At 41.2% G+C, this 144,179-nt stretch overlaps 8 protein-coding genes and 1 long non-coding RNA gene across 11 annotated transcripts; 6 read left to right on the plus strand and 3 right to left on the minus strand.

Moving 5' to 3' along the window:
- The first annotated feature begins 1,249 nt into the window (after window positions 1–1,249).
- On the plus strand, window positions 1,250–11,749 carry serinc1 (serine incorporator 1). Its single transcript, XM_053445221.1, has 10 exons — window positions 1,250–1,410; window positions 1,903–2,064; window positions 4,226–4,419; window positions 4,706–4,785; window positions 5,274–5,411; window positions 8,322–8,491; window positions 8,831–8,921; window positions 9,352–9,493; window positions 9,629–9,853; window positions 10,676–11,749. The coding sequence occupies exons 1-10, from the start codon at window positions 1,372–1,374 to the stop codon at window positions 10,812–10,814; spliced, it is 1,380 nt and encodes a 459-aa protein (XP_053301196.1). The 5' UTR covers window positions 1,250–1,371; the 3' UTR covers window positions 10,815–11,749.
- Window positions 11,750–20,257: 8,508 nt separating this feature from the next.
- On the plus strand, window positions 20,258–27,846 carry psmc6 (proteasome 26S subunit, ATPase 6). Its single transcript, XM_053445660.1, has 14 exons — window positions 20,258–20,415; window positions 20,845–20,924; window positions 22,409–22,448; window positions 22,566–22,618; window positions 23,211–23,278; window positions 23,730–23,844; window positions 24,116–24,203; window positions 24,362–24,423; window positions 24,523–24,646; window positions 24,980–25,041; window positions 25,632–25,752; window positions 25,841–25,921; window positions 26,939–27,010; window positions 27,096–27,846. The coding sequence occupies exons 1-14, from the start codon at window positions 20,331–20,333 to the stop codon at window positions 27,212–27,214; spliced, it is 1,170 nt and encodes a 389-aa protein (XP_053301635.1). The 5' UTR covers window positions 20,258–20,330; the 3' UTR covers window positions 27,215–27,846.
- On the minus strand, window positions 26,538–37,645 carry cgrrf1 (cell growth regulator with ring finger domain 1). 2 transcript variants are annotated; one of them, XM_053445663.1, is made up of 6 exons: window positions 37,536–37,645; window positions 36,391–36,527; window positions 34,862–35,039; window positions 33,859–34,006; window positions 33,485–33,592; window positions 26,538–29,081 (listed from the first exon to the last, which is right to left on the minus strand). In XM_053445663.1, the coding sequence occupies exons 2-6, from the start codon at window positions 36,449–36,451 to the stop codon at window positions 28,767–28,769; spliced, it is 810 nt and encodes a 269-aa protein (XP_053301638.1). In that variant the 5' UTR covers window positions 36,452–36,527; window positions 37,536–37,645; the 3' UTR covers window positions 26,538–28,766. The 2 variants fall into 2 exon arrangements, with proteins under 2 accessions (XP_053301638.1, XP_053301637.1); XM_053445662.1 differs by lacking the exon at window positions 37,536–37,645 and adding an exon at window positions 37,209–37,522.
- A 7-nt stretch (window positions 37,646–37,652) lies between these two features.
- On the plus strand, window positions 37,653–83,417 carry ddhd1b (DDHD domain containing 1b). 2 transcript variants are annotated; one of them, XM_053445658.1, is made up of 13 exons: window positions 37,653–38,849; window positions 64,264–64,458; window positions 64,755–64,883; window positions 65,564–65,711; window positions 65,810–65,919; window positions 68,202–68,308; window positions 68,615–68,871; window positions 71,619–71,694; window positions 72,290–72,439; window positions 72,724–72,788; window positions 73,067–73,245; window positions 76,302–76,559; window positions 77,773–83,417. In XM_053445658.1, exons 1-13 carry the CDS (start codon window positions 38,042–38,044, stop codon window positions 77,955–77,957), a joined length of 2,667 nt encoding a protein of 888 aa, XP_053301633.1. In that variant the 5' UTR covers window positions 37,653–38,041; the 3' UTR covers window positions 77,958–83,417. The 2 variants fall into 2 exon arrangements, with proteins under 2 accessions (XP_053301633.1, XP_053301634.1); XM_053445659.1 differs by having other exon boundaries at window positions 64,264–64,440.
- On the plus strand, window positions 51,134–53,820 carry LOC128460454 (uncharacterized). The gene is made up of 9 exons (XM_053445661.1): window positions 51,134–51,490; window positions 51,701–51,835; window positions 51,930–52,064; window positions 52,168–52,236; window positions 52,339–52,433; window positions 52,564–52,690; window positions 52,829–52,949; window positions 53,083–53,163; window positions 53,248–53,820. The coding sequence occupies exons 1-9, from the start codon at window positions 51,281–51,283 to the stop codon at window positions 53,340–53,342; spliced, it is 1,068 nt and encodes a 355-aa protein (XP_053301636.1). The 5' UTR covers window positions 51,134–51,280; the 3' UTR covers window positions 53,343–53,820.
- A 1,780-nt stretch (window positions 83,418–85,197) lies between the features above and the next one.
- On the plus strand, window positions 85,198–90,515 carry LOC128460456 (syntaxin-binding protein 6). The gene is made up of 6 exons (XM_053445664.1): window positions 85,198–85,351; window positions 86,659–86,789; window positions 87,127–87,243; window positions 87,418–87,467; window positions 90,143–90,269; window positions 90,390–90,515. The coding sequence occupies exons 1-6, from the start codon at window positions 85,198–85,200 to the stop codon at window positions 90,411–90,413; spliced, it is 603 nt and encodes a 200-aa protein (XP_053301639.1). The 3' UTR covers window positions 90,414–90,515.
- Window positions 90,516–95,435: 4,920 nt separating this feature from the next.
- On the minus strand, window positions 95,436–97,253 carry LOC128460458 (uncharacterized). The gene is made up of 3 exons (XR_008342215.1): window positions 97,135–97,253; window positions 96,543–96,725; window positions 95,436–95,923 (listed from the first exon to the last, which is right to left on the minus strand). It is a non-coding gene; the product is annotated as an uncharacterized LOC128460458 (long non-coding RNA).
- A 29,536-nt stretch (window positions 97,254–126,789) lies between these two features.
- LOC128460389 (gap junction delta-2 protein-like) lies at window positions 126,790–128,967 on the minus strand. Its single transcript, XM_053445562.1, has 2 exons — window positions 128,897–128,967; window positions 126,790–127,633 (listed from the first exon to the last, which is right to left on the minus strand). Exons 1-2 carry the CDS (start codon window positions 128,965–128,967, stop codon window positions 126,790–126,792), a joined length of 915 nt encoding a protein of 304 aa, XP_053301537.1.
- Window positions 128,968–140,241: 11,274 nt separating this feature from the next.
- Window positions 140,242–141,588, plus strand: LOC128460592 (uncharacterized). The gene is made up of 3 exons (XM_053445836.1): window positions 140,242–140,389; window positions 140,448–141,060; window positions 141,213–141,588. Exons 1-3 carry the CDS (start codon window positions 140,242–140,244, stop codon window positions 141,586–141,588), a joined length of 1,137 nt encoding a protein of 378 aa, XP_053301811.1.
- Window positions 141,589–144,179: the final 2,591 nt, after the last annotated feature.

Raw genomic sequence — 144,179 nt, forward strand, 5'->3', positions numbered from 1 at the left:
ACCGGCCAAGGCAGGCGGAGGCCCCGATGCAGGAGCAGAGGAACCACCACCCGCCAAGGCAGGCGGGGGCCCCGACGCAGGAGCAGAGGAACCACCCCCGGCCAAGGCAGGCGGAGGCCCCGATGCAGGAGCAGAGGAACCACCCCCGGCCAAGGCAGGCGGAGGCCCCGAAGCAGGAGCAGAGGAACCACCCCCGGCCGATGCAGGCGGAGGCCCCGATGCAGGAGCCGAGGAACCACCCCCGGCCGAGGCAGGCGGAGGCCCCGATGCAGGAGCAGAGGAACCACCCCCGGCCGAGGCAGGCGGAGGCCCCGATGCAGGAGCAGAGGAACCACCACCGGCCAAGGCAGGCGGAGGCCCCGATGCAGGAGCAGAGGAACCACCCCCGGCCGAGGCAGGCGGATGCCCCGATGCAGAGGCAGCCGGCTGGCCCCCACCGGCTCTGTCCGGGCACAAGCGGATCAGGTGTCCCTCCCTCCCACAGCCAAAACACTTCATGTTCCCTGAAGTTACATGCACCGTGTAGTTATAATCCTCAACTTTAAAACTAAAAACCAGGTGCAATTCTTCCTCACTTTTCTTTAGAACCATAAACACGTGTCTCCTGAAAGACATGACATGTTTTAGATGTGGAGATCTACTATAAATGGGGATCATTTTTATGGGGGACATTAATTGTCCATGTCTGGCCAGTTCCTTCTCCAATAACTCATTCTTCATTAGAAATTAGGACCTTCCTGACCGGATTTGCCAGGGACAACACAGGTGTAAAGGAGCCCTGAATCACCACTCCCCTCTCAAGTAGCTGGTTAGCTTTTTCTATGCTCTCTACAAACACAACCACAGCACTGTTCATGCGTGAGGCAGACTTCACACTTTCATACCCCACAACCTCACCTACAGCCAGACTGACCTCCTCCACCGAGCAGTCCACAGCCGGACACAGTTTGATGCCGTGTCGGCGTGTTAGCTTGTGCAGGCCGGAGCCTCTACCTGCAGCAGCCATGCTGCACAAACACAAACACACAACTAACAACTAAACTGCTGCTCCTGACCCTGTCACTCACACAGAAAACAAAAAAAACACCTCTAACACAAGTGCAGAGGGAAAAAGACCAAAGAAAACAGGTAGAAATATAGAGTTTGAAACAAACTTTCTCCAGCTCACTCACCAGACTCACTCCCAACATGCACTCAGAGAGAGAGAGAGAGAGAGAGAGAGAGAGAGAGCGTCCAGTGGAGGGCAGCAAAATACATTTGAAATACCGAGCCCCTGCGTCATCAGAAGAAGAAAGGCAGAACATCCTCCATCTTCTGGGACACGGTTAGCGAGAAATCTAACGCCAGACTGAAGGATAGGCATCGGACATTATGGGAGCCGTTCTGGGACTTTGCTCCATGGCGAGCTGGGTAAGTACAGCGCCTTTGTACTGACGGTGACATTGGCAGCTGCTGTGTGTTTATTTCTTTTCAGCTGCTCCGTCTTCACTCAGCTGCCATGACAGTGCAAAACGGAGCAACGGGCCGAGGCTGCGGACAGTAAACAAAACAAAAGACAAGCAGGGGTTGCAGGACCTGGCTCCTGCGGCCTTGAAATAAATCACACGGCTCCCGTGTATGTTTGGATCAGCCTGCGTTATTGTATAACTAGCCTCTTTTATCTGCTGGGTGGCGCTGGACGCTTAATGTTTGTGTTAGAAAATAGTGGGAACAAACAGCTTTTGATGATGTCAACAGAAGTGTTGCGACACCGCAGCGTGTATATATAAACAGTGTCCGGTATCAGCTGTAGACGCACACGGGCCTGTCTCATATCACCTCCTCTCCCCTCCCCTTCCCGTCCAGTTCCAGTAAACAACTGGCCCTCGCTGAATGTGTGTGTGTGTGTGTGTGTGTATGTAGATCCCGTGCCTGTGCGGCAGCGCCCCCTGCCTGCTGTGTCGTTGCTGCCCCAGTGGGAACAACTCGACGGTGACCCGGCTCATCTACGCCTTCTTCCTGCTGTTTGGAGTGGGCATTGCCTGTATCATGTTGATGCCGGGTATGGAGGGCCAGCTCAAGAAGGTACATTTTTCACCTACAATACCAAAGTTAGTTAATATTACAACACAGGAAAGAGCACGCAGTGTATACAGGGATTATTGTCAATGTCCATTTTTTGCCCTGATGTTACTTTACAGACCAAACCCTGCGCCACCTTCTGAGTGAGAAGGGGGATATAGTCTCCTGATGTTTCGCAGCATGTATCTACAGGAGCAGGTTTTTGTAGTAATGTTGGCAGTAAGGAAGAGTTGACTGTCGAGTGTCACACCCAGGGTTCTAGTGAAAAGTAGTCCGGTCTTCTAAAGGTTAATCTCCAGGTGGTGTGCAGACATCCACTGAGAGATGACAGTCAGACAGGCCGAGATTCATGCTGCTACCTGTGTTTCAGATTAGGGAAAAGAGGATTAGTTGGGTGTCATGAGTGTAGCTTTGGTTGGAAAAGCCATGTGAGTGAATGACAGTTGAGTTGCCTGCCTTAACCAGACTGGTGCGGATCAAAAAGATTGATATAGTGAAGATAGGAGGAGAGTTGATTAAAGATAGCTCGCTTGAGAGTTTTGGCAAGAAAGGGAAGAAGAGAGACAGGTCTGTAGTGGATAACTTCAGACGGGTCGAGGGTGGTTTTTTTCAGGAGAGGGTTTACTCTTGCCTCCTTCGGGGGTTTGGGAGAACAGCCAGTTGACATGGAAGTGTAGAAAAGATGTGTGAGAAAAGGTAGAAGGTCAGGAGCAATAGACTGGAGAATTTGAGATGGGATGGGGTCAAGGGGGCAGGTGGCTGGGCGGGCAGAGGTAACCAAGGTTAAAACTTGATTGGGAGACAGGGGGAAGAAAGAGGAAAGCAAAGGAGATGAAGATGAAGTTAATGGAACCGAGTTACAGAAGGTGTTTTTTTGGGGATTGGAAAATGAGGAATAAATTTTAGTTTGGTAAAAAGAGCTTTTGGCTGCAGTAATAGTGGCAGAGATTGACAAGTGAGCAGGTCATCAGGGTGTTCACATTTTCGCCACTTCCTTTCTGATACTTGCATAGTGGCTCTGTCGGCGCGCACCGAGTAAGACAACCACAGAGCTGGGGAGGAGTTGCGCACCTGTCTGGAAGAGGAAAGGTTACAGTAATGTTACAGGAACGAGTGCAAGGCCTATAGTATCAGAATGCAAAACCATTCCCTTTTGGGGGGGGTTGTCTTGATTTTGCTTCTCCATTGCATCTATTTTTTTTACTTTAAACTTGCTTCAAAGCAGGTGAAACAGATTCACAATCACTTGTCCTTCCTAAATGGACACATTGAAGTCCCTAAAATTTCACTGACTTGCTGTTATACTGGGACGATTAACTGTTCCTTTAATTTCTTTGAGCATTGTATATTATGTATATCACTTACAATTTCTCTTCTTTTCTGGCTGACACGCAGACACTCAAATGCACACCTACTCAACTACAGTTCAAACCTATTTTTAACTGCCATATGTCATTTAGCTTGTAGCCAACACCATAATATCAACAGTGATTACTACATAATGACTGATACTTTCCTTTAAATTAGTAAAATGTTCCTAGCTGCCTCCATTATTTCATTCACTCAGCTCCTCCTGAACACAATAGGTCTTAAGTAATAGAGTTGGGGAATTTATCAGTTAGAATCTTTTGCTGTACTTGTATATGAAGATAAAATAATATTAACTTTATTTGTATAGCACTTATCTGAACAAGATTACAAAGTGCTTCACACAAATGTCCTTGGCAAAAATGAAGAATCGATTGCAATAAAAGATATTCTGTTCAGTCACATTTAAGAGCCTCATAACAAACATAATAAGGTCAAGACCTTAGGTTTGTAGAGATAACCAACAGTTCCCACAAATTACAAGATGACAAATTACTTCACATAGGTCCTTCTGTTTACCGGTTGCGTCAGATTTAAAGCCAAAACAATCATGAGTAATTTTGTTTTCTTAAATGCAAAAAGCTCTTTACCATAATTTGCTGATAATAACACACACAGCCAAACAAAAGCACATATGCCTGCGCTTATATATCATCAAACAAAATTATTGGTCTGATGGTGGCTGATTGGAAAATTGCAGCATATCACCCAACCCTTTATTTGCTGCTTTTGATCTTTCTGATTAGAAGTCCTTGTTGTGGTGCAGCATCTTAGCTTCTGCTCTTTGATGCTATAGATTCCAGGTTTCTGTGAAGGAGGGACGGGTTCGTCTATTCCTGGTGTGGAGGGTCATGTGAACTGTGATGTGCTGGTTGGCTATAAGGCGGTTTACCGTGTTTGCTTCGGGATGGCCATGTTCTACCTGCTCTTCTCTCTGCTCATGATCAAAGTCAAGAGCAGCCAAGACCCCCGGGCTGCGCTACACAACGGGTGAGGCAGCATCCATCTTTCCACCCACCCATCCATCCATCTTTCTAAGCCAACATACCCACTTACCATACATGCATACATGCATGCATCTTCTGGTGCATCCACACATGCATACAGACATAAATTCATACATTGTGTTGGTTTCTTGCCAAATGATTTGACTGATTTACCTTATACCTGTGGTGAATTTTCTGATGAACATTAAATCATTTCACCAGAGACTGATGTGAGACAAGTGGAAGTGATTTAAAGGGCACTAATAACTAGATGTTTGTCTCTCTTTCAGGTTTTGGCTCTTCAAGTTTGCAGCAGCTACTGCCATCACGATTGGATCATTTTTCATCTCAGAAGGTCCCTTCACTACTGGTACCTATTCTAGTTCATTGTTATAATTTTGCCTCTTGAAAAAATCCAATGTAGCTGTCAAATGTACCTGTAATTATGTTAGCACTCAAGCATCTTATTTTATGCGTTCGCATAAATACAGCCAGTGGTGTCTTTGGACTTCAATATCTAAATTCTGAACCAGTGGTTCTAGAGCTCAATAATAAACTGATTTAGTTTTAATGGTCAAAGGTAAAGGTAACAGTCACTGAAACTGCACTTACTGGTGGAGGCATACACCTGCATTACGGTAATTCTTGTTTACAAGGCAGTTGAGATTGTATTTATTCTTTACACATGGTTAGTGAAATTACAGCTAACAGTCAGTGCGTGCTTAGCCAGTTAGCATTCATTGTGGTTCTGAATTCAGTTTGTGGTGACACTTGTAAGGTCCTAAAATGTCAGAGTTTTGCTTTAAATTAACCCACAGATGTGGTAAGGTAGAGTTTTTTTCTCTCTTTGTTCCACAGTGTGGTTCTATATTGGAATGGCTGGAGCATTCTGCTTCATCCTCATCCAGCTGGTTTTACTCATTGACTTTGCACATTCCTGGAATGAGTCTTGGGTGCAGAAGATGGAGGAGGGCAACTCTCGCTGCTGGTATGCAGGTATGGTTACAGTGTTATCATGAGGCTAAATGTATTGATGTACAGTCTTGTGTTGCCCGTAGGGCTTGGGGATAACACGATATCGATAATTATCGACACATCTTAACTTTTCCTTGATAGAAATTTAAGATGTGTCGATATAACGTCGAAAACAAAGACAGCATGAACAGCTAATGAGAATAAGAATCGCGCAAACCCAAACCAATCATGTGGCTGGATGAGAGACACACCCAAATCAAGATAGGTTGACGCAAAGAGCATAGGAGCAGCAGCGACACAGGTGTTAATGTTTGGGCTCCTGCAGAGAGGAGGATTGACTCTGCATCGATGTAGTGACTGAACATAATCATGTTTTCAGCTATGTTCATTAATTCAGCTGATTTCCACTGCTGATAAATAATAACACCGCTGCTTCAGGACAGACTCACATTAAAGGTCCGCTCATCCTGTCTTCTTATTCCTCACTCCTCCGAACTGCGCTCACTTTACACTTTAACAAAAAACACCATCACTGATCACAATTTGTTACGACACGTACAGGACTGACGTTTACTTTGTGTTGCCGAGATTAGTCGACGTCATCGATGACGTCGAAATCAATATTTTAAACTGACACATCATTTATTTTATTTTATGAATTTACCTTTTCGATTTCTAAAACGTTTCATTTCAATTCATGCTAACAAATGTTCTTCTTCAATATCACTACGTAACGGCGGGTTTACACCGGACGCCAAAGCGGTGCGCAGCACAGCGCCATTCTCAAGAAAATTATTCGTTAAGATTAATCGACTAATCTGTAAATTAGTAGAAAGATTAATCGATAGAAAAATAGTCGTTAGTGTCAGCCCTACACAACACAAGATGTAATGTGACGCGCACAGTCAGGACATCATTGTTAAAGTTACCGGAACGATCAGGAGTCATGATCCAACATCATTGATTTATAAATATTTTTATAAAATAGGACTAGATGGTGAATATCCCATGTGACTATCAGTTTGTGTGTGAAGATTGACAGAGACAAGCAGACCCACCCCACACACTCCTACAGACAGAAGTTCCTCCTGCAGATTTCGACAAAACGCAGTGTTTTATCTTCATTGTTTTAGAAGAAGCAACGTTCCGTTTATTCAGGAACATAAATATGAATTCAGCAGGTTTTTATAAAGATCAGTTCTAAGTGTGAGTGATTACAAAACATCAGAGGAATAGAGTCACTTGTTGACCTGCGGAGTAATGCGCCTCAGTGCAGTGGTGCTGATTTAAATTAAGATAAGACAAAATACAACTGTAGAAATCCAGTAGCAGGCAGGTCAGAATGAGGTAGACAAGAGAATAAAGAAATATAAAAAGGCAATAGAACATTATACTGTATTCAACTTTTCACTTTAGTGTATTGTATTAAATGTTATAAGTAAAGTGGTGTGGAACAGGATTTGTACGAGCAAGTAAAATCTGTTTGGACATAAGAACATTGAACATAAACACACAAATGCCCCAAATTTTGTTCTGGTTTATTGATTTATATCTTGATATATATCGATATCAACTGACAAAAATATTGTGATAGATCACCAAGCTCTAGTAGCACGGTCTACCGATACTAGAAAGGTATCGCAATACCCAGCCATTAAAAAAATGTCAATATTTATTGGTATCAATGCCCTAAATGACGTCCGGGCACACCGGCTGCAGAACAGCTGCTCCGCGAATGGCTGCGTGCCTCGGTTGTCAGTTGTTCATACCAGCAGCTGATCAGCATCAGTTCCACAGCGGAGCTGCTACTGCCAGCTTTACAAAGGGTTAACACAGAAAATGGCCATAAATGTGCGAGTGAGTTTGTAAGAGCGAGATAATTTTCTTTTGAGTACAAAATGATGGTGCCACTGGCTCAAATAGAGAAACTCCCTATTTTAAGAAAAGTATCGAAATGGAAATCCATGTTATTCACAGCTAAAAACTCTCATGGAGACCACAAATGACTTCAAGATGAAAATCAATCGATCAATACAATTTTATTTGTATAGCCTATATTCACTTTCACAATTTGCCTTAGAGGTATTAACAAGGTGTGTAACTGTAACACTGAACAAGAGTAAGGAAAAACGAATTTTGGAGCCCTAGGCGAGATTTCAGATTGTCCCCCCCAACAAACACAAGCAAAACTGCACGCGCCCCCCCACCACACACACAAGCACAAACACAAATGAAAAATGCCTTCCTTCACTCCAGAGGTTACATTCATTAGTTAAAAAAAACAAGTTCACACAAAAATTGTTTACAAAATTAAATACTAGATGTGAATAAAATGCACATTCGCTGCCGGTGTGAACACCCCATTTGATTTATAATGGGTTTGGAGAGGCGTCAAATGGCTTTTCGCGGTGCTTCTGCCTCCGGTGTGTCCCCGGGGTTAGAGGATGATGGTGTGACGTTACTGCATTGGTTAACATTGCATGTATCACGTCATGATAAATCAGCCTCTTCTGGAACCCTCTCGGCATTTTGCGTCCTAGGCAACTGCCTGTGTCGCTTAAGCCAAGAGCCGCCCTGCCCCATCCGGACATCCTAAACTTGTCTAGTGTTCAATGGTATCCCATTGACAACCAAACAGATCTGAATGAGAACAGGTTTATCAATAAGCTTGTTTTCAAGTTATTTATATCATAAAATAATGATCATATTAAGTTGAATAAATCAAAAAAAAATTGTACAATGTAAACAGAATATACATTACATTTAGTTGACGCTTTTATCCAAAGCAACTTTCAATCAGTTCATTCAACATCTATGAGGGGCCATTTTGGGGTGCAGCATCTTGCCAAAGGACACTTGTTATCATGTGTTATCATATATGCCGTGTAACAGTATAACACATGATAAAACTTGAAATTACTTTGTCCACAGCTCTTCTTTCAGTCACTGCAGTCAACTACCTGTTGTCTCTGGTATCTCTGATCATGTTCTACATCTACTACACCCACTCTGATGGCTGCACTAAGAACAAGGTCTTCATTAGCATCAACATGCTCCTCTGCATCACTGCCTCTGTCCTGTCCATCCTGCCTCAGATCCAGGTTCGCAGATGTTCTTTTTTTCCCCATCCATGCAGCAGGGATGTCTGTGACTGAGAAAATATGACCAGATGTCTTATACTGTAGAACGTAAATGTCAGGTGAGAGAAAGATCGTCAGTGGTGATGGAGAAGTTAGTTTGAAAGACTGCTGCTTTAGAGGGATTCTGCCACTTTATATGATTTAAGAATGCTCATTATACAATCTGTATTTGGGGTTTTGGGTCTGTGGGTCATATGTCAATTCGTTCATGAAGCTCAGCAGGTGAGCTGAGGCTTTCCTTTTTTTACTAGTTACTCTTATATTATTCTCATCCTAATTCCCGGTGTTTTCTGGATAAAGGAGTCCCAGCCAAGGTCTGGCCTGCTGCAATCTTCCCTGGTTACCCTATACACTATGTACCTGACCTGGTCTGCCATGACCAATGAGCCTGGTAAGATCATGTTTTTTGAGTGATTTTGTAGAAATGTTAAAATTGACATGCAGAAATCTGGGCGTAAGGACAGTCACTAATAATATTGCAAGTATGATGGTGTATTGAGGTCAGCCAGAGCACAGCTTCTCCTCACAGTGCACTTTGAGTTAAATGATGTACATGTGATGTAAAAAAGACTTAACAATCATGTTCTAAGTATACGAACTAACCTTAAAAACACATCTCTATTGTCTTACTCTCCCAGTGATACTGTCTGTAGTCATTGCCCTGCTTATGCATACATCTATTCACTGTGAGATCAAGTTTCAATCTGGATCATTGATGCTAATTAGGATAAGAAAGCCTTTTTTTCTTTCTTTTTTTAATCAGTAGACACCATGGTCATGAAATGACAGCAGCAGTACATCTGTTTTCTTATGTCTCACAGAAAGGATATGTAACCCAAGCCTTCTGGGTATTATTGGGCTAAACAGTACCAGTCCTGCAACTCAGGACCATGTGGTTCAGTGGTGGGATGCCCAAGGGATTGTGGGATTGATCCTTTTCCTCATGTGTGTCCTCTACTCCAGGTGAGGTTGTCCTTTAACACATCTTTGCAGTCACAAACATATGTGGAAACACCCACATGAACTGAAGAACCAACTGGCAGGTTGATATTCTATGCTTAACACGACTTTCGTTCTGTTCCTTTGTTTTTCCATAAGTATTCGTAACTCATCCAACGCCAGTGTTAACAAGCTGACTCTGACCAGTGACGAGTCAGCTCTTATCGAGGATGGGCCTCAGGCTGACAGTTTCGAGGAGGGCAGCGGCCACAAAAGAGCTGTGGACAACGAGAAGGACGGTGTCACCTACTCGTACTCTTTCTTCCACTTCATGCTATTCCTGGCTTCTCTCTACATTATGATGACGCTCACCAACTGGTACAGGTAGGCCACACAAGGCTTGGAGCTGCAGGAAGTACTAACATACTGTAAACAGGGATTCAATAATAGTCGATGGTTTTAATATAATTGTCGACAAATTGATTGTCGTTTTTATCAAATAACAGTCAAATATGAAGAAGTGATGGATTTGTTGGGCACCATTTTCAACAGCATAATAATCTACAAATCTGGAGAGACAAATATATATATACTCAACCCTAGCAAAAGTCTTTTGGCTTCATATTTGAGCCACTATTTTTTCACATCAATTCACTTAGGGTTGTGTGGTTAAACAAACGGATTATAGCCTTTCCTGTATCCAGGTGACTGTACCAACGCATCCAGGCTCATTATTGTCATCGGTCAATCAGAGACTCCTCTGCTCTTTTCTAATAACTTACACGTTGAACTGATCTTTAACAATGAAGTTTAAATACTGTGTTTCATAATCTACTGGAAGAATATCTATCCTGTCTGCAAGTGTGTGTGTCCGCCCGTCTCAGTCACTCTTTACACAGACAAAGTATATCACATTTATTGAGTAATTAATCAGGAATGTCGGATCATGAATCCAGATTGTCCTGCCACTTGAACCAAGCGAATCAAACAAACACAGAGTAAACTTCAAATACTGTACGTGTGATAAAAGCTTCTGATTAGTTTAGTTGTGTATTGTTAGTGGGTAAAGTGTGCATGAAATTAGTGTGGATGTCTGGTTATTGCTCCTCATCTTTCTGTGAAAAACTACAGTTTTGAAACACTGTAATATTTTTCGGAATCCAGACTAGTTGCTGCAGATCTTTAATCTGAATACTCTCCTTGCAGCCCTGACGTCTACTACCAGGCCATGACCAGCAAGTGGCCATCAGTATGGGTGAAGATCTCCTCCAGCTGGATCTGCATTGCCCTCTACGTGTGGACCCTGGTTGCTCCCCTGGTCCTGGTCAACAGAGACTTTGACTGAAACTGCTTATATACACACCCATGCTCTGCATCACACATGTTTTGTTTCAGTAAAACACTAGGTAGCTAACCATGCATCATTTACTGCTGGAGGGGCCGTGGCTGCACTCAGGTTGGGTGTTTTGTTAGGTGGTTTCGTCTCATCTGTGCTGACTGTTGCAGCTTCCTCACTGCAGGGCTGATGACTGGATTTACTGTATGTTGTCCCAGCTCTGACTGCAGCCCAGCCTCATCCAGTGTAATGTCATTGTGACCCCTCAGCAGCCTGTTGTAGTGCTCCCCCATGCTGCCATCATTGTAAATATATTCTGTGTAGTACTGGTGAATGATTTAGTTTTCTTTCTATAAAGACAGAGCTGCATGCTTTTCCTTTTGAGAGTTGATGTGACAATAACAGTAGCTGTATATGAAACTTTTATGACAAGCAGGACAATGGCTTTGGTCAGTGTGGCCCCACCATAGGCAGTGACAGTTGTATGGTGTGGTATTACCTATGGAAATAATTGTACGTGTAAAAAATTTGAGGAATTTCTTTACATTTGTGGATTAGAGTTGTGTGTGAGCAGGACTCCAGCTGTGGCACCAGCACATTAATAAGAGCAGCTTATTATAGTTCTCTAACTCGTACCATGAGCAGTGCTGTGTAGCATTGTGTTTGTTGTGTTACAGCTCTACCATCAGTTTTCACTTTGTATCTTGCTCTCCTTAGCACATACACAACAAAACCATTTGATTTGACTGTATATGCAAAAATGAACATTTATTTGAAAACCTCTAGATGACTTGTATGTTAAGCCTTAGCATGTAGCTCTTCATAGAGATTGTGGTTATAAATTTGTTTCATTTTCTCCCCTCTGCTTTATCCTAAGTAGATTTTTTTTCTCTTGACATGTAAAAGTACATTGTATCCGGATTAATAAAACAAAGGAAAAATAAGCAGTGTATTTCTTTTTTGTCTGAGTAGCTGCTGTAGCAGTTCTGACAGAGAGCAGCATCAGTGCAGATAAACCTGGCAGTGATGACACTGACAACGTGCAGCGGACTACAGAGCTGTGTGGGTTTATTCCTTTATACAGCTGAACACAAGTTTATCTGCTAAGCTCTAGCTCCTGACAGAAATCTGAGGAAATACTTTATTCATCTAAACAAGGAAATGTATCGTCAGCAATGAGCCCCAGATCTGCTGTTCATGCTATGCCTTCTGTTGGCATGTAAGCTATTTCAGTTGGAAGAACTGACATAACAGCTGGCATATTTCAGTTCTGCATCAAATTCTGAGGGATCAAACCAGTAATTTTACTTTATAACTTCGTACTAGTTTTGATGCTAAAATGTGTTCTTGTACTCTATTGTGAATATTCTCCCATAGCTTAAGTAAAGGATCTGAAACTTTGTCCACCACAACATAAAATCAAAACAATTATTTAGAAAAGAACTAACACTGATAATGTGAAACCGGCCAAATAAAGTAAAGTCTGATGGGATGGGGATTTGATTGCGGTTCCTCTGAATTTATTCTTTACTTAATCTCTGAAGTGCAGCCACCGCCACACCTTAACATGCCTCGACAAAAGGTCAGCATTACTGGTGTGATGAGATACATACTTATTTGATTAGTTATTGTAATTAAAGAATATTAGTGTAGTTTAGAGAGAGAAACCTTTACAGAACTTTTAACAAGTCATAGATTTATAAAAACATCAGAAACCTAAACCTCTGATTAAAACGCTGAAATGTGAAGTATATTAAAAGGTGTTTATTTGATCTAGTATATACGATCTTTATCTTAAAGGTAAATAGGTAAAACTGTCAAATATAAGAGATACAAAAAATCCTCTCAAATGTAGTGGAGTGTAAGTCAATCATTTCCTCTGGTAACGTGGTGCTGCGAGTGAGGACGACAGAGGACTGTCTGAAATCAAAAAGGGGTAATATCAGGTTATAGGTGGAGGAAAAGAGTAAATCGCTTCGCAGTCAGAAAAGAGTAAGTAAGTAAAGTAGTAAAGTAAGAAAGTAATTCCTTATAGACACTATAATGTACTGCTTGTTGGCCCTTCATTTATAACCTGAGCTTGGGTATTGCTTGGAGAGACGGGAGTATGTGTGTGGTGGGTGCGAGCTGCAGGAGGGAGAGACTGGGGATGGGGTTCTAGGATTGGGGACGCGCTAGGTTACGGAGCTCCAGAGAAGAAGGAGACAATGACTGGCGTGAGAGACAGCGTGTGTATATTTGTATTTATCTGACAGCAGACAGAAATAAAGGAAGCATTAAAAGTCATACTAGCATGGACCATGCCAAAAATATGTATTATTAAATCTTTTGATGGAAATTCAGGTTGTATTGGATAATGTGGACGGATGACTGGGTGTGGAGGGCGCGGATGAAGATGGATGAAGCCCCCAAAGACGGACAGGTGGTATGTGATATAAAATGCCGTGACACAATTCCAGCCAGTTAAATAGGCTTAGAAAGTACTTGGGGCAGGCTATTAGGGATGGCTTCTTGGGAGGCGTGAACAAATATTTTTTGAAGGAAGGAGCAGGAAAAAAGGAGTCACAGAAGGAAAAACAGGTGATGGTCATGCACAGAGAAACAGAGGAAATTACGCTGGTTCGAGGCGTCACGAGAAACACACAACGAACTGCCAACCTGAGGGAGGACACAGGGTTAATAAACAGACGATCAGGAGATAACAAGATGCAGGTGAGTCTAATCAGAGCGGGAAGCAGACGCAGGCTCTATCTGCCACAGCGAGTCATGACAGTAACCCCCCTCCTAGGGACGGCACCAGACGGCTCAGGCTGATCAGGATGACGATAATGGAAGTCATGGTTGAGAGTGGGGTCGCAGTTTTTGCTGGCAGAGACCTAGCATCGTTCCTCAGAGCCATAGACCTCCCAGCACACCAAATATTGGCGGCCATACCCTCAATAGTGCACAACCAGCAGCCTCCTTACAGTGTACAGTAAACTCCCTTAAAGAGCCTGGCAGATGGTGTGGGTTTGGAGGCAGGGACAAGAGGGCTTTCTCTAGCTGGCTTCTCACGAGAGATGCGCAACGTGTGGTGGCTCTTCATGGTCTGAGGCAGCTGAAGGCGAACGGCATTGTATGTTTCTCCATACCGTTCTGACAGGCCTGCAGAACTCTAACATTAGAATCGACCTCCAGCCGTACCTGCAACAATCAACAGGTGATGAGCTGCTTCTCGAAAACTAAACATTGCTTGCGCAAAGTAAGCACATAAAAAGAATCAACATAGGGGAGAGCGGGGTAATGTGAAACACCCCTTGTATCTAGGTAACGGAACACATTTGTGGTCATGTGACCGTTATATTTTCAAGCCCCTCCCATTCCCCCCTTGCCATGAAGGAGAAGTTGGTGCTGGTGCTGTGGAAAGTATGTTTTTTCACAAAAAATTGTTTTTTGCATGTAAAAGTAAATTTTCTTGCTTTGAACTTAATCAACTGTTGTATCAAAACAAATTGAATCAGGTAGAAAAACTTATATCATACATGTTGGTGAACTTCCAACATATAAAACCATGTGATTGATGCTAGCTGAAGATTAACCTGAATTGCTAAAAGATGTTGTTTTTCTAAAATGGTGGCTTCGGGGTAAAGTGGGACAAATGCTGTGGGGTAAAGTGGGACACTGTCTCACTTTACCCCACCATGAAGCACAAGTTAAGTTTAGTCTTAAACATATTTTAGTGTTATATTACATTATATATGTTTTATTTTTAATGTCATAAACATTGTAGAAAAGCCATCATGCCTTAGTAGGGTTGCCAACTCTCTGAAAAATAAATAAGGGACACCTCATTGGTAGGGCTGGCCGACCCAATTGCCTTCACCCTTCCTGGCGTGCTGAATTTTTTTAGCCCCTTTTTTTTTCAGTGAAACGATTTTTTAACTATTTGATCCTGAATTGATTTAGATGCATATTTTTGAGTGACTTGAACACATGGGAAACAAATTATTATCGAGCAATTCCCTTTAATAATAAACAATGGGATGAGCGTATTCTGTATCATCGTACTCGTGTGTTCATATGCTGTCAGCTCACTGATCCCAGAGCAGGACATTGCCTGGGAACAAGTTTACCGTAAATGTTCATATAAAGCGCCCTGTTATTCATTTTCCATTGGCCTTTTACTGACCATTTCATAAATCTCCCAGTAATACGGGACAAAGTGCGTCCATTTTCAGCTCAAAACGGGACGGGTGCTTTTGTTTCTAAATACGGGACGATTCCGTTTTTCAAGGGACGTTTGGCAACCCTATGCCGTAGAGATGGAGAGTGCAGCCGCTGAGGTCATGCAAGGAAAGAAGTCCTTAAGAAAAGCTGGAAGGGATAGAAATAGTGATAAGACAACCCTCAAAAGATTCATAAAGAAAAAAGAGAAAGGGAAAGTAAAATCAGTAGCCTGGGGTGCAGTAGCTGAGGTAAAGAGAATTTTCACAGATGAGATGGAGGAGGAGCTTGCCAAACACTTGAAACAACTAGCTGACCAGTTCCATGGCCTTGCTCCAGTTAAGTGCCGTGAACTGGCATTTTAATACGCAGAGAAAAACATATTACCTGTCCCTAACAAGTGGACAGAGAAACAATGTGCAGGTAAGATAGGGTGTGCAAGAGATCACATGAATCATAATAATCATAAATGTGCTAAATTGACCAATCCCCATGATACTGTTACTAGTCCAATATTAGTGGTTGTCACTCTAGCTATCGGGATTTTAACTATTACAACATGTGTTGTAATGGTAGTTTTAAAGTGGAAAAAGTAAGTGGACCACTTTACCCCGTAACCGGGGTAAAGTTGGACACAAGACCACTTTTTTTTAAACAATCATATTTTCACTGCCCTTTGTACTGAAGACATTCTGATCATTTCCATTGCTAGAACACATCCTGAATTAATTGGAAATGTGTAAATTTGACTGATATATCATTTTAACTCGCCTAGAGGGGAGTAAATGTAAAAAATGTCCCACATTACCCCGCTCTCCCCTACTCAACAGCGGCCACCCACTATGCACTTAGTTCGGTCTGATAACACACCTGCAGAGAAAAAAGGGACGAAAAATTAATTCGGAACACAGCAGCCAGATAAAATTCGGCCAGATAATAAATTAATGTGCTGATAATAGATGAACTGAACAAATTCGTTCAAACATGGCATTATTGGAAAATCTAGGAGCTAAAGTTGCACAATTAAGAGAGCCAATTCGGCAGCCTAACCCTACACAGAAACAGTATCTTGCCTCAGCTGTAGCGCAGAAATGCAGCCCCCCTCCCCAGTTCCAGTACCCGCCACAAAACTGCTGCCCTCCCAGGACCAGGAAGAAGAGAAGAAACAGCTCAATATCAACAAAGGTTTGCACCACAGCATCAGTACCCTGCTCCGAATCGTGCACAACTAAGAAAATGATTGGCTGCAAGGAAAGTGGAAGTGAATATTGCCCCCATTGCTACCGATGCGTTAGTAGTGAACACTTCCTTGCAGGTTGCAGAATGAGAGGAACCAGACAAGACAAGGATGTTCCTTTAAATGGAGGAGGGTTACAGCCATGGGACAGGGAGTAGCCAACAACCGTGGAATGTTCCCTGGGAAAGAGCACCTTCATTTTCAGCTCATCCACTGAGCAAATACTTCAGGATCTCAGAGGACAGGCCCTGTTCCTTCATAGCACCACCCACTAAGGACAGGGCAGTCCCTCTCCCTTCAAAGGTAGAGGCTGTCACAAACTTCCCATGCCTACTCACTAATGAAGTCTCTGCAGGAGTTTAAGGGCATGGTGCACCTTTACCACTGCTTTATTCAGAAGGGGGCAAAGCTGATGGAACTTCTTTATGAGGCTCTGAAGGGCAAAGCTGTCAGGCATGCAGTGAATAAGACTGAGGAAAGGGATAAGGCATTTTTTTATGCCAAGGCAGCCATGTTTAATTCAATAATGCTGGCACACCCCGCACCCAATGTTATGATTAACATCACCACGGATGCTTCTGACTATGCAGTTGGGGCAGTGCACGAGCAGTGGATCAAAAGGGTGTGGCAGCTGCTCGCTTTTTTCAGCAGACAGCTGCACCCCAGTGGGTGAAAGTACAGTACCTTAAGATGGACGTTGCTTGGCCTCTATTTCAACACTTTTGATTCCTGCCGGAGGGCCGATGTTTCGCAGCATACGTGGAACACAAACCTTGAAATTTACCATGGCAAAAGTGGCAGAGCTTTGGTCTGCTGGCCAGCAGCGCCATCTTTACTTCATATCAGAATTAACCACAGATAGAGCCCCCCTGGCACAGTTCTTAGTACCCAAGAAAAAGTTCAACCATGTTAACCTGGACCTGGTTGGGCCTTTGTCCCCCTCTCAGGAGTTAACACACCCTCTCACCATGGTGGACAGGATCACTCGTTGGCCGGAAGCTTTTCTATCTGTTTCAGCTCTCCACGCCAGCCTCAAGGACGGTAACTGGGTCGACAGGCTTCTGTTGGTCATGATGGGGCTTAGGACCACCCCTAAGGAGGACCTGGAAGCTTCATCTGCAGAGGTTTTTTTTGGGGCCCTGCGGCTTTGTTCCTGACACCACAGTCCCTTGGTCTGTGGCACAACAACAGGCTATGCTACTGGACAGTGCCAAGGCTCTTGCACCAATTCACACACCGCAACATGGTCTTTCCTTTAACAAGAAAGTATTTTGAAGATTTTATGAAAAATCGATGTTCAACTGCCTTCTAAATGTCCCCAAACAAAACATCTCTCTCTTTTCAATTCCAACTAATCTACCACCGTCACATCGGAAATTGTTACGAATCTAATAAAACCGGATTGGGTATTTCTAAGCAGATGGGTCAAACCATCCAACGTCACATGTGTAAACAATTCATAGTCAGTAATCAATAAAGAAGTAGGTCAAAGTTTGTCAATATAGCACTTATCTTTACCATTTTGGGGTATAACATATATTATCCCTATTTCATTGTTGGTATCAATGTCCTACTATATATAATGGTATTTATAACGTCAATAGCAACCCTTTTGATTCCTTGCAATGCATAAGAATTTGATGTCAGTCTGTTTTGACCTGGAACCTTTTCGAGTGCGATTTTCTCTATTGCTGTAATTCGCCTAATTCTGATATTCCTGACAAGTGCTTTAAAACTCATACCCCTTTTAGGGATGTGATGTGCTTTCCGGAAAAAATAGGTGAATCTTCAACATAATATTCAGATGAATAGCCTTTAGGGTAAAATCTATAGATTTCTTCTGAAATTACTCTTTGAGCTGTACATTTAACATCATGAATCAATAATGAAAAGATTGTCTTTTCTCTCCTGTCTCCTTTTTTCTTATCCAATGAAATAAGACATACTTTTCTCCTGCTCTTGAATCCTTTTTGCCCGAGATCTTATATAGGCACCTTGTGCTTTTTCGACATACAAGTTATCCAACTAGGCATGTAGGCTGAAGAAAATGGTCAACTCAGATTTTCATATTCCCTGTATTGTCTCCTTTTAGATTTATTACATGTTGTTCAATATATTCTCGCCTTAAATTTAATGTACTGCATCTTTAAATTTATATGTTCCCCAGAGTCCCAGCTGCGGCCCTTATTCCAGGGCCGCAGCTGTGACCACATCATGGATTAGGATCTTTCGATCGCGTATCAGAGATCGTAATGGTGGATCCAGTTTTGCGTATTCTGTATCGTGCTGGCTGATCGTGATAATAATGGCGGATCCTTTATCGTTTTGGCATCTGATAATGGTGGGGAGGCACGACCAAGGTGGCAGCTGATAATGGATCCTAATTGGCGGCAGTGGACTATAGTGGCCTCCGATCTTGATGGTGGATCATGATCTTGCTGGCTGCTGACCATAGACTATGATTGCAGCAGGACTGCTTGATATATAGTATTTATCCTCAGATACTTGACCATTACTGATAATAATCCATTAATTCATTGACCTTCAGTTATCCTTCAAAATGTTTACCCTTATCAATGCTGCTAAAACCTATATCTTGAATATGTTCTACACTTGACATCTATTGCACTTCTGTCCGTCCTGGGAGAAGAATCCCTCACATGTGGCTTTCTCTGAGGTTTCTACGTTCTTTTTACTCTGTTAAAAGGGTTTTGTCGGTGTGTTTGTTTATATTAAATATGAGAATAGCCGATCCAATGGTTGGGTTCAATCAAGTATTTATTAAGATGCAATGAAAGTTTAACATTACATAGCTATGGACAATTATCACAGCCTAAGCTAAATCAGTTAGCAATAGGTAGTCAATAATGGCCCGAACAGAAGGCGTTTGATATAATTATAACAGTAGATTTAATGTGATTGGTGATAAAAGATTGGAGGGGTGTCACCGCAAATCAATTTGGTTCTCCCTTATTGGTCCACAGCTGTAGTCCCATGCCTCTTGTCACGGAAACCAGGAAGTGACAAGAAGCCGTCCTCCGTCACGCTCCTACTCTACGCTGCCGGTTGCTAGACAACTCTCCCTCTTCTGACAGTTCGATGTTTTTTCATAAACTAGCCTTGAGTAGAGAATGTTATGTTTTCTGCTCCCTCGGCTGTACCAACTGTCCCATAACAAAGTCACTCTGAACCCGGGACATCTGCTCGAAACTCTACGTGATGTTGAATGAATCTTAAGGGAATTACGCCTTAATATGTAAAAGTTAGAAATGAGATCAGGTTTAAAGTACAGTATATTGAATGTCACAAATTCAGTCTTCATAACAGGCAGCAGCTCTTAGCAGACCTTTTATCAAGACAGGTGTGAGACTAACCAGCGTTTTTGACGCACAAACATTTCTAGCTAAATCCAAATATTGAACACTAAGAGTAAAAGGTTATTATTAATGATTTGTATAAAGGCCTTAAATCCGGCCCAATCGGCTCCTGCCCCCACCCTCCTTTCATTTGTTTAGAGTTCTGTTTCCATACTATCTTCACTCACAGACCCCCAGAGAAGCTAAGATTTTGAACAGTTTTTAGTTGTTTTTCCTCACTCTTGTTGAGGGTTAAGGGCAACACCATGTTAAAGCCCTGTGAGACAAATTGTGATTTGTGAATATGGGCTCTACAAATAAAATTGGATTTAATTTGGTTGATTATTTTATATTATTTATGTTCACACTCTGATGATTTTAACATACCCTTTGTCACTTTAAAGGTCTGCATTCAATTTCCAATTATCTTTTTAAAACCTAATTCTGCTTTTTGGATTTAGAGTAAGGGGTTTTACACAGTGATTTGTTCACGGAGGACTAGAAATCGAAACATTTGAAGCATATTTTGCCATTTCAGAAGATAAAAACCACAAATCTCTCTGGATTTACAAGTACTACTTGGTTAGTCGGTATTATATTTGTCCTTATATTCCACTGAGCGATCTACAAATCAAACCCAACCTGTGGGAGGCAGCAGTGTGTCGTACCAAACCTGAGGGAAACGCAGTAAAAGAAGAAGAAGACTTCCCCATAATTCAGTTGGGCATCATGGCGGACGGTAGAGAGAAAGGACTGCAGGATTACAGAAAAAAATTACTTGAACACAAAGAAGTTGACGGGCGGTTAAAAGAATGTAAGAGACGTTTTAACTCGATCGTTGGTCGTTTAGCAGTTAAACATCGTATCTGATGTGGATAGGTCCATATTACTGTGTAGCTAGCATCAGCTAGCCGGGCAGGTAGTTAGTGCTTTGTCATGCAGTTAGCAACTTCGTGGAAATGAATGGAAGTGAATCGGTCAGCGCTAGCAGAGCTAGCTTATTTGGAACAAACATACTCGACACTCACCAGACAGTCATAAGCTGGTCATTGAAAACTAAATTAACGTCAGTCTTTGCTGCCATTAACTGGATTGAAGTGTTGCACTTGTGTTGTCAAGGCTATGAGGGGCTTGGGCTAAGCTAAGTCTTGTAAGCTAATGTGAACTCAGCGAGCAGTGTTTGTTGTTTGTGGTACGAAGCGTTGTATGTGAGTTTGTGTTGAATTTTGTGTTTCTTTTCCAGTGAGAGAGCAACTGAGAGAACAAACCAAACAATATGAGAAGTCAGAGAACGACTTGAAGGCTCTGCAGAGTGTCGGACAGGTAATAAGATATGTAATTTCTTCATGTCGGCCCCGGGGCAGCGCACCCCTTGGTCTTCGTGGTTCCAACACGAAACACAAACTATATCAGTCGGCAAAGAACCATGATCATTTTCGAAAACAAAGTACATAGACTCTAGGGATCACGTTGTTGACGCAATTTTAATATTGTGTTGAGATAGCGCTGGGCAAGGTTAGACACTTAGAATGATTATGCCTGATATTCATGACACTATTGGAGCCTGAGGATTCATGGATAGGTATGCATGGTTTATATATTTAGGTTCTGAGTATCAATCAATATTGTTGATTAAAGAAAAGATAACTATTTATTTAATCAAGAATTAGATGTTCTGTGCTCCCTCAGCCATATCCTTCAGCCATCAGTAAAGAGACTAAGGCTTTCTTGAGTCTTGTTGTTCTGGGTCTGTACCCTCGGGGTTGAATGCACTTATTGTAAGTTGCTTTGGATAAAAGCGTCAGCTAAATGAAATGTAATGTAATGTAAGGCTGGGCAGGCAGTCTATTTTCTTACTGCAAAACACCCAGCCATTTACCTCTTTCAAGGATTATTTTTTTTGCCTGTTAGTTTGTTGTATTACGTAACTATTGGTGATTATCATGAAACTTGGTAGGTTCTGGGATGGATCTGTAAAGAATCCATTGAATTCTGATATGGATCCAGGAGTTGAACATATGGTTACAGAAAAATGTAATACACTCATTATCTACTCACCACTCTGCCAGTTGAGGAGTGATTGAAGTGTATGTGTCCACAAAACACTTTTGGAGTCTCAGGGGTAAACAGTGTTGCAGCCAAATCCAATACAATTGAAGTAACTGGTGACTCCTTTTTCAGACGTAATAAAGCAACAGAAAAACTTGCCTAAATACTGCTAGTGTTGTCATCCAACTGTCCAGAAGCCCTGACATCAAATGCGAAACGGCATCATATACAGCACGTTTTAACACTAAAAGTCCAATACTGGAAGTAGCAATGCTAGCGGATAAACCGATGCTAATGCTCACCCTGCCCTTGCCCTTAGGCGACAGCTCGTGTGTCCATGTTTCCAGTGTGTGGGCACAAATGTGAGGAGGAGTATTACACTACTTTGGGAGGTCAAGATGGGCATTAGCCTTGGTAGTGGGGCTCCCTTCTAGTTTTAACTACTGGATTGGTACCAGGAAACTATGTGGAAAAATGTGGCATGGGTCAGGGTAATATCCACAATTTTTTATGCAGATCCTGGAATAATTTGTTTTCTTTCCTTGTGAGATTAGGGCTAGGGATTTTTGCTGTTTTCTCAGAATAATTCATGGGTCTTTATAAATCAAAAATAAAGGAGGCATGTTTCAGGGCCTGATATCTGTGTTAGTTGGTGCAGCTGGATTGAATCTTAAGGGTACTGTTGGGTATGCGCTCATTGAGTGCCATGGTAGTTCACTCTGTCGTTACCAATCAAAGCTTTGCCTTGTTCCTTGTAGATTGTTGGAGAAGTGCTGAAACAGCTCACCGAAGAGAAATGTAAGTTCTGCCACCTCTCTATACATGTGTCATAGCACAGATTGTATCAATTACATTATTCTATTGTTTCACCAAGACACTTGATGCTAATGTGAATTTTTGTGTGTGAAATTTCAGTCATTGTCAAGGCTACCAATGGCCCCCGATATGTGGTTGGATGCCGCAGACAGGTACGTGCTGAACCAGTGCTCGAGGCATCTAGAATCCTGTCCTTTATTTATCAATTTCTCTGGGGTTTCTGAGCCCATTCTGATCCAGGACACAACTTTTATTACTGAATGACTTCTCATTACACCATATAACTGGTGTGCTGCCAAGATACGAGTGGGGCATATCTTTTTTTGAGACTAAAGAACATGTAAGTCAAACAAAAAATAAAATAGACAAAACTAATTTGCATGTACAAGTTAGAAAGGTAATAAAATGTCTGGAGTTAGAAAGAAGAGAGCTGACAGGACTGCTGCACTCCCCTCCTCATCTCTGCTGCAGGCTACAGGCACCAGGATACATAAGCAACTACAAACCCAACACAGCCCAGTCTCTGAACAGCTTGGAAAATATAGAAGTGACATGATAATACCTACCACTTACCACTGTGGTGACTATTTTTTCTTGTTAGGTTGCATTATTCAATTGTAGGGTATGTTTTAAATCTGTTTGTTGTAAATGCACAGGAATTTTGTCAAACTTGTAGGTCTGACATACAAAGTAGTCTAAGTAAATGCTGGCTTGTAAACTAATTGATAAAATCTTTCATCTTAGTTGGATAAGTCGCAGCTGAAGCCAGGCACCAGAGTGGCTTTGGACATGACCACGCTCACTATAATGAGGTAGGCTGGATTTGATCATCACTTTGAATCTGTGAAACTGTCTCAGGGGCTAATGAGCTTCTTATGGTGCACTAGTTATTCTGGACCTTGAATCTCTGGCGTTCAGTGCAGGTATACAGATTAAACTCTTGACGTCAAGACTGTGGGAGAGACACACAAGCACACATGCACACCCTTTTCTATTAAAAAAAGTTTCATGTGAAGTCGAGTCCAGTCCAACCTGTTCTTTACTGTTCCAAATATTGGTGTTTAAAACAGACATTTTCCCCTTACACACCCACTACTTTGACATGTTGTTGTAGCCCTAGTGATATGTAGTATGTCTTATTGTTGACAGTTTCAACCATCAAGCTTTAAATATGTCGCAAAGGTTTGATATAGAAATTGTTCAAAACAAATGCACAGCTGGTAATGCTTATTTTCTCACCATTGGTTTCCTGTTCTTGTAAAGGTACCTTCCCAGAGAGGTGGACCCTCTGGTGTACAACATGTCTCATGAGGACCCTGGCAGCGTCTCCTACTCTGAAATTGGAGGCTTGTCTGAACAGATCCGTGAGCTGAGAGAGGTATAACAACAACCTGCAATTGTATCACTCATGATGGACACTTCCTGTTTGGCAGGGTTTTCGATTGTGTTGATCAATTTCTAATGCATACTTTGGCAGAATTTGTAGTATCTGTTGTTATTAAACAGAGGCTCTTGTAGAGTGTCTTTTATGAGACAAAAATTGTACTGCTGGGCTTTGGGTGAATAGATTTTGTCGAAGATAATGAAATTATGACAATTGTTTATTTTCTGGTCGTTGAGGCTTTAACAAAACTGCTGGTTTGTGGCAGGTTATTGAGCTGCCTCTGACCAACCCTGAGCTCTTCCTGAGAGTGGGAATCATCCCCCCTAAAGGCTGCCTGCTCTATGGGCCTCCAGGTTAGAAGTTCACTAAGGACACTCCCATCTGTATTAAGCTACATCACTTACCAGTGACTTCCATGAATACACATCACATTTGTTTTTGCAAAGAATGCAGGTATGTTTATGATGATGATGATGATAAAAAGTGACTTACTGAGATTTCTTTACAACAGGTACTGGAAAGACTCTTCTTGCCAGAGCAGTAGCCAGTCAGCTGGACTGTAACTTCCTCAAGGTACCTATCAGCTCCATTCTCAGAGAGTGGTGCCATACTATGGTGCAGTAGGTCAGGTGATTTTGTGTGTTTTTGTGTACTGACGTGTGTACAATGCAGGTGGTTTCCAGCTCAATTGTGGACAAGTACATAGGTGAGAGTGCCAGGTTGATAAGAGAGATGTTCAACTATGCCAGGGACCACCAGCCATGCATCATCTTTATGGATGAAATTGATGCCATCGGTGAGTGATGCCTACAATCTACTTTCCTGGGGCTTATGTATTTTTTATTTAGGTTAAATTGTTATTAAAGGCAATGTACATTTTCTTATGTACTCTGCTTGCCGGTGCACTCGCAGCCTGACATACTAGCTGATTATATTGATTGCTAATGAGTTACAAAAATAGATGTCCAAAGGTGTTCTTTTGTCAGTAAAATATTGATAATTTGGATAAGCTAAATTATATATACTAAACAACATTTAGTATATGACTGTTTTGCCTCGAAACCAAAAACCTTGTGTTCCCTGAATCTTGACCACATGTTTTCTCATGTATGTGCGTTATTCCATGTAGGTGGCCGTCGTTTCTCTGAGGGAACCTCTGCTGACAGAGAGATTCAAAGGACACTGATGGAGGTAACAAAGACACTATGGTGGTGGTACAATACGTGACTTAATTGAAAAGACTGCATTGATGCAGTGACTGAACATAATCGATTCATGTTTTCCGTTACAGTCATTGTTTAAGTCATTTTTCCATTGCTGTATAATTATAACCACCACCGTATTAGGGTCAGATCAGGATAGGTGCACATTAATGAAATGGAATAAAATGTATCTATCTTTTCTATGAAATTAAGTTATAAGTTAGAGGTGTGGCAGTATGGTAATTGCAGAGAGCGGACACGCGTCTGTCAATTCTGAATAGTTCTTACTCAATTCTAAGGCTGTTCTGTAAATAGTTCTATAACCAATAATAAAAAATACAAACTTCAGGTTTGAACCCTGCCCACTTTCGATTTAAGTCACACCCCTTCAGAGTATGTATAGGGATCATTTTGATCGTGTGTGTTTGTAAACTTAAAACTGCACAGCTGGACCATTGTCTTGAAAGGTGCTGTTACTTATCAGTAATCGTAAGTGAAACCATGAAAGTCAGTGCAATAGATAAATAAATTAAAGGCAGTGATTGATTTGTTTAATGGACCGTATGTGTGTTTCTTCAGCTGCTTAACCAGATGGACGGCTTTGACACGCTGCACAGAGTCAAGATGATCATGGCCACCAACAGACCTGACACCCTAGATCCCGCCCTGCTACGACCTGGCAGACTGGACCGTAAAATCCGTAAGTTCTTCTTCTGTCCCTGTTGATGATCTGTTTGTCAGCTGTATGAAGACACACAGCAAAACAAATTTCTTTGTGTTTTCTTCAGACATTGAGCTACCCAATGAACAGGCTCGCCTTGACATCCTAAAGATCCACGCAAGTCCCATCACCAAGCACGGAGAAATAGGTCAGTGAGCATCCATCCAACCTCCTCTGTAGTCCCTGAATAGGAGAATTATGTGCTGATTCAACACAAAAACAGTTGGTGTCTTGAATTAGTGATTTTCTTTCTTACTAACTGGTTACACAGATATTTCATTTAATGTCAATCTGTAGCAATGATATCTGACCCTGCTGAAATTGTGAGAAAAATATAAAATATCTGAGTTCGCGATCTCTGTTATGGTAGCAACATTCACAGATTAACTTTGTCTGTAGCAATCCTTTCTATAAATTAAAAGCACAATGTTTGTGTGCGTGTACTTTACGAGCTGAATTTAACTAGAGTGAAACAGTTAAATCGGCATTCTGTAACAATCGGTCACAAATTCAACTGCATTTAAAACATTTTTTTTCTTGCTCAACATATAATGGAGGCAAAAGTTGGCTTGCAGGCAAAATTACTCAATCTATTCCATATCGTCTGTCCTCGTCCTCTCACTTTACAAATTAGATGCTGCTTAAGTCACTTCAGAAGTCCTGGTGCACACTGCTGTGTATGAGTTTTTCACATGCACTTTGATTATATATGATATACACATTTTGCACAATAGATTGTTCCATTTTGTAATGAGACAATTGGACAGAATTAATTGCTTTATTTTTCATTCATTAGTTTGACTCTTTTCTTTGATATTTCACAGAACAAATGTATTGATTACAAAACCACATAGGTCATGAAATGATTGGAAAATAATCATCAAATGCTTACCTGTTTATTATTTCTGTGCACTCATCAAAGGTTTTACCTCCAACTGTCACAATCCTGACAACATTTTCTGGGCTTCTCCACAGTGTCTGTTTTCACATATAAACATGATATATTGATACAGATGTCATGAAGGAATGATGTTAATGCATAGCCTCACAGGTGTAACTAACTAATTTAATCATAAGGAACCATTTGTAATTGCAGCAGCAGCGATCATTACTCCTGTCAATGGTGAACTCACATAGAAGAACTTTTGCTTGTGATTGTTTTCAGATTATGAAGCCATAGTGAAGCTGTCGGATGGCTTCAATGGAGCTGATCTGAGAAACGTGTGCACAGAAGCAGGTGGGACGAATCTTTCTTTCAGTGTAATCAATAATTAGATTTTTTCCCAATTCGTGTTGTCCAATAACATCTGTTGTGGCTTCAGGTCTGTTTGCCATCCGCGCTGACCGGGAGTACGTCACTCAGGAAGACTTCATGAAAGCTGTGCGTAAAGTGGCTGATTCAAAGAAGCTTGAGTCCAAACTGGACTACAAGCCTGTATAAACCCTAAGTGTGTCAGTCATTTTCTCCACCTGATCTTTTTCATTACATTGTAAAGGATTTACTGTGCTCTATGCGACAAGGCCAGAGACGACAGGTTTTTGTTTGTGGGAAGCAACATTTGCCAACAAATTAGTTTCACTCATTATCTTCTGTTCTGTTTCCACTTATATAAAATAACTTCCATGTACTGAAATATAACAAACTATTGTAAGTTGTGCGTTTTTCTTATGTCTCAACACTGTCTGCTGAGTGTTCAGTACTGATTTAACACCTGGTGTTTGAGTGTGAAGTTTTGTTCCCGATCTTGCAAATAGTAATGGACAAAAGGTATTCTTGACTCAATGTGAACTTACTAGCTAAGGCTGACATCACTAAACAATTTCAAATGAAAAGTTATCAAGAGTATAAGCTACATGGCCCATTAAACCCTAGTCTTGTGTGATTGTTTATGGACCTGGTAGCACCCTCTGCTGATTGTCATTCAATCCATACCCAGGAATACAACAGAATACATGCATGTCAAATTTATCTTAAAGCTCCTGGTTTACATCACCATGTACAATGAGTCAGATGAAAAATTTGTATTGGCTGTGGTTAATAAATACTGCACTGCTGCTGTGAAGTCAAACTAACATCTTGTACAAATAGACATTTGTCATGGATGATATTTAAATCTACAAGGAATTAAAATCATGCAGCTTTGTTTAGCCACGACATATTCAATATTTTGTGTATACTATGTAGTTCATAATATACCTATCTACTAAAATCATCAGTCCCCTTCCTAACATGTTATATTATTCAAATATTTCAAGCTACCACCTGACCAATTCAGCTGGACTGGTTCATTACAGATAGAACCACAGTACATGTAATGATGAATTTACACGTTTGTGGTGGCACAGCAGCAGAATGATTGTGTTACAGCTCCATTATCCGTTTGACAGAAAATAATGATCTTTGACAAGTGTTGACAACTTAGGTTGAGGCAAATGTATGGGACTACGTTTGCTGTAAATCCGGCTGCTGTCACACTGAAAACACTATATTCATTCAGTTCAGTCTAACTGGAAAACAGCAAATGGTCTATTAATATAGAGCTTTTCTAGTCTTGATGACCACTCAAAAGTGCTTTACAGTACAGTTTTACATTCATACAGTGCATTTATGGGCAGCACTTTTTATTATGGGGCTATTCGAGGTTCAGAATCTTGCCCAAGGACACTTAGCAGATGGGGAAGAGGATCTAACTGCCAACCCTCTGGTTGGAGGCATCCATTCAACCACAGCCGCCCCACAGTATGGACACACACGGAGTATGCTGGAGGCAGTCTAATGGAGTGGTCAGTACTGTTTACAGCTGCTGCAGTGTAACTCCCTGAATAACTCCAAATACATGTCTACAGTCCAGCTGAACTTTTCCAATAATGGTTCCATTTATGGAAACTGGGTGTAACATTATGTAAATTCAGAGCTTCTTTAGTGAGTACTGCCAAACTGCATTTTATCTAATAAGTGACACTGACGCATCCCACACTGACAGAGCGGGGAGTTACCATTCTACAACGGGCTCTTGTGTCAGTGCGAACGACTCCAGGACAAATGCCCTGCAAATTGGGCAGTGCTGGAAGTGTGACATACAGCGGTCACACACACAGGCGTGTCTGCAGGGCAGCAGCACCCTGTTCACTGCTGCATTCTGACAGACCACACAGTCTCTGCCTGTCCCTTCCGACCAGTCCTCCTCCTCCAGCACAGAACTCTGCTCCAGTCTGTGTGCCTCCTCTGTGGGTTGATAGGGAGAGGTGCTCTGCTCTGTGTCAGGAGGCCCCGGTACCCCCCTGCTGTCAGCTGACATGAACAGAGGCTGCAGGAGACATGAGGCGTACTTTAAATGTCATAGTAGAGAAAACCTGTTGCTAACAATTGTATGGCATAAACATTTCATCGACACAGAGGATTACAGAAGGTAAAGTAGTAAAACCTCTCACATGGTTCAAATGATGTGTAGATTTCCCTTTAATTGTCACTGAGAATAGACCACTAATGTTATACATAATATCGGTTTATCGCTCCAGCTACAACTAAATCATAACCGTGGTGATGATATCAAGGTTACCTTGTGTAAAGCGCAGAGACAAGTTTCACACAGAAAACACACATAATAGAATTATCAGACTGACAGAGACAAATGAAAAGATGCTCTCCACTGGTATGAGTGATGAAGGATCGAGGTGTTTTTGGAGCCCGACTAATACAAGGGACAGAATTCAGGATGCCTCTGCTGCAGTTTTAAATCTGCCCCTCACATAGAACCCTAAAGACTTGACTATCCCTCATGATAAGAACAACAAGGCCACTGACTTTTTCCTTATGTTAGCAGCGGTCTGTTGACAAAAACAAGGAAAGAGATTACATTGCTGCTCCCTTCATGTCTGTCACACATTTTCTCTTATATAAATACTTAAAAAATTGATACACCTCTCAATTTATGTTAGAAGCTGTCTTTTATTGTGAATGTTGTAAATACTGTTTTGTTGTCACTAACTGTTAAGCCCTATGAGGCAAAGTGTGATTGGCGAATATGGGTAACAAATAAAACTTGATTTGATTATTACTATAGTTAAGCTTTGAGGGTCACTCACAGAGAAAACATGCTCATTCTCCTGCTATGCAAATTAAACTACAGGACTGCAGGATTATTAAATTCAGAGACAGCTGTGATGTCCCTAATCTATAGGATTTAACAGAATTATATTTATATGCTTATGCTCGTTCTGGGATGGTTCGGTTCCGTCGGGTCGATCGGTGTAAGACTGGACTCAGTTCAGCACAAAGATCACGGATCTACAGAATCTACACTATAGTGTACTGCTGTAGGAAACCGACCAAATTCCGACAGTAACATTCTGTTTTCCATTAAAACAGTATTGTGCTGTAGAAAACAATGCATTCTGGGAAATATTTATGAGCAGCTTGCTTTTTTCCTTAAAATATCGCAATATACTGTAAACAGCATTGCATTCCGGTAGGATGTCAGAATCAATGGCAGAGAGGTCCCGCAAAAACGGAATGCTACTATACTTCTAGAAGACATGTGGAACACAAAGTCGTGAAGCCAACTCTTTTAGAGGATTATCCATCTGAATCCTGCATTTTATAAGTCTTCGGTAAGCGGAAATAAACGTTATCTGTCTTAGCTAGCTTGCAGGACTAGCATGGGGTCCTCTGCATTAGCCATGCAGTGACATTTGAGTATTTGATTTGATTATTATTTTGAGTGTTAACTCTAACTCTCTTAATAGTAATTAAAAGTTAATCTTATTGGCTTTTTGCATGGTTTGCAGCTAGCAGCATTACTGAGAGTTTGTCCTCTTTTGTACATTTTCACCCTAACTGCAATGCAGCTTTGATAATGTTACATCTTATTTGGTATTGAAGTTGAACTAATATTAGTGTGTAATATTAGCATGTTGTCCAGCTGCCGAAGGAACCACTTTACAAAGTAATGTATGGACACATTCATCTATTTTGTTTCGCTTCTATTTTCATTTTTGAATTGTTGCCTTATTAATCCTCATGTAATAAAGCTAATGTTTTCACCACATTTTTTTTGTCTGTGCTCTACAGCCGTCTTCCACAGGGGTGGCAAAAAGATATTCCACCCAATTTTGACTCCTCGTCTAATATTGCTCGCTATGTATTCATAATACATCTTATATTGCATTTCAGATGTGTTTTTTTTTAAGTTATCTGTATTAGTAATAAATAAACCATGGATTTTCTTCATATTAGAGATGTCAAGATGCTTTTTGAGATGACTCTTGATTCATGTTTCAGGTGGAAAGGTGCCTGTGACAGTTGGATACTGGTTGATCAGCCTTGAGGATCATATGTGGGGGCATACACCCAACTTTTGTGACAGGGCTTGCTGCTCTGTTTACAGTGTTTAAATCCAGTATCACTGGTTATAGTGTTTGCAGTATCAAGATGCATAATTTCTTTTAGTGTTTACAAGGTTTATTGGTTTTATCAAATTTAATGAACATACTGATAACTGTCATGTTCTGTTATGAATCGGTCAAATCTCCAACTGTAATGGACAACTTTGTTTCTATTAACAAAATAGTGTTTCAATTGGTGTTGCCTTTTATAAATAAATGTGTGGTTACTCAACTAATCTTGTAATTTCTAACTCTCCTCTGTTCTTTAGAATATTTTGGTTTCTGCATTTTAGTTTCCTTAATCATTCAGTATTTGTTGTACAGAATATTACTTTAAAATAGCGAACCAAGGTTTTGGTAAAGAGGAGTTCAATTTATTGGAATTGACGGTCATCCGTGTTGCTATTACATTAAATTACATTGTAATGTATTTGAGATAATGTAAAATTTCCATTTAAAACAAAATTGTACAGTCTGATGCTAATCGTAAACTGTACATTTTAAGAAATGCAACACTCCCAGCGCTTTACTGACAATTGTTTACAGTGTATATCAGCTGATCAGTCATCATCATGGTACAAAAAATCTTTGTGATCGCGAAACACTCGTGTCCTCCTCATCCTTCCATGTGCATGCATCCATCCCTCAGCACTACGCATGAGCGTCAACGCATTAATTATATATTTAGAGCAATCGGACCGATTACCTCACATCAGTGGATCCTAACCTCAACTCCGGAATACCATTTAGAAATAGAAGTTTGAAAGCAAAACAATTTTTACAATTTTTTTTTCTGAGTGATCTCCAGTTCATCTGTGCGCCTGATGGCACAGTCACGTTCACTGCAGCGATTTTACACACACTCATCCTCGATAATAGACGCATTGTATTAGAAGATATTATTATCTCTGCTGTTAAATGGTATCTGAACGTAATTTGCTGTTTGTTGTTTTAATATATTTTTCAATTAAAGGTTTGTGTGGAACATTTATGAGCACAAATAACACTGTTGGTTTTAATGTTAATGATGAAGTGGATCAATAATCTGACTACAGTTCACAACTCAAATTTGCATCGTCATTTTACTGTCTCCTAAATGTTCATACGCATGGGTCAGAGCTAGCGTGGAAGTGTGAACATTCTCCCATCAAGTTTGTTTTTATAAATCCCAATGTTTGCTTAAAAGTGGTGTATGCCACTTTCAGGTCCCAGTTTGTGCGTACGCAACAGTTATAAATGAAGCCCCTGGTTCTTTGAAGGTTCCCAGAAACGAAAGTGTAACATCATAATGTTTGACCTGCACTCATAACTTTTACTGAGGTAACCTTTCAGTTTTACAGCATATCTTGAAAGCTTTAAAACTTGAAAGAGAACATAATTTGTTGCTATCACAGTGCCCTAAATTTGTGTGATTTCTCATTATAATGACAAAATATTAACATAACTATGGAGCTTTGTGAAGTTCTGATCTGGAAAATCAATTCCTATAGTTGAATTATATCCTGGGGATAATCAGCAGTCTGTGGAGTTATTAACAATCTGTATTAGATGAAATCCTGAGACCTATAGTAAAAGTATAGCTTAATACACAGAGCAACATTTTGATATATGTAATAATATAAGTCTGTGATGAGTGATGGGAGGTGGTTGACATCAGTTAATCAGCAGGGTTGGTCGCCACTTGTGAAATGAGTGCACTGCCTTCATGCACTGTCACCTAATGAGAAGATGAGACACTAATGACGTGAGGCTAACCTCTTAAGATACCAACATACCAACATTTATCGATCACATTTCACGGTAGTTTATTTGCTTTTCAATTCATTCATATCTATTACAACATCTTGTGGGTGGTTTCTTTGCTTTCTGACCACAAACAAACGGCAGCTGAACTCAACTAACAGCTGTCACAGCAGGAAAGGCACCTAATGGGCAAACAAACCAGTTTGTCTGAGGCAAAAAATGCAGGTTAAATGGGACAGCAGCATGTTTTGTGTAAAGATGCAGTCACCTTCCAAAGTTAGGGTTTTTAATGCTAAATTCCCTCTAAGCTGCACTGTAAGGGCACACAAATTAACCTGATATGTAGGGCTGAGAAAAATATAAGATTACAATAATATTAATATTCAACATGAGGATGGTATATTTTTACAGTGGAATATGTTTTAGAAGGCAGCTCTCTGCCAGTGTGAACAAGTGGAACAATCACAATATTCAATGCTACAAACTCTTTCAGCTAACCACATCTTTTATACAAAGTATGGATCACCTGACTCTGGCTTTGAGAAAAACATGAACCATATGCTTAAACCAAAAGGTACTGTACCTTTAACTCGAACATGTTCCCCTGTGAGGTGAGAAGGTATTGAAAAAGAATCCGAGCAGAAAGGCTGTATTTGTCATCAGGAACATGAATAACAGTCACACTGGCCACCTGAAAGAGGAGAGACAGCAAAAAGAGTCCCTTTAAATGTGTATTTTCAATAGTTTTTTTGCTGTGATCTGGTGTGTGTGTGTGTGTGTGTGTGTGTGTGTGTGTGTGTGTGTGTGTGTGGACAAAACAAAGCTCCTGACTTGCATTTGCCTCTAGTCTCAGTGCAAAGTGAGGAAGATATATGTGTATAATGTATAATATGTATACAATTCCGCCTCCTTCACTCTCCTCATCTGACACTTCCCAACATGTGTAGATGGACTCACAATGTTGTACACGTCCCTGGCTTCTGACTCTGCCAGCGTCAGCACAGCCACAAGAGGGTAGTGGGCCCTTGGCAACAATCCAAAGTCGGTTATCCCCTGTTCAGCAGGAATCTGAGTGTAGTGTTCCTCGTTGTTGTCACTGCTGACACTGGGAGGGTGGAGTCAAAGAGGCTGACCAGGAAGAATGTCTATCAGCCAAAAAGATACCTGACTCAGTCATCAGGGGCATATATAATATATCACTATGATAGAATGACAGCACTCACTGCTGTGAGGAAAAGGCTTTTGTGCTGTGCCAATACATATTGGAGAAATATTTCCACAGATAAGGGGCCAAACATGGATGGGATATCACCTCAGGATAATTCCACTGCAGCTATGGTGAAGTCAAGAACAGAAAACCACTGATGACATGATGGAAGGGTTGTGTCTCAATTTAAACATGATTACCATTGTCAGACTAAGTGCAGATTGATACAAATGGGGTGTTAAAGTTAGGGTTGAGGTCTCAACAACCGCTCATAGTCTACAATGAACTTCCTCGGCTCCTCAGAAACACAGCCAAGGTTAGAGTTGATCAAATGAGTGGTTGTTGAGAAAATCAAAGGATGGGCAGACAGACACAGAATGAAAAATAGTTTGTTTGCAGAAATAATGAATTCATCATGAATCATGTGATTTTTTTTATGTACTCACAGATACTTTGGATAAAAGGAAAAAACAAGATAAAAAAAATTGAATGTGTTCATTAGAAGGCGGATATGGGAACAACGGTTCGACTTCAAACTTGGCTGTGTATTTCTGAGGATGTCTAAATATGTAAACTGCACTTGCGGGTACTATATTTAAACCCTTTGATGATTTAATCTGGGACATCACAGAATGTAGCACAGTGTGTTCGTAAACAGAACCCTTTTCTCCCATCAGGACATTTTGTGTTACCCCATGCAGCAACAGAAACAGTCAGTTTCTGCTAAGTCTTTGTTAGGAATGTAAAGGATACTGGAAACTCTGACTGTGGTGGTAACGTAGGTGGAAGGCCTCCTGAAAATGTTGGGGGGTGCTGAGCCTCGGCCCGTGCTGGTGAGATTTCAGAGCTCCCTGGACGGCGATGACCTCACATCCCCAGAAACAGCTCAGGATGCAGGGCTCCAGACAAAAAGGCCTCACTGATATACCATCTGCAAGGAAAAGTTAGCTAATGTCACGATGGACCAGGATATGACAGGAAAGGATACAACGCAAAGGTAGTAATAACAAAAGACATCTGGAGGCTTGAAGAATTATTACTGTACATATTCATAGCTGTCCAACTGGTTCATTGGAGATTTTCAGATCATACAAATGCTTTCAACTCCACAATGGACCCAGAACAGATATTGTATAATTATTCAGTAACCAGAAATGATTACCTAAGGGGTACTTACAGGGCCAGATCATGGTCCGTGAGGCCCATCGGCACATGTCTTTTTGAGGCCGCCTCTTCCTATATTGGCGTCTTTCTTGCCTTCCCCCTCAGAAAATCATCAACTAGATTGTCAAAATCTAGCTGTCTGACAAGGTCAGAGTCTATTGAAATAAGTGACAATGAGCTGAGACATGTTTGGCACATGCTTAAGATACTGACATACTGGGGAGATTGTAGCTAAAATCGAGGGAGAAATTATATACTAATGGGAGAACAAATTGTGTTTTTGACATCCTTTCTTGTATAAGTTGGTAGTACTTTAAGAGCCAAAGTGCTAGCATAATAGTATCAGCCAAGCTTGAACAGACGGTGTCGTCAATTACATGCTCAATGTTTTGGTTGGTATTGAATCATTGGTTACATATACATCAACTTAAAAAATAAGCCATTTTAGTACTTTTTAATCTGTTTTATCTTGCCTTGTATTTTTGTATTGCTCCAGACAATATAAAACATCTGTCCACATATATAATCAGATTACATAAAGATTAGACAATTCTACACGCATTTAAAAAAAACTATATTAAATGACAACCACAGTGTGCTAGTCTGTAACAATGTCCATTTAGCACACTTGTTAATTTGGGCTAGCTAATAAGGTCTCAGGGTGGTTTTTATTTCCTCAGCCATCCCATGTTTTGAACTAATAGCTTTAATAATTAAATTGGTAATAGCTTTTTGGTTGTAAGGGTAATCTCATGATATAAGTACCCAGTGGCCAAGTGGTCAGCTTGCGCTGGGTGACTGAGGGCCCTCATGTTCAATGTTCTTAGTTAGTCGTGGGTCACACACCGTGCTCGGCCTGAGGCCCCCTGGCCCATAAATCCAGCCTTGGGTACTTGCTGTAGTTTACATTGTTGGGGTACAGACATCCACACATGGGAGCCTCACAAAACCTCTTTTACACATGCGGTACAGGACGGGGTAACTCATCCCCTTTAATGTCTTCGTTACATTTGGTGGATAGCGAGAGCATTTCACATCCCAGAGACGTAAAATTAGTTTAATGATAAATCTACCATTCCCAGTCACCATCCTATATTATTGATGATGATGGTCCTCACCAATGACAGATGCTGTCCCATAGCCCATCGCCAAGCCGAAGGGATTCGTCACCTGTACCATTTGCTTCTCAGGGGTTGGAAGGATGGACTCTGTCTCATCTGAGCTGCGAAGAATCGCAGGGACATCGAAACCAAACCTGTTGGACGGAGAGCCAGTGAGCAAAGCACAAAAGTAAACGTCCTTTCTCTCCTATCAAGGAAAAAGGTGTTCAGATGTCAGAAGTCAGACCCACTTTACTGACTTTACTGAAACACTGTGGATCTCAATCACTCTCCTCTGCACACCCCCCACATCCAAACTAAATACTGCCATGAAATGCAGTGACATCTATAACTTAACTATCGAAGAGGTTTAATCTTGCACCACCTTACATTCAATGTGTCAACTTTAAATGATAGTAAGTGCTGCACTGTCCCTGCCTTGCTGTGTGCAGTGATCAGCTCTGTAGTAAGGAGCAGTCTGCCTCATATTTGGCAACAAATCTAGAACCTGCTCATGAGTCACCTCATTAAACCAGATATTATATATATAATATAACAGGACAGTACACATGCTTCTTTGTGATCCTGACTCTAGTATTACTCGTTGCTATATCCAACAGAATCACATTTCTCCAACAAAAAAATCAATGGTAGGTAGCAGGGGCACCTAATCCTAAACTTTCGTTGTCAACTCAGTTGATTTGAATGTGATTTTGAAGAATTTGGCAGGTGTAGATTATGGTGTCATTAAGAGAAATTGGTAATCAAAAACTGTAAAGATAAAACATCCTGTTGCCAGAACTGTGGCTAAGCTAACTTGGCTAGATATCACTTACCAGCCGAGCACGACGGCAGCGGTAACAACGAAACACAAGGATACCACACTGATGTAGAACAGAGGAGAGTACTCATACAGCGTAACCAGGAAAACGGCTGCCATTTTACATTATTTGAGTCCGAGAGAAAGCAATTTATTAAAAGTAAACTCGCTCCATCGCGGCCATGACACTAACGCCACAGCTACAACTACGGTGGCCTCGAAAGTCACAAAATAGGAACAAAACACCGGGCTTCACTGTATTACATTACATGTTTTAGTTTGAACGCAAAGTAACTCAATAGTCGCTTCAATATAACACGCTGGTGTGAAATATTTGACTGACCGAAATCCGTTTCACAACTTGAGGTTGTTGTGTTCACGTTAAAAACCTCGATGATTAAAGCGCGGCAGAAAGCCACGGCAACACATCCGGCCTCACAATAAAATCCCGTCTGTGGAAATAGACTTGATGGAGCTGTTATCTTGCTCAGCTCTGAAAAACACACTATAAAACTCCACGGATAGTTTTAATTCAATATAGTCCTTTGCACAATTTTCAGCATTATACTATAATAGCTATATTATCTTGGTGTGGACTAATTTTGAATGTCCAAACAGGAAATTGATTTGACAGCATGGGGCAGCTGAGATTACATGCCAGCCAGCCCAGTACCGTTTATGATCATCCCAGCAGCAGTCAACACGGAGCCCGGGCACGGCAGAGTGCACAGCTGCAGCGGTGTGTCTTTGAACAGTCCGGACCAGAGCTAGTCAACCTGAAGCTGCTTTGTTACGGACCATACTCGTGCTCAGAACGGTCCGGTATACAGATGTTAGCAGCTGTGCAGGATGAATCCGCTAATCCGGTGTAATAGTCTGACGTCGGAGCATCGTTGTATCAATGTACTGGATCTAACGAGCTACGGCCGGACAGTGGGCGACATGACGGAGGAAGCGACTATCCGCCAGCAAAGCTCGGAGAATAACTCCGTGAGCAGCAGCGAGTGGGACATGGCAAATGATGTGTTTTTGTCCAGCTACGAGGACAGTGCTGCTGCTGCTGAGGACCAGGATCCAGCGCAGCCCGTCTTGGAAAGACACCTGCCGCTGTTATCCCAGGGTGGCATGATGCTGGGCCTGACCGGGGAGGAATATCCGGCCTCATCTTATCTGGATATGGACCCAAACTATACTGAAAGTGATGGGAACGTCGCAACCCATAAGCGCATACGGTCCAACAGCTCCAGGCACCGCGGTGACATCGTCACGGAGCTGGGGCCAGAGGAGGTCCGCTGGTTTTACAAAGAGGACAAGCGGACGTGGAAGCCATTCGTCGGGCACGACTCTTTAAAAATCGAGATTGTTTATCGGAGATTCTGCGAGCAAAACCCAAACAAAGTCAAACGTCCCGTAGATCCCACCGAGGCCGAGGGGAAGGAGACGAGCATGTCCTACGAGATCGAGTCGGAAAGCGGGGCTGGGAACGATGGAGGTGTCCGGGCGGAGCCGCCGGTGAATCGGGGCGGAGGACAGCGGCGCTCGGCGTCAGATGAGGTGAAGGATCAGGACGACATCAGTGTGGAGGCAGTGTGTGTCAGAGGGGGGCTCTATGAAGTGGACATCAGAGAGAAGGAATGCTATCCCGTTTACTGGAACCGTGAGTATGCCAATGTTTTATTTATCATGAGTAACTCACTGTTATTAGCAATGCTGGCACACTGCTGGGCCAACTCCGTTTCTTTAACTATGATAAGAAGTCCCATTATCTATGGAAGCCAATTTTCGCCACATTGATGAAGAAAAAAAATAATTGTATCTCATAATTATGACTTAGCATCTCATTATTATGAGATAGTATCTCATTATTATGACTTACTATATCATAATTATGACTTGGCATCTCATTATTATGAGATAGTATCTCATTATTATGACTTAGTATGTCATTATTATGAGACAGTATATCATTATTATGACTTAGTATCTCATAATTATGACTTAGCATCTCATTATTATGAGATAGTATCTCATTATTATGACTTAGTATCTCATTATTATGAGATAGTATCTCATTATTATGACTTAGTATCTCATTATTATGAGATAGTTATCACTTAGTATCTCATAATTATGACTTAGCGTCTCATTATTATGAGATAGTATCTCATTATTATGACTTAGTATCTCATAATTATCAATCAATCAATCAATCAAATTTTATTTGTATAGCCCATATTCACATATTACAATTCGTCTCATAGGGCTTTAACTGGGTGTGACATCCTCTGTCCTTAACCCTCAGCAAGAATAAGGAAAAACTACTAAAAACCCTTTTAACAGGGTAAAAATACATAGAAACCTCAGAGAGAGCGTCCCAGTACGGACAGAAGTGCAATAGAAGTGCAGGAAAACATCATCAAGATTAAAGTCTTCAAGATTAAAGATTAAAGTCTCTAGCAGCATTTGATGAGGGTAAGCATCCCGAAGGACAACCCCAACATGACATGCCAAGCAGTCCCGCTACAATCACAGTCCATGGTCAGCAACCAGCAGGACCACGATCCACCATCCAGATCAGAACGCCACTCCAGTCCTCAGTCACCGTCCACCGCCACCCACCACGAGCCGCCGCCGCGGTCCTGGTCCAATGCCCGTACCCGATGCCAACGCGACACAGGGTCCGCCACCACCACCACGATCAGGCCACACGACACAGAATCTGCCACACTGGGTCCACCACCACAACCCCTGGTGCGCGATCAACAAACCGCAATCCATGGTGCGGCCACAGAGGCCCTGGATCTGCGGATGATAAAGCCAAGGGATTCCGGGGAAGGGGGATAGGGATGGAGAAGAGGAAGGAGAAGCTGGAAAAAGAAGCTCCGTGTGTCATGTGTCATAAAATAGAACAAGTAACGTTCTGCCGCACTAATTAGCTCTAACTATAAGCTTTATCAAAAAGGAAGGTTTTGAGCTTCTCTTAAACAACAGATGGTGTCTGCCTCCCGAACTGAAAGTGGTAGTTAGCAGAGGAGCTTGATGGCTAAAAGCTCTGGCTCCTACTCTACTTTTAGAGACTTTAGGGACGACAAATAGGCCTAAATTCTTGGAGCGTAGTGCTCTAGTGGGCTTATAAGGTACTAACAGCTCTTTAAGGTAAAAAGGCGCTATATTATTAAGGGCCTTGAAGGTGAGGGTTCTAGATTTAACTGGAAGCCAGTGTAGCGATGCTAATACTGGAGAAATGTGCTCTCTTTTCTTTGTTCTCGTCAGGACACGTGCTGCGGCATTTTGGACAAGCTGTAGAGTCTTTAACGACTTACTGCTGGAGCCTGATAATAATGAATTACAATAGTCCAGTCTCGATGTAACAAAGGCGTGGACTAGTTTTTCTGCATCTTTTTGCGAAAGGACATGTCTGATTTTTGAGATATTACGCAAGTCGAAAAAAGCGGTCCTAGAAATTAGTTTTAAGTGACTATTAAAGGATAATTCAGGATCGAAGATCACTCCCAAGTTCCTGACTGTTTCATTGGAAGCAAGGGCAATGTCGTCTAGCGCAGCTATATCATTAGATAATGTATCTCTAAGGTGTTTGGGGCCAAGTATTATAACCTCTGTTTTGTCTGAGTTTAATCAGAGAAAATTGCGGGTCATCCAGGTTTTTATGTCCTTGAGACATGCTCGAGGTTTAGTTAATTGATTACTTTGTTCAGGTTTTATTGACAAGTCCAACAGTGGAAATTTACCGAGTGTGTCCTGATAATGTTTCCTAGTGGAAGCATATATAATGAGAATAAAATTGGGCAGAGCACAGAGCCCTGTGGAACACCATGGTTAACTTTGGTGCGCACAGATGACTCATCATTGATTTGCACGAATTGGGAGCGATCAGAAAAATACGATTTAAACCAGTTAAGGGCGGTACCATTAATGTTAATTAACTGTTTGAGTCTTTGTAATAGAATTTGATGGTCAATTGTGTCGAATGCTGCACTGAGATCTAACCGAACGAGGACAGACACAAGTCCCTGATCTGAGGCTATTAAAAGGTCATTAGTGACTTTTGCCAAGGCTGTCTCTGTGCTGTGATTGGCTCTAAATCCCGACTGAAAGTCTTCATACATATTATTTTCCTGGAGAAACTCACACAGCTGATTGGCTACCACTTTTTCTAAGATTTTAGACATGAAGGGGAGATTAGATATTGGTCTGTAATTGGCTAAAACCTCTGGGTCTAGGGTGGGTTTTTTGAGAAGGGGTTTGATTACTGCTATTTTAAAGGACTGTGGTACATAATCTGATGATAATGACAGATTGATTGTGTTAAGTAACGAACTATCAATTAGGGGCAGAATTTCTTTAAGTAATTTTGTAGGAATGGGATCTAAGATACAGGTTGTTGGTTTAGAACCTGAGATTATTTGGTAAACTGATCACAGGTGATCAGAGAGAAGCTGTCAAAGTAATGGGTAGGATTCTCAGCCGTTTCTGAGATCTCTGTTGTTGGGAGGGTATTCGTGCCAATTGAGGGCAGGAGATGGTTTATTTTATTTCTAATAGTTAGAATTTTATCATTAAAAAAGGTCATAAAGATATTGCTATTTAGGGATCGAGGAATACTGGGTTCGGTGGAGGTGTGACTCTCTGTCAGCCTGGCTACAGTGCTGAAGAGAAACCTGGGGTTGTTTTTATTCTCTTCTATTAGTTTTGAATAGTAGATAGCTCTTGCTTTGTGGAGAGCCTTTTTATATTCTTTAACACTATTCTTCCAGTCTATGAGGTTTTCAACATGGTTGCTGGAGCGCCACTTCCTTTCTAGTTTTCTTGATAATTGTTTTAACTAATTTGTCTGGGAATTATACCACGGAGCTAATTTACTATGTTTGACATTTTTTTTTTTAGAGGGGCTATTGAATCTAATGTTAATCATAATGAGTCTGCAGAGCTATCGACGAGGTGGTCGATCTCAATGGAGCTCGTGTTTTTAAAGAATTTGTTCTTTATATCTACGGTTAATACGGGTTTAAATGTAATTGGAATTATTTCCTTAAAGGGGACATATTATGCCCATTTCACCACAGTTGATATGGCTCCTTGGGGTCTTAATGAAATGTCTGTAGCATTTTTTGGTAAAAAAACAACAAGGATCATTTAAAACAGCACCCTTTTTACCCTGTCTAAAACAGCCTTCCTCAGATTGACCTGTTTTGGGTGCCCCGCCCCCCCCTCTCACCGCCCCGCCCCCCCTCTCACCAACAACCCATCCCCCTTCTCACTGCCCCGCCCCCAAAACACACACACACAGACACACACAGACACACATCTTGAATCTCCCCTTAGCATATTTAAGGTTGTTAAAATCATTTTAAGTCACTGTCCTACACATATATTTCTGTATCTGTTTGTTGTGTTTCTTCATTGAAGCTACAGTTTTCAAACTACTACACCTTCTGATAAAGATGTACATTATTTAAATACATGCATTAGATATGTGTGTATACACTATATAATTGTATGTGTATATTTATTCATACAGGCCATGTACTCTGAGCGCGCGCACACACACACACACAGACACACACACACAGACAAAGGGATCGTGGGGGGCTACAGCTTTGGAGGCTAACACTGCTGCAACTTTTGCGGCGAAATGCACTTAAAACCCCGGGTATGAGTTTATTTTAAAGCGAGCGACGGAGGCGGCAACGAGCTGCTGGTGACCGGCACCGGTTCGTGCAGCTTGGGGTGCGTGGAGCAAATCTGTACGGGCCACAAAAGTTATAAGGCGCAGCTCTCTCCCCCCCTCCTCCTCCTCCTCCGCTTCGCCGCCCGGGCATCAAAGGAGAGGCTGTCCGCTGAGCGAGCGCCTTAGCACGGGTACAGTGCAGCCGGAGACCGGGATGGGGGGTCCTGGAACAAGTTCCGATGCTATTTTCTAACAAAGACAGACACACACAGAAGCTAGGACTCGGGTTAGCCTCCGAGTGCATTGTTTTCTATGTATACTTGCTGCATGCACGGGGCGCCAGACACACACACACAAGCTACGACTCCGAGAGCATTGTTCCTCCACTCCGGAGCCGAAATGGGATCTCTCCCCCCACCTCCCAGTCAGATGCTTCCCGGCCGGGGTTCCACATGCAATACTGCTGTAAATACGTTCACAAGCAGCCATTCCAGAAAGTGCTGCAACTTTAAACACAAACTAACAGCAAACTAGCCTTAGCCCGCACCTGCTAACCGTAGCGGGACACACACAGGGGACACACAGGCTGGAGATTTGTCACAGATCGATAATGATCAATGATGAAAATGAGACATACCCTGCAGACGTGGGGGACCCTGAGCCGGTGAGACGTGTCCGGCTCTCAGGTGTGTGAAGTCAGCGGGAGCATCGCCTGCCTCGCAGTGAGCCGCCCGGGTACAGCCGGGATCCAACCCGCTACCGAGCACCTGGCAAGCCGGGCACTGATTGCTATGAGGCTAACGCCATCTAGCTTACATGTCACTGTCGATTACCGAAACAAAACAACAGCTTTTCTAGTTGAAGACACTCACTGCGACACGAGACACGCACTGTCAACGCTCCCCTGTCCGTGGGGAGATCAGTCAGGCGGCTGCTGCCAACCTTAAACAAACACCGACACGTCCACCAGAACCCAGCAACCCGACATCCCCTAATGAGCCCGAGCTGAGGAGGGGGCTTTGGCATGTGACTTACTCCGACCGCAGGCTCTGCTTCTCGGCCAGATCTCCGCCTCTCATCCCGCTCACCGGCTGGTTAGCGTCCCCCCTCGGCTAGCTTCCCAGCTAACACCTGCCGCCTTGAGCTGAGGAGGGTGCTGTGGCTCGTAACGTAACCTGGTCTCCTCCTCCACCAGATCTCCGCCTCCGGGGGGGGGGGGGCTATGCCAAGTAGACCGACTCTGACGTCAATTCTGCTCGTATTCCCATTCGACGCACTCTATGGTATAGTTTCTTACATAAAGGAACCACAACAAATCGCGGGAGTTTTTTTTTTTCATAGTTTTTGGGATGGTAGACATGCCAGATACCCACGTTAACGTGTAGAAGCACTACAAAAGTGGATTTTTCATAATATGTCCCCTTTAAATTTAGACATCTAGAAAATTTGTTTTTTATTAGTGGCATATATTCAGTTATTGAAAAATCGAAGGTTACTAAATTATGGTCTGATAGAACTGGATTGTGCGGAAGTACTGTTAAATGTTCAATTCCGACACCGTACGATAATACAAGGTCAAGTGTGTGGTTACAACAATGAGTAGGTTGGTGTACACACTGACTGAAACCAATTGAGTCTAGTATTGAACTAAATGCTACGCTAAGGCTATCTTTCTTATTGTCAACATGAATATTAAAGTCAACAACAATAATAATTTTATCGGTCTTTAGGACTAAGTTTGATAAAAACTCAGGGAATTCCGTTAAAAATTCAGTATAAGCTTTGTAGCTGAGTTTAGGTTTAGGATTAATTGATAGACTGCAGTTAAAAATAGCAGCAACTCCACCTCCTCGCCCAAATTCTCTGGGAACCTGTGAATTTATATGACTGGGGGGAGTAGATTCATTTAGACTGACATATTCATCAGGATGCAGCCACATCTCAGTGAGGGATAATAAATCTATGTTGTAATCGGAGACTAGTTCATTAACTAAAATAGCCTTAGTTGACACTGATCTAATGTTTAAAAGACCACATTTAAAAGTCTTAGTTCCCTGTGTTGTTTCAGAGGTTATTTTAATTTGTATTAGATTATTGTGTGGAGTTCTCGCTCTGTTATTGTTTAATTTCAATAATTTAATCGGACGGTGGACAGACACAATCTCTATGGGGTTTTGTGACTGATCCAGAGGGAGCGCAGTGAAGTGTTTAGCACTGTAGCTCTGCTTCCTGGTCCCAACTATGGGTTGTAATGTTATAGACTGATTAATATTCCTAGATAAGAGAGCTGCTCCATCCCAAGTGGGATGAACGCCGTCTCTCCTAACAAGACCAGGTTTTCTCAAAAAAGTTTGCCAATTATCTACAAAGCCCAGGCCGTTTACAGGACACCACTTCAACAGCCAGCGGTTAAAAGATAACATGCGGCTAAACACGTCATCACCTGTTGTATTAGGGAGCGGGCCAGAGAAAACTACTGTGTCCGACATCGTTTTTGCGAAAGCACACACCGACTCCACATTAGCTTTAGTATCTCATTATTATGAGATAGCATCTCATTATTATGACTTAGCATCTCATTATTTTGACTTAGTATCTCATAATTATGACTTTATATCTCATAATTGTGAGATACTGACTGCAGGGTCTGTCGTTACGTCTCGTATTGTGTGGAGCGGAGGACTACGTGAACACGGTGTTTAATGTTTCATGAACTCAAACAAACATAAAGTAAACATCAGTCCTGTACGTGTCCTAATGACTCAGTGCTGGGGTTAAAGTGTAAAGTGAGCGCAGGACAGAGGGGAAGTGATGCGGAAGCAGACTCCGACACATACAGGACGACCGGACGCTTAATGAGCGGGTAAAAGTCAGCCGCAGGTTCGATATTCGCTGGATATTCGTTTTTCATTTACCCCGCAATCAGCTTAATCAACCCAATTGCATTTCATTACGGCTGTAGTTTGTTGAGGACAGCATAGGACACCGTATCAACAAAAATCACAGTGACATGTTGCTCCTATCGATATCTGTGCGAGAAAAGCTCTTAAATCAACGTCCTGGCTGCTGTCTGTTTTAGGGACCGTCTACAAATTACACCCCACAGACTGGTGGCATAAACGTTTCCATGGAATTGTTTCAGGAAAGAAATCACCACAAATCACTTGAAACATATTTTCTCATTCTGATTGCTGTAGTACTTGCCAATGGTGGGCTTTTACTTACTACGGGTCATTATTTGTTGATATTTTGCATAATGGTGGAACAGGATGAAATTAATAGCTAAAATATTCACCAAAAATCAATAAAAGTACATTTTTTCATTCTGATTGCTGTATAACTTGCCAATGGTTGGCTTTTACTTACAACGGGTCATTATTTGTTGACATTTTGCATAATGGTGGAACAGTATGTAATTAATCGTTTCAAATATTCACCAAAAATCAATAAAACTAAATTTTTTCAATCTGATTGCTGTAGTACTTGCCAATGGTTGGCTTTTACTTACTACGGGTCATTATTTGTTGAAATTCTGCATTATAGCGAATGAGGATGCAATTAATAGTTTCAAATATTCACCAAAAATCAATGGAAATACATTTTCGCATTCTGATTGCTGTAGTACTTGCAAATGCTGGGCTTTTACTTACTACGGGTCATTATTTGTTGAAATTGTGCATTATAGCGAATGAGGATGTAATTAATAGTTTCAAATATTCACCAAAAATCAATAAAACTACATTTTTTCATTCTGATTGATGTAGTACTTGCCAATGGTGGGCTTTTACATACTACGGGTCATTATTTGTTGAAATTTTGCATTATAGCGAATGAGGATGCAATTAATGGTTTCAAATATTCACCAAAAATCAATAAAACTACATTTTTTCATTCTGATTGCTGTAGTACTTGCCAATGGTTGGCTTTTACTTACTACGGGTCATTATTTGTTGAAATTTTGCATTATAGCGAATGAGGATGCAATTAATAGTTTCAAATATTCACCAAAAATCAATAAAACTACATTTTTTCATTCTGATTGCTGTAGTACTTGCCAATGGTTGGATTTTACTTACTACGGGTCATTATTTGTTGAAATTTTGCATTATAGCGAATGAGGATGCAATTAATAGTTTCAAATATTCACCAAAAATCAATAAAACTACATTTTTTCATTCTGATTGCTGTAGTACTTGCCAATGGTTGGATTTTACTTACTACGGGTCATTATTTGTTGAAATTTTGCATTATAGCGAATGAGGATGTAATTAATAGTTTCAAATATTCACCAAAAATCAATAAAACTACATTTTTTCATTCTGATTGATGTAGTACTTGCCAATGGTGGGCTTTTACTTACTACGGGTCATTATTTGTTGAAATTTTGCATTATAGCGAATGAGGATGCAATTAATGGTTTCAAATATTCACCAAAAATCAATAAAACTACATTTTTTCATTCTGATTGCTGTAGTACTTGCCAATGGTTGGATTTTACTTACTACGGGTCATTATTTGTTGAAATTGTGCATTATAGCGAATAAGGATGTAATTAATAGTTTCACATATTCACCAAAAATCAATAAAACTACATTTTTCATTATGATCGCTGTAGTACTTGCCAATGGTGGGCTTTTACCTACTACGGGTCATTATTTGTTGACATTTTGCATTATAGCAAATGAGGATGAAATTAATAGTTTTGAATATTCACCAAATTTAATGATTCAAAACAATTAGTCAAGGGAATTTCAATAGAAAGATTAAAATACATCTGTCTTTGGAACGCATCATGATAGAGACATGCCGTTTTTTTGCGTTTCAAACCTCTAAAGAAAACTAGGGATAGGTTCAATCATAACCTTTGAAACCTACACCACAAACCTGCATTTTGGAGCCCTATCAAGACTTCACCTTGAACAGCAACTCCAATTTGAGGGGAAAGAAGGTCATAGCTAAGGTAAGAACTTATATTGGATACTGTCATATCAGTGCCTTTGTTAATCTTTCAATGTGACTATTGTGTCTGTGTTTTTGAATTTTTGAACTCACTTGAGTCCAAGCTTGGCCAGGGATAACACAGATATTCATAAGTTGAATTTAATACCTTTTTAGGGAAGCTTATTGCATTCACTTGAGTGAAAAAAATATTAATTTTATCTCATAATTATGCGATACTTATCTTGTAATTACGAGAAAAGTATTGCATAATTACGTGATAGTATGTCATTATCATGAGATAGTACCTCATAATTACGAGAAAGTCACTCATAAATATCACTGCAAGATAATTACGAGATAATAGAAATGACAAAATAGTATCTCGTTATTGTGAAATAATTACAAGATAATATAAAACCCATTATACATTTAAAAATACAGGCAGATTTGTTGTATTTCAATTTCAAACCATGCACTTTTTAAACATCTGATTGAATAAGGCTACAAAATAATGTAGACCGATGTAAATATTAAGGGCAACCATGACTGTAGTATATAGACACCCATATCTGGTATAAATACTGATTCGTTTCCTATTATATAGCATGGATAGGGATTTAGTGACAAAGGGCTAATTTGAAGCTTTGATAGTGGGCCAAGATGATGTGGGGCCGCGTTGCGACGAAGCGGACGCGCGAACACGACAAGCATGCCGCCCCGTGATTGGCCCTGGCATCTGCCCGAATGCCAGACCGTCCAGTCCGTCACTGGTGTCAAATGAGTGTTCTTAGGAAATTTGAATTTGAAATAATTGATCATTGTTTTGCTTTAGGTAAAGGCATCATGCAAATGAATTATCTTTAATAATACAGTATTCTTTCAATTTAGAAAATGACGAAACAAAAAAAGAGAAAGATAGCATCTCAAAGAGACTTATGGGAGGTAGCAGGCGGCTTGGAGGCCGTGGTGAGTGAATTTTCCCTGGTTAACCTGCACGGGGCCACCTACAGTTCAGATGTTTGGTCAGAGTTATGCCTAACACTCTTTGGAAATGAAGATAAATCCCCAAAACACTGGTTGTGGGTGATATGGAACAACAATAGAAGGGGACTCAGAGATAGAGTCCGTGATCATACCAATATGAAAGGCCTAGATTCAACTGCCAAAGATCAAAAGACGGAAAACAAAGAGGTAGCGTCACATGGGTCGCATGGGTTTGAGGCAGTGATTCAAACATCCAGGGCAATATCGGAATTGGACAATCTGGATGAGGCAATAGATCTGCCTGAGCCCAACCACAATATTTCCTCTCCGTCTGCCTCCCCATCCTCCAATCCGACGTCCCGATTTGACCATCCTGGGAGAGAAAGGGAAATCCAGTTTGTGGCCGAGATTTTTTCTGGTCATTCAGATACAGAAATGCACGGACACCTAGAAGACAGGATTGAAGGCAGTAATCATAGTTCAGAAGATTCTTCTGTGGTTAAAACATCCAAGGCAATGACTGACTTCAACAATCTGGAAGAGGAGCCCAAATACAATGCTGCCTCTCCATCGTCTTCTGAAAGACAGAGGAAAATCCGAAGGGTCGGCACTGTCCCGAGAAGATTTCGAATCTGTTTGGATAACAAATCCTGGAAAAAAATTAGACCACAGAAAGGGTATCACAAATTGAAACAGTCTTGGACACATGTTTTGTATGATAAATTGCTGTGTACCTGCTTTTAAATACCAACACATTAGACCGGCAAATAGCAGAAAAAGAAATTGTCCATACTTTCATGCAAAAGCGGTGTGCACATTTCCTTCCTGCAAAGCAGTTTATACTTTCACAATGGCTAAAAAACCCTCAATAAAAGAAAATAAAGTGTTTTTGACAGTGTGCCGCCATGGAAATGTGTGTCACCTGAAACAACACACCAGGAAAAGACAGGCGTCAAACGTTAGGAGAGGGAAAATTGCTCAAAAAATCAAAGGTGGGCTCAGTAACACCTACTACAAACTCCTTAGCCAAACCCCTCACGAGGATATAAGGAATGGGAACATGACTAGATGTCTTAATAGAGGCATCTTAAATGCAATTTCTTGCGAAGTCAGGAAAAGTCTGACCTTACATGATAATGTTGTGATGGAGGTGCTTCTCACTCAGAACATTATGAGAGAATGTGACACAGACTTTGTTAATTTCCCTGGATACATCCAGAACTTTCAAGCCGACCCATTTGCCACTCATATGTACAGTGAGACAGGGTTAGGGATTTTGGTTGCACATATGAGGAGGAAGGAACCAGTAAAACTGTACCTGGATGCCACAGGGAGTGTGGTATCCAAGATCCCAGACCAGAAGAAGCGTGTTTTATACTATGCACTTGTTTTACCTGGACATGGTCGTGGTGCACCCCCCTTGCCTGTGGCAGAGATGCTAACCAACGACCACACTGTACCCTCGATTGCCTACTGGCTCTTGCAGTTTCTCCACACTGTTCGTAAATTCACTGTGCTGACAGTTCGCCAAGTGGAGACAGACTTCAGCTGGGCGCTGATGCAGGCTGTTCTCCTATCCTTTAACAAGGAAAATATTTGCACCTATTTGAGGAGATGCTTCGCCATCAGCCAGGGCAAACGGCAGATGAAGGCCATCCAGAAGTATACTGTGCTCCACCTTTGCTCGGCGCATGTGCTCAAGGCCATTAGTGGAATCATTGAATCAAGCACGTGACTGATAGAGGTCACAGAGAATTTTTGACTTTTGTGTTTGCCAGGCTGCAGAACACACAAAGTCTGAATGAGGCCATCCAGGTGTTCAGGGCCCTGTGCATCATTTTGTTTGCAAAAAGGAATTTACCTGTTGTAATAAACAGTGTGGAGGAGCTGAAAGAGATGATACAGTCAGTTAACTTTGATGTATTGTCAGAGGACCAGGTCGATGCAAAGACCTTCATGACCTTTGAAGACCTTGAAGCTGTCGATTCCAGGACGATTGTCGGCACGTCTCCGTTTTCGTCTGTCTTCCGACGCATCTCTGATGATGCTGCCGAAGCAGTGGATTCAGAGCCAAATGAAGAGGAGGACAATCTCTACTACTGCCCTGCCATAGTCCAAACACTCCTGGAGTGGGCTGATGTTGGGGGATCTGTCACGCCATGCTCCACGCCCAAACAATCCAGGGACAAAGGAGAAGGAGACGAGGGACACAAATTGCCACGTGGAGGCATGGTTCGGGATTGTGAAGAACCACATCCTTTTAAAAAAGAAACGAATGCGTCCTGGAGCGTTCCTCAGAAAAATGCACACATCCCTTCATGGCAGGTATGTGGAGCACAGGCTAGGAAATGAACTGCCAGATCAGCTGATTTCCATAAAGGGCAAAATAAACGACATCAGCCTTTCAGAAGAGGCATGGGCCAAAAAAAATCACATGGAAGCAAGTACCAGCTCTAAATCCAGGTCAAAATATTATGCTGCCCCTACCTCAATGCCTACACCAAGAAAAACAAAAAAAAAGAGGTTGCAGAATAGGTCCAGTTCCAGGAGGTCCAGTTCCAGGACCTGGTGAAAACTCGGACAAGGAACTCTCTGGCAATGCTGAGGAGCCATCAGAAGAGGCCAGTGAAGATGGTGAAGGCAGTCATGAAGCCACATCAAGCGCAAAGGCACAAGAGTCAGAGGTATGTTTTTAAAATATATGTATCTTTTTAAATCATCTTAATTTATATTTATTTTGATGTATTTCTCCACACTGTGTGTGTAATTTCCACTCATGAAGTAATTTGCTTCGTTGATTTTATGGGAGTTATTTGTGATTAGTGCTTGCAAAATAGTTTGATTGTATTTAATGAATAAGTGGTTTGTTGACATTGTCCTATTACCTGACCTAGACACAGACTCTTTGGAAAAGGAAGGGGACTGAGATTGTCATTGCAACTGTTAGGACAAACAATGGTAACTCAATAATTTGCCTGAGGCATAATGACCTCATCTCACTAAGGCCACACAATCTGCTTAATGGTGAGGTAGGTGAACATGCTTTTTTCACACACATTAATATGCAAAAAAAATATTCCTACTGTCCATAAAAGGGAATTTATTTCTCAAATGCATTTCTAGGCAATGGAGTTTTTCATTCAAGCCACTCTTTCAAGGATGGGGGGTGTGCGCCGACTGTATGTGTTACATCACTTCGTCATTGGTGTAATTTTGTTCGGAGAAACCTCACAAATCTCAAGGCAAAGTTTAAAGACCGTAAGTACAGAATGACTATGAATATGTGAACTCAGAACAATGATAACACTGTTCTGAAGAATTTCAAAATTTGAAACTAATTTGTTATCAAATAATGTCATAGGTGGACTTTGATCAGTACGATGGTGTGATTGGATTTGTTAATGTAAACAACAACCACTGGAAGTTTGTGGTGAGTAAAATAAGTTGACAAACCAAAGTTAAATGTAATAGGCGGGTCATTCCTTCATCATGTATGTATTGTGAATGATTTTTTATGTGTATCCCTTGGCAGTACCTTCATGCTCCAACAAGCCAAATATTCATCATTGATCCTGCTGACCCTGAGATTGATCTGGAAGAGACCAGGAAAGCAGCAAAACGCTTCCGGTAAAATATTTGTATTTACATCTTCCTCTCTCCGTTGACAGTACCCATAGTATTATTTTCAGATAATTACGGCACCCATTTTATCAGTCACTATGGCCCACACAATGGTCACACTTCTGTTTTTTAACAGCAAATACTTTAGGACAAGGTTTAATCTAAACGGACAAAAGGATTGGTTGACCTTGGCATGGAAACCTGCCACCATTTCCCACACAACACAGAGAGATGGAACTAGCTGTGGAGTCTTTGTCATGGAGGTGAAGTAAAGCATCTCAAACCACCACCTTTTGTTTTATCCCCATGAACCTTCATGTGTCAGATTCTTCCATTTCAATAATCATGACTGTCTTTAAAGGCTGTTAATATATTCACAAATATTGTTATTTTCTGTTAAGATGGCAAGACAAATAATCCAAAGCTTTCCAGCAATTCCAGAGGAACTCAACATTGATTCTCAATGCAAAAACATTGCACGTTTAAGAGAAGATATGGCAGAGGAGATGCTTCTTGCCGCAGGTAATGTAAAGAAGTTGTTACTATACAATGTCTAATTGATGATACATTTCAAATGTATCAATGTGTAAATTACACACGCTATCTGTTCACATAGGTTAATTTCTGCTCGTTTATAATGTGAAAAAAATTTCAGAGGTCCAAAATGGATTTCTGCTGTCAATGCGGAATGAAAGTTCCTTCGGCCTTCGAAATCCAAACAAAAGACATTCTTTGGGTAAGTATCACAAGTTCAGTGATAAAATATCAATTGCATGAAAAAACCGTGGAGTTAATGTGCCTGGGTTTGTGGTTTCTACAGATCGAATGCGGAAAATGCAACAGATGGTTCCATGCATCTTGCCTTGGAATGACAGCTGCCAGTGTTCCAGAGAAAGACACTGCATGGTATTGTGAAATTTGCCTCTAAGATAATAGGGGTATACATATTGAAATAGTCATGAATGTTTGAAGATTCAATCAAAAAATGTCTAAGTCTATTGGTCATATGCTATTCATGACAGTTCTTGTTCTATATTGTTCATGTTTATCCTACAAAGTTGGATCATTTTGGGGCCATACTACCCTCTAGGGTTTGAAAAAACGAAAGAAAGCGAATAAGAAAATTAAGCTCAACAAAATTAAAGGGGAAAAAATACAAAGTAAGGGGACATTATTTAACCACGGACATGGGGTTACCAAAACAGGGGAATGTCTATTTTGACAACGAATTTTTGAGAAATTATACCATAATGTTATAAGAAATACGGTCACTGGCAGCTACATCAAAGCATAAGAAAATGTATTTTTATTCATCACTGGGCTTTGTTTTTGTTTAAGAGATAGCCCACAGCCATATTTACTAATCTGTTATTAAAAAATATCTTGTTAACAATGCCTTTTGTGTGTTTTTCATAATTACTCCCATCCTATTTCACAAAAAAGGTCACCCATAATAAATGTGAAAATTTCCTTTTGGTGAATATTTCAAACCATTAATTGCATCCCCATTCGCTATAATGCAAAATGTCAAAAAATAATGACCCGTAGTAAGTAAAAGCCAACCATCGGCAAGTACTACAGCAATCAGAATGCAAAAACGTATTTCCATTGATTTTCGGTGAATATTTGAAACTTTTAATTGCATCCTGTTTCACTATTATGTAAAATATGAACAAATACTGACCCGTAGTAAGTAAAAGCCCACCATTGGCAAGTACTACAGCAATCAGAATGCAAAAATGTATTTTCATTGATTTTTGGTGAATATTTGAAACTATTAATTGCATCCTCATTCGCTATAATGCAAAATTTCAACAAATAATGACCCGTAGTAAGTAAAAGCCAACCATCGGCAAGTACTACAGCAATCAGAATGCGAAAACGTATTTCCATTGATTTTTGGTGAATATTTGAAACTTTTAATTGCATCCTGTTTCACTATTATGTAAAATATGAACAAATACTGACCCGTAGTAAGTAAAAGCCCACCATTGGCAAGTACTACAGCAATCAGAATGCGAAAATGTATTACCATTGATTTTTGGTGAATATTTGAAACTATTAATTGCATCCTCATTCGCTATAATGCAAAATTTCAACAAATAATGACCCGTAGTAAGTAAAAGCCCACCATTGGCAAGTACTACAGCAATCAGAATGCGAAAATGTATTTCCATTGATTTTTGGTGATTTCTTTCCTGAAACAATTCCATGGTGACGTCTATGTCACCAGTCCGTGGGGTGTAATTTGTGGACGGTCCCTAAAACAGATTGCAGCCGGACCGTAGATTACAGCGCTGTTCTTGCACAGATATCGATAGCAACAACTAATTTCGGTGTGATTTTTTGTCAATACGCTGTCCTATACTGTCCTCAACATACTACACCCGTAATATAGTGCAATTGTGTTGATTAAGCCGATTGCTGGATTAATCCGATTGCAAAACTGAATATCCGGCGAATATCCAACCTGCTGCTAACTTTTACCCGCTCTTTTAGCGAGCGTCTGCTCTGATCCTGGAGCAGCGCTGGTTATAATTATACAGCGGCAGCACATCGCTAAGACAATCAATGGAGCAGAAAACATGAATCGTTTATGTTATGTCTCTGTATCGATGCATAGTCGCCCACTTCTGCGAGTAAGGGGGCTGTCCCCGCTGCCGCTCAGCCACGGCTTCCCTAGTCTGTTATGCCCCGCCTACAATCCGTATCTCATAATTATGACTTAGCATCTCATTATTATGAGATAGTATCTCATTATTATGACTTAGTATCTCAGAATTATGACTTAGCATCTCATAATTATGACTTAGTGTCTGACTGAGGGTTGGCTGCAGCAGAGCAGGGAAGCCGTGGTAGAGAGGCTGGGAACTCAGTGAAGTGAAGATAAGGTTCGAGTTAATGACAAATACGCCGTCACTGTAACCGGAATACAACATTTGCAGGTAAAAGCATATGAGACTAGGCTAATGGCCGTTCAACAACATGGATAAAAGCTATGTTTTCCACCACTTTGACTGTAGTCTCACTGTAGTTTTTACAAAACAACAGTGCGCTGGTTAAGCTAACAGCAAATTTTTGTAGCTTAAGCTGTCTGTATGAATCCTTCCTGTTAAGCTTACAGTTTGTAACATTAGAACATGGTAAATTCTTGTAAATTTTGCTAAACAGTTTTTCTTATTATATTGACATTTTAGATTTGTTCCCGTTAAGATATTACTACGTTCATATTTGTTGCTGCTCTAGGAAGTGTTGGTTTAGATATGTTTAAAATAATCTTTGGATCTCATCCAGTTATGAATTTAGTCTTTTTTTATACAATCATCCCTAGCTTGTTTTCAGGTTTAGGAGATGGTTGTTCATGCTTGCAAATGTAAATGGAACTATCATTAGCCATAAAAAATTGCATGGAATTTTTTTAATTGAAAGGTGAAAGTTATTCTTACAAAAAGACACAGGGATTATGAAACTTACTGTTACAAAAATGTATTTGACCAAGACTTTACTGCAGTTACAGCAGCAGTGTGTCCTGAAACCTACTAGTTAGAGCCAGTGCCTCAGATGTCAAAACAATATTTTGTGACCTGTCTTTTACCTAAGCTAAATTTGGGGATACATCTGTATGTTCCGGTGCCTTTGAAATTCATATCAATATTATCCATGGTGCTTTGCAGAACACAGTAGTGGTGTCACAGATTTGACAAATGCAAAGGTAAAATGCCCCTACCCTACCAAAAATCATATAGCTCATCTATAGCCAAAGACTCTTCTTGTGTATATATGATATATGTATGATGATATCCTCCATAACTTTCCTTGTAATGCATGCTTACAGGATGGATGATCTAAGTGACTTCTTGAGAGAGAGAAATGTTCCTGAGGAAACAATAGAGACTCTCGAGCATGAGAAGTTACCTAACTTTCAAAGCAGAATATTCGAGTCAAACAACTGTTCTTGACATGACAATTTCTATTGCTTCTAAATTATTGTCTCTGAAAATCACCATGAGCTTTTTTAGCATTTTAGCATATAATCTAAATATTATCAAAAATTATTGGGTTATCTAATCATGATTACTCATTTTTAAACAAATCCTTTGTCCATGTTTAGATTGATACCAGCACCATACAGCTGATGACAGATGAAGAATTAAAGACATATTTGCCATCATATGGGGATCGCCTAGCAGTGTTAGGATTTTGTAGGAGGAAAGAGAACAGCCACACTCGCAAATCAAAGCTTTTTGAGCGACTGAAACAAAAACTGGTCAAAAGAAAACCTTGTGATGAAGGAGGCAGGAGCAGAAATCAAGGGGAGCTCTCACAACCATCTCAGAAAAGAAATGCTCTGAAGACAATAAGAAAAATAGAAATAGGATGGATGTATTCTGATGATGGAAAACAGCCTTTCAAGCAAGTGAGAGCCAAACGAGGAGGTGGAACAAGAAAAGTCAACATTTCAAAGGGGAGAAGTAGTCTGGGGCCCTTAACAGATTTCGAGTTAGATCTCAAAGATTATCAAGAGGTGACAGGTGACAATGTAATTACAGTTGGACAATTGTACACAGACACGAAACTCCCTCTTCTTACGTTTTATTTGACCACACAGAAAAAAACGATCAACACACAGCACAAGTTTGGCTCCATCTTTGGAGAGACAAGAGAGCTCTCAGAATCAGTCCTCCACTTTTTCTCTCAGTGTTTCTACAACACCGCCATCTGCTACATTTGAAACATTCAACCCTGAAGTAATATTTGTTGGAAACACTGCAAGTGATGACAATATTGACTTTGTATTATATTCCACACAGGATGGGCATGAGGATGTTTTTGAGAGCAGCGACGTTGTTTTTGTAGGAGACTTTTCTGAAAATGAGCAACAGAATTTTTATGACACTGCCTGTTACACCACAAACCACGCCATCCAGTGAAAGAGTGAAGAGAGTATTGGTTGTTCGTAGAGGGCAGGTACTGCCAGAGCTCATGGCACTTTCCTTGATGATGGACTTCAAGATGTTGACATCAAAATCCAACTTGTACTGCCAGATGGAACACATGAGATGGGGTATTATGATGGAGTAGTTGTGAGAGATTGTCTCTCAGAATTCTGGAATGAATTCTATGAACAATGCGCAACAGGAAATGCTCTTAAAGTGTCTTTTCTAAAGCATGATTTTGGACAGCAGCAGTGGGAGAGTATAGGTCGAATAATTGCTTTTGGATGGGCGAGGGAGAAATATCTTCCTGTGAAGATCGCACCTGTCATATTAGAGCAGGCTGCCTTTGGATATGCGAAGAGCAATGTAGTGGAGAATTTCGTCAAATACATGCCTGAGTCTGAGCGTACAGTGTTTGAATCATGGAGGTCAGATTTTAACAGTGTTGACCAAGAATAATTATTTGACATCCTGGACAACCACAGCTGCAGAAGGATCCCAACAGCCAGCAATGTCAATGAAATCCTCCAGGAGCTTGCCCACAAAAAGCTTGTCCAAGAGCCTGCCTACGTCATTGAACAATGGGCAAAAATACTCAGCCCAGCGGTGCTGAGCCATCAGGACCTTACAACTGTATACGAAGCGCTACAACCAACTGTGAGAAAGGTTGTTCAGTCTCTCACCTTCCCAGAGACAATGAATGTCCACCAGAAGCACATTCAAAAGTACCTTACCACATATTTGAGGAATGCTGATATGCAGCATCTGTGTTGGTTCCTAAGGTTCTGCACAGGGTCAGATCTATTCCTGGGAAAAGAAATTATTATTGATTTTACTCAGATTCAAGGTTTTCAGAGAAGACCTGTTGCCATTACTTGTGGCTGTGTCCTGGAGCTGTCAATCCATGTAAGACCAACTGTCCTGTTTGTTACCTAGATCATTTGTTAAGGATAACACCATAAATCATAATAGCATCATGCCATTGGAGATCAAGGAGGGCAAAGATTTACGTTTAAACAATTTGTTTTGGCCCATTTAAATGTCAAGGTCTATGCTTTTTTTTTTATGTTAAAAATTGTTATGTTAAGTTAACATTACAAAAGTAACATTCTGGCTGGCATAAGTTAATGTCAATTAAGTTTAAGGGTTAATGTCTTAATCCCAACAACCATTTTGTCTTAAAATATCTTGGTTATATCGTCAGACAAATCCAGTTACACACCTACAGCATGCTCATCATCATTTTATACGGTACATTTGTTCTTACACAGTTTGGATACTGAATAATATTTTTTGTTGACACATAAAGGCATAAAGGGAAGATAGGAGTATGTGTCAGAATATTTACACAAAATTAGTTGGGAGCTGTGAATTCAGTTGTACTGTGTAGTCATGTTCTTTTATTGTCAAAGTTTTGACAAATGTTGTACTGTACTGTTACCATATGGTGCATACTTTATGTAGCTATATATATATATGTTACGCCGATGATGCTCTTCTTTGTGCTCTTTGCATTTTCAATTAAGAAGCAGGAGGCAGCCCTGGATCTCATGTCTATAGTTTTGATCTGGTAAAATAAGAAATCCTCAGCTGCTGGAGTGGGTGTGTGTGTTTGTCTGCTTGGCTCTCTGTCTCTGTCTTGGGAATCAGTCCCCCCGCGCAAGATAACGACATTGCGCGGCTATTCACCTATTTAAGACCAGGGTGCTACTGACATTAACATATCGATTTATAACAGCTGATGACTCACATGGGTGGTGAATAACCAGCCCAAAAATGTACTATAGGTCTATGTATTAATTAATAATGAATAATACGATAACAGGATGTCTATATCAGCTTGCCAAGTGACAATCAGCAACATGGACAGGTCAGGTAATACAACTTTGGAAAAGCCTGCGGTGTACAACATTCAGCACCATGGACAGTGGCCTGCAAACGCAGACACCTGAGGTGCGTTCAGAATGGAATCACTGGTGTGATTTTATTCCTTTTGTTTCATTTAGCAGGAGCGCTGAAACCTAATCTAGTCACATTTAGAAATCTAGTCACATTTAGAAATTAATTACATTTAGTTAATAGAAGAGAATAAAAACAACCCCAGGTTTCTCTTCAGCACTGTAGCCAGGCTGACAGAGAGTCACACCTCCACCGAACCCAGTATTCCTCGATCCCTAAATAGCAATATCTTTATGACCTTTTTTAATGATAAAATTCTAACTATTAGAAATAAAATCAACCATCTCCTGCCCTCAATTGGCACTAATACCCTCCCAACAACAGAGATCTCAGAAACGGCTGAGAATCCTACCCATTACTTAGACAGCTTCTCTCTGATCACCTGTGATCAGTTTACCAAAATAATCTCAGGTTCTAAACCAACAACCTGTATTTTAGATCCCATTCCTACAAAATTACTTGAAGAAATTCTGCCCCTAATTGATAGTTCGTTACCTAATACAATCAATCTGTCATTATCATCAGGTTATGTACCACAGTCTTTTAAAATAGCAGTAATCAAACCCCTTCTCAAAAAACCCACTCTAGACCCAGAGGTTTTAGCCAATTACAGACCAATATCTAATCTCCCCTTCATGTCTAAAATCTTAGAAAAAGTGGTAGCCAATCAGCTGTGTGAGTTTCTCCAGGAAAATAATATATATGAAAACTTTCAGTCGGGATTTAGAGCCAATCACAGTACAGAGACAGCCTTGGCAAAAGTCACTAATGACCTTTTAATAGCCTCAGATCAGGGACTTGTGTCTGTCCTCGTTCTGTTAGATCTCAGTGCAGCATTCGACACAATTGACCATCAAATTCTATTACAAAGACTCAAACAGTTAATTCACATTAATGGAACCCTCTTAACTGGTTTAAATCGTACTTTTCTGATCGCTCCCAATTCGTGCAAATTAATGATGAGTCATCTGTGCGCACCAAAGTAAACCATGGTGTTCCCCAGGGCTCTGTGCTCGGCCCAATTTTATTCTCATTATATATGCTTCCACTAGGAAACATTATCAGGACACACTCGGTAAATTTCCACTGCTATGCGGATGACACCCAGTTATACTTATCAATAAAACCTGAACAAAGTAATCAACTAACTAAACTTCGAGCATGTCTCAAGGACATAAAAACCTGGATGACCCGCAATTTTCTATTATTAAACTCCGACAAAACAGAAGTTATAATACTTGGCCCCAAACACCTTAGAGATACATTATCTAACGATATAGCTGCGCTAGACGACATTGCCCTTGCTTCCAACAAAACAGTCAGGAACTTGGGAGTGATCTTCGATCCTGATTTATCCTTTAATTCACTTAAAACAAATTTCAAGATCCGCCTTTTTCCACTTGCGTAATATCTCAAAAATCAGACATGTCCTTTCGCAAAAAGATGCAGAAAAACTAGTCCACGCCTTTGTTACATCGAGACTGGACTATTGTAATTCATTATTATCAGGCTCCAGCAGTAAGTCGTTAAAGACTCTACAGCTTGTCCAAAATGCCGCAGCACGTGTCCTGACGAGAACAAAGAAAAGAGAGCACATTTCTCCAGTATTAGCATCGCTACACTGGCTTCCAGTTAAATCTAGAACCCTCACCTTCAAGGCCCTTAATAATATAGCGCCTTTTTACCTTAAAGAGCTGTTAGTACCTTATAAGCCCACTAGAGCACTACGCTCCAAGAATTTAGGCCTATTTGTCGTCCCTAAAGTCTCTAAAAGTAGAGTAGGAGCCAGAGCTTTTAGCCATCAAGCTCCTCTGCTAACTACCACTTTCAGTTCGGGAGGCAGACACCATCTGTTGTTTAAGAGAAGCTCAAAACCTTCCTTTTTGATAAAGCTTATAGTTAGAGCTAATTAGTGCGGCAGAACGTTACTTGTTCTATTTTATGACACATGACACACGGAGCTTCTTTTTCCAGCTTCTCCTTCCTCTTCTCCATCCCTATCCCCCTTCCCCGGAATCCCTTGGCTTTATCATCCGCAGATCCAGGGCCTCTGTGGCCGCACCATGGATTGCGGTTTGTTGATCGCGCACCAGGGGTTGTGGTGGTGGACCCAGTGTGGCGGATTCTGTGTCGTGTGGCCTGATCGTGGTGGTGGTGGCGGACCCTGTGTCGTGTTGGCATCGGGTACCTCTATTGGACCAGGACTGTTGCGGCGGCTCGTGGTGGGTGGCGGTGGACGGTGACTGAGGACTGGAGTGGCGTTCTGATCTGGATGGTGGATCGTGGTCCGGCTGGTTGCTGACCATGGACTGTGATTGTAGCGGGACTGCTTGGCATGTCATGTTGGGGTTGTCCTTCGGGATGCTTACCCTCATCAAATGCTGCTAGAGACTTTAATCTTTAATCTTGAAGACTTTAATCTTGATGATGTTTTCCTGCACTTCTATTGCACTTCTGTCCGTACTGGGAGGCTCTCTCTGAGGTTTCTATGTATTTTTACCCTGTTAAAAGGGTTTTTAGTAGTTTTTCCTTACTCTTGCTGAGGGTTAAGGACAGAGGATGTCACACCCTGTTAAAGCCCTATGAGACGAATTGTAATTTGTGAATATGGGCTATACAAATAAAATTTGATTGATTGATTGATTGATTGATTGATTGAGTTATAATAATGAGATCCTAAGTCATAATAATGAGATACTATCTCATAATAATGAAAAAGTATGTCATAATTATGAGATACTATCTCATAATAATGAAATACTAATTCATAATAATGAGATACTATCTCATAATAATGAGATAGTAAGTCATAATAATGAGATACTATCTCATAATAATGAGATGCTTAGTCATAATTATGAGATACTAAGTCATAATAATGAGATACTATCTCATAATAATGAGATGCTAAGTCATAATTATGAGATACTATCTCATAATGGGATTCTAAGTCATAATTATGAGATACTAAGTCATAATAATGAGATACTATCTCATAATTATGAGATGCTAAGTCATAATTACGAGATACTAAGTCATAATAATGAGATACTATCTCATAATAATGAGACGCTAAGTCATAATTTTTAGATACTAAGTCAATAATGAGATACTATCTCATAATAATGAGATACTAAGTCATAATAATGAGATACTATCTCATAATAATGAGATACTAAGTCATAATAATGAGATACTATCTCATAATAATGAGATGCTAAGTCACAATTATGAGATACTAAGACATAATAATGAGATACTATCTCATAATAATGAGACGCTAAATAATAATTTTTAGATACTAAGTCATAATAATGAGATACTATCTCATAATAATGAGATGCTAAGTCATAATAATGAGATACTATCTCATAATAATGAGATGCTAAGTCATAATTATGAGATACTAAGTCATAATAATGAGATAAAGAATGATTTCCTCATTTGTTCTATCTTAAAAAAAAAACAATATTGACATTTAATGATTTTATACATTGCCTAACATTAATTTTGTGTTAATTTGTTCAATAATCAAGTACTTTTTTCAGCTCTAGATTAATTACATAGTAAAAGACACATGAAAAAAATACCATCGTCATTTCTATCATTATGATTGTTATCATTAATCTCTTTATCTTACTATAATGCCAAGTTTGTTGATCGATCAATCAATAAAATCAAATTTTATTTGTACAGTCCGAATTCAGAAATATTCATAATAAATCCCAATTTCTCTCGTAGGGCTTCAGAAGGTGCGACATCCTTCACATTAAACCGTAACCAAGAGAAATCAAAAACTATATCACTGACAATTATGTTATCAAATGCAAGCATATCCAACATTGGGCTAAGCACAGAACCCTTAGGACCCCAGTGATTTGCTTTAGTGTGTGCAGATGACTCATTGTAAATTTGGACAAATTGGAATCGATTTGATAAACAAGATTTAATTAATGCCAATTTACTGTCCCAGTGTCTGTAGTAGGCTGGGTTAGAAAGATAGATAGATATAGTGCTGAGGTTGAATAGAGCTGTGTCTGTCTGTCAGTCTGACTTCAATGCTGAAGAGAAACCTAGATTTGTTTTTATTTTCATTTATTGATGCAGAGTAGTAGGCAGATCTGGCATTGTAGAGGGTCTTCTTCTATATTTTAAGACTTTCTTTTCAGGCTAAGTGAATTTCATTAAGATTGTTGACAGACCACTTCCTTTTGAGTATTTTTAAAGTTTGCTTTATTTAAATTTAATTTAAAACATGCAACTGGAATTATACCAAAGAGCTAATTTCCTAGGTTTTGAACTTTTTAAAAGGCGCTATAGAGTAAATGGTACATGGTCTGTATTTATAAAGCTCTTTTTTCGTCTTGATGACCTCTCAAAGAACAATTTTGCCATTCTCACACAAATTCATACAGTGCATCTATGTGCAGCATTTTCTTTATCATACATCATTCATTCTCTACTGGCACAGTTGTCAGGTGCAAATTTGGGGTTTAGTATCTTGCTCATGAGTCTGTAGTGCAGACAAGAGGTTAGGGTTAGGGTTAGGGTTATATTGAGGCATATGGTATTGAGTTATATGTCGATTTAATCATTTCCTTAAATTTTACCTACAGCACTATCTGATTGACATCTTTAGAAAAATGTTGATGCTAAAATTGTTGATCTTTTGTCAGAACAAAGTCAAGGGTGTGGATCGATGCACACACTGACTGAAACCCACTGAATCTAAATTGATCTAGCTATAATTATCAATGTCCACATGAATGATCAAATCACCTACAATAATTACTTTGCCTGTTTTAAGGAGCAAGCTTGATAGAAAATAAAGAAAGAAAGCAAGACAAATAAAAGAAAGATGTCTTATGTGTTTACGTGGTACGTAGTATTTTCTGACAGAGCAGTTAATACTTAATTTCCTATCATGTGGTGTCCCTCAGAGCAAGACCGTATTCCTGTGATGAGGGGTCAGTGGTTCATCGATGGAACGTGGCTTCCCCTGGAGGAGGATGAGAGTGACCTTATCGAGTTAGAGCACCTCACTTGTTATCGGGGGCAACAGATGAAGGACACATATGAGATGGAGGCGGCGACCACCACCGTGGACAGCAAGGATGGTGAGGACTCTGAAACAGGTGTGTGGATGAATGTGAACCCAGAGAGATGTTTGTGTGTGGCAAAGAGGAGAAAAGCATATTTGGAGGTGTGCGTGTGTGCGTGCGTGTGCGTGTGTGTGTGTGGAGGCTTAAGGAGTGTCTTATGTAGTAGACTGGCTGAACTAACAGGATTTTAAACTGAGAGTGTTTAAAGTCTGTGAAATGACTCATCACAAACATACGCACATCCTGCACATTCTCATGTGGAATGGTAAATTAATTATGCTGGCACAACTGTGTCACTTAATGTTAATCACAGTGTGACTGTATTGCAGCAATCCACAGTCTGAAGCTGAGCAGGAGTCATGTGGACTGGCACAGTGTGGACGAGGTTTACCTGTACAGCGACGCCACCACCTCCAAGATCGCACGCACCGTCACTCAGAAACTGGGCTTCTCCAAAGGTAGATGAAAAAAAAGGAGTAAAAGGCAAGATCCTGAGTCACTGAAGCATTTAAACTATAGTGTAGACAAGGAAGAATGGTCAGGACAACAGGTCTGTCAAACTGTGCCTTAAAAGGGCATGACATTTCCTCCAAAATATCCTTGTGGGATAATGGGCTTGCCAAGCTGCATTCTCTGACATCATTGTGATGTCACCCAACTCCAAAGTAGACATCACAGCAAGTGCAGTTAATAATAAATTGGAGGTCTGGGTTGGGGTTTGAACAACCGCTCATTGAATACGCTCTTACATAGTTGACGATGCACTTCCCTCCGAGACACATGGGGGTAAGGTTTAAAGTTGAGTGGATAAATGGTTGTAGAGAAAATCTAAAGACAGATAGACGTATTGATTTCGGCAGTTATTAGTAAGATGAACATTACAGGGACGCTTTCTGGAAACAAAACATGTTGCTGTGGAATTTTTTACAAATCATCATGTCACTTTTCTTTGCTGTGAGAAGCACAGACTAATTCCATTCTCCTCCACTCTAGTTGCATGTTGGTGTAGAAGGGTATCTGAGAAAAGGTGATGTCTTGTTGCTGAGTTTGTTTTTGCTTTGGTCACTATAGGTAAATGGTCATTAGCACGATAACATGCTGTGTAGTAATCTAGTAATGTGCCTTCTCATGTCCTCAGCCTCAAGCAGTGGGACACGTCTCCATCAGGGGTATGTGGAGGAGGCAGCACCTGAAGACACCCCACCTGAAACCACACACATTGTCTTTGTTGTGCATGGCATTGGCCAGAAGATGGATCAAGGCCGCATCATCAGGAATACCAGCATGTGAGTAATGGAGAAGTTTCAGGCAGGAGACCTTACTCTAGAACTGAACTGAATCAGAGAACTCTTGAAGTCACTGTTTTCTCTTGGATGGTGTGCAGGATGAGAGATGCTGCCAGGAAGATGGAGGAGAAGCACTTTTCTGATCGAACCACAGAGCATGTAGAGTTCCTTCCTGTGGAGTGGAGGTCGAAACTGGCTTTGGATGGAGGTATGCTGCAGCTCAGTTTATATTGACCCACCTCTCCACCTTCTAAATATATCTAAACTTGGATTAATTCAGAACTAATCAGACACAAGCAGGACCAAATATTATCCATGGTTAGCATTAAATGGCACATAAACATTATACATTTTGTACACAGTGTAATTGATAGAATTAAACACACAGTGTCATGTTATTTGGGATTTTTTTTCATTTTGTATGATATTAAAGGAGCAACAATGATCACGACTGTTAAAATAGTTTAAAAACAAGGTTTACACACACACACACACACAAATGTGTCATCACATGTGAATATCCTTATCGCAAAAGACAGGTTGAACTGCGATAAATGGTATTCTATGTGCCATGCATTTAAGCTCTGCGTGTCTATATATTAAGCCAATCAGATGGAGCCCTGCTGCCCTAGATGATAAATTAACTAATTCAGATCATTGACGGGTTTTTCGCTCAAGGAATCATGTCGGTGGAAGAGTACAGAGAGAGAACAGAATTGTTAGGGGGCTCCGTCAAATCTCGCTTCGCCTCATCCACACTAAATTCTTCTGTGGATACATTTGTCCCGGTGTAACAGGCCATAGTATACCACCAGTACGGACTATACCTGGGGTTAAAGGGGCCTAGGCTAGATTATACCCCGGGTATATTATGGCCTAGGCCAATTTATACCCCGTTGTGTTTTATTTTCTGTCAAGTTATAATAAAAGAGTGTCCAGATCTATTATTTTTCTTCCAGTACCAGAGTCCAGAGTGCTTGAACTTCATCCATCATCGAACGTTTGTTAGGACGTCTCTTGTATGTCTGGGCATCTCAGGTAGTGGAGGAGGGATTCAGAACCAAGCAACATTCAACCAATGATATTAAGAATGTACTGCACTAGGTGCATGCAAGTTTCGAAAAAATTATTTAAAAAATTTTGTATTGTCCGTTCGACCGACACTCGACCCATACCCATCAATGCGCTAGCATGTTCTGATAACACCCCTACCTATTTAGATTTTTGGCAAATTTTCCCCCTATGTTAAATATATATTTTTTCTGTCAATATATTGCTTGGCCCTGCCTGGAGGGTATAGTCTGGCCCATGCCATTTGACACCCCCGGGTATAGTTTGGCCTAGGACAGTTTATAACCTGGGGTATACTCCGGCCTGGGCCAAAGTATATTCAAGATTAATCTGGGCGGGGGTTAATTTGGCCTGCTACACCTGTACAAATTCATCACTATGAGTGGTTGATTATATAAAAGAATTGCGTAGCTCATTAATGATATTTCCAGTATCTGAAGGAAATATCTCTCTCTCTCTCTCTCTCACTCACTCACTCACTCACTCACTCACTCTCAGAATCAACTGAAATCTCTGACTCGCTACATTTTAAAGGGATAGTTCACCGAAGAATGAAATTCACTCATTATCTACTTACCACTATGCCGATGGAGGGGTTGGTGAGGTGTGAAGTCCACAAAACACTTTAGAAGTCTCAGGGTCAAACAGTGTTGCAGCCAAAGTGACTCCTGCGTCAGACGTAATAAGACAGAAAACTCGAAACGGTGTCATTTACACCATGTTTAGCCTGAAAGTCCATAACCAGAACTGGCGATGCTAGCAGAAGTACCGGTGTAAACTTGTGTCCGTGCGTACATGAATGCGCCTCAGAGTAGGATATCACAGGACATTTTCTGTTGTTTAAGGGTTACATCTGAAGAAGGGGTTCCATTTCTTTCATTTGTAGATTTTTGGATTTGTTGATTTGGCTGCACCCTGTTTACCCTTGAGACTCCAAAGTGTTTGGTCGACTCAAACACTTCACCCAACCCTCCATCACCATAGTGATGAGTAGATAATGATTGCATTTTCGATTTTGGGTGTACTATCCCTTAAACTTGTGAGCAAGGTTCAAGCCTTGCGTCTCTGGCTGGGTCCAGTGTTTGTGTGATCACAAGACAAGGTTATCGTCCTGTAAAAGCAGGGTCAGTAGTAACATAAGAGACAAAGTTCTTTGTTCTTGGACAACAGTAGAGGGAAAAATTATTTATTGTGATTGCAGGTTCTGTTGAGGACATTACATTATGGGTCATCTTAGGGTGGAATTCACATTATGGGTCACCTTAGGGTGATCTTCAAGCAGAAAGGTGAGAGGTGGAGGATTGGGGGAAACAGAGTCCATGTGGCGGCAAGTACCGACATAAGAATCACAGTTTCTCTTTAGAATATGAAACAGTATTAAAAAGCAGGGTTGGATGTATTTTCATGTTCTCCCTTAAGACACGGTGGACTCCATCACTCCAGACAAAGTGCGAGGTCTAAGAGACATGCTGAACAGCAGTGCCATGGACATCATGTACTACACCAGCCCTCTGTACAGAGATGAGGTGAGCTTGAGATCACTCTTACTTCCACTTCGCTGCACAGCAGTGCTGCTGCACTTGGTCACCCAGCTGCCAGTTTGGGAACGTAGGTCTAAAGGGTTCCCCTCATTCACAACGAAATTCTGGCTAAGGGGTTTTTATCCAACACAGCTTTATACCCTTGAATTATCGTCGATTGCCTGCCTTGGAAATAATAGATGAATAATCACTGCTCTGAAGAATCAAACATTCTTTATTAACCCAATTAAAAAAATCAACAGAGGTAAAGTGTACATAAGTGTCATTGTTGTGTGTGTGTGTGTGTGTCAGATTAACAGGGGTTTGACTCTGGAGCTGAATCGGCTCTACTCACTCTTCTGCTCGCGCAATCCAGACTTTGAGAAAAATGGGAAAGTTTCCATAGTGTCACATTCGCTGGGCTGCGTTATCACGTTTGACATCATGACAGGATGGGACCCTGTGCGCTTTCATCATCAAGAAGCGCCAGATCCAGATGAAACAAAAGACCGCTGGCCAAGTGACGAAGAGCGCCACCTTCAGGAGCAGTTGAGACTCACACGCCTCAGGTACTGCACAGGTCTGACTACAGAAGAGAACTGCTCGGGATATGTTGTCTTTAAAAACAGTGCCGAAAGCTATATGACAAAGGAACAAGAACAAAATCTCTAAGAAAGGCAATTAACAACTATTGACATTTTAAGCTAAATGTCCAACTAAACAATGCCTATTTTGTTACGTATTTTTATATAACTTTTCACTTTTTGCTTTATAAAAATTTGACTTTCATAATATTTTGCCTGCTCAGAGCACCTCTAGATTCTAAATGTTCATGATTCTTGATTCTTCATATGACTGATGCGATTCACAAAACATTTTTCATGCATGCTGAGTTCTACCTCTTTTTTTTTTAACCACAAGTAGTAAATATGAATATATATATATTTAAACACAACTTTTAATTTGATTAATAATAAATTCTTATTAATGGTTTTGTTGAGCTTATAATGAGTTTCGCATTTCGCTAAAGAAATAGTATACAATATACCTGGGGCTGTGGATTTGTTATTTGTGGTCATAGGTTTTCATGGTTGTGAACAGATTTCTCACTCTCTCAGATACCATAGCCTCACCCCTCCATTAATTTCCTCAGTCCCCTGATTGGGGTGGGCAGGATTAAGTTATGCATACTTTAGGCTTAACTATCCAATAGGATGCAAACACCTACATGTAACATGGAGAGTGGCCGCAATTTTAGGCATTTAGGGATGTGCTGTTAGAATGGGTGATGCAAGTAGAGGAAGATACAGTGGGGCAAAAAAGTATTTAGTCAGCCACCAATTGTGCAAGTTCTCCCACTTAAAAAGATGAGAGATGCCTGTAATTATCATCATAGGTACACTTCAACTATGAGAGACAGAATGGGGGGAAAGAATCCAGGAAATCACATTGCAGGATTTTTAATGAATAATTGGTAAATTCCTCGGTAAAATAAGTATTTGGTCACCTTCATACAAGCAAGATTTCTGGCTCTCACAGACCTGTAACTTCTTCTTTAAGAGGCTCCTCTGTCCTCCACTCGTTAGCTGTATTAATGGCACCTGTTTGAACTCGTTATCAGTATAAAAGACACCTGTCCACAACCTCAAACAGTCACACTCCAAACTCCACTATGGCCAAGACCAAAGAGCTGTCAAAGGACACCAGAAACAAAATTGTAGACCTGCACCAGGCTGGGAAGACTGAATCTGCAATAGGTAATCAGCTTGGTTTGAAGAAATCAACTGTGGGACCAATTATTAGAAAATGGAAGACATACATGGTCCTGCTGGTTGCTGACTATAGACTGTGATTGCAGCGGGACTGCTTGGCATGCCATGTTGGGGTTATCCTTCGGGATGTTTACCCTCATCAATGCTACTAAAAACTTTAATCTGGATGATGTTTTCCTACACGTGGCATCTATTGCACTTCTGTCCGTCCTGGGAGAGGGATCCCTCACATGTGGCTCTCTCTGAGGTTTCTATGTATTTTTACCCTGTTAAAAGGGTTTTTAGTAGTTTTTCCTTACTCTTGCTGAGGGTTAAGGACAGAGGATGTCACACTGGGGCATCACACAAGATCTCACCCTGTGGGGTCAAAATGATCACAAGAACGGTGAACAAAAATCCCCGAACCACACGGGGGGACCTAGTGAATGACCTGCAGAGAGCTGGGACCAAAGTAACAAAGGCTACCATCAGTAACACACTACGCCGCCAGGGACTCAAATCCTGCAGTGCCAGACGTGTGCCCCTGCTTAAGCCAGTACATGTCCAGGCCCGTCTGAAGTTTGCTAGAGAGCATTTGGATGATCCAGAAAATAGAACTTTTTGGTAAAAACTCAACTCGTCGTGTTGGAGGAGAAAGAATGCAGAGTTGCATCCAAAGAACACCATACCTACTGTGAAGCATGGGGGTGGAAACCATGGGGCTGTTTTTCTGCAAGGTGACCAGGACGACTGATCCGTGTAAAGGAAAGAATGAATGGGGCCATGTATCGTGAGATTTTGAGTGAAAACCTCCTTCCATCAGCAAGGGCATTGAAGATGAAATTTGGCTGGGTCTTTCAGCATGACAATGGTCCCAAACACACCGCCCGGGCAACGAAGGAGTGGCTTCATAAGAAGCATTTCAAGGTCCTGGAGTGGCCTAGCCAGTCTCCAGATCTCAACCCCATAGAAAATCTGTGGAGGGAGTTGAAAGTCTGTGTTGCCCAGCGACAGCCCCAAAACATCACTGCACAGCAACAGTGTGTGAAAAGCTTGTGAAGACTTACAGAAAACGTTTGACCTCTGTCATTGCCAACAAAGGGTATATAACAAAGTATTGAGATTAACTTTTGTTATTGACCAAATACTTATTTTCCTCCATAATTTGCAAATAAATTCTTTAAAAATCAGACAGTGATTTTCTGGATTTTCTTTTTCTCATTTTGTCTCTCATAGTTGAGAGACAAAATGATGAAAATTACAGGCCTCTCTCATCTTTTAAAGTGGGAGAACTTGCACAATTGGTGGCTGACTAAATACTTTTTTGCCCCACTGTATATGGGGATGCTGTGGGAGACATCGTCAGACTTGGTAGTGACAATTGCTCATGTTACTCTGTTAGTGTTTGTATGTTTCACCTTCTGGTCTCCTTGATGCATCAAGTCAAGATTAAAATCTTCTGCATAAGACATCAGCTGCTGCCCGAGTTCTCCTTACACCAGCTTCCAGAAACCATCCATAAGATCATGCATTAGAGTTACTCTGAATATCTATCATCCCACCAGGTTGAGGGACTTGGAGGATCAGTTCCAAGGTCTACAGACCTCATCTTGTGTTGCAGTGCCGGCCTTGAAATTCAAGGTAACAACGACACGTTGGATGGTACTATATCCTTCACCAATGGTCACCATCTATTTTCTATTCTGCACATGTCCTAGATATGATGACACCTATAAACCTGATTCAAACCCTCTGATTTACACTTAAAACCTTCTAATTCAAGCTACAAACCTTCTGATTCAAACTTTACTGCCTCCAATTTCAATTACAAGGTATTGACTACTGATCTTCTGTTTAAACCACAAAACCTCAGATTCAAACTTCACACCCTATGATTCAAACTACAAAACTGATGCAAACTACAAACTTCTGATTCAAATTACAAACATTGTCCCAGAAGCATAACAATTATATCAGATGATTGATGACCACTCAAAGAGCTTTACAATATGTTGTAGCTTGAGTGAAGAGAGAGCAGAAATCCATCAACAGAGGGATGCAATCAGACTTATATATAAGAGGATTTGATTAGTTTGCATGTGCACATACAGTGAAACCTTTAGGTGACTTAACACCAAGCTGCAGTTCTTTATAAGTGGCCAACAAGCATCTTGGAGCAGCTATGGTCAGACAGTTTTTCAGTTGAGGAATTTCAGCCCTATTTTCTATGTTGCAGGTAGAAAATTTCTTCTGCATGGGTTCCCCTCTGGCGGTTTTCTTGGCATTACGAGGGATCCGGCCTGGAAACAATACTGTACAGGACCACATCCTCCCGACATCTGTCTGCAAACGCCTCTTCAACATATTCCATCCCACAGACCCTGTGGTGAATTACAGTGTCCTCAACGGATTTTGTCCCTATTCTGCTCAGATCACTATCATCTCCCACTCATCTGTCTAATGAGTTTTATAGATCATTATAGCTTGTGATAATGAGAAATCCTTTCACTTGATATATGTATGTATGTTATGATGTTATATAACACCACAGAATAATGAAATTAGGTGTAATGCTGACTATTTCATTAAAATGTGCCAAAAGAACCTTCCTGAGAATTAATGTTGTGAGATACCCTCATCTCCTCCAGCATTTGCATCTGTTTGTTTCAGGCCTACAGATTGGAGCCTCTGATCTTAAAACACTACAGTAACATTAGCCCGCTTCAAATCCACTGGTAAGTCTTGAGGTTATACAGTATGAGAAATAAAATGCTGTATATTTAGACATTTTCTAACGAATTTATCAAATATGTCGAGCCTGACATGTGTTCATCCACAGTTTCCATCTGAGATATCATGAGAAGTATAAATCATATGATCATGGTTCATTCTGTCTGTTGTGATGTGACTTAAGCTACAGTCTCTTCACTTTAATGAAATCAGACCTGAAGACAGAATGAGTACTGCAGTGTATGTGTCAGTGACCTGAGGTTGATATGGATTTCGTGTGCAGGTACAACACCACCAGTCCCACACCGTACGACCAGATCAGGCCAACGCTGCTCAACCCCCCGAAGGAGACTGCATCTGTCTCAGACTCCGAGAGCATCCCCAGCCCATGCACCTCTCCGCCCCAGGCTAGAAGGCACTACGGAGAGTCTATTACCAGCTTAGGCAAGGCCAGCATCATGGGTGAGTACACAAAGAGGGTTGTGTACATGGATGGCTACATGGAAGGCAGATGCTGTAGGATATAAGGATGATACACACTCCTGATCAGATCTTAAGACCAGTTAAAAAATTGCATGAATTTGCATTTTGCACTGCTGGATCTTAGGAAGGTTCTAAGTGCAAAAAGAAGAAATGGGAACAAGAGACCAAAAGTTGTGAGCAGGCAATTTATTGAAAACAACAATTTAACTCAAATAGGCTGTTCATCAGCTGATCAAAAGTTTAAGACCACAGCCTTTAAAAGCCAAAATCTGTGCAAAAATTTGGATTCCATGTAATTTCCTGTCAAGTAATCACACTGTGAAGATCTCTTGATGGCAAAGGCAAAAAAGCTCACCGTCTTTGAACGTGGTAGGATTGTTGAACTGCGTAAACAAGGCCTCTCACAACGTGGCATCACTGCTGAGGTTGGACGCAGTAAGACAGTCATTTTGCATTTCTTAAAAGATCCTCAGGGTTATGGAACAAAAAAATCAAGTGGTAGACCCAAAAAAATCTCACCGGCGCTGAGCCGGAGGATCCGAATGGCTGTCCGTCAAGACACGGGACAATCCTCGTCCCCAAATTAAGGCCATTACTGGTGCTGACTGCAGCCCAATAACCATCAGACGGCATCTGCGAAGGAAGGGCTTCAAAAACAAGAAACGTCTTCAAAGGCCACGTCTCCTTCAACGCCACAAAATTGCCCGTTTAGACTTTTACATTCAAAGGTGGAAGAAAGTTTTATTCTCTGACGAAAAAAAATTTAACCTAGATGGTCCTGATGGCTTCCAACGTTACTGGCATGACAAGGAGATGCCACCTGAGATGTTTTCTACGCGGCACAGTGGAGGGGGCGCCATCATGATCTGGGGTGCTTTTTCCTTCAATGGAACAATGGAGCTCCAGGTTGTGCAGGGGCGTCAAACAGCAGCTGGCTATGTGGAGATGTTGCAGCGGGCATCCCTCATGACTGAGGGCCCTCGTCTGTGTGGTAACGACTGGGTTTTTCAGAAGGACAACGCTCCAATTCACAATGCCCGTCTGACCAAGACTTTTTTCCAGGAGAATAACATCACTCTTTTGGACCATCCTGCGTGTTCCCCTGATCTTATCCAATTGAGAACATTTGGGGATGGATGGCAAGGGAAGTTTACAAAAATAGACTTCAGTTCCAGACAGTGGATGCCCTTCGTGAAGCCATCTTCACCACTTGGCGCAACATTCGCACTAGCCTTTTGGAAACACTTGCATCAAGCATGCCAAAACTAATTTTTGAAGTGATCAACAATAATGGTGGAGCTACTCATTACTGAGTCAGTTTTTGACACTTTAATTTCTGTTTTAGCCGTTTTTTTAGTTTTTTTTTAGCTGTGGTCTTAAACTTTTGATCAGCTGATGAACAGCCTATTTGAGTTAAATTGTTGTTTTCAAGAAATTGCCTGCTCACAACTTTTGGGCTCTTGTTCCCATTTCTTCTTTTTGCATTTTGAAACTCTACTTAGATCCTTCCTAAGATTCAACAGTGCAAAATGCAAATTCATGCAATTTTTTAACTGGTCTTAAGATTTTGATCAGGAGTGTATGTGGAATTCAGTGTTCTATTGAAGAACTGTTAGAAATAAAATAGACTTACAGGGTACCAGATTTGAGCTGAGAGAAACAGGAGCTACTTCCATTGCTGATATGTTATTAGAATAAGCAGTGGGAAAAAAGATTTCTCTAAGCAATTTTTGTTATATTGTACAGTAGATGTTCAGCTGCTGTCACTCTTCCCAAAAAGGCCCCTACTCTACACAGCAGACATAAAAAGCTCTTTCTGAATAACTAATTTAATTTGTGAGAACTGTTCTGCGTCATCCATTTTTCAACCTTTATATCCTGTTAAGCAAATTATGATTTGTGAATATGTTTCCTACTAATTCCACAAATGTCTGTATGTATGTTGAATATGTCTTCTTCTACGTCCTCAGATAAACCACAGCAGTGGTCAGCTGCTGAATCAAACTCAATGTATGAAAAAATAATACCAGTTGAGACAATCATTCAAACATGTCTAAACCACTCACATGAACAGTAATAAAAAAAAAGAAAAAGTTTACCAACATGGATTGAATATAAAGCTTATTGACAAGAAACGGGGTAGTCTCTGATCAGAGCAGCTGTATATTACGCGATTAACTCATACAGAAAAATTCTTAGCTTCAGGTACGTGAGTCTACCTTATAGAGAACCTACACAGACTAAGGGAGAAAATGTAAAATACCAGGAAGCTTCTAACCACTGAACCACTCTTCTGCCCAACTCGTTATTCGTCAACCTCGTCACAAAGATTTCTAGGCCATAAGCTATTACTATGGATAAACTGACTTTACTAATGACACTTATAGGACATTGTTGTTTAGTGAATATTGAATCTATTCTTGCTAAGGTAGGCAGCTGAGAATTCTCTTGAAGGATATTCTGGGAAATACACACATCCATTTCCTTTCTGAGTGTCTGACGCTCAGATCATCAGCTGGTTAGCTGCTAGTCTGGTTCAGTCGGAAGATAATATCTACCCACCCTTTAAGCTCCTTAATTGGCCAGGAAGTGTATTCCTTTCACTAGCAGTAAGTTTGCTGCCGCAATCAAAGGCACTGCAGGCTGAGAACACACAAACCTGTTACTTCATCCATCATGGTGAGGTCAGTGAAACACTGCTGTCCAGTCTGCTGTAACCTTTTCTCTCAGAGCTGGTGAACCATTTCCTCTTTTTCCTGTCAGCTCTTTACAACTCTATGGGATATAGTACAGGACATTTAGATCCAGTTCTGTTGGTAAATCAATCAAATCAAAATGTATTTGTATAGCCTATATTTACACAGTCACAATTTGTCTCATAGGGCTTAACAGGCCTCATGTGAGAAATCCCTATCCTAGGACGGACAAGGTGCAATATATGCTAAACATAAATTACAGCTCGATAAAGGTGATGTACAATCTACTGTTTTTGAAATGAATGCTTTTTTTGATGCATGAATCTTGCTACCTCTCAGGTGCTGCAAGTCTTGGGAAAGGAATAGGAGGAATCCTCTTTTCCCACTTTTCCCGTTCAAGCAGCCAGGTGGGTGGAGTGGAGGAGGAGCCGTCAGACTGCGACGCAGGAGCTTCTGAAGTGGAAAACATTGCATCGGGAGAGGACGGAGCCACAGTGGTAGACAGTGAAGAGAAGGAGAAACAAGTAGAGGAGGAAAGGAGGGAGGTGGAGCCGACCATGTCTCAGTCCAGCTCAGCTGTAATGGACAGCACCTCGTGTAAGTACTATGTGTTTGGTGTGAGACACAGGTGAACTCACTTGCTGTTGGGAACAGAAAGTGAAAATCCAAGTGAGTTGTAGTGAGGTTTGAGCCATTGTCACATTCATATTATGGTCAAAACATTTTACTTTACTGATTTCACTTTAAAAAATAACTTAAATGGATAGTTTAGAGTGAACATTTTAATGATCTACTCACCACTATAACGGGACGGATGAAGTGTTTGAGTCCACAAAACACTTCAGGAGTCTCAGGGGTAAACAGTTTTGCAGCCACATCAAATGCAAATGAGGGAAATGGAACCCCTTTTTCAGACGTAATAAACCAACAAACATAACATGCCTCAATACTGCTCCTGTGGTGTTATCCAGGTATCCGCAAGCCCTGACACTCATATTCAACTCGAAACAGCGCCATGTACACCATGTTTTTAGCCTAATGGTCCTCTGATATCGCGTTCAGGTTAAGACAGGCACACCGGAAAACCACATACACTCTTGCCCAAGGGCATGCGCGGGGTGTGCGTTATTGTGGGTACGTCCTGTAGCATCGCCACTTCCGGGAGTGGAATTTTAGGCCTAAAAACGCTGAGTCGAATGTGAATGTCGGGGCTTGTGGACACTTGGATGTCACCACACGAGCAATATGGAGGCATGTTAAGTTTTTTTCCTGTTGTTTTATCACGTCTTACGAATAGGTCACTGTGGCAGTAGACCTTGCCACTGGGCTCTCCCACACACAGCCAGAGACAGAAGTGTTGCTTTTCAGCATACTTTATTTATCACCAAAATCACCAAACATAAACTTAAATCAAACATAAAGCAGACTAGCTTTGCAGTTCAGTTTGGGCATCTCTCGGAGTGTGTCTGGGAGTCTCTCCAGTGTCACCTGTGCTGATTGATCCTCTGAGCTCTCCCAGCCCCCTCACCTTCATAGTCGCCTTGGCTGAAAAACTGCTTAGCCCTGATACTCCTAAAGTGTCAAACGCTTAAGTCCCGTCAACCATAGTGGTCCCAAAATAGTGTGCTATCGATGGGATTATTAGCAGAAATGACCAGTGCCGGTACTGTTAAGACCTGTTGAGTAAATTAAACAGACTTAATAGGATGACAGTGGACAATGCAGAGCTGCCCGTCAGGGAAAAGAGAACTACTTTCTTCCTTTTAACACTTACATGCTGGATACTAATGTATCATTTTCTCTGTTGCAGTGGAATTGGAGAAGCGCATCGATTTCGAGCTACGGGAGGGCCTGGTGGAGAGCCGCTATTGGTCAGCAGTGACCTCACACACGGCTTATTGGTGCTCTTATGATGTGGCTCTTTTCCTCCTTACCTTCATGTACAGACCACAGGAACCACTTCAATCTCCAGAAGATAACACAGATGCCTCGTAACATAGTAGCAGAGTGACGCATGGAATCATTAACACTCGGGTCAATTCACTTTCTATTCATGCCTCTTGAAGTCTGACTGACTTCATTCCTCATTTTACAATTTTATTTATAGATTAATTTGATTTTACAATAATGATACACTATTTAATATAAAATGTGGAATACTTGAAGACCAATTATTATTTTAAAAGATGTTTTCATTTTAACTACAGATAAATCTCTTCTGTTTTCTAATATCATGTTATTATGTTAACTTAATATGAATGGCACTAAAGGGCTGCTGTGCACTCGAGGATAATTGGGCCGATTTGAGAGTGCAGAGTAACTTGTAGCAATACTGCAGCAGCAGTGACAGCAAAGGTGGTGATGGGAAATTTCTTTCTGCTTAAATAGACCAGCTGATAAGGTGGGTGTGCATTATAGATGGTTGTGGAGAGTGAGGTATGTCACATGATGTATGTCACATGATGTATGTCACAGGATGGAGCAGCGCAGCTCAAGTTGGCTGCCTGAACTAGCTCGCAGGCGTCGCTCCGCGAGCTTACTGGGTAGCGAAACCAAGCGAATATTTAGTACTTAGCTGCAGATAAAAACAATACATTTGCAACTGACCTCTGAACACACAACCTCATATTTGCTTTTCTTCTGAAGTCATGTATAACCACACAAGTTTTCCACACTTAAAATAAGAAGGTGGTGGTAATGCTCCTAAAAGTTGTTTGCCTGTGGAAGTCTGTGGAATCACCACTGTGAAAATCTTTCCTATAAATGGCAAGTGTAATGGTCTTACATTCTGGCCAAATTGACTAGTGTGTGCTGTCTGACTTTATTATAATATTGAAAATTGGTCAAATCTCTTATGTCTGTGGTCTCCAACGTTTTTTTAAATTGGTTAAAGGTCAAGTGTGTAAGATTTAGGTCAAGGGGATTTAATGGCAAAAATTGTATATAAAACACTCCTAGTGATGTTTTCACTGGTGTGTACTAATCTAAATTTCTTGAATTGTCTAAATTATACACCTTTTGAGTTTTAATGACAACAGAAGGCTACCACAGGTTCTCATGTATGTTTGGAAGGGGAGGTTGAGTTGAGGGGTATTGAGCTGCGACATGCAACTTCACCGCTAGATGTCACTACACACTGAACCTTTAATAGTTGAAAATCCTCTAGTATCCACCAGGCATAAAGAGGCTATAATTCTGATAAAAATGATTGAGGATATGTGCTGCACAAGATACAACAGTTAACTTTGACAGTAATACATAATCAACATGAAGTGAAATAGATAGCAAACTCAAATCAATCAATCAAATTTTATTTGTATAGCCCATATTCACAAATCACAATTCTCATATGGCTTTAACATTTTGTGACATCCTCTGTCCTTAACCCTCAGCAAGAGTAAGGAAAAACTACTAAACACCCTTTTAACAGGGTAAAAATACGTAGAAACCTCAGAGAGAGCCACATGTGAGGGATCCCTCTCCCAGGACGGACAGAAGTGCAATAGATGTCAGCTATAGGAAAACATCATCAAGATTAAAGTTTTTAGCAGCATTGATGAGGGTAAACATTTTGAAGGATAACTTCAATACTATATGTCAAGCAGTCCTGCTGCAATCATAGTCTATGGTCAGCAGCCAGCAAGATCATGATCCGCCATCCAGATCAGATGCCACTATAGTCCACAGGCATTGTCCATTGCCGCTTATTAGGATCCATCGTCAGCCGCCGCCTCGGTTGTGGTCCACCACCATTATATGATAACAACCCGACACAGGATCCGCCCTTACGACTACGATCAGCCCGCATGATATAGAATCCGCCATACTGGTTCCACCATTGCGACCTCTAATGCGCGATCCACAAATCGTAATCCATGGTGCGGCCACGGCGGGCCCGGATCTGCGGGCGATAAAGCAAAGGGACTCGGGGAAGGGGTCAAGTCAGTAACATGTAATGATGAGGTGTGACTTACTTCGATGTGATAGGGATGAAGAAGAGGAAGGAGAAGCTGGAAATAGAAGCTCTGTTTGTCATGTGTCATAAATTCCCTTTGCGTCTTAGCGTCATCAGGGTTTTTTGCCTTGTAATCAATTATACAATGATACAGGCCGAACTTGGGGGTACACTGAGGCTCAAGGTAAGAAATGTGCTCTCTTTTCTTGGTTCTCGTCAGGACACGTGCTGCGGAATTTTGGACAAGCTGTAGAGTCTTTAACGACTTACTGCTGGAGCCTGATAGTAATGAATTACAATAGTCCAGTCTCGATCTAACAAAGGCGTGGACTAGTTTTTCTGCATCTTTTTGCAAAAGGACATGTCTAATTTTTTAGATATTACGCAAGTGGAAAAAGGCTGTCCTAGAAATTTGTTTTAAGTGTGAATTAAAGGACAAATCAGGATCAAAGATCACTCCCAAGTTCCTGACTGTGTCATTGGAAGCAAGGGCAATGTCGTCTAGCGCAGCTATATCATTAGATAATGTATCTCTAAGGTGTTTGGGGCCAAGTATTATAACCTCTGTTTTATCTGAGTTTAAAAAGAGAAAATTGCGGATCATCCAGGTTTTTATATCCCTGAGACATGCTTGAAGTTTAGTTTATTGAATACTTTGTTCAGGTTTTAATGACAAGTATAACTGGGTGTCATCCGCATAGCAGTAGAAATTTACCGAGTGTGTCCTGATAATGTTTCCTAGTGGAAGCATATATAATGAGAATAAAGTTGGGCCGAGCACAGAGCCCTGTGGAACACCATGGTTAACTTTGGTGCGCACAGATGACTCATCATTAATTTGCACGAATTGGGAGCGATCAGAAAAATAAGATTTAAACCAGTTAAGGGCAGTTCCATTAATGTTAATTAACTGTTTAAGTCTTTGTAATAAAATTTGATGGTCAATTATGTTGAATGCTGCACTGAGATCTAACAGAACAAAGACATACACAAGTCCCTGATCTGAAGCTATTAGAAGGTCATTAGTGACTTTTGCTAAGGCTGTCTCTGTGCTGTGATTGGCTCTGAACCCAGACTGAAAGTGTTCATATATATTATTTTCCTGGAGAAACAAAGGAAAATAATAGATTAGATATTGGTCTGTAATTGGCTAAAGCCTCTGGTTCTAGGGAGAGTTTTTTGAGAAGGGGTTTGATTACAGCTATTTTAAAAGACTGTGGTACATTACCTGATGATAATGACAGATTGATTGTATTAAGTAAAGAACTATCAATAAGGAGGCACAATTTCTTTAAGTATAACAAATGACTGCTAACACAATGCCCTACACATACCTATTGAATCTTAAATCCGGAATACTCACAAAAACAGTCAATATCTGAGTTAAAGCAGCATCAAGGGATTTTTTACCCTGTGGCGTGTTTACTCTAATTGAAATGTTTATCAACAGGCAAGTTGTGCTGATTGACAGATGATTGTCACCACAGTCCAATAGTAACACAAACTACTACATATGTGTTGCTCATTTGACTGAGGCATCTTCCCTAATCCTCACCTATCTTTCAGACCGGATTCAGTCGACACATATAGTTCAGTAATGCAGGAACTAAACAATAAATGGATAGCATTAACGTACATTTTCTAGTCTCAATGGCCACTCAAAGTGCTTTACACTGTAAATCATATTCACACACACATTCATGCAGCCCATTAGCCCATGGACACTTTGACACATGGTCTGAAGCTCATGTTGCTATGATTCAGTGGTGATTGGAGATAAGATATCCATGACAAAATAATTACATCAGAAAATAGTTTTTAACAATTATTTATTGATCTTTTAGCATTTGAACTTTTTAAGGAAGTGAAATCAAACTTTTGCTTAAATAAAGCTTGATTTTGGATATGTGCCATGTACATAGATTATTGGCTTTGATTAATTATGGCTGAGACATGGAGACACGAGCACACAAACCAACACTGAACATGCAGATTCTGTGTGTTGTAGAAAATTAAACATTCAAGCCTGCCATACATGAAGCTTCTAAGTGAATGTTTTTACATTTGTGTTCATTGTTATGTTGTGATACACTTAAAATCCTGTTGTTATTTAGATTTTCTCATATTCGATGTACATAGTTTAGACTGTAAAATTTGCAGTTGCAAAGAAGACAGGCCTTGACTCTGTATACTGATGTTCTGTTGTGACAGTGACATTATTTCTGAATCCAGAACAGCTCTGCCTCAGAGAATGGGTAGTTATTCTCTTGTCCTGTTTTTCCCCCCTCTACCTCTACTATTTTGCAGTAGCAGTTCTGATGTGTTGAAAATGCTATTTAGTTTTTGATTGTATGTGTTGTTTGTTCATTGACTGTTATTCAGTACCTGCAATTTCATTTTCTGTGACTATCATTGTTTCTTATGAATATTTGGAAAAAGTTAAATATCAAGTGAGTACATTCAAAGAGATTTACCAATCAGACTCTACTTTAAAATGTTGTTCTACTATCTCAGTGGGGGCAGCAAAGACTAGAAACGAGTTATGGATTTTATATGATTTTTGCATCAATATGAAGATGTTCCTAAGAACTGACATTCTTCTCTGGTTAAATGATCTCTCCTTCTCTACAGCAGCATGTATAAACTGATCAGCTCACATAAATATGTTTACAGTGGTAAAAACTGTCAACAATGAAATTTAATGAAACGTAAAAGCTAGACAAATAGTACCGCTCTAAGCCACATACAGTTATAGATAAAAAGTGCCACAAGGATGAATGAGGCATTCACAACCCTAACCCTAAATGATTGGGACTGGCCTGCATTGATTAGTAATTGAGAAGAACTTTTGAGTTGGCAGCTGGTGGTTACCCCCCTCCCCCAGGGCTTAATTTGTCCTCGTTTACATCTTCTTCTGTGGAGCACCCTACCGCTACCTGTGCCAAATGTCAGCAACCCCATGTGTGGTGTACTGGGGATGTGACCCACTTTTATTACTCACATTTCTATTTGTATATCTCATTGGGCTTAAAATGTTGTGACCTCTTGAGTCCTTAACCCTCAACTAGAGTAAGGAAAAACTACCCCCCCCACCCCCCCAAAAAAAACCTCAACAGGGGGAAAAAAATCTAATTAAAATAAAGTTTTGAAAAAAGCCTGAAAGTAAAGTTTTACTGTTCTGTAAATTCACATATGGCGAAAAGATATTTATCTTTTGTGATAGGACATGACAGTACACTGTTTATTTGTTATGGAAATTATTGCCATTCTGTTTCTCAATCCCTCTTTCTCAAATGAAATGTTACTTTGCTGCTGATCAGAGCGAAAACTGAGACGTTCTGGAGACAGGTTAGCTTCCTCAGCTGAGTGGATGGAAATAAATGAGTCCTGCTTTGTCTATTGTCATTCTCACCCTCCCAGCCCTCTGTACTATTACTACATGATGAGGTACTTTACCTTGATAGAGCTTTGCTTTGTTTTTTAATAAAAGTGGAAATTCACCTCCCCTACACCCTCTGATCTCCATTCCTTAATTTTGTCCGATCTCATATGCTTACTCCAGCTCTGGGAGGCACTTACAAGACAGACTTTTCGCAGGAAGCCCTGCTTATGAAACAGCCCTCTGTATAAATACACACACACACTAACACCCACACACACACACACACACACACACACTAACGCCTTCTCATTAAGCTATTTAACACTTTACAGAGTTTTAAACCAAAACCAGCATGTGCCTCTCAACAAATGACATACCAACGCCGAAAGAGTAGATACTATACTGTACAGTAAATAATATAGTAGCTCACTATTATTGTTATTAGGTTTGAGTTTTTTTCTCTATTCATTCAGATGTTTTCATTATAAGAAACAATTTTGGTTTCCATAGATCAGTAGACATCCACCACCCCTGCTGATGCCCCCCCCCCCCTGCCCTGGCTCTGTCCATGACACAGCTACTGATTGTTCTCTCTTTTCTAGCCTTTAACCACGTGCATGTCACCCTCTTGAAATGGGGTGGACTGTGGTGAATCCGTGCCTTCCCAGCAAGGCACGCCATTTGGTGTGCTGGGGTATTAATTCATGAGTGAAACCTTGGAAATTCTGAGTTAACAGGCTACTGACTAAACACTTAAACTAACGGAACAACCTCCTCAACTCGGAACCACGGCAAGAAGCAAGAGTCTAGCTTTTTAGTAGAGAAGAGAACAAGAACAGGTAAGCCATCCTAAAAGCCTTTTTTCCTACATTTGTCAGATCATGACCCATGAAAGTGTAGGACATCGTAAGACTATTGAAAGGTGAGTTTTACTATGGCTGTTGATCATGTGGTAACCAGACAAAAATATATATACAAACAGTATATATATATATTTTTTTATCTTTCTAAAATCAACAGCTGGAATTAATATAACTGTTATCAAAAGTGGATATAGGATTTGTAATTCAAAAAATTGACATGAGAAATATTAATAATCCCAGAGCCTGAGATGAAACATTCAGTTGTCTTGTTTTTTGATATGACAGAGCAAAGCTCAAAGGTGTTCAGTTTACTGTGCCACGTCCTCACAGTGGGGTGACTTCAACAATTATAAAGTTCATGGAAATTGTTTTATTGATCTCATATTAAGTTCTTGACATGTCTTCTGTGAGAACTATTGGCCTCATTCACCTAAAGTTAAAAAATTCTTCTTAGTTTTTTCACACATTCACCGATACTTTATTGGTTCTGAGATAGAAACAGAATCTACTTGCACTCAAAAGCAGACATAAGCACTCCTCGGTTTTACACTCCGATATCTACAAATTAAACATACCCAATGTTGCATGGGTTTCCTGCTAGAGCGTTCAGTAAAATGTTCCATCCAAGTGTAGCCTGTCAAGAGAGATGACCCAGGAGATGCAATCACACCACACTGTGTCCAGGTCTGTATCCAAATCTATCCAGACCTGACATGAGGCTCAAGACACATTTCTCTGTCTGAACAAGTCCGAGCCCGAAAGAAAATTAACTTGTGTTACCCCTGTCTCCCAAACACAGATGCTTATTGTTGGTTTTCCCAGACATTTCCGGTAACTATCTTAGGAACTAATTTAAGAAAAGATATTGGTGGATAAGGTCCAATGCTCTGATATCAGATGAGTTGGTTTCTCTGATCAGCTGATTTTGAGTCTTGCTGCCAAAAAACTTTGTCTTGTTGCTCTTTTCAGACAGTCCAACAGGCCTAACAAACACATTCACATCCATTCATCACCTGTCTAGGTCACAGAAGCACAATGAACATTCAGTCTGCCATCAACAAAGAGGTCTTCATCCCTCGTGATGAGCGGATGCTGGTGGCAGTGGAGGTGTGGAGGCGGAAAAGGAAGAGACTATCCATCCTACTAAGTGGAGCCAAAGCAGAGTATGCAACATTCATCTGTGTGTCAGGTAAAGTCTGAAGCTGTAGACTTGTTTTTTTGGCTAAGCATTCATGTAATTTACACACAAAGAAAACTCAAATTGAAAGGAGATTCAACCCTCAGATTAGTAACATGAGCTGTGATTGGTCAGTTTCCAATTGCATTTTGTCAGAGAGAGATTGTCCTGTTATCTGATCAGCTGGAACTTCTCATATTCCTCCTACGTGTGAATACTGGTGAGCTGCAGTTCATTTATGTGAAGTGAGCTGTCTAACCTTCTAACCATGGTGCAAACAGAAACAGTGAAAAGTAAAGCAGAGAAAAAATCAACTTGAGTTTATGTTTACAAGAATAAAAGATGTATCTATTTTGAATGCATCAACTAAATTGAGCTTTAATTTATCCGGCCAAATTCAATGCCTGGATATACTAACATGGCACAGTACACATCAGCCTATGGCCACTGCTGGTGCACTGTCCACTGTTACGTTGTTTGAGAGGAAGATAAACTGCCACCAGTTCGGTCTGGAGTTGAAATTAGGGAATGTGTGTGTGAATGGGGGAATGGCAAACTGTAAAGTAAAGCGCTTTGAGTTTTCATCAACACTAGAAAAGCGCTAACATGAAAGCTGCAGCAAATAAAACTTCCCTTCGAGGACATGCCTTGCATGGCTCACATGTTACAGAGCAGCATCACTGTTTGCGATTTTATTGTGACATACCTGCAAAGTGTTGCAAGACTGTAAGGTTGAAATTATACAATGTAAATCTTCCTCTGCAGAATCCCTGCCTTTTCTAACCATGTGTCTAATGCATTAAGACTCTCTAAATTGAATTTGGCAGTAATTATGTAATGTAATCTGTTGTATTATGCTTTTTATATAATGTCCGAACAGTTGTGATTATTAGTAAGTTACTTGCCGATGATATTTGTCGAGGGAAAATTACTTGATCCAAACCATAAACTAGAATGGTCCCTTATAGTGCCCTAAATATGGTAGATTTTTTAAAATCAAGATCAATACATTATTCTCTTGTAAATTGGTAAAAATGTCCAAAAACATTCATCCATCTTATGATGAAGTCAGTAGGCAATTAATAAAGAAAGTGGGGGGGAAATGGACACGCCCGTTTTTACAGATCCGCACCAATGTTTAAAGGCTGCTTCCTTGGTCCATGTCCCATTCTTTCACCACATTTTGTGGAAACCTCCAGTGTTTTTTTGTAATTCTACCTAAATTACATACATTTCATTTAGCAGTAAATTGGTTCTTCCATTGAAATTATTATTTTCATTAAGCAAAATTTTTTTTTGTACATGATCTCTTTACATAGTGACTAACACGAGGCCACATCAGCTCCTCATAACAAAGGTGAAGCGATTCGGTGGATCCTCCTCCTTCACTAGGAGGTCCAAGTGGACGGTGGAGCAGCTCCGACAGGTCAATGGCATCAACCCAAACAAGGTCAGTAGCACCCAGAAATGAGCCGGTGGAAACTTTATCAATCTTGGACACACTCACTTACCGATATAGTGGCCCATCAGGATTTGTCCTGATATGCCTGATGCCAGTACAATACTGGGGATATAAAATCCTGCAGATACAAGTCAGGCTCTTATTTGATAGTAAGAATGGCCTGATTCTGGGCTGGTTTGAATATGTAACCCTAACCCCACAGTCTTCTAATGGTTACTTCTGGCAGGATAATGCTCTATGTTAAAATGTCAGTATTAGTCAGTATGGTGTTCCTAATAAAGTGCTCAGTGGGTGTATGTTGGTCTCCTGTACCCTGCGATTTTAGGACACCCCGGAGTTTGACCTGGGGTTTGACAATAGTGTGGATCAGTGGGTGGCCAACTCATCAGCAGAGAAGTGTATCTTTATCCACATCCTGTACCATGCCTGCCAGACCTACTGGGTGGGAAAAGCAGGGGATATGGGAAAGACTGGAAAGGTGTGCAAGATGGGCCGCCAGGGGAGTGCTATTCAGGGCACCCCGGATGAGATCAGAGCTGGTCCTAGTGGATCCTCAACTCGCTCTGCATCCAGAACCCCGCAGGCCAGACGGAAAAACTACATTCCTCCCGAACAGACAGAGTTCATCAACTGCCAGTCCAAACTCACAAGAGGTAGTGCCACACCATGAAGTTTTGTTTATATGTGAATGACTCGATGTATAATGAAATGGACTTGTTCATTTAGATGCCTGCACCATGAATCTGGTGATCTATCGCTGCAAAGCCTTCTTGAACCATATGAAGAAAAGGATGGTTGCAAATCAAAACCGATCAGCAGGTCGAGGTAAGACTGTGATGACACGGGAAATTGAATCATGTGCTCAGGAGCCTGTTGTATAATGTCTTCTGTGAGTCAGGGAAAATAGCCCTGGGGATGTAAGTGCTGTCATCAGGGTGCTATACATATCAGTAGACTCTTGTGTGGTAAAGAGGGGGTGTGACGATTGAAAGATGGTATTTGATGCTCTATGGGAAACATAGGGTTCATTATATATGGAGTGAGAAAAATACTGGGGATTAAAAGTCAGGACATCTCAGCCTCTTTTGCTGTTTGTTAAAATTGCTACCACTGCCAGAGTCATGGCAGATGACAAGATGCCCAGACGTTATCAGAGGTCACCGTCTTTGTGTTGTATTGTGTAATTGAAATAACTGCATTTATTTACTGCTTTCCTATAGTCACACACACACACACACACTCACAATGATGGGTAATAATCAGGGACTATTTTGAGGTTCACTGTCAAAGACCAAGGACACATAGACATGTGGACTGAATACTTTGTCTACTTCCCGATCCACAGCTGCAAAGGATGAAAAACTTATGAATGAATGAAAATACATCTATCATAGTCATGGTGGAGGTGGGCTCTGGCTTATTCCTTCGTCGTCAATAGACAGAGGGTGAATATGGGCAGCAAGAGAAGTCTTTGTCAAGATCCTGTAATACACCTCCCATTTTCATCACCAGCGGTCTTCAACAGGAAGACCGCTTTTTTACTCAGTTTCCTCTTACCAGGGATATTTAGTCAAAACAACAAACATCCTGTCACAGGTTCCCTCCTTACCTTTACTGTAGTCACCAGGACCAATCAGGCCAATCATCTTGATCCTTGTGTCACTCTGGGTCATTTTATCCTCTGTCTTTTTGTCTATTGTCCGCACTGTGCTGCACCTCTGCTGCAGCAGAAAGGCCTCCCTGTGATGTGGCGGTCAGATGAGAGGAGACTTTGTTTATTTCGGGGAGGTGAATACAATAGCCGTTCTTTAGGAAGAGACTGAGAGGGTGCCCAGTGCACCATTGAACCCACTGACAGGGGCAGTGTAATGTGTGGGAGACGTGCCAGGCTGCAGCAAAGCACCAAGATACCGTTCAGCAGTGCTTCATGTGTAGCCTCAGTCGACCTGTTTTAAGTGGCGTTATTGATAATGATAGTTCAGTATGATGCTTCAGACTTGCCATCAGTTCTGAAAATCATCATCAACTTTACAAAACGGATACAAAACAACTTTAAGATTTCTGAATTTCAGATGAAAATTGCAGCATAAACTAGAGCGAGCTCCTTAAATCCAATGAAACCTTTACCAAATTTTACACAATGATAGATATCAGTTCTCTAAATATGATTTTTCTAGAATTGTATCTTGGGAAAATGTTGAAAACCCCCTCTCCATCGCAATGTTAAAGTAAATGGGAAAAAAAATGTCTTCGCGGCTGTGGCTGAGAGGTAGAGCGGTAGTCCTCCAACCTGAAGGAGGCAGTTCGATCCCCAGTCTTCCCAATCTGCATGCGGAAGTGTCCTTGGGCAAGATGCTGAACCCCGAACTGCCCCACATAGAACAACAAAGTGCTGCTAATAGATGCACTGTATGAATGTGTGTGTGAATGGGTGAATGAAAAACTGTACTGTAAAGAGATTTAAGTGGTCATCAAGACTAGAAAAGCCATATATAAATACAAAAACATTTACAATTTACCATTCATATGCGCCCTGTTCAGGATCTGCACCAAAGTCTAATGGGTTCGTCCCTGACCCATGTACTGTATCATTATTTATTTAAGTATCGTTATTTTTGTGTAATCTTGCTTGCAATCAAACCAACCAACCAACCAACAAACAAACAAACAGACAGATGTGAAAACATGGGTAATTAGAATGACAAATCTGTTTCTGCTTTCGTACAGGATCACAAGAGAATTAGTGTCCTACAGGACTTCGTGGCTTGCCTAAATTTGTGTGCTGATATATCTCTTGACTTCAAGTATGTTGCCTCTAGTTGTGTGCACTCCTTGCTGACATTTTGGAGGGTAGATTATTTTGCCTTTGTAGTTAGGTTTGAGTAATAATTCCCAGTTTGACTGTGCCTCTATGTATTTGAAGCTGCCGCAGGGAATTTGCAAGTAAGTTGAAATAGAAGTTCAAGTAACAGCTGGGACATCTTGAGATCATGAAAGGTAATATAGTAATAGTATTTGTGAGTCTGTCTATCTATACACACCATCCTGGGCTGTGATTGTTCAGTGGTCTCTTTCACTCTGTCTGTCCATCTATCAACAATTTGGCCTTGTTAAGATATCAATCTCTGGACCAGACTGTCGAGACATTTGGGTTGCCAGGTCAAACTTCTTACAGCAGATATTACTCCAGAAGAACCCCCCCCCCCCCCCCGACCCACAGACCTTTCCTCTAACACTTCTTTTGACACTATGTGTATGTGTTATGTGTGTGTGTGTGTGTGTGTGTGTATATATATATATATATGAATAGGTCAGCCTGGGCAGCGTGTCACAAGCAGCACTGTGGGTAATGTAGTCCAGAGGGTGAACGTGGCTCTGGGGGAGCGTGGAGACAGACTGACTCGTGCTGAGGACAAGACTGTGGAGCTGATGCAAAAAGCTCAGCAGTTTGCAGACACTGCTCACAAGGTGACATTAAAATCGGCTATTACATATTTTCTACAAGATAAGTAATTAATAATATATGATATATATACGTTATAGTTCATATTTGAATATGGGTTGAAGGTGTTTTCTTTTTCCATGCAGCTGGCCCTGAATTATTCAAAGTAGAGTCTTTAAAGGAGGAGGATGAATTCTACAGGATGTTGAAGATGAGTCTTGTAACATGAGCAATAACACTGTCTGATGCACTCTGGGCTCAGTCTGTTTGTGTGGAGACAACCGGAGAAGAGCGACTCTCAGGCATTATAGACTGTCCTAAAACTGCTTCCTTTTTACCTGAGTACAGCAGAGACAGCTAAATAGTCTGTTATTCTAATCTTTGCTTTTCCCCTCTTTTCCTCGATCTGAGGATCATCTGTGTTCAGCGTTTGTCTTTATCCTACTATCAGATGAAGCTACAGTTATTTAACATTGTGTTGTGTAATGATAAGTGGAAATTTATCATATTTATCAGAGGGAATTGTAAATTGTTGGTAATGTGTGTAAATGATTAAATTGCACTAAATGTTTGATTTGATAATTATCCTGCAACTCTTATAACCACTTGTTGCCATTATTATGTGTTCCTTATGTATGTATGTGTCTGTGTGTTTGGATGTTTCAGTGTACACTACCGTGTTCAGTGTATTGTCATGAAGTCAAATGTGTTTTCTCCTTTAAGTTTATATGTATGTATCCTGAATGTCAAAGCATCACTTTAAATGTTTGTATGTTGTACTGTGTCGTCTGCTTTGTACATGTCATCACTGTTTTTTGGTGTGTATTTTTCTGAGTGTTTTTATTTAGGGGAGTTCCATATTGAGTAGTGTGAGTGAAGATGGTCTGTCTAGAAAAGTGAGGTTGAAACATTGAATCTCCTTGTATTCACATCTGATTCAAACAGTGAGTGGTGTATTTGGGATTTGAACTTGTTGTCCCTTGTTATTCTGATAAAGGGGAATATATTCTAACCAAACCTCTGTTTTGTGGTTTGTTCATTGCTTTTGGATACAGTTTTAATGCTCATAATGTATATGTCTCTGATCTATTAACCTATTTATAATTATCTCACTCCTCTCATTTACCCAGTTATATAAGACTGGACTTGTATATTGGCTGTTCTTGTTGAGGCCACCAGGAGCTGCTCAAGCAGCTAAAAAGACACAATCCCAAAGCAACTGACAGAAACATCGTTGAAATGTAACTGATGAAGTTTGATTAAATTATTTTGTTTAATGAACACACAATCCCAAAGCAACTTACAGAAACATCGTTGAAATGTAACTGATGAAGTTTGATTAAATTATTTTGTTTAATGAACAGTTTTAAAAATGTGACTTTAATCCAATCACTCAATAGACTAGATTTGAACAGATTACCATATGTCCAACCCAGTCTCATCAGAAAACGTTCAATGGCAACGTTGGTCCACTTGGAACGACGTTACCATCTCACAATCTGGCCTCTCAGATTGTGAGATGGTAACATTTAGTCCTCCCATTGTTTTGCATTGGCGTGTTCTCAGGTCACGTGACTCTCAAGCTCCCGTCTGCGGAGAGGAAAACATGGCGGAGATTCCCTGTTTTTTCAGATAAAAATATAATTTTGTAACTTAGTTTGGGCATAAAAATACATTCTGACACCATTTCTAGCGAGAAATGTGCTCTTTGCTTCCACAGTCTTCAGCCAGTTCGTGCTTATGATAAATATTTTAATAGTTATCACGCATGTTTTTATCGTTGCTATGACGGTTGCCATGCCACCACGGCGCAGCTTGGTGTTTAAATCACAGTCCCTGCGTGGTTTCCTTCAGTGATCGTGAATGTTATTCTTGTTATATAATAGTAATATTTGAGGCTAGATTACATCTCTAATGAGAAGGATCCTGCGAGTCTGCTCATACTGAGGCCGGCCCGAGTGCGCGAGCGGCCCGAGTGCGCGAGCGGACATGACGTGTGGCTGTCGTAAAAACCCTATTTGTAAACAACCAGTCCTTTTAACTCGGGGCTGCGTCATAAACACGGAGCGCTTGGAAGACCACGATGTCATCTTCCTTCTGTCAGGTAAGTAGTTTATTGTTTTTAAAGATCGTTACGATCTAGGTTTACAGTCCGAGTGTGGAGAGAGTCCGTCAATCCACACTATGGACGCTGTTCATCAGCTAATACGCCATTGTTAGCCACATGCTTCAGCCCACGGTAGCCTGTGCTACCTGGGAGGTGAATACATGGTTGTTGAAAACCAGTTCAAGACGCTTAGCTCATCATTGAGGGACGCTACAATATAAATATAAACATGAATTTGATTTATGAATGCTTTAGATTAATAAGGAGTGTATTTCTCTACTATTACTCCACAATATCAGGTCAATTTGGTTTAATGTATAGTATGCACTATGACAATAATGTTTTCATGTTATGGAGTTGCGATTCATTTTATAAAACAATTGCTATGTTCTGTTTTTTAATCAAGGAGGATCAAAGTGAAGCTACAGGAGTTTCATTAACGTCAACAACTTGGACCGAACAGTTTGTTTTGCTTGATGAAGAGCAGGAAGGGCAGCCTGGAGAGAAAGAGAAGCCGGGTTGAGCCCACTACCATCATCCACGTACCACGAGGAAGATGAGGGAGAGAAATGATCCTACCATTAAAGAGGTACTTTTAAGTTACATACCAGAAAAACCATTTTATATAATTTGCCAAATATACATTTTTATTAAATCCCCAAAGTACGCTTGCTGAAATACAAGTTAATATCACACTGAAAGAATTTTGATCAATCATGCTTCCCTGCTGTGATTGTTTAACAGGGAAAACAACTTTTTCCACAGGAAGGCAAGTAAATTTAAGGAATACATGTGCAAAGTTTTCCTCTGTTATGTATAATGATGACCCCCATCAAACATAATGTTAGCAATCTTTACACCTTTTAATTTATACTGATTATTTCTGTCTACATGTGTGAATTTACCTTCATTAGTTTCAGAAAAGAGCGATGATGTATCGGTCAGTGGGCGGCAGCACGAGACTCCGCAAACTAGTCTGTAAGCAAAGCAGACGAAGGCATCGAGCTTGCGGCCTGCCATCATTGTTATTTTGCTTAAGGGACTGAATATGTTTCATGCAGAAATATTAGCATTTCCCTTATATCTACCAAAACTGCTTGTTTCACAGACTGCAGTTTTGTTTTGATCCGATGTGGTGTGCAAATACAACCGTATCTGCAATGGGTTGTGGGGCATTAACATTTGTAACTCTAATTTTGTTTTGACAGACTGTGAAAAGAATGTTGAGAACATCACCACTCTACAGGAAGACACAGTCCAGTAATGGGTGTCAGAAGTTCAGTAGTGAACGACAGGTACTGTGGAAAAATGTGTGTCATTGTTGTACAATGTCCTTTGACTCTGTTTACACAAGGTTAACACAAAAAGGTTTGATTGTAAAGTGATATTGGTATGAATTCATGTTATTCTCCTCTTCACAAGAAACAAACAATCCAAATTACCTGCAGAAAGCCCTTGATGGACGCTTCAGCTGCATCGTCAGACTGGCCAGACAGCAAGATGCCAACTTTAATGCCAATTTATTTGTGTAACATTCTGTGACCAAATGTATAGATAACTTTTTGTAGATTGTAAAAATAGATAACCCATTTATTACAAAAAAACTACACTAGAATTACCGCACTGCGTTGTATGACTCCGCTAACCAGTGCAGTGTCCGTCTACATATTTCTACATATTTTCTCTCATATAAATGACACTGTATCTCTTGACAACTGAAACCATAAGATGAGGTCAGTGTGGCCTTGACCTTTTTACTTTAAGACAAATACAAAGTTAGACAATCCGAAAACATGCAGTTATGCCTCCGGCGACTCGCTATTGCAGAGGCATTAAAACCGTAGTGTAGTAGATTGGATTTTATTGGTGTTACATTGGACATCTTGTATGGGTACACCAAAAAATATATTTGGTTTCACATTCTAGATGGCAATAAGCAGAGTCATCAACTCAGGAAAAATATTTCTGTAGAAAAGAAAGCCCTGTATGTGTGTATGTATACATACACACAAACGCACTATTGAGACGTTTTGTTTTTTATCATATATTCTCAGGCAGTACTGATGCATTTACTGAGAGGGGACGTGAGGGCCTACTCTGCGTGCTCAGAGTTCAAGCCCAGCAGGCTGCAGCGGGCCTGACATATTCTGGAACAGCAGCACAGTCTTTAGATGACTCCTCTGAAGATGAAAACATGGCGAGGTACTTCTCCACCGATGAAGAACTGTGAGGGCTGTGATTAGCTACACTCTCTTGCTACAATGCTACTCATGCTACTCCCTGGCAGCCTTAGGAAGGCATTAGCTTGCTGTGTGGTAGCTGTTAGCTTCAGCATTTTTAGTTTTTAGTGGCCTGTCTGACGTTTATGTTTAAAAAAAAAATCAGAGGGAACCATCTTCATAATTTAACACTATGGTTTGTTTGTGTCCTTCAGTTCTTCTCAAGAGAAGCAGTACAGGTGTGCCTCAGCTCCACGGTCCCTCCTGCAGCCTCCGCTCCTGATGCTAACCTCATGTCTCCATCACACCAAGCAGCAGACCTGGATTGACAGACCTTTCTCCAGAGCTGCCCCCTCCCTCTGAAACCCCCCTCTCCAAAACACTATTTGTGTAGTTTTTAAAGTATTTTTTGCATGAGAATTGTTGATCATATCATTTCCAGCAGATGCCTTAATATAATGTTTGTGCACAATAAATGACATTGATCATAACATAATGGTATTTCCTTGCACTTCTACACCATGATATTGGCAGATAAGATGCTGATTACATTAAAGCAGTGAATGCTCTTCTTTAAGCAACATAAACAAACAATGATCCAATGAATCTGAAGTAGAATGGGCACATTACATTCTGTAGAGAATGCCTCAGTTATGGAAGTCAGAAAATAACTTTCTTTATCTGAGGTTCCAGTCATTTATAGTCACAGCAAAGCACACAGGTCTGGTTGTCTAGGGACACCCATATCATTGTTTAAGATGTGTAACATCAAGTTTGTGTTTCAGTGCAAAATTAGTCATTAGTCAAGAGTTCACCCTCTTGTTTAGATTAAAATTAGGTGACCCAGATGTTTCACAATGCATCTGATAAGGTCTTATGAGAAACATTCTTAACATTAAAGAAATCAACACAGAGGCTAGCAATAGATGTTTGACTTTAATCCGTAGCTGGTAATCGGCAGCCTGACTTATTCAAACACATTAATACTACAATGAATGAGGCAGGGCCTTCTACATTTGGTCACAGAATGTTACACAAATAAATTGGCATTAAAGTTGGCATCTTGCTGTCTGGCCAGTCTGACGATGCAGCTGAAGCGTCCATCAAGGGCTTTCTGCAGGTAATTTGGATTGTTTGTTTCTTGTGAAGAGGAGAATAACATGAATTCATACCAATATCACTTTACAATCAAACCTTTTTGTGTTAACCTTGTGTAAACAGAGTCAAAGGACATTGTACAACAATGACACACATTTTTCCACAGTACCTGTCGTTCACTACTGAACTTCTGACACCCATTACTGGACTGTGTCTTCCTGTAGAGTGGTGATGTTCTCAACATTCTTTTCACAGTCTGTCAAAACAAAATTAGAGTTACAAATGTTAATGCCCCACAACCCATTGCAGATACGGTTGTATTTGCACACCACATCGGATCAAAACAAAACTGCAGTCTGTGAAACAAGCAGTTTTGGTAGATATAAGGGAAATGCTAATATTTCTGCATGAAACATATTCAGTCCCTTAAGCAAAATAACAATGATGGCAGGCCGCAACCTCGATGCCTTCGTCTGCTTTGCTTACAGACTAGTTTGCGGAGTCTCGTGCTGCCGCCCACTGACCGATACATCATCGCTCTTTTCTGAAACTAATGAAGGCAAATTCACACATGTAGACAGAAATAATCAGTATAAATTAAAAGGTGTAAAGATTGCTAACATTATGTTTGATGGGGGTCATCATTATACATAACAGAGGAAAACTTTGCACATGTATTCCTTAAATTTACTTGCCTTCCTGTGGAAAAAGTTGTTTTCCCTGTTAAACAATCACAGCAGGGAAGCATGATTGATCAAAATTCTTTCAGTGTGATATTAACTTGTATTTCAGCAAGCGTACTTTGGGGATTTAATAAAAATGTATATTTGGCAAATTATATAAAATGGTTTTTCTGGTATGTAACTTAAAAGTACCTCTTTAATGGTAGGATCATTTCTCTCCCTCATCTTCCTCGTGGTACGTGGATGATGGTAGTGGGCTCAACCCGGCTTCTCTTTCTCTCCAGGCTGCCCTTCCTGCGCTTCATCAAGCAAAACAAACTGTTCGGTCCAAGTTGTTGACGTTAATGAAACTCCTGTAGCTTCACTTTGATCCTCCTTGATTAAAAAACAGAACATAGCAATTGTTTTATAAAATGAATCGCAACTCCATAACATGAAAACATTATTGTCATAGTGCATACTATACATTAAACCAAATTGACCTGATATTGTGGAGTAATAGTAGAGAAATACACTCCTTATTAATCTAAAGCATTCATAAATCAAATTCATGTTTATATTTATATTGTAGCGTCCCTCAATGATGAGCTAATCGTCTTGAACTGGTTTTCAACAACCATGTATTCACCTCCCAGGTAGCACAGGCTACCGTGGGCTGAAGCATGTGGCTAACAATGGCGTATTAGCTGATGAACAGCGTCCATAGTGTGGATTGACGGACTCTCTCCGCACTCGGACTGTAAACCTAGATCGTAACGATCTTTAAAAACAATAAACTACTTACCTGACAGAAGGAAGATGACATCGTGGTCTTCCAAGCGCTCCGTGTTTATGACGCAGCCCCGAGTTAAAAGGACTGGTTGTTTACAAATAGGGTTTTTACGACAGCCACACGTCATGTCCGCTCGCGCACTCGGGCCGCTCGCGCACTCGGGCCTCGGTATGAGCAGACTCGCAGGATCCTTCTCATTAGAGATGTAATCTAGCCTCAAATATTACTATTATATAACAAGAATAACATTCACGATCACTGAAGGACACCACGCAGGGACTGTGATTTAAACACCAAGCTGCGCCGTGGTGGCATGGCAACCGTCATAGCAACGATAAAAACATGCGTGATAACTATTAAAATATTTATCATAAGCACGAACTGGCTGAAGACTGTGGAAGCAAAGAGCACATTTCTCGCTAGAAATGGTGTCAGAATGTATTTTTATGCCCAAACTAAGTTACAAAATTATATTTTTATCTGAAAAAACAGGGAATCTCCGCCATGTTTTCCTCTCCGCAGACGGGAGCTTGAGAGTCACGTGACCTGAGAACACGCCAATGCAAAACAATGGGAGGACTAAATGTTACCATCTCACAATCTGAGAGGCCAGATTGTGAGATGGTAACGTCGTTCCAAGTGGACCAACGTTGCCATTGAACGTTTTCTGATGAGACTGGGTTGATATGTCAGATATAGTTTGTATATAATGCCCAATAATGGCACAGAATAACAAAATGTTATACCTTTTACACAATTGGGAGACATTTCATTAATTTATCAATAATGATTATAATAGTCCACTGTAATAATCTTTGTAATACCCACTTTTACTTTGCCGTACGTGATTAACTGAATCTGTTGCTGAGCAGACGAATCTGCTCAATCTATGTGCACCTTTTTAGTACAGTGACACATACTGAGTGTTGAGGAATTTTTGACCATCCTCACACATTACTCTATATTCCACTATAGATTATGTGCATAAACTATAGATTATGTGCATAATCTATAGTGTATATTTTACATTATATCTGTACAGGAGAATAGTTCCTGTCTAATTCCACAGATACTCCCTTTTCTCTCTAACAATACCAAAGGTAAGGTAATAGATAAAGGGCCAACTCACAATGCACTGTAGTGTCTACGTTGAGGGACTTTCATATCTAACTCAGATGCTCCAGACAGAGGCACCAACTTCAACTCTCACTAACTTTAACTTTTTGCATATTTCATCAGTGGCAAGACGTAAGGACAAAATGTATGTATGCTTTAGACTTAACTATCCAATAGGATGCGAACACCTCAAGGGAGAGGCGGTGGACTAGTGGCAGAAACTTGGACTATGGGCAGAATAGGTCTCGGGTTCGTCTCTGGTTCGACTCCACGGAGAAAAAACAAAAAGACGAACCTGCATTGATCTGTCCAAAAATCCAAGAGTATTCTCCCTTCCCTGTCTAGTGCCCCTGAGCACTACATGGTTGCTCACTGCGCCGTACATTGTTGCTCACTGCTCTGTGTGTCCTGCACCAGATCGGTTAAAAGCAGAGGTTAAATTTCCCTACCTGCATGAGTGTGCCTGTGCATGTCTGGGCATGTGTTTGGGATAAATAAATGTATCTTAATCTGTATCTTAACCTACATGTAACAAAGAGAGTGACAGCAATTCTAGCCAATCATGGATTTGCTTTTAGAATGGGTGACGCAAGTAGAAGAAGATATATGGGGATGTAGTGAAAGACATCTTCAGACTTGGGGGTCTACATTAAAATCTTCTGCATAAGACATCGTAGACCCATAGAATAACTAAGTGCTAGGAATAGATGCACTGTATGTGTGAATGGGTGAATGTAGAACTGTACTGCAAAGCGCTTTGAGTGGTCATCAAGACTAGAAAAGCGCTATATAAATACAAAGCCATTTACATCAGCCATTTACATCAGCTGCTGCCTGAGTTCTCCTTTCACCATAATTATAAGTACCTGCTCATTCTGGGCCCCTAAAGTTAAGCAACACATCAACAACAATATGTTCAAAACTCAAACTTTCTTTTATTTTCTTTGGCATAATACATTTAACAGCCCCTTACCATAACCTTAACCATCACAACTGAAATACCATACCCTAATCCGAATCCTGAACTAAACCTAATTATAACCCTAACCTTAAGCAAGTCTTTACTCTCAAACAAGCCTTTGAAAAAATTAGGAACGGCCAAAATATCACTTTCTAAAATGTCTATGCTCGAAATGGTTCTCATGAATATATAAGTACAAGTACCACACACGTCCGCAGCATTGCTGCTGCTCTAGCAGTCATCTCTGATAAAACAGCATTAGGTTCAGAATAGTGACAGCTTGATTACACCAGATATAAATAGACCAAGAGAAAGCACAGTACAGTGAGTGTGACATAGGATGCCATGCAGGATGGGGTATAGTTTGTGTGTGTGTGTGTGTTTGTGTGTTTGTGAGAGTGAGATGAAGATGTGGTCAAGAGACGATTGTTACAGTTTTTCTCGATTGCTTAAGCACGATTTTCTAAAACAAGGCCCGGTGTTTCAAAACACTACACACAATCAGCACAACCAAACACCCAATCAGCAGATCACCTCAGATCCTTTGCAAAATGAAACACTCTTGTAAAAACTATACACTAATTTAGCAAAACCATATTTTTTACCATATGAAACACACACTCTTCATATTACTTAATTCTGTTTTAGCCAGTTACACACTGCTGTTGCTAACCTAAAACACTTTTAGCAATTCCAGTTCTCAGTAATTAGAGTTCTACAAGTGAAGCACTCTGAGAAAGTGCAAATATACAATAAATTCACCAAACACTACACAAGACAAATGCTGCAGTCCCATGAAAATGTAATTTATTTCTCTCCATATCCCTAAACAAAACATGTCCCAGTTTTCATGCTACTACAGGAGTGTGCATAACACTGTAAGCTCGACAAATATCAGACAAGCAGAACATTCTGTATCCAGTACAGGTTTCAATGAGGAGTACCTGAGCCTGGGGCCGGAGATCGTAAATCCTCCACCGCCATGCCGAGAAAAACTCTTTGATTGGGTTTAGAGACGGAGAGTATGGTGGAAGGTCTGGTACTGTAAACTGCTGATGGTGTTGAAACCAGTTCTGGACCAGAGCAGAGCGGTGGAATGACTCATTGTCCCAGATGACAATGTATTGTATCTGGTGCCTGTGGTTTACTGCTGTGATGATGTTGTGCAATCGGCACAAAAATGTGAGGATGTTAGGTGTGTTGTAAGGGCCCATATTGGCGTGACGGAGGAGGACCCCATTCTGTGTAGTGGCAGCACAAAGGGTGATGTTACTCCCACTTTGCCCTGGGACATTGATTATAGCCCCGTGGCCAATGATATGTCTGCCTCTCCTTCTTGCTTTTGTCAGGTTGAACCCTGCCTCATCTATGGATATGAATTCATGTGCTATTTCCTCATCTATCTGTAAAACTCTCAGAAATACAGTGAAAGACAAGATTGTGTAAGTAAGCATAGGTCTGGAATACAGTACATTTACATTATGAAAGTTATGTGTGCAGTATGCAACATCACAGTGCTAAAGTGAACAATACACACCTCCACATACTCTATGTTTCTAAACCTTCTCCTCCTCCGTGGATTCCCCCTCTCACCCTCACTCTTTTTCTTTTTTGAGCACAAGCTCCATTTTGGTTGAAAACAGGTGAACTCGGCTCCTGCATTTGTATAATGCTTAAACCTGATTGGTGTGTCTAAAATTAAGCAATCATGTGTTTGAACACCTGATGGCTGTGTTTAACCAATTGGCCCATAGGGGTGATCATTTGACAGGCTGTGCTTAGGAATTGCAAGGAAGTGACATCTTGATATACTTCTGTGTTTAATGTATACAAGTGTGTTTAGTGTTTTGCAGATTACTGTGTGTATTGTTTTGCAAAAAGTGTGAAGCTGACATTGTGCTTATAGTGGTGCAGATCTGGGCCCATGTTTTGCTCCTTGAGTGTCAGGTTTGATAATTGTGTTATACTTTTGATTTTAGTGTTTATGCAATCGAAAAAAACTGTAATGTGCATAGTAATATCTGAACACAAGTCAGTCTTTGTTTCATTTTGCTGAAATATTAGAATCAAATATTTTTAGAGAAGGAGTTCAATCCAGTTCAATTCAATTTTATTTCTATAGCGGAAAATCACTCAAGGCACTTTACATAGAAGGTTAAGACCTTAAAACCCAACCGTTCCCACAATGAGCAAGCACTTTGGCGACTGTGGAGAGAAAAAACTCCCTCAATAGCTGCCTGGTTGGGGTGAGCAGATAAAAAATTGGAAGGTGAGAAAAGATGGGTGGAAAGTGGGGAGAGAGGGGGAGAGAGAAGAGAGAGAGACAAGGAAAAGTTGTGCACAATCAGGTTTCAGCTCCGACTAGTTGTTATAATGAAAACGATGAGAGTGTTTAATGCTATTAATAATAATGATAATAATAATAATAACAACAATAATAGTAATCATAAAATAATCATAATATTGCAGATACCTGCAAGGAGAGAGAGAGAGAGAGAGAGAGAGAGAGAGAGAGAGAGAGAGAGAGAGAGAGAGGCTATGAAGTTAGTGAGATGTAGTAAAATAAATGAATGTATAGATAAACTCTTTCTATCACTCCATAAATCAGAAAATCTTACCAGCAGCCATGAAAAATAAGCTATTGATTCTTGTTTGAATAAGAAAATTCTGTGAGGGACAGTGATCACCTTATTGCCAAGACAGAGTGTAGTAAAATAAACATGTATGTAGTTAGTTAATCAACGGTCTCATGTTCTACTGAGCGCACACAAAATGTTTTATTATTTAGTTCGGAAATGGCATATGCAAAAGAAAATTCTGAAGTCAGAATGTGACTGAACTTGTTGTATCAACTATGGACAGAGCAGGTCAGAGGTGAACACAGGAGCCTAATCATGGTAGGCTCTATATTCCATTTAATAAAAATGTTTAGAGCGTAACATCACAACATAACCTTTCTTAAGGCACTTTACAAGTGGGTCACTGTAAATTTGATAGGACTGGGGTGATGTGAAAAAGCCTGTTGTACTTGCACAAGACCACAAAGGCACTATATAAACCCAGTTTATATGATCATTTACAGTTTTTTACGATTGCATAAACACTCAAATCCAAAGTATAACACAAATATCCAACCTGACACTCAAGGAGCAAAACATGGCCCAGATCTGCACCACTATAAGCACAATGTCAGCTTCACACTTTTTGCAAAACAATACACACAGTGATCTGCAAAACACTAAACACACTTGTATACATTAAACACAGAAGGATATCAAGATGTCACTTCCTTGCAATTCCTAAGCACAGCCTGTCAAAGGACCACCCTATGAGCCAATTGGTTAAACACAACATGTTTAACCATTTGGCATTTAAACACAGCATTGCTTAATTGTAGACACAACTATCAGGTTTAAGCACTATAGCAATGCAGCAGCTGAGTTCACCTGTTTTCAACCAAAATGGAGCTTGTGCTCAAAACAGAAGAAGAGTGAGGGTGAGAGGGAAAATCCTCGGAGGTGAAGAAGGCTGCGGCTGCGGCATTAGTAATGATGTGTGTGTGATGTTCATACTGCACACATAACTTTCATAATGTAAATGTACTGTATTCCAGACCTATGCTGAACTACACAATCTTGTCTTTCACTGTATTTCTGAGTTTTACAGATGGATGAGGAAATCACATGAATTCATATAAATAGATGAGGCAGGGTTCAACCTGACAAAATCAAAAAGGAGAGGCAGAAATATCATTGTCCACGAGGCTATAATCCATGTCCCAGGAAAACGTGGGGGTAACATCACCCTTTGTGCTGCCACTACACAGAATGGGGTCCTCCTCCGTCACACCAACATGGACACTTACAACACACCTCACATTCTCAAATGTTTTGACCGATTACACAACATCGTCACAACAGTAAATCACATGCACCAGATGCAATACATTGTCATCTGGGACAATGAGTCATTCCACCGCTCTGCTCTGGTCCAGAACTGGTTTCAACACCATCCACAGTTTACAGTACCATACCTTCCACTATACTCTCCGTCTCTAAACCCAATCAAAGAGTTTTTCTCGGTATGGCGATGGAGGGTTTACGATCTCCAGCCCCAGGCTCAGGTACCCCTCATTGAAACTCTACTGGATACAGAATTTTCTGCTTGTCTGATATTTGTCGAGCTTACAGTGTTATGCACACTCCTGTAGTAGCATGACAACTGGCACATGTTTTGTTGTGATTCTCCATGTTGACTGATTTGGGGATATGGAGAGAAATAAATTCAATTTTCATGAGTCTGCAGCATTGGTCTTGTGTAGTGTTTGGTGAATTTATTGTATATTTGCACTTTCTCAGAGTACTTCACTTATAGAACTCTAATCACTGAGAACTGGAATTGCTAAAAGTGTTTAAGGTTAGCAACATCAGTGTGTAACTGGCTAGAGCAGAATTAAGTAATATGAAGCATGTGTGTTTCATATGGCAAAAATAATATTGTTTTGATAAAAAAGTGTATAGTTTTTACAATAGTGTTTAGTTTTGCAAAGGATCTGAGGTGTTCTGCTGATTGGGTGTGTGGTTGTGCTGATTGTGTTTAGTGTTTGAAACACCGGGCCCTGTTTTGAAAATCGTGCTTAAGCAATCGAAAAAAACTGTAAAAAAAATCTAATGTCCGATGGGGAGTCGAGACACTGGTGCGCCAAGCCCAGAAGAGGGAGCCAGATCCCGGGGACGGACCCTTCAACCGGGTGTATGTCCCCACTGTGGTGTGGACCAAGGTTCTGCAGTGGGGGCATTCTTCGCGTTTGACCGGCAACCCAGGAATGGGCAGGACTCTAGAGTTCATTAAGAGGCGGTTCTGGTGGCCTGGAATGAACACGGATGTGAGGTCATTTGTTGCTGCCTGCTCTGTCTGTGCCCTAAGTAAGAGTTCCCATTTCTCAGGGTCTTCGGTCTTACCCTTGATGTGGTCTCGGATCGTGGCCCCCAATTTACGGCTCAGTTTTGGAGGGCCTTCTGCAAACTGATTGGGGCTACTGTCAGGCTCTCCTCTGGGTACCATCCAGAGTCCAATGGACAGACGTAGAGACTAAATCAGGACCTGGAGACCACCCTCCAATGTCTGGCCTCCTCTAATCCTTCGTCTTGGAGCAGGTATGTGATCTGGGCTGAATATGCCCATAACACTTTATGCTCCTCTGCTACAGGACTCAGTCATTTCAAGTGCCAGTTTGGGTTTCAGCCTCCACTGTTCCCCGACCAAGAGGTGGTGTTCCCTCAGCCCAGAGCTTTGTCAGTAGGTGCAGAATCATCGACGGCGGTCCGGCTTATTCGATCCACCGTCTAATGGATTGTCGCCGGGTGGGGAGGGGTCTTAAATATCTGGTGGACTGGGAGGGCTATGGTCCGGAAGAACGGTCCTGGGTTCCTTCTCGGCATGTACTCGATCCAGCCCTCATCATAACCTTCCACCAATGTCATCCAGATCGCCCTTGAGGGAACGTCAGGAGATGTTCATAGGGAGGGGGGGTCCTGTCAGGGTTTTTGGACTGCTATACCCTTCATGACCATGTGGGCTCCTCAGTGTTCCTGTTTTCCCGGTCACGTGTGTGTTGACTTGATTGTTTCATTGTGTTCACCTGTGATTTGTTTGCTAGCCTTTATAAGCCACTTGATCTTCTGTGTGTTTGCTGAGTCTTGAAATTGACAAGACTTACGTAACAGTTAAGTTACGTGAGTTGCTCTGAGAAGCTCTGCTTTAGATGCTATTACCAGTTTTGAAACTTTTTTGTTCTTGACATCCTTTTGTTACCCGTTTCTTGGACATCCTTAGTTGACTCTGTTAAATTGCCCAGACTGTGTTTTTAGTTGTCTGGAGGTATTTTGAGTTGCTGTTCAAACCGTGTGGAATCCTCTGCCCGACTCAAGTAAAGAAACCTTTTTTGATTACACTAGTATAACATAAACTTTAGGCCATGTGTTCACATGAAATTACAGTCACCTCTTACAAAAAGGGACATGCATACAGGTATAAAAGAAAATACAAAAGCCGGCATAGAAAACATCAAATAAAATGATCAGTTCAACCCCCGTTGCAGGCCTGTTAACTGTGTTCTTCTGCACCCAATAAGGGCTACTCACAACCACCACGTTTGAGCTGCGTGCACCGTTGATATTGCCTTCAGTCTGTCGGGTTGCAACTCCACTTAGCTAGCCGGCAATCGTTCCTGGCAAACTGGTCGTCCCACATAGCTGAATGGAACTGCTAACGTTCCCGGGAGCTAGCAGCGCTATTCAGTGGTGTGGCTCCCTTGTAGGCTGCCTCAAAAGGACCACGAGTGTCCGGGTTACTCGGGTGCTAGTTGAGCAGCACGTTCTCTTGCTAAATGACAGCGGTACACCGTAATAACACCAGTAGGCTACTCCTCTACTGGATTAGCTAGCACTAGCTATAAGTTCACAATGCTGAGCAAGCTAGCCAGCTCCAAAACAGAGCATAAAATACTGTGCCCTTTCATTGGCTAAATGAAAAAAAGAAAGCCTTAGGGACACTAAAACTAAAAGTGGCTCGACCTTCTTACTACTGCTGTAGTAGTCTTCTTAATTTCACTCTTTATCCTAAGTGTTACCTCAACTCAGTCGTTATCGTTTTTTATCTCCTCTCTGTTTCGAGCGCCCTCTCCTCTCTCTCGTCTTTTCCAGATCCCGCCTCTCAACCAATAGGGAGTCACTATTCGTGAGTGATGGATATTACCCCCATGGAGTGTCCCTTTCTGTGTGGAAATAGCCAACAACTGTCCGTCATCTGTCCAACTCAGATGGTCCAGACCTTTAGTCTCATCATCCATTCGAACAACATTAGTGATATCTTTGAGCTCAGACATGTCGTGCATCTTTATGCTGTTGTCCCCCAAGAGGCAGCCTTGTTTAATGATGATGAGATAGCCACACTGTTCAGACTATCTTTATGATTGTGAGCCTGGTAGAATTCCTCCCCAATCTCCCTAAAGTGAGTGGAAAGAACCACCACGTATCCGTACCAGCGATACGACACCATGTTTCCATTCATTGATGTTGAAAAGCATCAATATCTTCTTTTCCACATGTAGTGATTTAAAAGGGTTTAGGGTGACAGTTGAATGTCAATTAGGTTCAACACATATATCCAGAATAAAACGGGATGGGAGGCTGAGATATCAGAAATGTACAAATTATTAAATTTTTATACTCACAAACAGAACATGTGTTATTATGACATGTCTAGTTCTAGCTCTCTAATTGTCAGTTGATTGATCATTCAGATAACTGTGAGGGACTACCGATGCAGTTCCCCAAAGTTCGAGGTGATGTGGTCCCACACCCAAACATGAGGTGTGGGACTAAAGACCATTAAAGGAGATGGAACCATCATTGAGAAATGTTGCTCGAGAATAACCCACTTGAACAATTCTGAAATACTACTTTTCTATAAAGCAACTTCAACAAATAATTGGGGCATTTCAACACAGGCTTTTCTTCTTTTGTGTTAGCTGCTGCAGTGCGACTGGTATTTCAATGTGCTTGTCGGTGCTTGTGCGTGTGTGTGTCCTGAAGACACTGCAGTAGGAAGTATCACAGAGGAGGATTTTAATTCTTTGACTGTGTTTATATTTCTCTGTCACAGAGATAGTGTCACAAACGTGCACATTAATTTAATTTTATCCATCCTCAAGAGCTTCTACGCTGTTTGCTCCGTTCAATATCAGGGGTTGGGGGGTAAATTACGTATTCTCCACTCAAGCCTATGTGGAGAATACGTAGCGGGGTAATGTGGGACATCGGGTGATGTGAAACACCCCCTGTATCTAGGCAACGGAACAAATTTGTGGTCACACTATGTTTTCAAGCCCCTCCCATTCCCCCCTTGCCATGAAGGAGAAGTTGGTGCTGGTGCTGTGGAAAGTATGTTTTTTCACAAAAAAAATGTCTTGCTTTGAACTTAATCAACTGTTGTGTCAAAACAAATTGAATCAGGTAGAAAAACTTATATCATACATGTTGGTGAACTTCCAACATATAAAACCATGTGATTGATGCTAGCTGAAGATTAGCCTGAATTGATAAGAGATGTTGTTTTTCTAAAATTGTGGCTTCGGGGTAAAGTGGGACAAATGCTGTGGGGTAAAGTGGGACAGTGTCTCACTTTACCCCACCATGAAGCACAAGTTAAGTTTAGTCTTAAACATATTTTAGTGTTATATTACATTATATATGTTTTATTTTGAATGTCATAAACATTGTAGAAAAGCCATTATGCCAAGAAACTATACACCAGGAAGACAACCTGGGGCCAAACACCCCTCACAGAGATGGAGAGTGCAGCCACTGAGGTCATGCAAGGAAAGAAGTCCTTAAGAAAAGCTGGAAGGGATAGAAATATTGATAAGACAACCCTCAAAGGATTCATAAAGAAAAAAGAGAAAGGGAAAGTTAAATCAATAGCCTGGGGTGCAGTAGCTGATGTAAAGAGAATATTCACATATGAGATGGAGGAGGAGCTTGCCTAACACTTTAAACAACTAGCTGACCAGTTCCATGGCCTTGCTCCTGTTAAGTGCCGTGAACTGGCATTTAAATACGCAGAAAAAAACAATATCCATGTCCCTGCCAATTGAACAGAGAAACAATGTGCCGGTAAGCTAGGGTGTGCAAGAGATCACATGAATCATAATAATCATAAATGTGCTTATTTGACCAATCCCCATGATTATGTTACTAGTCCGATATTAGTGGTTGTCAATCTAGCTGTCGGGATTTTAACTATGGTAGTTTTAAAGTGGAAAAAGTAAGTGGGGTACCTGGGGTGAAGTGGGATACAAGACCACTTTTTTTAAAACAATCATATTTTCACTGCCCTTTGTCCTGAAGACATTCTGATCATTTCCATTGCTAGAAAACATCCTGAATTAATGGGAAATGTGTACATTTTACTGATATATCAGTTAAGCTGGCCTAGAGGGAAGCAAATGTAAAAAATGTCCCACATTACCCCGCTCTCCCCTACGCATGAACGTGCGTAATTTACCGTAGTCATGTGTTTAGTTATAAATCGATGCTGTCGGATCATTTCTGCGTGTAGCTCCGCTCATCTTAACACTGAGGCCTGACTGTGAGCTTCACGTCTCGATGCTTTTTTTCAGCAATGTCCCTGACCGGCTGCCCGGGGCCATTTTCTCTCGCTCCTGGTATTTGACATGATGACCTGATAAGATGATGATTTTTTTTTTAATTACGTGAACGTGAGTGGGTTCACTCCAGCAAGTTCACGTTCATAATATAAAAAGTTATTAGTTAAGTTCATCATTCACGAAAAATATAATATAAACACTTTACATTACATTTAATTAACTGATGATTTTATCCCAAGCGACTTACAATAAGTGCATTTAACCATGAGGTTTCAAACCCAGAACAACAAGAATCAAGAAGGTACAATTCTCTTCAAGAAATCCAAACTACAAAGTGCTACTAAGGCACTACTTTTTTTTTATTATTGTTACTTTTTTTATCCAAGGTATAGTCGGAAGAGATGTGTTTTTATTCTGCAGTGGAAGATGGGTAGACGTTCTGCTGCTCTGATGTCATTGGAAACAGTCATGATTTAGTTAAGTCTTTAGCTCACAGTGAGGGAGCAACAAGCCGATTTGCAGAAGCAGAGCGGAGTGAACAGGCTGGGGTGTAAGGTTTGACCATGTCCTGGATGTAGAATGAACCCACTCTGTTCGCAGCGGAGTAGTGTGAGTGAATTTAGGTAGGTTAAAGACCAGGGGAAGACATTTGGTGCATTCCAGTTTGCTGTGATTGAAGACAATTCTAGTATGGCAACACTGGATGACTATTAGTGCACCTTCAGAGGAGTTGCTTGGTCAGTTCACAAAAGACCAGCTTCTTAAACTTAGTTGGAGTTATTATGACATTGAGATTGTCAGCAGTGAGAAACGACTTAAGTATAGTATTAAAGAAGCTCTTAATGATATTCTAATAGAAAATGGTATAGTCAAGCCATCACCATCACCAGCTTCTCAACAATGTCCACCTCCTAGATCCTCCTGGATCCTGTGATTGAGTTAAGCACACCTGGACGGCGCCGGCGGGGTGATGTTACTTTTAAAGAACCTGCTTTACAAGAACTGCAACTCAAAGACAAACAATTTATAGAAATATATTTTTTTTATATTTCCCTAATTATTACATGTGTTGTGTATGTGTTTTGGTAGAAGAAGCGCAGGAAGCTTACTCAGCTTTAGGCATTGAGGATAGCCAGGAGTATGAAACAGTTAAAGGTGCCATCTTAGTTGATGCCCAAGATGTGCCATATTGGTAGGTACCGAGCTGTAGTTTCTGTTTCCTCCTCCCCTCTGAGCTGCTCTCACTTTAACTAATAACAACTCATCACTAGTTATCAGGACCTGAACAGTTCTCAGGATCCTGAAGACTGTGTCCTAGTCAGTATTTACTTACTTAGGTTATGTCTGCCTTTCAATCATCATATATATGTATACACAATATAAATGTTGACAAATCCCATTTATTGTGAAATGCATGAAAAAAATGGTAAATGGTCTGTATTTATATAGAGCTTTACCATGCTTTACAGTACAGTGTAACATTCACACACACATTTATACAGTGCATCTATTAGCAGCACTTCATCCTTGAGAAGGGGCAATTTGGGGTTAAGTGTCTTGCCCAAGCCCACTTCGGCGTGCAGACTAAGGAACAATGGGATCGAACCACTGACCACTAACCGTCTTGTTAGAGCAGTGACTTTCAACCTTTTTTGAGTCGCGGCACATTTTTTACATTTGCAAAATTCTGGGACACACCACCAACCAAAATAACACAAAATGACACTCTATGGCCTAACACAGTACATATAATACATATAGTTAGTAATATAGTAGTTAATAAATGTATTTATACTCACTCAGTGTGAAACCAGGGCCTGTTTAGATAAACACAAAACTGATATCCTGGCAGGAATTGAAGAAAGACACACGCAAAGCTCTTCCTCATCAGCTCTCAGTCCTTCTCTGGTTTAAATTGTTATCGCAGTCAAGCTTGAAAAGCTCAGCTCACACAGATATGTTTTGGAAAACAGGAGCAATGTTCAAATAGCTTTGTTGGCCAGAATGGGGAACTCCTTGGCAGCAGATAACCAAAAACTGTCCAAAGGAAGATCAGCAAACTTTAGCTTTAAACCACTATCTTGTTTCAGTTCAATGAGTTCCTCTTGGTCCTGTAAAGCCATGTCCTTTCCAGCAACTGATGCTGAGCTGTATGGGTCCCTAACCCAGTCAAGGCATTCTGTGAACGTTGAAGAGAAATAAAATGACAACTTCTCCTCAAGAGTTTTTAAATGTGTGCCTATCACCTCGCACATTGCAGCAGTGTTGACATCATGCTGTTTCTCGGTGAGTGGGAACATCTCAAGGTTGCCACGCTGCACATGATGTTGCCAGAGCTGCAGCTTTAAACGGAATCCATTTATTTTATCAGTGCTTGTAAGCAGGTTTTCATTTCGGCCTTGCATCCCTGTGTTCAGTTCATTCAGATGATGAAATATATCAGCCAGGTATGCCAGCTTTGCACACCACTCATCAGTTGCAAGCAGCTTTGAGTAATCGGACCTCTCATTTGTCAGAAATACTCTTGCAGCTCAAACACACGGGCCAGAACCTTGCCACGCGACAACCAACGGACCTCCGTGTGGAGCAATAAGACTTTATGCTCCGCTCCCATTTCCTCACACAAAGAGACAAATATGCGACATTTCAAAGGTTGCGTCTTCACAAAGTTCAGTATGCGCACAACACAGGGCTTGTACGGTCATGGAAAACCTGGAAAAGTCATGGAATTTTAAAAAAGTCATGGAAAAATATAATCTCCCAAAAGTTTTGGAAAAGTCATGGAATTTTGTTATATTAATATTTTCATGTTGTTCATTTTAGGGATGGGCATAATTAATAGACGATGAGTTTCATGGATGAAAACTATTGCATGTTCGCTATGTGGCAGGACGTCGGAATATCCGAGTTGCCTTGAACGCAGCACAGCGAGGATGTTAGCATTTGGAGAAAGCAGCCCGGAGCTAACCTGCGCTGCTCGGCTTCATGTCTAGCCTGGATGCCAGACTAACTTAGCCCCGCCCACAACATTTTGGTCGGGCAGTTCGGTCTGGAGTCGCTCCATTGGGAAAAAATTATGGGGCGTGTTTCAACTGACCAGGAAGTAAAATTCCTCTTCGCTCAATTGGATAGACCTACAACCAATCAGAGCAACGTAGTATGTGACGTATGCTAAGCAACGCATTGTGAGTTATTTACTAACGCCGGGTTCACACCGGACGCTTCAGCGCAGCGCCAAGCCTTAAATAACAGCTGGCTCCCATCCACTCCCATGTTAAAACTTTGTGCCGGTCACACCGGAGGCTGAAGCACCGCGAGGCAGCCTTGGCGCAGCGTGGTGCTTCAGCCTCCGAGGTGACAGGCACAAAGCCGTGCAGCGAACTACTGGATCAACGGGTGATATTATTAGCGCTGCCCGGCGGTTCAGCGTCGCTTCAGTGTCCGTTGTGAACAGCCAAGCGCCGGGGCGATAGGGATTAGCGCGGTGCTCTGGCGTCGCCTCCACGTTCTGTGTTCCTCTTTCAAAATGAATGCGCTGTCGATGTCTTCTAAAACAGACTCAATGGCAGCATCTACACATCTCAGCTCGCCAGCGGCAGGCATGTTTGTTGAAAACGAATTCAACCCGAGGGCACTGTGATGACGTGGTTGATTACGTTACCGTTGATCATCTGTCAATCATCGTATAAAGCCCGCCCTGACAATCTGATTGGCCCGGTCCGGCCATAATTTTTTCCCAATGGAGCGACCCCAGACCGAACTGCCCGACCAAATCTGTTGTGGGCGGGGCTAAGTTCGTCTGGCATCCAGGCTACTTCATGTCCGCACACGTCAGTCCACCTGGAAGGGAACCCGGACAGACCCGGGTCTGTGTCAGGGGTTCCGGAAGTTAGGGCGTGACAATAACTTGACTGAGAGGGCGAGAACAGTCAAATTCAGCTAGCTCCAAACGGGGCTTAGTTTAGAGTACAGCAGCGCATATTTTCAAGTGTTACCAGTGAACAGATCCCGTTTAACTGCCACAAGAGTTGTTCATCTTCAAATAAAGATTTCAATGAGGAAACACGCTTTGTTTTTTCTATTTTCACTGCATTTAATATCGCCTATAAATAGTGAATATTAATATGAAAATATTAATGATTAATCGAAAATCGATCGTTAATTCTCCCAACGATCGATTAAGACCATTTAATTGAATGCCCATCCCTAGTTCATTTACGCTGAGTTTTAAATAATTCATATGCTTTTAAAGAAATACGCTAAAATATAAGCAGGCATACTTGGGTTTGTGTAATTTAAAGTATACTGTATGCCTTGGAATTCTCATTGTTAGTTTGAATACTACATTGTCACTTTTTCGCGAATACACCGAGATTTCACAAAATGTTCGGTCATGGAAATTTGGTTTAAAGTCATGGAAAAGTCATGGAAATCCACTGGTCAAAATGTGTATGAACCCTGACAACATCATCCAACACAGGAGCTAGAGCTGTTGGTAAGGTCTTTTTAACGAGGGCCTCACGCTGTAAAAAACTGTGCGTAACAATAACATTTGGGTTTCTTTCTTTGACCCTACTTACGAAGCCTTTGGTGCACCCGACCATGGCTGGTCAGTGCAGACACCTGTGCAGTTTTCCCACATAAGTCCTCCTTTGTCCAGATATTCCGACGTGACCCGAAATATTTCCTCTCCTGTTGATTTTTCTGGCAGTGCCTTGCAAAAGAGGAAGTTTTCTCTGATGGCTTCTCCATCCACAAATCGCACATTGGCCAGGAGCTGACAATGTCCACTAATATCCGTCGACTCATCAAGTTGCAATGCAAATTTCTTACTGATGTGCATCTTTTCCAAAACAACAATTTCGATGTCCGCAGACATGTCATCTATACTTCTGGCAATTGTGTTGTCTGAGAGAGGCACTTTAGCTATGTCCTTGACCGCGTCAGGGCCGAGCATCTCGTTCACGATGGCTTTACAAGCTGGCAGTATTAATGTTTCTGCCACAGTTTGGGACTTTTTTGTTTTAGCTACGAATTCAGCAACAAGGTAGCTAGCTTTGAGGGCTCTCTCGTTTACCTTCGTGGTTTTTCTCAAACAAGTTGCCTGTTTCTCATTGTTCTTATGTAAGCGTAAAAAATAGTCCATCGGCTTGTTTTGAACGGACGGGTGTTTTGTTTGGAGATGGCGTTTAAGCTTGCTCGGCACCATGGTGCTATTGGATAGCTTCTCACCACACACCAAACACAGTCGGTGCAGTCGGAAAGTAAATCCGAATGAAAGATAGCTTTCACTGTATTGCCTCGAGTTCACCGTCTTGTCTTTTTTCTTTTGTCTACCAATCATACTGGGGCCTTCATCTGGGTCAGTATTTTGTCTAGGCCCTGTTCGGCAGTAGCATTTTCCCTTCTCAAAAACGTCTCCATCACTGTCACTGTCACTGCCACCTGTCCCGTGCAGCACTAACTCTATGGTCTTTTTTAAGGCAATAAGATGTATGCTGCCACCCACTGGAATAGAAGAGTATTACATTATCTGCCACTCTTTATTACAGTACAGACACTCGACAATGGTTAATTCGGTGATATTAGATAATTTTCCACGGCACACCTGACGATTTCTCACGGCACACTAGTGTGCCGCGGCACACTGGATGAAAATCACTGTGTTAGAGGACGACTGCTTTAACCCCTGAGACACAGCCGCCCATATTAATGTCTACTCAAAAAAATATATCGTCAACAACTTTAAATAAAAGTGCCCATGTTGTTAAACTCTCAACTTAACTTTAATTATTTTAACTCTGGCTCTATAAATAATTCCATATATTTATACAATTATTATTTCAATAGCCCAACTTATTGTAGATTTCATGTTGTTATAATGGATGAATAACAACACCAGCCTGCTTGTGATAGAGGCAGTTTGGCCAAACTGCTACTGCTACCGAAAATAAAACCACCACATGTGATGTGAATGCACAGACACACACGTGCACCCACATGCGCACACACGCACACACACACACAAACTACAATTGTGTATGTTTTTCAGAGCAGACAGCAGGAACACTGCTTAAACTTAGTTGGTTTAGGATCAGCAGAAGTCCACCCTGAGGCCAATACCAGGAGGGCACAGTAAGTACTTATTGACAACGAGGAATAAGGGTTAGGTTTAGGGTTAGGGTTACTATCTGTAACTATCTGAGCCTGACATCCATCCCACACTGCAAATGAAAAAACAAAGACAGAGAAGGAGGATAAGAGAGAAATTAGGAAAAAGAAAAAAGGTCAAAAGTGTGTGCATACACTATAGGTAGATGCTCCTGTAAATGCCAATACGATCACATGTTATTCATCTACTTTTGTGTTTTTACCAAACATACATATGGGTTCACAGCTTGGCTTAGGCATTGTACCACATGGGTCAATGATCAACCAATCGTGGTGATGAGCCATCCTTTATATACTTCAGAGTATAGGAGAGCTGATAAGCTGATCAGAAACAAGCTCTTTTGCAAAGGCAACAATAAGCCAGAATGCCATTTCCAACAGTCACACACAAACACAGAGAGGCATAGGGATGTGGATTGAAGGGAAAGAGGGGATGGAGGAGGGGAGAGAGAGGGAGACAGATGGAAATAGTGAAGTCTAATGGATAGACAGGGATGTGCCTGCCTGCTGTTGCTGTCTCCCCTGCTTCCGGTCTTTATGCCATGCTAGATAAACCCAACCCTAACCTGCCCTGTACTTAACATACCGAATAATGTCTACTAATCCTAATCAGAGAAAGTAAATCAACATATTACAACAAGTTTTCCCACAGAAATTCATCTTATTTGTTTGACGCTGAGATCACAATAAAATTAAAAAATAAAACGGATTTTATGTTTGAAATCAGCAGCTGGCAGATATTAAAACAGATATCTTTAATTCTGAGTTTTTGTCATACTGACGAGAAATAGCAAAAGAGAGAAGACAGCAAATAAAACGACTGCAAAGTGTTCCATCATGCAGGCTTTGTCCCAGTGTCCCAAACCACTGTCCTACTTCACCTGAAAACAATGATAGTAAATCCCATAATCCACACATGCTGCTGGCTGCTGGAAGATTAAAGAGGCCAGACACAATCCCACTCTGTGCTTTGAATAACATCAATCCCAAATATGCCTAATGGTCCCGCTATCTAGGGACAGAGCCAGATGAAACAAGGACAAAGCCTGAAATCATACATATATGTTTAGTTCTACGCTACCTGACAAAACATATTGTCAAAAAGCTTTTTAATCGTACTGAATTTATTTGATCAGTCAGGTAATGAGTACTTGCAGATGTTGATACAACTACTAGGCTACTTAATATAAATATCACACTAAATAGTAAGACATTATGATCTTCCGGACCTTTGCTTCAAGAAATTTTCTCTAACTGGACCTATTTAAATTTTAGTTGAATACCCCTGACCTAGAGTATTAAAGATGCCTCAAACATAATGTTAATATGATAGAAATATTTAATGTTTAAATCGCCCAAATTTCACAGACGACAGAAAACAAACAAACATGTTAATATATTTTCAGACAGTCTGTATTGATATGAACTTAAAGGGACTATACCGTTGGACGGATGGGTGAAGCCTTTGAGTCCACAAAACATTTTTGGAGTTTCAGGGATAAACAGTGCTGCAATAAAATCCAATACAATTGAAATAAATGGTATTACGCCTTCAAACGTAAAAGACACAATAGAAAAGACGACTGTTATGTGCAGGTGTCAGCACATTGCACCTTGGGATGTCACTGCAGATATCTCATTGTGAGACAGCACATCTCATTGAGGAGTGACCTCGAAATTAAAGTGTCAATAGGATGACTTGTGATGTCACACAGACTCTGGGATGAGGACAGTGCTGCCGCAACAACAAATACAAACACAGTCACTCTTTTTCGTCTGTCTGTGTGTGGCCATCATATGAAACCATGGTTTTTAAAGAGGACGAGTTTAAATTTAAATGATCCCCTTTTATAATTATTTGAACCCAAATCAATTGAACAGCAGCTAGAGCCAATATCCAGTCTTTGTCCACACTTGTCGTTGTTATTGTTCGGATACAGCTATGGAAGGCCAGCCACATATTTACAGTTGGTTACTGTAATGGAACATTTAATTACATTTCACAGCAAAGACAATTATCAATTCTGGTTCATACAATTCTACCTAGCTGCGGCTAGGGGCCAGAGCACCCTGTCACTTAGTCAGACTTGGGTCAATGGCACAGAACAATGGAATCACATTTGATTTATACTAAATAAGCCCCTCCTTTCACAGAGGTAGAATGTTTATCCAATCAGCTCTCTGCGTGTTGTCTTCAGGCTTAGATTTGGTCACCTCCAATCTGAATGAGGACCCCTTCGAAAGTCTCACTACACATTTACATCAGGCTCTGAACTCAGTGAACACCCGTCTCTGCTGGATGACCCATGAAAGACTCTAGGTGTGAATACCTTTTGTCTCAACAGAGGCACAGAGGAATCTCCAATGAATACACATCTGAGTCTGCCAAGCTGACCCCCACATGTTTTCAGTCTTAAACACACAGGAACACATCAGAATAATATTTCCATCTATAACTGTCATTCCTTGCATGAAACATATCTAAATATAAAATCTCCCATCACATTACAAAACAATGTTTCTGAACAGTAAATTACACTGTCTCATGTTTGTTCACGTTTTCGCAGGACAGTCGGCCAATGTAGGAGTAAGTCCCGGGTTTCAGTACGAAGTTCTGAAACTCCTGCATGCAGATATAGTTCACTCAGTTCCTAATAATGTTTGGTTTAAAAGCTCAGTTCATGTAACAAAACGCTTAGTTACTGTATTTGATATGATGCCAGTTGCTTTATATGGTTTAAACATAACGCTAATTGCATTATGTGTATAATAGTGTGGTTACATAATAAGTGATTTCCTATTGTTGTCATCACATACACATTACAAGTTTTCATGCTGTTATTTCACTAATGTGACTTTTTCCTCCACAGGTGCAGCTTTGGTAATGGTGCCATGCTGACAACAGAAAATGTTCTGCAGGGAGACACACAAGGTAGATCATCAAATAATCTTCACTGTAGCCAAAGCCTTTATGTTGTAATGGTAAATGGTTTTGTATTTATATAGAGCTTTTCTAGTTTTGATGACCACTCAAAGCGCTTTACAGTACAGTTTTACATTCACCCATTCACAAACACATTCATACAGTGCATCTACTCACAGCAGTTTGTTATTCTATGGGGGAGCCATTCGGGGTTCAGCATCTTGCCCAAGGACACTTCGGCATGTAGATGGGTCAGACTGGGGATCGAACTGCAGACCTTCAGGTTGGAGGACGACCACTCTACCCCTCAGCCACAGCTGCCCGTAGTGGTTCCAGTTTCTTATTTTTTCTGCTCATCAGGTTCTTAGGAGAATGAAGCAGCTTCAGGCCCCCACAAAATACATGACAGAGCATCCTGGCCTGGAAACTATGTGCTTGACAGTCTTCTCTCTGCAAAAGGCACACATTTATGGGGCTGAATATGGGCCTTTAAGGCTCAGACTATACTGGTAGATAATTTCATAGATAATAATACAACTTCATTTGTATAGAACCTGTCTTACAAAAATGTGCTCACATTGCTTTACATGTATAATAGATATTTAAAAATCAAGTGTTAAAATGGATTTAATATAAGAGAAGATTTTATAAAACATAATAGGTTAAATGACATTTAAAAGAAAAAGACGTAAAATGGATTTTAATAATGCATAAAAACAGACTCAGAAATTTAGGAAAAGACTGGTAACATGCAGGAGTGCAAAATCTATTTAAAGATGAAGCAAAGAGATGTTTAAGTTTTCTTAAACACCGCTGGGTGTTGAGTACGGAGGTTGCACTGGTACCAGCTTGGTGGGGCTGAGAGAAGATTCATACGGCCCAGGAAGTAGGAAAAGAGAAGTTTCAATAACCTATTTCTTAGAATGGACTGAGTGAAAAAGTCTGCGGAATAATTCAAGTAATTACTGAGAGTAAATGCCCAAAAAATGCATTTTACATAATATGGGGCCTTTAAGATACCACAATGCTATTATCGAACAGCCTATAACGACTTTTCAAAACTGGCCCATGTACTGTATCTGACCGTCATCTTTCTTTTACCTATGTCTTTCTGTTACTTTTGATACCATTATAATTTATATGATTAAAACAATTAAGTGGTTATCTTCTTCACTCCTCCTACCTCCCTCTAGCTCCTTCTTGTTGTTTGGAGTTTTAAGTTTATCAATTCCTGTTTTACTTTGAATATTTGCCGTATTTTTGTCCTGTTTCCTTCTCCTGTGATTGTCCGCCCCGCCCTGATGTGTTTTACCAGTATTTTTTTTAACCCTACCTCTGTTATGTATGGTCTCTGTGCTCCAACCTAATTTATCAGATTGTCTGTTTGATTCACTGATGTTCCTCTTCTTCTGTAGCCCAGTGAAAGGGGACCATTAACACACAACCAGAAGCACAACTGAATACAGTTACCTTGCATACAGGAGAACCAACACAAAATGGCTAGCTAGCTGCAGTAATCCAGAGGAATCACCTTAACTTGGTTGACTTGATTTGGTTGGTGCTCTGTCAGTGTCAATGTAAAGACAGTTGTTAAAGTTTGGACCTTTCTCATATGAATAATCAAATGACACAGCTTGAGAAAAGTGTGTGTGTGTCTATGGTTAAGCATGAAGCCTCATACCTTTCAGTGAATGAAGCATGTCCTTCACCACTGAAGTCAGGCGCCAAAGGAACCAATCAAGTATGGACCCTCATGGTCATTTATCAGTTGCAAGGTGGGGTGTAGCTGAGTCGCGTCCATCTCTCTTCGGATACCTATAGCCTATGATGGACCACACATTCATCTTCCCCTCCCCGGTCTGGGCTGCAAAAAAAGCCATTTCATTCAACATGTCACATGAAAATAAACAGCTATCCTTTTACTAGTTCTAAATGAAAAGAAGAAGGAGAAAGGCTTAGAAAATCCCATGTAAACAGCATGTTGGCCTACAAACTGCCGGTGAATCTATTTGGGTGTTTAAGTGTTAAAATAAGAAAAACATTTCTGATGTGTTCAATGAAGCACCTTAACAGTTGCACATTGACAGAAGTTACAGCGCACCATGAAACACTCCGTTTGATGGTTGTGCTGTTCCTATTGAGTGCACACATCTTCTCTAACCCCCACACCATGGTGACCCCGGAAATTAGCTATAAATCTGTCAGCAGTGGCCTCTGGGTAATAAGTCACTCAAAAAATAGGCCGGACTCTCATTCTGTCTTGTAGTTCAGGCTTTGGCAATACTATCTGTGGGTCTAAAGCGTCAAATGGTCACTAACTGCCAAGGATGTGACACTAAAGTCGGATTTACCTTTAGCCTCACCATACCCTCAGGTTCGGCATTTAAGGTTATTGCGATTAAAAGGCCAAAACACTTGATGATGCTAAGGTAGAACTGAAGATTATCTTTCATTATAACAACCATTCTGACAGAGCTTAAATATGATGATAACACAACTGTTCTTGCCCTTCCCCCTTACAATTCTCTACCTTCTTTTCCACCCAACTGTCCTCTCTTCCTAACCCCAATCAGTATAATAATTCATTAATTAACTAATGACTAATTTATTTTCACAGCTGAAGTGCTTGCTGATTGTGGGAACTGCTTGTTTTCTGTATAATTTTAAGGTCTCCACCTTAATATGTTATGATTCAGCATATACTCTGTCATATCTGAAGCAAATGTCTGATTGGGAGCCTCCCGAGTTCCTGCAAACCTTCTCTGCAGGATTCACTGTGAGTGAGTGGAGGGTTGAATTTCTAACATGTATAACAGATGCATAAAAAAAGAGCTGGTGGCATACTGATTGCAGACACCAACAAAGATGTTGATAGAGTTTGTGGATATAAGTAGTGACGCTGGTGTCGATGTGCTGCAAATAAAAACATTTTATCTCTGCAGCAGAATTAATATGTATTGTTCTACCTCTGCTTGGTGCACCACCCCTCACCTGAATCCTCTGGAGGATTTACTGCTGTCGTGAGCTTGTCTGAGTGGATAATCTCATGCTGCATTCTCCATGTGTGAAAGGAAACCTGTGGAGAAAGTCAGGTCCCAATTCTCTTGAGTTCCTCCAGAGGTCACGTCTGGCAACGTCTTAAATATTAAACTTTTTGATTTTGTTTAAATTCAATGATAATTATGTAATAAAAGAATGGTAGAATAACATCATTGTCAGTCCTCCAGTTTAGCTGTATGTTACCAGCTGAATGAGCTTATGAGGATTACTGAGGGATCCCTCTCCCAGGATGGACAGATGCAATAGATGCATGTAACATTGTTATTTTGTTTATGTGCTCTGCAAAGCTTAAAACTCCTCTGATATCTTCTGACGAGGTGCATTCAGGGAGCGTCTGGAATGCTTACGCCCCTAGCTTTGCCACTTCTTGTTGTCTTTTAGGCTTAAAACACGGTTTAAATGACCTTTTGGACACTCGTATTTTATATATAATTTTGATATATAATCAATACTTAAATATAAATCGTCATGGTTCTGGCCTGAACCTGAAGACTGAACCTTGTTTGTGTTTGTAATTTAGTTGTTTTGCCCCTAAGTCCCTTGTTTCCTGTGTATATAAGGCTCTTTACTTCCCTTTGTCTTTGTCAGTTTGTGGTCAATCACTAGTCACTGTCTTTGACTCATCATTGTCTTTTTCTGAAACATCTTCTTTCTGGGGTTCATCGTATTTCCTGTTGATCCCATCACCTTGTTCCCCTTTTCGGTCTTTTCTGGTACCCAGTGTCTTTCTGTTTGTGAATATTCTGGACTCCGCAAGACCCTTTGGTTCATTAAAATACCTTTTGTTTTGCTACCTTAACTCTGCTTCTGCATTTTGGGTACACCTGCATAACTCATCCTGACAGAAATATAATGTGTGCCTATCTATATGCAGGTTTATATAAATAGCTGTTTAGCTTCACTCACCACAATTATTTGAGGACTAATTTGAGGCTGCCCTCTGTGTGAACTGCAGCCAATTTGTATATATAATGGCATTGAGAGGAAGTGGGCAGGCTATGCTTTGACCCTGTCCTGATGTAGGTAAAAAGGGTCATTGAAGTGTTCCACAAACCATGATTCCTAGTTTTAAGTGATCATGCACTGCTGAAAACACAAATACAAAAGTTGTGCCGATTGATCCCCTTAAATCCTTCATGCTGCACCTTTATTTATGAAAGAGTTTGAAAGTAATATCATAATACCCACAAACACACACACATACACACACACACACACACACACACACACACACACACACACACACACACACACACACACGCCAAGCCCAATGAGACCTGTGTGTGGTTAAGATAGGATGTTAGTGTGACATTATCAAAATTAGTAGTAGCCTAAAGTGCTTTCTAATCCATTTAGTGTTGCTCAATCAGGATTAGAATCCCTGAATAACCTTGTCTTCTGAGAAATGTCTTGTCTGTTTACACGGAAACTAGTTTTCATTGTTTTGTACAGTGAGTTTAACATGAACTTATTTTCAACATTTTATAGACCATCAAATATGGAAATATACTATCACCTTTTATTCCCCTTAACCTTAAGTGTTTACAAATCCTGTGCAACCTGTAATCCAAAGCTACAGAGGGATAATTCTTCTGTCAGGTGGCTGGAGGTGCAGTAGGTCACCGTGTGAGTACTCATACTCCTGGTGTGAAGTCCTGAGCTCCGCACTATAATGAGTCATGCCTGTGCTTCTGTGGAGGCCACCGGTCTGGTCCGATACAGAGGATACAACACAAGACCATGTATTGCAACACACCTCCCTCTCCTCCACATACAGTACATACACACACACAGACACAGACACACACACACACACACAAGCACAGACACACACACACACACACACACATAGACAAACACATTGACAATGGAACAAAGCTCTCTGTCACAAAATGTATATGAAGTAGGTATGTATGTATGTTGTAGTTGACAGGAAGAACTTAAATGATAGATTGAACTTAAATTATTGAATAACCATGGATAGGGTTAGCAGTGATAGTGTATTCAACAGTAAGGGCAAAAAACATGCCGGCGTATCCATATAGGTAAACTAGGGCAGGGGTCAAAACCTTGCGGCTCTGGAGCTGCATGTGGCTCTTCAGCCCCCTGCAGTGGTTCCCTGTACAATGCTTTGCATGAGCGCATTCAATGAACTGCGTTCATATTTATCGTGAACGATGAACTGAACGAATCAGTTTTCATAGGGTGCAGTTGGTTTGCACCAAGCTGGAGTTTCAGCTTCCTCCTCAACTCTTCTCTCACTTGAACTAATAAACACTCATCACTAGTTATCAGGACCTGGTCAGTACATAAAGCAACTTAATGTTTGTATGATTCACTCCATATGAAGTATGATGACTTTATATATCACTTCATAATCTGTTTTATTAAATATGATTTGCGGCCCCAGACAAATTTTATTTGGTGGAAGAGGGGGCAAAATGGCTCTTTTGATAGTAAAGGTGGTAGACCCCTGAACTAGTTGATTGACTAGAGCGGCAATTTGGCAAGGGTGGCGAATTGTGAATTGTTGAGGAAAGTGTCAATCTGCACCTGCAGCTGCCTCTTTCACCGCTTTCTGCTGCCAGCTCTCAAGAGCCAATGGGTGATTCAATTTACCTTTGTTTAACTTTATCAGAGATTGTCTTTGAGAGAAAAAAATCACTGAGAGGATACTGCAGCAGGTCTAAACGACTGAAATTGTTAGCATCACAAAAACCAAGGGGATTCTCATTTAAAATAGATTGATCCTGTGAGTGTCAGCAAGGAGGATGATGAACAATCGAGCCAAGAGACAGCTAGCACAACTACCGCCATTGCTCCACAATAGGTAGCAGGTGCTACCGCTAGCAGCATTGCTGGAACAGCCACTAACCTGCCTGGCTCGTTGGATGTGTTTGGGGGGTTGTGTTGGCTTGGTATGCGCGGTTAAGACGCTATACTACAGCCTTACTACAGTGCAACCAGGTAACCACTTTAGTGTTTGACAGTGGTCAACTCAGACACATTCAGACACAAAGAGTTATCACAACCTTGTACGCATTACTAAAGAGATAAAAGAAAATTACCCTGTGTGAAACTATGACAGTGGGTTGACAAAACATTGGTTATAAGTTCTTGCTGTTTGAGAGATATATTGTTCAGCTGTGGTTTTAGAGACAGAAAGCTGTAATGAGGCCTGTTCCACACCAGCAACTTGCAGACATAAAGTGCAGGTCACTGGCAGCCCATTCATAGAAGACTGCTCAGGGTCAAATTCATAATTTCAACTTGGTGAATTCAACTGAGAGCTAAGGTGGTTTAACAGCTTCTTGCATAACCAGTTGACTACTCAAAACAGTTCCATGCTGTTTTTGCACAGCCACTGATCCTGAATGTATATTGTAGCTGCTGTTGGACATGAATATTTATGCTCAGTGGCTTTGTCTGAAAAGCTGTTTTTTATAGACACACGCACACATACACATACAGATACAGTTGCTTTTAAATTTGAAATGTGATGGTGCACTAAAAGTGGACATGAGTGTCTGAGAAGGGAGAAGAGTCACAAACAGACAGATAAAGCACAAGTACAAGTGAAGTAGAAAAGGACAAATTAAATATCAATTCATCCATCCATCCACAGTGCTGACACACAGGTTTCCCTCTAGCCATAGAACTGACACACAAGCCATACACACCCACATGCACACCTACAGCTACCAAATGTGTTGTCTTCAGACAGACTGTGTTTGTTCAAACAGAACAAACAGAACAGAAATAAATAAATTACAACAGAATGTCAGTAAACAATTTATTTCTTCAGTCCTGATGATATAAATAGAAATAAAAGTACAAAGAGAACAAAGTGCTGACATCAAATCCAGACTTGTCAAAGTGGATCACTCCTGGCTTTAGACTTCACTTCTGTTTTACTACTTTGGGTATAAAGAATCTGCGTCTACAGAGTAAGGAGAGAATGTGAGTGTTATTTTTAGCAGGACGTATCGGTACCATTGTAGCCTATATTTCTGTGTCATCAGGGAAATATTAGAAACCGATAATCCAATCTGACATAAATGTCGTAAAACTGTTGAAGATAAACCACACCTCCATGTTTAGTGGAGCTCAGACTGACATGTCAGCATCTGTCCTCCAGTTTTTCTTTTTAAAGTTGCTAAGTTATCCACTCACCCTGCATGGTACATCACTCACGTGCACACACTCACATACACTGTATATCCTACATTGTGTACGTCCTGCTTCCTAGAAGCATCAGCACACGCGTTGTTTTCCTCCCGTTTGATAAAAACATCACTGAGCGTCTATTTAAAGGAACTGGTGAGCCTTATGAGGTGAAACTATATATTTGTAAGGTGCCTTTACATATGTATGTGTTCAGTAGGAAACAGTGGGCTTGGAACTGAGATCCGCAGACAGACTAGAGAAGCCATAAAGTAATTTGTTGACAAGAACAACATGGCCACTTCAGCTCAGAATGTCAAAAACGTAATCTCTCCATGTAAGTATAGGCTGTCCTATTTATGCGCAATTTCTGACCTTGTAGGCGACTGCACTAAACACCACACACCACACTTATCTTGTTCGTATGTCTTGGTTTTTATTACAGATTCTTTCATAGTTGTTAAACAAACTTTAGATAAAACTTCAACTTGGTAGCACCAGTTTCAGTAAAGCATTGCCTGATTTTTTATGCTTTACTTCATCATAATCGGGTCCAGATTAAAATAAGATCAATTACCCTGGATTATGTAATCATGGTAAGAATTTGGGCTGGAAACAGAAATTCAAGATGACAGTAACAAACCATTTCCATACATCTGTTCAGATGGAAGAGGATATCATGATAATCCACAGTGGGACTATGTCTTTTCTCACATCTCTGGATAAAGGTGTCTATATATTTATCTACATTTATGGCACTTGATGACATGAAAATAATTAACATCACAAATGAAAGACAGAAAAGAAAAAGTGATGACTAGTTTCCACGCACCACCAAAGCAGTGATCATTAGGGTTAAGGTCAGTGGTGTGATAACAGGCATCCAGAACAATGAGAGATAGATATTTCAGATGAGACAGATCATGTGCGTTATGTATTATTTCCAAAGGACAGTCTAACCCTTCAACTACAAGATTGTGTGCTTTACTGTGGAAGCAGTGTTGGGAACCGCTGGAATGTGACTGAAACACCATCTAAGCTCAGAGTGGATAGGCATTTTCATTTGGCTTATTAGTGCAAGACTATACTCGGTGTCAACATGAACATCAGAAAACTACTCTGATACACTACATGGCCAAAAGCATGTATTCCATGGTTGGGGGTCAGATCCTATATTCCAGCTCAAAGAGCACCTCAACTACTCTACACATGAACCTTAGTTCACTGACCTGAATGAATTCTACCCCAATAGCTTTATCATGGCTGGTGGGTCTTTAGGAACTTTGCCATGTACGAGACATTTATCAAATACCTGTGTTAAATATAGTGAGTGTGGAGTTTTGACAGTGGTCGGTAGGTATAGTCAACCATCATAGCTTTTGTGACTTTCTGATATTACCAGTTTACCAGCAATATGTGAACATGGAATTGGTAAAGACAGTGAAAAGTTGCATTGGAGGCAGAATATATTATAGTATATGATTGATAATATGGAGTAAAAGTCATGATATCATTTTTACCTTCTTGACCTTCTTTAGTTTATCATGTGATCGCCAACGTTAAAAAAGGTGCATAATTTTTCAGTTTGACTGAGCTCTTTCCCATCCAGAACATTTTAGAATAAACTACAATGTAAAATCGGTATATCAGGGTGTCAACATAGCTTTGACCATGCAGAGTAGCAGTTTTAAAGAAGCACTTTAAAAAGAAAGAAAACACCAAGTTATCAGGGCCTCTGCTCAAAACTGACAAACATTTGTGTATATCTCTTAACAACAGACAGAGTGTCATTAAAATTGATATCTGGCCAAGCTTAACATGATGTTGGTTATCCAATCTTAATGAACCACCATACAAAATGTAACCGTCTGCAATCAGGGGAGGGATCCACATGTTCATCTCAAGCAGTCTGCTTTGATCCAAAGAGTTTTGAAAGACATCACATATTTGGAAATCTCTCACCTCTTATCTCACCTCTCTCACATTAATGTGTTATTAATAACATGAATTGTTAAATCGAATGTGTTTGTTTGCCATTCTCCATAACTAGTTTCCAACCAGCTGTCCTGCAGCCTCCTCATGTGCAGTTTGTGTGGCAGACAATTACACATATGCAGAGTCACTGGACTGAGTGCGCCCAAAGTTTGGCATACTCATCCTGGGTAAGTCCTTGTTCCGGATCTCATAAATAGACTTCCTCCTGGCCTGCACTCCTCTCACAGCGGCTTTGATCTTCCTCCAGCCGAGATGGTTGAGCTCTGCCAAGTTGAAAACCACGCAAACACCACTGACTGCAAACATGAATACCAGAAACACAGTCTTCTCTGTGGGCCTGGAAACATAGCACTCTACATCTTTTATGCAAGGGTATCGATCACATTCATACACTGCAGGGACGTTGAATCCATAAAGGAAGTATTGACCAACCAGAAACCCTATCTCTAGTGCATTTCTGAAAACCACTTGAATGATGTAAAACCTGGAGATGCCCTCCTGCCTTCTCATTTTTGATTTAGTAGTTCGCAGGATTGAGTGGGGGATGTCTTTGACCTCAAGGCAGTCGGGTTCTACCTCTTTATTGGAGTTTTCAGTGTTCTGCAGCACTCCATTCACGATGGTGTTCTTGATCTTCTTGCTGTCATCTCGTTTCATAGAATCGTGGTCCCTGTCCAGTGAGAGGTAAACTGTGGAGAAGCGCCGCTCTTTCTGCTTGGCAGACTGATGCACAGAGTAGGTGATGAAGCAGAGGCTGGGGCAGCACACCATAATGATCTGGAATACCCAGTACCTTATGTGGGAGATGGGGAAAGCCCTGTCGTAACAGGCCTGGTTGCAGCCTGGCTGTAAGGTGTTACACACAAACATTGACTGCTCATCGTTGTACACGGTCTCTCCAACTATTGCCACAATCAGAATCCGGAAGATCACCACCACAGTCAACAAGATCCTGAGGAAAAATCAGAAGCAAAACATATTTAATTTTACAGTAGTTTTTATTATTTTTGTAGATCACCCTCAAAGCCACAAGCCCCCCAGAAATGTTATAAAATGTTTTTGAATATACATGTGAACCTGTCTCTTCCGGTCACTTACTAAGCCCTGTCATATGTCACAAGCATGGTTTTGCTTTATGACTGTAGCTACCTGGTGAGCTTCAATGGGAGTGCAGCTGAAAGGCAGGACCTTATTTTTCAAATGGAGATAGGTTAATACTAAAATTGACAATTATACATTTGCAAGCTTTTGTCTCGTGTCAGTATTACCAGGAGTCGATGACAGAACAGTAATGCAGAAAAAAGGGTGACATTTATATATTTTGTTATCTCTTAGTTGATTTCTGCATAACTCCCTGTCACAGAAACAAAAATAAATGAATCATGTAGGGTTTGCAAGTACAGACATAATTTGGTATTAGAGCTCCAACAATGATAGAGTGGCCATGACAGTAGATGAAGGCAGAGACACAAAGTTAAAGATCACTGGTTTGATAGGATTTGGTGCTTTAGCATGTTTAGCTCATAATAATTAGCATGTGTGTGCTGAGAATAACCCAATAACAAGTGTTACCTGTGTTGGCCCCAACAGAGATTATTCATCTCAGTGAACATTATTTCTGCTTTTAGTGTTGTGTCATTGCTGAGTGCAGGCTGTACTCTAACTGTATTACCAAAGCGTTATGTGGTCATTCACACAAGCAGACATGTTGTTCTCTGTGTTGCACTGAAGTCTAAAAATCAGGACAAGATTGGAAAAAGTTTCAGACCTTGGAAAATAGACATTATGAGTCCTAAACAAAGGCTAATATATCACTTCACAAAATGGTTCATAAATCACTCATTAACCAGTGCTAATAAATACTTTTCACTTCCTCAACCGTTTGACCAGCAAAAAGGTTATTTCCCAACCCAAATGTATGTGTTGTAAATTGTCTAACAAGCAGTAATGCTTTATGATCCCTATAAAGCCACTTCGTCTAAACAACAGGCAGACCGGAGAGCAGGTATCGGGGCTGTCTAATCCGCGACTGTGAGCTGTCCGGTGCTGAAATAGGCGCATTCCCTGCTGCTGTCAATTCATGTTGTACAACCATTGGTTTGAAAAACTACACAGGGTTGATGTTGATTGCGCTTTTCCTCACTCGGCTGACACTGTGCTGAATTGTATCACTTGACTTGTTCATGAAGAGAGAAAGTTTCGGTCTCTGTCTTACCTTCCGATCATAGTAGAGTGCTGCTGGACAGCCGCCTCCAAGAGACGCTCTAATATGGTCCATTCCCCCATGGCTGCTCATTCGGAGAGGATCTCACCCAATAAAAATAATTTTACCTCTCAGAGTCCGGGAGCGCCGAGATTATCCACTATAGGCATGTGTATGTTCCGCTGTTCAGCTCTGCGGGTCGCCCGAGCGCTCCTGTCCTTTACCCTCTCCAGGGTCTGGAAAGCGCCGACCTCACTGCGGCTGTGCAGGCTCGTGTGAGACTGAGCGCAATGTGGAGCGCACGGCTCAGCGCTAATCCCGCTTTAAGTAGAGTCCTCTGCGTCACACGCACACCGGCTCCTGTGTTGTGGAGGCCAGGGACGCACAGCTACCCATTCATTCATCCATCCTGATCCATCATCCATCCATCCATCCACCGCTTTCCCAACCCCCGAGAGGAAAACTGCGCTGTAAAATGTAACATAATCAACAAGAAATGTCAGCTCATATCCACGCCCTAGTCTGATTATGTCCGAATAAATAATTTAGTTAGGCTATAGCAGAAGATGCCATTTTTGGTATTTCTAATAGCCTGGTGGTTTAGTGAATGTCAGAGTAGCAGCAGAATAAGAGGTTAGCAAATAGGCTGCAACCAGCAGCAGCTTTTACACTTATTCAGACACATTTATCAACAAATATCCAAACATTCACCCATCAGATCGACACTGTCCAATGTATGCAGGAACTTTAGCGAAGAAATTGTTTTGAATAAAGTGAACAACATAATGTGAAAAAAATACACTACAAAACCATGCTGTGTATGATTGTTTGGGGGTCTGCGTGTGGAGTTTGATTCTGGAAATATTGTGAAACAATGACAGCACTGAGAAGCACCAGAGCGCCTACACCACCAATATAAGATTATTTAAATAAATATATTCTGAGAACCAGATGAAAACATCACCTTTCAGGGCTCCGTAGAGAGGACAGACTTTCTTTACACAGCTATTTGTTCCAGCTGGCTGTAGGTTGAGGTGTATTGGATAAACTCAGTTCCAGAAAGTAATCTCTTTAACTGTCTCACTTCATTTCCAAATATAGAACAACTTAGAGGACAACCTGTATTATTAGTCAGTCAACGCCAATCCCATTAATACACTACTCACAGTTGCCTGTTTGGTAAGGACACATACAAATACGTGTCTATGCATCAAGGAATGACAGTGTATGTCTATGAATATCTTTTATAACAATAGATTCTTCATTGTTGCCATGGACCTTTGTTTGAAGCACTTTGAAACCTTGTTTACATAAGTTCTGTTATATAAAACCAATAAACATAAAATATTAACATATACATACATTCCAGCATCCAGTAAATCCAACACATAGAAACTGCATGTGCACACACAGACAAGACAGGCTTTTTGCCGCCACAGGCACGGGACACAGCACGTGCAGGAGTTATTTTGCAATTGATTCTGGTAATTCTTGTTGAGGGAGGTCCCTGCCATCTTGGATTGGTTGGTTGATCAATCAATCAATTGATTTGTTGATCCATCGCTGCTGGAAAGTGGTAAGAGACCACAGCCATCCACACTGAGGACTTACACTAACGATGAGTAATGATCCGATGGGTTGTGTCTCAACTTCAAGTATGTTTCAAGGACAATTCCATTTTTATTTTAATCACTATTTTTTATGTGAAAAGCTGTCAGAAATTCAGTACAGACCCAAATTCATTGCTTCCCACAAGTCCTCATTTCCCTAAGACTTTACAACGGGGATGTCGATATTAAAGTTAGCACAACCTATAGAACCACAGCAACCATATGGGAAATATCTTTCCTAAATAAACTTTAATTAACCTTAAGAGTAATCTGATGGAACCATCAGGACCACTCCACTGAAACTTCTTACTAAAATAAGGAATGACCTTCTTCTCACATTTCTTCTCCTCTTAAACTAATGAGAAACCAGTTCGGCAACTCTAGCCTCATCCTTGACATTGTTACAGCCTTAATTATATGTAAGAGCTCAGTGTTTCTCCTATGATCAAGTATGTGATTCCTTGTATATGATGTGAATTAAGGAGTGCCTTGGCCCTTTACTTTTGCATAATACAATGCCACTAGTTAAAAGGAAGTCAGAAGTGTGCAGGGTCTTCTCTAGTGAAAAGAGTAGAGGCTGTGCTTCTAAAATGCACATTTTCACACACTCTTTAAAGTGTGTACAGAGATAAAGTGGTGTAATTATTATTGGGGATAGTGTCATGATGCGTATTGCAGGTGGATCTAGCTTTCAGTTACCATAATATGAATACACTTTCTGTGGCTGCTGTAGAAGTCATGTGATGAGTGATGCACAAAGGAGATGAAACACACAACCACCAGTGTTTCTAATAATCCAGCTCACAATCAATTCCTGCTGTGCTGAACACATTTGTTTACAGTTAGCTTAAAATGCATGAATCCACTTATTGTGAGGGAAGAATAGGGCTTCATCACTTTATTTTATTCTTTCCTCAGTGGTATCAGAAATAAAAGACATTGCTATTAAGATATTATTCCTCCCATTTACAGAAGCCAAACACATTAATAGCGTGGTACATCATTCTTATTTGATAGACATTGCTACTGAGTGCACGTGATGGCCCTCATGGATTAGTGCAGCGAAAAACAACTGCTGCCAGGCGTATTTAGGTTATAAGGAGAAACTATGATTTGTTCAGGGATTACTGTGTTGCTAATTATTGTGAGTGATGTTACAGCCCGCTCTAGTGGACAAACTGTGCAACAGTGACAATGGTAATAGTGTCAACTTTTTTTTTTTTTACGTTACTTTAATATTGTTTTATGTAGGGATGCACCGATATGGAAATTCTTGGCCGATACCGATACCGATATTTAAAATAACAATCTGGCCGATAGCCGATACCGGTACCGATATTTGTTTATTTTCTTTTTGTTGTTATTCATTCACCCTTTTGTGCCAGAAAAATAATTAAATCCTTATTTAGAAAGCACTATTTAAAAAAATGTCAGCCCTTCATCACTCTTATCTTTTAATGAGCACAGATTGAATCAGATTTATGAAACAATCTTTGATTTAACTAAACTTTATTTAACAGAGACATATTATGCCCATTTTACCGCAAGTTGAAATGGTTCCTTGGGATCTTAATGAAATGTCTGTAACATATTTTGGTAAAAATACCACAAGGGTAATTTAAAACAGTACCTTTTTACCCTGTCTAAAACAGCCCTCTAGGTCTAGGGTGGGTTTTTTGAGAAGAGGTTTGATTACTTCTATTTTAAAGAACTGTGGTACATAACCTGATGATAATGACAGATTGAATGTATTAAGTAACGAACTATCAATTAGGGGCAGAATTTCTTTAAGTAATTTTGTCGGAATCGGATCTAAGATACAGGTTGTTGGTTTAGAACCTGAGATTATTTTGGTAAACTGATCACGGGTGATCAGAGCGAAGCTGTCTAAATAATGGATAGGATTCTCAGCCGTTTCTAAGATCTCGGTCATTGGTAGGGTATTAGTGCCAATTGAGGGCAGGAGATGGTTGATTTTATTTCTAATAGTTTGAATTTTATCATTAAAAAAGGTCATAAAGATATTGCTTTTTAGGGATAGAGGAATACTGGGTTCGGTGGAGGTGTGACTCTCTGTCAGCCTTGCTACAGTGCTGAAGAGAAACCTGGGGTTGTTTTAATTCTCTTCTATTAGTTTTGAATAGTAGGCAGCTCTTGCTTTGTGGAGAGCCTTTTTATATTCTTTAACACTAGCGCCACTTCCTTTCTAGTTTTATTGATGCTTGATTTAACTCATTTGTCTCTGACCACGGAGCTAATTTACTATGTTTGACATTTTTCTTTTATAGAGGGGCTATTGAGTCTAAAATTAATCGTAATGAGTTTACAGAGCTATCGACGAGATGGTCGATCTCAATGGAGCTCGGGTTTTTAAAGAATTTGTTGTTTATATCGACGGTTAATACGGGTTTAAATGTAATCGGAATTATTTCCTTAAATTTAGCTACAGCAGTATCAGTTTGACATCTAGAAAATGAATTTTTTATTAGTGGCATATATTCAGATAATGAAAAATCAAAGGTTATTAAATTATGGTCTGATAGAACTGGATTTTGCGGAAGTACCATTAAATGTTCAATTCCAACACTGTACGATAATACAAGGTCAAGTGTGTGGTTACAACAATGAGTAGGTTGGTTTACACACTGACTGAAACCAATTGAGTCTAGTATGGAAATAGATGCTACACTAAGGCTATCTTTATTATTGTCAACATGAATAATAGAGTCACCAACAATAATAATTTTATCGTTCTTTAGGACTAGGTTTGATAAAAACTCAGGGAATTCCGTTAAAAATTCTGTATAAGGCCCCGGAGCAGGATAAACTACAGCAAATATGATCGGCTGTTGGTGTTTCTTGGATTGGCGTGGAAGACTAAGCACAAGACTTTCAAATGAGTTATAGCTGAGTTTAGGTTTAGGATTAATTGATAAACTGGAGTTAAAAATAGCAGCAACTCCACCTCCTCGCCCAAATTCTCTGGGAACCTGTGAATTTATATGACTGGGGGGGAGTAGATTCATTTAGACTGACATATTCATCAGGATGCAGCCACGTCTCAGTGAGGGACAATACATCTATGTTGTAATCTGAGACTAGTTCATTAACTAAAAAAGCCCTTTGGCAACTTGGCCCACTGAACTCTCTAAAAAATTCTTTAAATCAATGTTCCTATTGGCCTTCTTGGAATTGGAATTCTATGCTGCTTAAGGATCAATGTTTCTACCCTCAACTGCCCTAGATATTGACATGTGACAATATCTGAAATATCCATTCAGTTCTCAACTCCAGCAAAATCAACCTGTTTGTTTAACCGTAACTCATCTCCCTATTTCAATTTGACTTATTTTTTGCCCAAATGCACCAATACGAGAATAAACCTAGCCTAGTGGCCCTGAAACTTTTTAAACCATCACCACCTCAGAAAATATTAGTACCACCGGTATGACCAACTTTAATTAAATACGGTAGCGTATAGGCCTAACCTATTCAGCTACAAACAGTTCATGCAAGAGTAAAAGGTTTATTCCTAATAAGACAATTATTTATTTTTGACTGTTGTGAGCCCGGCCACGCTGTACAAAGGTGTAGAACTAGAACTGGCACTTAAAAACTTCCACACACACTACTCCGGTAAAGATATAGACACGGCTCTGTAAAATCTCACTAAACTCAAACTAAACTCTATTGTGGAAACTTCTTGTGATCACGTTTGTTCCAAGTTAAATTCATAAATATTAGCAGTTGATTACATAAAAGAATTGTGAACCTCATAATGATCCCAGAACCTCCGGGTAACCTGAAGTATCAGCACAGATACACACACACTGAATTTGCTGCTCTGGATGTGTGTGTGTCTCTCTCCCTCGCTCAGCTGACGTCTCAAGACTCGCCACAGTTAAGAAGTTTATTTGTTTGTCGCCACACTATCAACACTGATCATCACATAATGATCGATAATTTTATAATGAGTTAAATTGATAAGATGCCTCTGCAAAATATTACGATGGCCATCAGTGCCCTGGCATGAGAGGGATTATTTTTGCTTCTATCGATCCAAACATGCTAACACGAGCAGAAAAAAAACCGTTCACTCCATTTTCTTCTCTTCGAACGTATTAAATATAGACGCAGTCACAACCACCGCAATTATTTTCAGGCTATGTAAATCACATTGCGTGTTACTTGAAGCATTTGCATCCAGGCGCGGCGCGTCCCATTGGGCAAGTCGGGCAGTTGCCCAGGGCCTCGGCCACCAGGGGGCCTCGTCTTATTTATGATTTTCTTTATTTTTCAAATAAATCTCTCCTCATGTCCTCCTTCATTCAATATGAACCCAATAGCAAGACAGGCTTCATCGTACTTTCTTTTCAACTTGGTTTTTGAACACTGTGTCTTGTTTGTCACTGACCGGCTGCTTAACAGGAACGAGCTCTGATCTCACTCTGTGTCTCTGAGCGAATGTGAGAGGGCGGAGCCCCGGGGCCTGTGTGTGTGTGATGTCTGGGGACACACACGCACACACTCGCCCGCACAACACTGTACAGCAGACCTGGGCATTGTACGGCCCCCGGGCCGCATCCGGCCCTTTGGCTGTCTGTGACCGGCCCGCCTGAGGTCAACGGAATATTAGGAATCACATGTAAATAAGTGAACATCATGCAGAGAATACAACAACATTTCTTTTATTTTGAAGGTGCCTTTTTTTAACATTTACCTGAATGCCGCGAGCGGATGATGTGTTGGCAAACGGAGTTAAGAAGAGATATGAGTTAGCTGTTAAAGTCTGCAAAAGTGTCAGCCCACGTTAAGAGAAGAAAGATAGAGTTTTTAACGAGACATGGACTGCTAAGTATTTATTTACTGAAGTCAATGGGAAAGCCGTGTGCTTATTTTGTGGAGAAAAGATCGCTGTTTTTAAGGATTACAATTTGAACCGCCACTACGAGACAAAGCACGGAGAGACTCTTACGGACGAAACGTAACGAGAAGGATCGAGGACATCGGTCATGAATAACCTGGAAAAGTCATGGAATTGTTAAATATTTATTTTCCAGTCCTGGAAAAGTGCTAGAAAAAAATCCCAAAAGTTTTGGAGAAGTCATGGAGATTTGTTATATTCATATTTTCATGTCGTTCATTTACGCTGAGTTTTAATTAATTCAAATGCTTTTAAAAGAAATACGCTCAAAATATAAGTAGGCATACTATCTCATACTAATTGAAATTTATTGACATACACCAAACACCAAACACATAACACATACACATATTGACATACACCAAACACATAATACATACTCATATTGATACACCACATATATTCCTTAAACCATACTCATAGTCAACACTTTATATCACACATCCCAGCTCCCTGATTCAGTTCGCACAGAGACAGTGAGTAGACCTTGGCCCACAATCTCTCCCCCAGACAGCACACTAACGCAGCTGCACTGATACAGCAACATTATCAACTCTGGTAACCACGACAACGGAGTGCACGTACGACATCTTCATCACGCGACATTCCAAGAGGATATAATCTATGTGCGCACTCTGTTTAAGCGTCTTTCTTCCTGTGCAGCCTCCTGCGTAGAACTAGAGACCCATGCATGTTCAATTGCTGGACACCGCGTTTTCCTGACCTGTGACCTCTGAATAAACTTGCTTAACTTCAACTTGAGAACGACGACTCCTCTCCTTTGATTTCCACCCGCAACAAATGGTAGCAGAGGATGGTTTTAGACGATTGAAAGAGCGGAGTGGAAAAACAACCAGTCGGGGAGGAGGTCGTCTCTCGGACGGGAAAGAACCGCCCTGCGTGGCTTGTCTCTCCTCGGGAACCTGATCAAACAGCTGTACTACTAAAAAAGGTAAGCAGAGCCTATTTAATTGAAATCTGCATATTGTCGTGATAGGAAATAAAACTAAATTTTTGATCAGTAGTACTGAGGGTGAGTACAAGTTGCCTATGCTAAATTTAGAATAGTAATTGCAAAGGTCTGAAAACGCTGTGTATTTAGCAATTGTGTTTTTCTATATTTAATAAAGAGATACCGGCCGAGAGAAAGAGATACCGGCAGCTTACACTGTAAAATATGACTAAATGAGTTGGTGTAATAGTAGCCGAGAGAAAAAGATACCGGCAGCTTACACTGTAAAATATGTCTAAATGAGTTGGTATAAGAGTAGCTGAGAGAAAAAAAGGAGTTAAAATTCAGCCAGACCCATGTTGTAAAATAGCTCCACGACGGTGGTTGATGTGGGGGTTGGCGTGACGACACACACTGTAAAACAAAGCACCTTAACGGGTTTGTGTGTGGGCATGTCGCTACGGATTTAACTCACAGGCGCTCCAAATCTCGCAAAAAAGGGAATGGAAGGGCCTAACAATTGGACTATCAAATATAATATATCAAAAAAGATATCAAATTAGAAAAAGTGACTGTGGGGGAGACTTCTGAGGAGCAGCCCTTTTGCGGTCTCTGCCCGTGTGTTAGCATTCCTACACACTGATGGTAAAGCGCATACACATTCCCTCTCACTGACGGAGCAACACACACACAATGGAGGATTTTGGGGAATATGTGACAGCGCAAGTGAGAAATATGACCGCTCCTAAGGAGTGGAAGGGTAGAGAGGAAGTGTGGAGCAAGATTTTGATCAGGTGGCGGAATAAAGGGTGGATATTGCCAGGGAACATAGCCCCAACCCGGAAGGTGATTGGAAATATGAGAGCCGCACTGCTCTTAGCAGTGGACGAGGCGGAATCAGCAGAGAAAGCAGCTAAATGCACTCTGTTCACCAAACACCATGTTACAACTAAAATGGCTAAATTGGAATTGGAGATAGGCTCACAGGCTCTGGATGTTTGCTTGCGGGTTGTGTTCGGAATGCCGAAATACGGAGAAGGGACTGATGGCTTGGGAGTGAATGTCAAAACTCCCAGTGGGGACAAGGAGCAACTGCAGGAAACAGCCAACGCCCTTGCAGTGCCAGATCCGGCCGCTGTGCCATCCCTATATCCCCAAAATGCCCCCTCCTTACGGTGTCAACACAGGTGTAATACCTCTGTCTCCCCAGAAGAGGGAGACAAAGAGGGCTCCAACTGAGCTTCCACCAAGTGCCTACACGATGGCGCCAGTGCGCGTAGTAGAGGGAGGAGTGCTTCATGGAGTCATGCAATTGACAGGAGGACAACTTACGGTGAAAGATGATTCACTTTCGGAGGCAACACAGATCCTTACAGGAATAGTAGAAACAGTCCAAGGTGAAATCAGACTGCTGAGAGAGGAAATGGCTGCAATGACTGCAGCGGGAACAACTGAAGGAGACCAAGATGGAGGGCACGAGGGTCACAGAAGCAGAAGAGAGACACCATCGCGCTCCGCCAGTGGATCGGTGAAATCGCATCGCTCACCGTCACCAGATGGGGCTAGAGGAGGGCCGGCCTCTGCCCACGCATTTGAAGGGAGGATCAGAGAAAGGAGGTCCAGCCTTGGAGACCACACCCCATGGGGAAAGGGGTACACCTGGACAAGGTCAAAACAACATCCCACCATGACACGCACTCTGTTACCCTCAGAACGATGGAACCTGTCTAGTCCACCTAGAAAGAGGGCGCTGGCTTTCCATCGGTCGGATGACGGCTGGGAGGAAGAAGCACATGATTGTGACAAGCACCAGTATAGGTCGGGCCACTCAGAAGAGGAAGGCGAAAAGGGGGAGGAAAAAGAGGGAGTCCACGTAATTAACGGCATCTTACATGGCAGTGCCACACCTATGAGGACGAGAGGGCATCATGAAAGGATGAGGGAGGCCCAGAAGAGGGAAGAAGCAAGACAGGAGGAGAGGCCTGCATACTCGCTCCCCTTGAGACAGGCACCTGGACAGTCACCCGGCATGTGTGATTTCCACCCATGGGGATTTGCTGATATGACTGGCCTAATTGAAGGATTGCCCCCTCTCACGTCAGGAGCCACTCCCTGGATTGAGGCGTTTGAAACCCTCACCATGGGGAACAACCTGGCCCCTGGGGACCTCCGCCCGGTGCTAGCTCGCTGCACAGATCCACATCGTGCGGCCAAGCTGCTACAGGAAGGAGGAATCACTGCATCGGTCCCCAACCATGCATCCTTCAAACCCCTACCGGAACCCCCTGTGGACCGCCCTGAGGCGCAAGTACCCAACCCCACTAAGCAAAGGTGCTCTGAAGGCCTGTAAGTGGGATGGGAAGGTGTCCCCTGCAGAGTTCGCCACAGACACAGCAGGCCTGGAGGAAGGCCTACCTTGGACCCCACGACTCCTCAGACCTTACCCTATCCATGTGGAGAACAGCTACCGTTCAAGGACTTCCACAATCAGTACAGACTAAGCTGGAGGATTGTGTGGGCCTGGACGAAATGGTTGAAACTGAGTGGCAGGCTCAAGTCACTCACCACATGAACAAGCACACTGAAGCCCAAGACAAATATGATGATGAGATGAAGGTGCTGCAGAGAAGGCTCATGGTGGCTCAAGTTTCTGAATATGAAGGCACCAAGACTGAGAGGAAAGCAGCAGCGGCTGCCAAGGTAGTGAAACCTCCCACGGCTGAAGAAGTAGCGGACCTGGTGGTTAAGCGGATGACAGCCACACAGCCTCTTCCTACGCCTCAGCCCCAGATGCAGACTCCTCCCCTCTACTATGGCCCGCAACAACAGCAGTAGTATGGCCAGTATCAGCAACCACAAGGCCCGTATCAGCACCAACCCCAAGGAGGAAGAGGAGGTTGGGCACCAGGAGGAAGAGGAGGTTGGGCACCAAGAGGCAGAGGAAGTGGCACAGGAAACACCACGTATTTCTGCTATAACTGTGGAGAACCAGGGCATTTGGCCAGAAACTGCAGGCTGGAACCCCAGCAAATGGGGCCCCCACGTGGTCAAGGCTATGACCAACCCAGAGGACCACCCTACCAACCACCCTACCAACCACCCTACCAACCACCTTACCAACCACCCCCTCAGAGACAAGCCAACATGCCTTACCCAGTCCCATATGATGTGGACCCAGCCACCCAGGCCCCCCTGAGGGAGTGGAGGAACGAATGAGGATGCCCGCCACCAGAATGGGGACTGATGCGACACTTTGGACTAAACACCGAACCACTTGTGCCATGTGACATCGATGGTGTCCCTCATCTCATGCTGGCAGACACTGGAGCAACATACTCCTGTCGGCGGACCACACAGCAACTTTCAGAAAACTCCACTATGTTGGTGGGAGTTACGGGGTCCCCAATTAGACAGTCCTTCACCCAACCCCTCCGTGTGACGCTGGGAAGCCACACAGTTTCTCATGCATTCCTCTCTGCCCCAACAGGCCCGGCCAACTTATTAGGACGTGACTTGATGTGCAAACTCAAGTTGAAGATTTATCTCGATGAAAAGGGGGGGGCCAAATCTCCTCTGAAGTCCCAGAAACCACAAGACAGCATCCAATTCGTATCCTATTCACTGGAGAAACACATACATTGCACTCTCAATGTCACCTCGAACCCTGATGAGCAATATGAGGAAGACTGGGACGAGAACATGGCTCATCTACAACCCAAGATCACATGTTCAAGTATAGTGTGTGGCAAAGAAGGAGTGGCTGCAGAGGTTAAACTGGATGACTTTGCTGAAGAATGGTACCAGCTCACAGAATCTGCTCCACGTAACACTAACTGTGGGATTTGGCCATGAAGCTCGCAGTCTAGGCCCCATGATGAAGAGAGCACAAGGTTTGACCTGGATTGCCACTACAGACCCAGAAGTGCTGAAGGCCGCCACTGAAGACATGTGGAAGTTCAACATCCCTGCCACCACGGAAACCACACTCCCAGAACACTTGCCCATACCAAGACATCACGGTTTGTCCTGCACTGGCCGCATCAGACTAAACCAAGCCATTTCATCTTGATGTTGCAGAGATAGGTGGTGTTGTGAATGCAGTACTATTCCAAAGGCGTTCAACAGACCGATGTGTCCTCATTTACCATTCCTCCAAACTCGACACGGTCGAGACAGGACAAAGTTCGTGTGCCCGATACGTTGCAGCTGTAGCGAAAGCCATTGACAAAACCAGCCATGTCGTCATGGGACATCCAACTCAGATTCACACCCAGCATGGAGTTGCCGCTTTCCTCCAGAGCAAAGAGTTCACCTTCAGTGCAGCCCGGAAGACCAAACTTCAGGTCCAGTGCACTCAGTCACACATAACCTTTGTTCCAAGCATCAACAACATGGCGACCAACATTACAAGTGGAACACCCCATGTGTGTGGAGAACTTGCGATCAAGGAAAACAAGCTCAGACCAGACCTGAGTGCAGATCCTATTCTGAATGCTGATGCCTGGCTGTACACGGACGGTTGCTGCTACAAAGGAGAAGATGGCAATGTGGCCGCCTATGCTGTAGTGCAGCAACACCCAGATGGAAGTCACACCACCTTGGAAGCTGCAATCATTCCCCAGCCAGCTTCAGCTCAGTTAGCTGAAGTCACAGCCCTCACAAGAGCCCTAGAGCTGGGACAAGGAAAATTGTAAATGTCTACACTGACTCTGCATATGCACATGGAGCAGTTCAGCTTGATGGCCCGTCATGGGTAAGACGAGGCTTCCTGACCACCGGTGATCAACCGATCAGACATCAAGTTCCAATGAGACGCCTCCTGAGTGCAGTTCTGTTGCCCAGACGCCTGGCTGTCATGAAGTGCAAAGGACACGACACCAACCAAACCAGAATCAGTGCTGGAAATAATGCAGCTGACCAAGCTGCCAAGGAGGCAGGAGGTTACACGCCGCCTCAGATGGTCATGGCATCCCCCAGCCCAGCTCAGTTCCCTGAACTCACTGAAGACACGCTCATCCAAAGTCAGGAAAAAGCTGGACCGTATGAATGGTCCACATGGAGACAAAAGGGGGCCTTGAAGTCTAAAGAAGGCCTCTGGAGGTCCCATGATGGACGCATCGTTGCCTCGGCAGAACTTTGTGCCATGTTGCTCAAGGAAGCACATGGCCTCACCCATGAAGGAAAACTCAGAACCTTCCAGAGAATTTCAGCCCTATAGTGGCATCCAAATCTCGAGAGCATCTCCAATTTATTTTGTGACGAATGTTCCATTTGTGGGAACCCCAATCCTAGAAGACCTTTCCAAACGCCCATAGGTTCATATCCCGTTCCTGCCGTCTGTTTCCAAGACATCAGTATAGACTATACAGATATGGGTGCAGACATGAGAGTGCAGGGAATGAGATACATGTTGGTAATGGTATGTAGGTTTTCTAGATGGGTTGAAGCCATCCCCCCCAGACGGGAGGATGCAAAGTCAGTGATCAAGTGGCAGCAGAAGGACTTGATCCCCCGTTACGGGGTTCCACGGTTCATCCGCTCAGACAATGGCACACACTTTAACAACACACACCTAAGAGAGGTAGAGGCTGCCTTGGGCATTCACCACAAGTTTGGCTCAGTGTATCATCCACAGTCACAAGGCCTTGTAGAAAGAGCCAATCAAACGTTGAAAGCCAAAATTGCGAAGGTTTGTGCAGACACTTAAATGACATGGGTTGAAGCCCTGCCATTGGTGTTGATGACAATGAGGTCGTCCCCAGGCGGTAAGACACACCTGTCGCCACATGAACTGTTGACAGGCAGAGTTATGCCTGGTCCACCCAGGGATGGAGGTCACGTGCCACCCCTGGATGTACATTGAAATGTCAAGTTATATGAAGGTTTTAACTGCTGTTACTGTAGCTCTCTCCAATCAGGTCTCCAGGGCCCTGGCGACTGATCCGGAGGAAGCTGCAGGACCAAAGGTAAAAGTCGGTGACTGGGTAAGAGTTAAGGTTCACAAAAGAAAGTGGCCAGAACCCAGGTGGACTGGACCGTACGAGGTGAAGGAAATTACTTCACACTCGGCCCAGGTCAAAGGTAAATCAGGCGCACCTTGGCACCACCTGACACATTGTACCCCAGCACCTTCAACTTCCCGCCCATTGGCTGAAATAAGAACTAATTTGAAAAATGGAGAGGGTATAAGTTGTGCCTGTGTTACTCCTGGACTGCCATGGAGTCCTGTGCTTCTTCTGGTCGTAAAATTACTCCCAAGATTAAGACGTGCACAGCACAGGATGAAAAGGGGGAGGGCCAGAAGCCTTACAGCTTACCACTGGCGTTAAACATCACAAAGAGACGTGGTTGTATGATTGTATGTCTGTTTGTTTTTATTTGCTTCATTCAGAAGTAAAGAATTCCCAAAGAAATTGTTAAAATTACACTGTTTGGTAGCAATTTGTTGTTTCAGATTTTTCAATTATATCCAATCAATTAGAGGAAAGGAGAAACGGTTTAGTCCTCCAAATTTCTACATAAAATCAGATCATTTAATATCTTATTTTATTTTAACCTGACACAGCAGGGCTAATAGTAAAGACCATTTTAATACTCCACAAGTTACTAATTGGATTCGTAATATAAATTCAAGGATGAGTGATTCACTACATCACATTAAGGTGTCCTTTTAAAGCCCATCTCTAAGTACAGTTTATGTGCAAAGTTTTTCCTTCTCTTTCTCTGTTTGTATTATATTTAAGCCACTTACACCCATACAAAAGTTTCATCCGCGACTGTGGCCTTGTGAGAATGAGATAACAATGTTTTTTGTTTTTAGTCTGGTAAAGTTGCTGCTCCGATGAAATGAGCCCAGTGAAAGTTCAATAACAGCTGATCTGTTCTGCAATGCTCAGGTTTGATGAGAAGGGAAATCAAGCTCTTCTCTTTGGTTGTTGAAAAGCTGTTTTATTGACTTTTATTAATTTTGTTAACAAATGTTCGGTGGGGAAGCAGTTGAGATAATGCACTACGCCAGGGAAGTGTAGGTTTAACCATGCTTGACTACAAATGGAAAAGTACATGCCATATGTTACAACAGACGTGGATCAAACTATTGTCTCACTCATTTGCGTAATTCAAGGTTTACTGTATGCTTTGAAATTCTCATTGTTAGCTTAAATACTAAATTTAGTCTCTTTTGCATGTGTATACACTGAGATCTCACAAAATGTTTGGTCATGGAAAGTTGGTTTAAAGATATTGAAAGTCATAGAAAAGTCATGGAAATCCATGAGTTAAAAATGTGTATGAACCCTGTGTATTATACATCAGGAGGTGTTGTGTAAGTCAGTGCTAAAAATGAATCATGTTACTGATGTAACTAAATTAGTTAACTTTATCAGGGCAGGAGCTGAATCACAGACAGTTTGTTGCACTTTTGGAGGAGCATGAGACTGAACATGGGGACATAGGCTCCCACACAGCTGTCAGATGGCTCAGTCTGGACAAAGTGCTCAAAACAGTATGGGACCTGAGAGCAGAGATTCAAGAGTTTTGTGAAAAGAAAGGCAAGGACAGCCCAGAGCTCTCAGATGCAGACTGGATGGAAGATGAGGTAAATAGAGAGTTTAATTCTGCGTGGACAGATTAATTTGCTTTCACTGCCAACGATGCAACGATGCAGGTGTATGACAATTCACCATACATTGTCATACACCTGTATGCTTGATATGTGGCGAGGAATTAGCAAGCAATAAGAAATGTCATGTTGAAAGACATTTCCAGAGCGAGCACACAGCATCTGCTGAAAAGTACCAAGCTGGAGAT

Source organism: Pleuronectes platessa, chromosome 17, assembly GCF_947347685.1.
Source record: "Pleuronectes platessa chromosome 17, fPlePla1.1, whole genome shotgun sequence".
NCBI lineage: Eukaryota > Metazoa > Chordata > Actinopteri > Pleuronectiformes > Pleuronectidae > Pleuronectes > Pleuronectes platessa.

Excerpts from the sequence above, each read along its gene's own strand:
- serinc1 (XM_053445221.1), top strand. The coding sequence starts at position 1,372 with ATGGGAGCCGTTCTGGGACTTTGCTCCATGGCGAGCTGG. Across the intron at positions 4,420-4,705 it reads CGGGCTGCGCTACACAACGG|GTTTTGGCTCTTCAAGTTTG; the intron begins GTGAGGCAGCAT and ends TCTCTCTTTCAG. Across the intron at positions 9,494-9,628 it reads ATGTGTGTCCTCTACTCCAG|TATTCGTAACTCATCCAACG; the intron begins GTGAGGTTGTCC and ends TTTTTCCATAAG.
- psmc6 (XM_053445660.1), top strand. The coding sequence starts at position 20,331 with ATGGCGGACGGTAGAGAGAAAGGACTGCAGGATTACAGAAAAAAATTA. Across the intron at positions 22,449-22,565 it reads ACAGCTCACCGAAGAGAAAT|TCATTGTCAAGGCTACCAAT; the intron begins GTAAGTTCTGCC and ends GTGAAATTTCAG. Across the intron at positions 24,424-24,522 it reads TGGACTGTAACTTCCTCAAG|GTGGTTTCCAGCTCAATTGT; the intron begins GTACCTATCAGC and ends TGTACAATGCAG.
- cgrrf1 (XM_053445662.1), bottom strand. The coding sequence starts at position 37,312 with ATGGCAGCCGTTTTCCTGGTTACGCTGTATGAGTACTCTCCTCTGTTC. Across the intron at positions 34,007-34,861 it reads CACCACAGTCAGAGTTTCCA|TGTCAGCAGTGACAACAACG; the intron begins GTATCCTTTACA and ends CCACCCTCCCAG. Across the intron at positions 29,082-33,484 it reads GGAACATGTTCGAGTTAAAG|CCTCTGTTCATGTCAGCTGA; the intron begins GTACAGTACCTT and ends TGTCTCCTGCAG.
- ddhd1b (XM_053445658.1), top strand. The coding sequence starts at position 38,042 with ATGAATCCGCTAATCCGGTGTAATAGTCTGACGTCGGAGCATCGTTGT. Across the intron at positions 65,712-65,809 it reads ATCATCAGGAATACCAGCAT|GATGAGAGATGCTGCCAGGA; the intron begins GTGAGTAATGGA and ends GATGGTGTGCAG. Across the intron at positions 71,695-72,289 it reads TGCCGGCCTTGAAATTCAAG|GTAGAAAATTTCTTCTGCAT; the intron begins GTAACAACGACA and ends TCTATGTTGCAG.
- LOC128460454 (XM_053445661.1), top strand. The coding sequence starts at position 51,281 with ATGCTGCCCCTACCTCAATGCCTACACCAAGAAAAACAAAAAAAAAGA. Across the intron at positions 51,491-51,700 it reads CAAAGGCACAAGAGTCAGAG|ACACAGACTCTTTGGAAAAG; the intron begins GTATGTTTTTAA and ends TACCTGACCTAG. Across the intron at positions 51,836-51,929 it reads ACAATCTGCTTAATGGTGAG|GCAATGGAGTTTTTCATTCA; the intron begins GTAGGTGAACAT and ends ATGCATTTCTAG.
- LOC128460456 (XM_053445664.1), top strand. The coding sequence starts at position 85,198 with ATGAACATTCAGTCTGCCATCAACAAAGAGGTCTTCATCCCTCGTGAT. Across the intron at positions 85,352-86,658 it reads AACATTCATCTGTGTGTCAG|TGACTAACACGAGGCCACAT; the intron begins GTAAAGTCTGAA and ends CTCTTTACATAG. Across the intron at positions 87,244-87,417 it reads ATGCCTGCCAGACCTACTGG|ACAGAGTTCATCAACTGCCA; the intron begins GTGGGAAAAGCA and ends CCTCCCGAACAG.
- LOC128460389 (XM_053445562.1), bottom strand. The coding sequence starts at position 128,967 with ATGGGGGAATGGACCATATTAGAGCGTCTCTTGGAGGCGGCTGTCCAG. Across the intron at positions 127,634-128,896 it reads CACTCTACTATGATCGGAAG|GATCTTGTTGACTGTGGTGG; the intron begins GTAAGACAGAGA and ends ATTTTTCCTCAG.
- LOC128460592 (XM_053445836.1), top strand. The coding sequence starts at position 140,242 with ATGATGAAGAGAGCACAAGGTTTGACCTGGATTGCCACTACAGACCCA. Across the intron at positions 140,390-140,447 it reads GCCCATACCAAGACATCACG|AGATAGGTGGTGTTGTGAAT; the intron begins GTTTGTCCTGCA and ends TTGATGTTGCAG. Across the intron at positions 141,061-141,212 it reads GAGCTGGGACAAGGAAAATT|ACGCCTGGCTGTCATGAAGT; the intron begins GTAAATGTCTAC and ends TCTGTTGCCCAG.